The 144,179-nt window shown below is 32.8% G+C and overlaps 8 protein-coding genes across 14 annotated transcripts; 1 reads left to right on the forward strand and 7 right to left on the reverse strand.

Annotated features, from left to right (window-relative positions):
- Positions 1-9: 9 nt before the first annotated feature.
- LOC132744563 (myosin light chain kinase family member 4-like) lies at positions 10-9,124 on the reverse strand (the record flags this gene model as incomplete). The annotated part of the gene is made up of 10 exons (XM_060733319.1): positions 8,789-9,124; positions 8,042-8,470; positions 6,921-7,011; positions 5,348-5,482; positions 4,499-4,643; positions 3,746-3,877; positions 2,059-2,218; positions 1,380-1,533; positions 604-745; positions 10-110 (listed from the first exon to the last, which is right to left on the reverse strand). Coding segments are annotated over exons 2-10 (1,467 nt in total), but the record flags the coding sequence as incomplete, so codon positions are not given.
- Positions 9,125-13,756: 4,632 nt separating this feature from the next.
- On the reverse strand, positions 13,757-16,789 carry LOC132744555 (uncharacterized). The gene is made up of 3 exons (XM_060733303.1): positions 16,699-16,789; positions 16,251-16,421; positions 13,757-15,559 (listed from the first exon to the last, which is right to left on the reverse strand). The coding sequence occupies exons 1-3, from the start codon at positions 16,753-16,755 to the stop codon at positions 15,329-15,331; spliced, it is 459 nt and encodes a 152-aa protein (XP_060589286.1). The 5' UTR covers positions 16,756-16,789; the 3' UTR covers positions 13,757-15,328.
- Positions 16,790-17,142: 353 nt separating this feature from the next.
- LOC132744552 (uncharacterized) lies at positions 17,143-19,397 on the reverse strand. The gene is made up of 3 exons (XM_060733300.1): positions 19,016-19,397; positions 18,258-18,450; positions 17,143-17,346 (listed from the first exon to the last, which is right to left on the reverse strand). The coding sequence occupies exons 1-3, from the start codon at positions 19,030-19,032 to the stop codon at positions 17,143-17,145; spliced, it is 414 nt and encodes a 137-aa protein (XP_060589283.1). The 5' UTR covers positions 19,033-19,397.
- LOC132744553 (mitogen-activated protein kinase kinase kinase 3-like) lies at positions 19,386-27,397 on the reverse strand. Its single transcript, XM_060733301.1, has 6 exons — positions 26,976-27,397; positions 26,680-26,773; positions 25,641-25,775; positions 22,590-22,737; positions 19,919-20,042; positions 19,386-19,389 (listed from the first exon to the last, which is right to left on the reverse strand). Exons 1-6 carry the CDS (start codon positions 27,386-27,388, stop codon positions 19,386-19,388), a joined length of 918 nt encoding a protein of 305 aa, XP_060589284.1. The 5' UTR covers positions 27,389-27,397.
- Positions 27,398-33,221: 5,824 nt separating this feature from the next.
- LOC132744559 (uncharacterized) lies at positions 33,222-47,006 on the reverse strand. Its single transcript, XM_060733312.1, has 13 exons — positions 46,150-47,006; positions 44,586-45,099; positions 43,283-43,376; positions 42,344-42,478; positions 41,623-41,770; positions 40,732-40,863; positions 40,079-40,232; positions 39,317-39,500; positions 38,700-38,865; positions 37,905-38,009; positions 36,698-36,987; positions 35,955-36,209; positions 33,222-35,431 (listed from the first exon to the last, which is right to left on the reverse strand). The coding sequence occupies exons 2-13, from the start codon at positions 45,062-45,064 to the stop codon at positions 35,153-35,155; spliced, it is 2,421 nt and encodes an 806-aa protein (XP_060589295.1). The 5' UTR covers positions 45,065-45,099; positions 46,150-47,006; the 3' UTR covers positions 33,222-35,152.
- Positions 33,222-75,032, reverse strand: LOC132744558 (uncharacterized). 2 transcript variants are annotated; one of them, XR_009627715.1, is made up of 15 exons: positions 74,990-75,032; positions 70,655-70,748; positions 68,151-68,634; positions 67,258-67,351; positions 66,366-66,500; positions 62,519-62,666; positions 61,868-61,999; positions 60,531-60,690; positions 59,733-59,925; positions 59,181-59,322; positions 58,776-58,895; positions 57,712-58,001; positions 56,981-57,226; positions 53,132-54,734; positions 33,222-33,849 (listed from the first exon to the last, which is right to left on the reverse strand). XR_009627715.1 is itself a non-coding variant. In XM_060733311.1 (14 exons), the coding sequence occupies exons 2-14, from the start codon at positions 70,737-70,739 to the stop codon at positions 54,456-54,458; spliced, it is 2,508 nt and encodes an 835-aa protein (XP_060589294.1). In that variant the 5' UTR covers positions 70,740-70,748; positions 74,990-75,032; the 3' UTR covers positions 53,017-54,455. The 2 variants fall into 2 exon arrangements, 1 of the variants encoding a protein (XP_060589294.1); XM_060733311.1 differs by lacking the exon at positions 33,222-33,849 and having other exon boundaries at positions 53,017-54,734.
- A 23,904-nt stretch (positions 75,033-98,936) lies between these two features.
- On the forward strand, positions 98,937-130,564 carry LOC132744556 (integrin beta-PS-like). Of its 6 annotated transcripts, none has more exons than XM_060733304.1 (19): positions 98,937-99,028; positions 99,631-99,762; positions 100,677-100,773; positions 102,040-102,124; positions 105,025-105,111; positions 105,743-105,826; positions 109,844-109,921; positions 110,379-110,564; positions 112,126-112,202; positions 112,909-113,116; positions 114,110-114,249; positions 115,304-115,467; positions 116,019-116,125; positions 116,877-116,966; positions 119,429-119,570; positions 120,076-120,192; positions 121,008-121,174; positions 121,914-121,991; positions 124,284-130,564. In XM_060733304.1, the coding sequence occupies exons 2-18, from the start codon at positions 99,651-99,653 to the stop codon at positions 121,980-121,982; spliced, it is 2,010 nt and encodes a 669-aa protein (XP_060589287.1). In that variant the 5' UTR covers positions 98,937-99,028; positions 99,631-99,650; the 3' UTR covers positions 121,983-121,991; positions 124,284-130,564. The 6 variants fall into 6 exon arrangements, with proteins under 6 accessions (XP_060589287.1, XP_060589288.1, XP_060589289.1 ...); XM_060733305.1 differs by lacking the exon at positions 105,743-105,826 and adding an exon at positions 108,413-108,496; XM_060733306.1 differs by lacking the exon at positions 102,040-102,124 and adding an exon at positions 102,877-102,961.
- Positions 130,565-135,849: 5,285 nt separating this feature from the next.
- On the reverse strand, positions 135,850-140,560 carry LOC132744551 (uncharacterized). Its single transcript, XM_060733299.1, has 5 exons — positions 140,420-140,560; positions 138,526-138,612; positions 138,003-138,072; positions 137,622-137,780; positions 135,850-137,384 (listed from the first exon to the last, which is right to left on the reverse strand). Exons 1-5 carry the CDS (start codon positions 140,444-140,446, stop codon positions 136,201-136,203), a joined length of 1,527 nt encoding a protein of 508 aa, XP_060589282.1. The 5' UTR covers positions 140,447-140,560; the 3' UTR covers positions 135,850-136,200.
- Between the last annotated feature and the right edge of the window lie 3,619 nt (positions 140,561-144,179).

Consider the following 144,179-nt stretch of genomic DNA (forward strand, 5'->3'; position numbering starts at 1 on the left):
TCAACTTACTGGTAAACACTTTTTGAAAGGACTCAGTTCCATACCAGGAGCACTCTTTGTTCTTTTCTCTACTGGGTCGTTCTCGCTCTCCATACTATCTTTAGCTATTTCTGCAAAATAGTTTAAGTTAAAACGTTTCATAGTCTCATCTCAACTATATTTATTAAAAGTAGATCTTTAGGATAAAGAAAGCTTTTGTACAACATGTAGTTTAAAAAGAATATTTGTCAGTATCCTTTTATTTAAACTTTAAGGAAAGCTGCGACTTTTTCTTTGTCACACTCTGACCTTAACAAGACTATTTTTGAGCCCCGTGACATGATTCATATACTTTAGTGGGAGTCCACTATACTACATTCCAGATAGCTTTACAACAAGCAATTTAATACATATTGATTACATTTACAAATAAAGACTAATAGGCTAATGTTTGTCCTTAAAACACTTTTTAAAAAAATCATTAAGAGCATGACACGTGATATCTATTGTTGTTAGACTACAAGTACAGCTGTCATCCGCTGATATTGCTACTACTGCCAAGTTTACGTACATCTTTTAATTGTGAGTTGAGGATTGTGAATTTCCCTTCAAGCTTTATCTTACCTTCAATGTAGCCTAGAGCTTGTTGTGCACTGAACCGATCATGATGGTTGAGTAGAGTCAGCTCCCTCAGAAGAAATCTCATTTTAAAGTCACACTCGTCTGGTATCAGGTCATGGACAAACTCTGTACGACTGTCAGCCATCTGAAATAACAAATAAATTGAACACAGTTATTTCAAATTGCCGAGTTACTTTTATTATTGCCTATCCACTGTTCATTACCTGAATGAGCATAAAATCACTTTAACAAGTCAAAACCATACTGTTCTTTGAATACTCAGCAGCTTAAAAAATAAATCAATCAAAACAAGAAAGACCGTTCTCTGATATAAAACAAATTGTGTACAATTCGAGTCAATTAATACATAGTTTGTCTCATTAATTTCTCCACAAGAGTTAAATTGACAACTTAAATTCAAATAGCAAGCAATGCAATTGTGTCACTTGGGTTTAGCAGCACTTTGAAGCAATATGTCAGTCAAATTTCATGTTCAAATAACAAAGCACTGCTTTGTCCGTAATGTCAGACGTACTGAACTTAAAGTTTGAGACAATGCATTTCTGTACTTATTTAGCATAGACTCGATAATTTCTTGCATATCAGACTGGATGTTTCTATTGTTTGCACAATACCGGCATCATTGCAAAAGAAATAGTATCTTTTTTAAAGATCAGGTTTGATAACCTTATAACCTTTAATTGTGTTCATTTACCAAAAAGCAATTACTTAAAAGATAGACAGGGTCATAGCTACTTAGATTTGTAAAATCTTCTTACCAGTTTGATCAGTTTCATTTGCATCTGACTTAACGATTGTTTCCCATTGTCAATGAACTTGACAAGGATATGGTACCCTTTATATAAGAACATTATCACGAGTCCGAAGGCAAAAGTATCAACTTTTCCTGTTATATCCAACTTTCGAACTGACCTGAGGAAAATATATCAAAAGAGAAAATGACAATAGTCATGAAACTTTATGAAAGAAATATCCGAAACTTAAGACTTCTGACAATTAGTTAAACACGGTCAAAATGCAAAGTTTACAAACAAACAAAAAATGTTTATACATTCAATATTAATTTTTCTTATATGGCCAAAAGTCAAACTAACACGGGTAAATGTCCTACTGCAACTATATTTCACGCTTTACTCGTTTAAGAAGACTTAAGCTATCTCAGTGACATTCTGTTAGCTAGTCAGATAGCTTCCTCGCATGAAATATTTTACTTTACCTGACAGGATTCAATCGAACAACATAACTGACAATTTAATCAAAGTCACCACCTTACAATTTTTTCATTTCTTAAATATATCCTTCATTCAAGCATTCATTCATACCATAAACATATTTGTGGCAAGCAATAATTTCTGGCTGTACAAAAATCTGTAAGTTGCCTCAAGACCATGTGTTTCAAAAAGGAGAAAAATGGTATAGGCCTATTCAAGAACTTACTGGCGTTGCAGCAACATCTTGCAAACTTCAGGCGCCAAATATCCAGGGGTCAACCCAACAAATTTTAGTGGCTCTTCTAAGAGTCTTCTTGATGAGCCAAAGTCCGTCAGTTTTACTACAACAGATCCATCAGCCCACACGTCAATACAAATATTTTCCGCTGTTTAAAGTAATAATTATATATTAAAAATGTGCACAAATCCACTTTCATGTGAATATCTGACACATGGAAGTAGGTATTAATTGCACGAAGTAATAAGTACTATCACCGGTGGGAACATTTCAGCTTCATGATATCCCGATATTCACAATTTTCAGCATTTTAACTTCATGAATTCATGACTTCAACTTTATGAATTCACGATTTCAACTTTATGAAGTTCAAATCATGATGAAACTAGAAATACGTCTATAGGACACGAATGCCCCCACACGCCACTGTTCTGTCAATCTTATGACTCTAGGTCAAATAATTTTTGCACTACATGTGCCACAAGTTGAAAACTAAAAATCAACAAAGGGCCATAATTCTTTTAAATTTGGTCGCAGCAAAAATTCCTTTCTTTACTACCATCTACACATTAAGGTTGTTCATCCCTGGAAGTTTAAGCAAAATCTGCCATCCGGTTTAAAAGGAGTTGCGTTCACAAAATTTCTATATGGTATATAGTGAAAAAATCAACAAAGGGCCATAATTCTCTTAAATTTTGTCGCACAAAAATTCCTTCCTTTACTACCATCTAAACATTAAGGTTGTTCATCCCTGTAAGTTTAAACAAAATCTGCCATCCGGTTTAAGAGGAGTTGCGTTCACAAAATTTCGGGACGTACAGACAGACAGAGGGTCGGACAAGTGCAACGGGGTTACGCTATATGCTCCCACTTTGTGGGGGCATAAAAATTGTGAATTCGTGTAGTTGAAATTGTGAATTCATGAAGTTGAAATTGTGAATTCCTGAAGTTGAAATCGTGAATTCATGAAGTTGAAATCGTAAATTCGTGAAGTTGAAATAGAAGTTGAATTTGTGAAGTTGAAATCGTGAATTCATTAAGTTGAAATCGTAAATTTGTGAAGTTGAAATCGTGAATTCCGTATGTTGAAAACGACAATTCATGACATTAAAATTGTGAAATCATGAAGATGCAATCAAGAATTCATGAAGTTGAAATGGTACTACCGGTCTTTCTTAATAAGGGTCAATAAAGACCTTTAGGATGTGGTATGATGAAGTGTTGATGATGATTTACATTTATTCTCTACATTTTAATGTTCAAGTTAATGCATTTAGTGGTTTCAGAGATATTCAAATAAATATACAAGTTTGTCAAAAAGGGGTATAACTTTGTCAAAATTCAAAGAAAAGTCATAAAAACTTGGCCAACAGAGCACTGTTGTAACCATATAAACCCTCATTACACAATGCTCGTAGAAGTCATAAATGAGCTGTGTCACAACAAAGCCAACATAATGGGTTTGCGACCAGTATGGTTCCAGACCAGCCTGCGCATCCGTGCAGTCTGATCAAGATCCATGCTGTTCGCTTACCAACCCTATTACAAGTAGAGAAAATGACAGCGAACAGCATGGATCCTGATCAGACTGGTCTGGATCCATGCTGGTTGCAAACCCACTATGTTGGTTTTGTCGTGACACGGCTCAAATATACATGTCACAAAATGGACTTACGTTTGATGTCCAGGTGCACTATGTTGTTACTGCTCATGTGATCTAAGCCCGCACATCCTTGCTTTGAAACTTCCCATTTTTGTGCATCGGTGAGAACTCTATTCTGTTTATAATACTCTTTTATAGAAAGCCCTAAAATATATTTGTTATTTCATACAAATTTAGTGCAGAAAGTAAGACTCATTTACAAAGCAAAAAGGTTTGTTGAAATTGAAAATGCAAAATTGCATGACTAAATAAGACCTGTCAGCTGTGATGAGGCAATCTTATATCAGACTGTATATATTAAAGTGATTTCCATGATACAGTAGGCCTACTTACATTTTCCAACACATGATTTAAGCACAAACAGAATCATAGAACTGTTTTCATAAATAATAGCAATATGACGCCAGAACCAATCAACAAAAGACTGAGAAAAACACTGGGTTTCATGAATAAATAAAAACATTAAAAGTTAACGGAAAATTGAAGCTTCGATTTGGATAAAGATGGTAAGTAAAAATCACATACTTGTAAAGTATAAAAGTAAGCATTTACATTTACACAACCTCATTGACTTTCTTTATGTTGTTTATTTTGCCCATATTCACAGTACAGGTCATATGGTAACTTTCCAGTATATTATTTAAAGCCAAAGTGTCCATTTATTCATACTCCGGTTAAAAAACATATGCATTTACCATCAGAAATGTACACATAAAAGAGATTTAACATTTGTAACAGGATTCAAACAAACTTTTAACAACTCACCGCAATACTCAAGCAGCAACTCCATGGTTGGATTTCCCTTGTCTTTACCGGCACGCTGTATAAGACCATACAACCCGGTCAAGTTAAGATGCTTCAGTTTAGATGGTACAATTATTTCACTTGATCTTAACTTATTCTTTGACACCTGTAAGTATAACAAGTTGGTGATAATGGCATTGCTCCGCTCAATAGAAAGAAAAAAATATTTATGTGGTTTTATTGAAATACTGAAATATTTTTTAAAATGATAGCTCTTTCTGTCCAGGTGAATCGGACACACAAAGTTTGGTGATAACACATCATAAGCTCTTTCTGTCCAGGTGAATGGGACACACAAAGTTTGGTGATAACACATCATAATGATGAACAGTTTATTTGTTTTTAAGCTTTATTGTAAATGTAAAGTTGCCACAAGATTGTTTGAACTGTACAAATCCAAAAATAATACCAGATTTTGTATGCACGTGGTTTACTGGAAAATATTTTACAGAAGAAGATTGGTGTGTTGAAATAAGGAAAGCATAAATCAAAGACACATTATGCCCTATAGTATTCGTTTACTTCTATTTTTCAAAAGCATTTTATTTCTGGTTCCCCATTTTAGTTTTCAAAAATTTACTCACTTGCCAACTCCCTGAATTTTCTTTTGCCATAAAGTAACAGCAAAATGTAAACAAAGTAGTTATTTGACTACCGTATAAAGTACTCACTTTAATTACATTTTGCTAATTTTATAACATATAATTTTACATTTAGCACCACAATTTAGGTAGTAAGCATCTAACATACACAAAACCCTTTTTAACCTTCACCAGGAATAAAATAAGGAGTTTTTATATGTTTTAATACCTGTTTTATGACAAACAGTTTTTGTGTTATCTTATCCTCACAAAGACTGACTTCACCAAAAGAACCTCGACCAAGACATTTTCTCCTCACAAAGTGTACATTCTCTTCATAGCAATCTGGCCCGGGGACACATGTCTGGAAAGATATGTATAAAATCATATTTTCTTCAAGATAACATGAAAATGACAAGTTATTTCTATATTTATTTCATTACAGTCACAATGTCAGCATTTCATTATCTCATTTGTGGACTATAATTCATCAGTGATTGGTTTTATACAAGGTCTATGAGCGACTTGTCTCCTTTTAATAAAGAAGGAAAACACCAGTGACTGTGCAGTATTTCATGATACAATAACACAAACCAGGGCTGCAATTCATAGAGTCTTAAGTCTAAATCCTAGGACATAAAACTTACTTAGGAGATTATAATTGAATTCTTTTTCCCGAGAAAATTCAGCAATATAATGACAGACCCTTTTATTCAAAATGTGCTATTGCTCATCTGTATTTTTATCAAAAAATAACATAGTCATTATAATATTGAAGAAACACAAAATTGTCAGATATTTGGTACAGACATAGGACTTTCTAGTATATTCATACTTTCTACAAAGCCATATCAGAGACTAGATTGAAATCTTTCTTGTAATTTTACTGCAATTTAGAATAGAGTCACATCTTGTCTAGAGGACCTTTTATACAACCACTTACTGGGCAAATAATCTGTATCAGTGATATAAATGTTGTTTGAGAAAAAAGGTTATATCAATTATAATATTTAATACTTTCACAATGTAGCAAATTAAAGATTAACAAACATGTATATAATATATCAGTCTTCACGAAAAACTTTTAAAAGCACAGGACAGTCGGGCCAGTAAAATTTCAAATCTTACTGGACCTGGTGATTTTTAACCGGACCAAATGCATAGATAGGTAATAAATTGATGGGTTAGGTAAAAAATTGATGGGTAAAGGAAAACATTTTATCATGCTTCCCTTGATAACTTTTGAAAGAAGCATAATACTTCTTTGTTATTCTCGCGGCCATATGTTGACAGCTTTTGAAAAATCCCATAAGGACCAAATGTTTAGCACAAAAACTGATCTAGAATTGAACATGAAACAAACACAATTTGCTTTAAACAAATCACTTTCACACAAAATATTTACTTAACTCAATAATCACAAAATCATAGCCTAAATAATGACCATAATAAACAATGGTTAATTTCCGTAAACTGTACGGTGCGGTACGGAAAAATTCCAAGAAAAAATAGGCAGCCTCCAATACTCAATACAATTTAGACATCTCTCGCAGTGTTTTTGAACATTTAGGACAGAATTGATGGGTTTCATTTGCAAAAAGCGCAAAAAGATCAATCTTTTTAGAGAACCCTTCTTCATATATTTTGATGAATTTTTTCTTATAATATTTTTTCATATGGCAAAAATCTACTGGCCAATCGACCCACCAACCTTGCAATAATCACCGGTACCGATGCTAAATTTTAGTGGCCTCGGGCCTCGGAGACTTGGCGTTAATTCGAAGACTGATATATGTGCCTACCTTATCAACAATACACCCTGTTTCTTCAATAAGATTTGGTAAATCATTCACCATATCTACAAGTGCACGATCTCCTGTAGATTTCACCATCCTGAACAAAATAAAATAGTCAATAATTTACAATATGTATACAAAAATTACATGCGATAGGTCAAATATAATATAATCTCAAACACCTTAAATCAGTGTTCCCATTTACGCACATATGTGCGTATTTTACGCATAAATAACAAAATTCACGTACAGAAATTTAGGCAAGAGGGTTAAAAATACGCACAGAAACGTCGGAAACTTAATCATGTATAATTAAAAAAATTATTCTTTTGAGCAATTTCTCAAACAAAAAATCACTTAAAGTGCATTTGAAATTGATGAAATGTGAGAAATTCTCACGAATTCACAATGAAGTTTACAGACCCCCATTGGGAATTATTGCCGTAAATTACAAATTTGAAATTTTTGTTTAACGATACCTGTAAGAATAGCCGATGAAAAACAGTCTTAAAATATAAAAAAAATATTAATTCTAATATAATTGTAATCAGCAACAACTGGGAATTTGTGATGTTTCTGCAGAAAACTGACGAACTTTCATTTGTCACAATATTTTCGCGATGCCGATTTTGTTAATCAAAAACATCAATACAAAAGGGAAGCTTTGTTTTGTATCAAAGGTGTGTATGTTACAATTATATGCTGTTTATGAATTTAAATAACTTAAATAATGGTCTATTTCTAATTGAGATGGAGAATAAGGCCAGTTATGTTGTTTAGTCACAATGAATTTTTACTTAATGGGGGGGGGCCCCCGGGTGGGGTGGTTTAGTGAATTTGAAGGAAACAGCATAATTGTCTGATGTATGATTTTGGAATTATCCTTAAATTTCATATAAATATTTGTACAAAATTTACTGTACCCCCTGAAATTTTTATTTTACCCCCAGTTTTCAAAGGTAAGGGGTAAAAATACCCCCAATGAAAAATAGAAGTGGGAACACTGCTTAAATGTTCATTCCTGTTGAATAAGAAATACATCAAATTTTTGCAAAATTGTGGATGATACAACAAAACACAAAGTAAAACGTATGTAAAACCATTTCAAGTAATGTAAATAGCATTACCCTGGTGTGTATCTGTTGCTTGGGACGTCAAACGTTTCTTGACTGGTGTTCTTTTTCAAATCCACACCAAATTCCTCTGCATTTGCCTCGTCAGTCAGTAGTACTGACGGACCTTCTGTGAATGTTTTCCTTGCCTGATCAGTTGTGGTTGCTGGTACTTGACTTTTTGATTTTTCATCATGTAATTTTGGATTGGGAAGCTGATTTAAGTTGTCCAATGTCGGATGAGTTGTAAATCCTTTTGGAACAGGTTGCTTCCCTTGTGGATTCTGTTTTTGTGAAGTAAGAGATACTTCATTTGTACTTGAATGGGCGGTTTGAGGCTGAACATCACTTGGCTGGATAACATGGCCAGAAATATTCATTCTATTCTCGTTCAAGTCAACAAACTCGTATGGAATCGACATTTTGTATAAAATATTTGGTAGACTGAAAATTGAAAACATCATATTATAATAATTTCTGGCATATTTTAAATCCAATAACTTTATTCATGCGAAACTTTTTTAACTTTTAAAGCATGTAATGTGGTAGGAACTTTCATACGAAAGACAAAAATCTTCTTATATATTGTCACGTCTCTGCCTGATAATTAACAAAATAATGCAACAGTCCCTTTAAAACAGAAGTTAATTATATTCAATGTGAAATATGCTGTTTAGTTTAAAATATCAAAAAACTATATTAAATTAATTTGGAGGACAGCACTTTCTTGAAGATGTTTATTTATACAAAAGTATTACTCACCTAACTAAGATGATATATAATATTATCAACCGCAGGCAAACTGCAACAGTCGCTCACTTCGGGTGATGGCACAGATTCTTCTTGTTAGCAAAAACACAACAGCTGCAGGTTGTTTGAGAGCAGGAAGAACGGATATGGAATTGACGTCACTTGGGACTGGTTCCCTGCAGTAATGCAGGTGGACTAGTATTCGGACAAAAAACCTACGAATACTACAATAATGTTTAGGGGGTATATTTTGGATATTATCATTAATATTGATAGAATTTCAAGTTCCTGTGCCAGAACCTTCTTACAAAAAATGGCGGCTAAGAAACGACTAAATCTCGTACCTTCCGGATACGGTATGTTCCGGATTATGGTTAGGAGACGGCCCACTGAATTTTCGTACTATATATCTTATAGTTAATCCATCACATTTAAGGCTAAATTCTGGACAAAGCATATCCGCCGGAACTTCATGGCAATTTCTTTAAACACCAATGCAGTCCAAGTAAATTATATAAGCGTGTTTCGCCAGCTTTTTGCCCCCCCCTTTTGAGGCCTCAATCAGTGAAAAATGCCCTATTTAGACCCTCAAACACTGTTTTTCGTTAGAGAAATGTTGTTAAAAAAAGTGACCACTTTTTCGGCGCCGTCCCCCATTCCAAAATATTACATCAGCGGCGGTTGCCAGAAGGGGATGTGCCGCCCTTCTGTTTGGGGGCGTTTGATAGGCGGGCAGATTCCCCCCTCATCGTTTAAGAAAATTTTGGACATTGTGACAGGCCTCAGGTCGATTCTTAGGCGTAACAAGTAACCGGCGCTGGAAAAGCCTTGTTATTCTTTCTCAATTCATTGAGAAGTTGCAGCACTTTGAAATCAGTTTTTTGCATGGAAAAAAACAATGCACAATAGTGATTTTGGCCAATTTTGAAACGTCCCCCCTTGCCATGGCTAACAGGAAATTTACCATTGAGCATGGCTGTTACAGCCAGCTATGTTAGTCCAACATTTGTTGCCAAGTTTCATTATTATTGAAGCATTTTTTCATAGTTTCATAAGCAGTTTGAACTTGTTACAGGAAGCTTTTCAATGATGAAAACGGCTATTTTTCAGAATATGCTCATGGGTAATAAGAGTTAATTTAAAAAATTAAAAATGTCAAAAAACAACAATTTGTTTCACCAAATTTCCTGTGTTAGAACATGTATTAACATGGAAAATCTAAAAGTTTTTGTTGTAATTCCAAGGGTTTTCATCATTTTTTTAACCTTTTTCCCTTATATAAGCGTGTTTCGACGGCTTTTTCCCCCCCCCCCTTTTGAGGCCTCAATCAGTGAAAAAAGCCTTATTTAGATCCCCCAAACACTGTTTTCGTTAAGAAATGTGTTAAAAAAAGTGACCACTTTTTCGGCGCCGTCCCCCCATCCAAATATTACATCAGGGGCGTTGCCAAAGGGGATGTGCCCCCTTCTGTTTGGGGGGTTTTGAAGGGGGGCGGAGTCCCCCTCATCGCAAAAAGAAAAATTTTGGACATTGACAGGCTAAAAAATGGCCTCTAGGTCGATCTTAGCCGGTAACTAGTAACCGACGCTGAAAAGCCTTTTTACTCTATCTCAAGTCAATTGAGAAGTTGCAGCACACTTTGAAAAATCAGTTTTCATGGAAAAAAACAATGCACAAAAGTGATTTTTAGCAATTTTGAGACGTCCCCCCCCCCGTTGCCATGGTAACAGGAAATTTACCATGAGCATGCTGTTACAGAGGCTATGGTGTAGTCAACATTTGTGCCAAGTTTCATTAGTATTGAAGCATTTTTCATAGTTTCATAGCAGTTTGAACTTGTTACAGGAAGCTTTTCAATGAAAACGGCCATTTTTCGCAATGGGGTAAAAGGTTAAGTACAAAAATAATACATTAGCCCTTGGAGTTTTTCTGCAGCTTTTAATTTAGGAATATTCCAAATAGTAACTAATGTGTATTCTTGTGCATAGTACCTCCTGAAACCTTCCACCTTAGATAAATATAACAATATATAATCCAACTTCTTATGTCAGCACACCCTTTGTTTGATAACACAATTATTATCCAAAGTATAATTTTACATGACTTACATTCCTGTAATAAATGTTGCCACCTGTACTTATCACCTTCACAGATGTGCCTTTTTGACTTACAACCCTACAGATATCATTTGCCCAATTAGTTAACATTTTACCTTTATTTTTCTCATGTCTGAGAATTAGGACTCTCTGCCCTATCTTGAATTTTCTGTACCCTTTGGCCATATGTTTGTTTGCCCAATATTGAATTCTTTGTTTCTGTATCTTGTCCCTATATCTCAATTTTGCGTTAACTCTTATTTTTTCTAACTGTGTAATTTTTGTTTTAATATCTCTGTTAAACATCAAAAATGCTGTTGCAAAATTTGCAGTGCAATGTGGTGTTGCTCTGAAATGTGGCAAAAATGTGTTTAATGCTTCTCTCCAATTTTTGTTTTCTGAAATTTGGTGCATTATCCGTTCTAATTTGACTGGGATATCCAAACATTGCAAACCATTTACTTAACTGATTTATGATTGAATTACTTGTGGTTGACTTTAGAATTGCCACTAGTGTAATAATCTATCAGAACCAACAGGTTCTCCTTATTTATAGGACCCATAATATCTATGCTTAGTTATTTCCAGGGGGAAGATGGAAGTTTTGTCATTACCACAGGAGGTTCTTGCGGGGTTTTAGACACCATCTGACATGCATGACAAGATTTTATCATGATTTCTACTTGTTTGTCTAAGTTTGGGAACCAAACTTTTTCTCTAATTAGCCTTTTTATTTTCTGTATTCCCATGTGAGATGAGTGGGCGGATTGAAGTACATGGATTGTAAATGCTCTGGAATGCAGAGTTTATTACCCTTCAAGATAAGAGAAATCTTTGACCGAAAGATTATGTCTGACCTGGTAATAGGTTTAAATTGCTTCGATTTTTCCCATTTGATTTTTCTCTAGATAACGTGCGTACTTGTTTCAAACTGGCATGGGTCACTTTGTGAACATTCTTGAAGTTCATCTAAGGTTACAGCTATTGGGACAGAACAATTGTAACAAGATGCACATAATTTTCTGTTTGGCTACAGATTGAATCATCTGTTTCCCTAATTGGTTTCTGGACAAAAATATCTGCCCGATTCAGATAACCTGGTAGAAATTGTACTTGAAAGGAAAATGGCTGTACTTTTAAAACCAAGTTTAATATTCTTGGGGTTGATTCATGCCTTCGAGTGAAAATTTTCTCAAGGGATCTGCAGTCAGACAAGACTGTGAAATTAATTCCCCATAGATAAACATGAAATCTGAGTATAATATACACAACTGCCAAGGTCTCGCGCTCAGCTTGACTGTAACGCCTTTCTACATCAGACAAGATACGACTTGCATACGCTATTAGTTTAAATGTACCATCTTTTTGTTTTTGCTCGAGAACTCCACCTACCCCAACAGGAGATCCATCCACAATGAGCCTTGTTTCTGCTTATATAGGGAAAATCTATGACCCCCTGGGGCAGGGCCAATTTTGACCTCAGGGCTTTTATTTGAACAAACTTGGTAGACACTCATTAGAAAATGTTTCATGCTAAATATCTTAGCTCTAGCTCTTTGGGTTCTCTAAAAGAAGATTTTTTAAGTTGTTACTATATGCATATAGGGAAAATCAATGACCCCCTGGGGCGGAGCAAATTTTGACCCAAGGGCTTTTATTTGAACAAACTTGGTAGACACTCATTAGAAAATGTTTCATGCTAAATATCTTAGCTCTAGCTCTTTGGGTTCTCTAAAAGAAGATTTTTTAAGTTTTTACTATATGCATATAGGGAAAATCAATGACCCCCTGGGGCGGAGCAAATTTTGACCCAAGGGCTTTTATTTGAACAAACTTGGTAGACATTCACTAGAAGATGTTTCATGCCAAATATCTAAGCTCTAGCTCTTACAGTTCTTTAAAAGAAGATTTTTTAAGTTTTTACTATATGCATATAGGGAAAATCAATGACCCCCTGGGGCGGGGCCAATTTTGACCCCAGGGCTTTTATTTGAACAAACTTGGTAGAGACACTCACTAGAAAATGTTTCATGCCAAATATCTTTAGCTCTAGCTCTTTGGGTTCTTTAAAAGAAGATTTTTTTAAGTTTTTTACTATAATGCATATAGGGAAAATCAATGACCCCCTGGGGCAGGGCCAATTTTTAACCCCAGGGCTTTATTATGAACAAACTTGGTAGACACTCACTAGAAAATGTTTCATGCCAAATATCTTAGCTCTAGCTCTTTGGGTTCTTTAAAAGAAGATTTTTTAAGTTTTTACTATATGCATATAGGGAAAATCAATGACCCCCTGGGGCGGGGCCAATTTTGACCCCAGGGCTTTTATTTGAACAAACTTGGTAGACACTCATTAGAAAATGTTTCATGCCAAATATCTAAGCTCTAGCTCTTAGGGTTGTTTAAAAGAAGATATTTAAAGATTTTTCTTTCGGTTGCCATGGCAACCGGAGTTCTGCATGGAATAAAATTCTTTGAACAATTTTTAAAGGTGACCACCAAAGGAACATTCCTGTGAAGTTTGGATGAAATTGGCTCAGTGGTTTATGAGGAGATGTCATTTAAAGCAAACGTTTACGGACGGACGGACGGACGACGGACGGACGCCGGACGAAAAGCGATCACAAAAGCTCACCCTGTCACTTTGTGACAGGTGAGCTAAAAATGCAGATATACATGAATTTGCCTCGGTCAGGGGCATAGATAACTAGGTAACTACTAAGAGAAACATTTAAACACAAGTCAATTGTTCAGATAAAGCCGTGAAATTTGTCAAATATAGAAATTTATCATTAACGACCTCATTTTTATTTGAAAAATGTGTTGGTAAAGAGCGCAAAATAATTTTCCCTTGTCAATAAAATTCAATTGGTAGTAAAACCACCTCTTCCTAAAGACCGCTAATGTTCATTAAAACTATAGCAGTAGATATAATGTAATCAAAAGACTAACCAAGTTGTAACACCAATTTCACAACACATAAGTAAAAATCAGATTCTTCAATATTTTTCCCTCCCTTTCTAGTTCAATAAATGTTTATAGAACGTGCGATTCATTGACAATTATGGCACTAATAATAAAAAAAGAACAAACATAACGTTATAACTGATACAATAATAATCAGCCTTTCTCAATGATGACAGAAAATGACATTGTAAAAATCTGTCGGAAAGTCAGAAAAAAATCTAGTGCACTTTACAAAAAACTTGTTGAATCACACTGAATATATTATTTAAGAAAAATGTTATTTCTTTCAATATCTACTTACATTTAAGCAATGATGATAAATAAAAATAGCCTCTCACTGATATCTGATACTGGGTTGACTTCTTTGAATATTAAGACAACAAAAATACATTGAATGATGATAAGATTAAATGAAGCATTATATATATACGTAAAATTGTTCTAAAATTGTTCAATGACGCAAACATACAAATACAAAAACTTGTATAAAAAGATTAAAGATGTTTACTTTATTCAGGTTATAACACACGATGATATAAGATAATAATTACATAAAATTAATTAAATATGTTATTTCCAATACCGTTGTGTGATTTCTGCTGATCAAGACAAACTCATGGTTCTTAAAAGCTTCAATAAAACATATATCATAGTAAAATATTTAGTAGAAACAAAACGTAACGATTTAGTAACTCTCGAATTAGATTTGAAAGAAGCAGATCAGCAACTACCACACTCAAAAAGTAGAAATTTAACAATATAAATATATCATATGTATCACAAATGGTAACTTATCACATGTGTATATACATGTATAATAAAGTTGAAATGACGAGTTTTTTTTATTAAGAAACATATTAATTTAAAATAGAAAAAAAATTGTGCAACATTTTATATGTATTTAACTTTCAATTGATAAATAGTAATTTTTCAGTCTAAAATATTATTGTTTTTACGATCTTCAAATTTCTAGCAATCTTAATCTAATTATAATTAAGGAAATAGTTTGTAAAAATGCAGATATATAAAATAAAAACAAATAAATATAATAGACTTCATTTTGTTGTACCCCTTTTCCTTTTGTGCTCATTTTTTTATAATTTTGGTTGTTTTATAATAAGCTTAAGAAATCTTAATTTGTATAAAATATTGATACCTATTATCCAGTGAAATAAAAAAAAAACGAGCTTCCTATTTAATAAGTTATTTTTAGATTTTAAAGGTTTCGTCATACTTATACTCATATACACGTTTCAACAATAACAGACACATGAAAAGAAAGATAAAATGAAAAAAGAAAACTATACATATAAAACTCACAAAGAAGTAAATAGCTATAAAGTTCATGTACAATAAACATATTTTCAACAAAACAATTCTTAAATGAAAATGTTATATGCTGAAGAGTACTAATATAGTCATTGTGGCTGAACAAAGCTCAGACAAGTCCACTTGTAGTTTAGTTTATACAAATTTATTTTAGTTCGATTTAGTTGGACAGTAGCATGGAAAAGTTTGGGATTGCCGACCCCTTACTTTCCTCCTCATCCTCCTTAATGTGCTCCTCCTGCACGTCCATTTGTAATGGACTATTCCCAAATGTTTTCATCTTCTTCGTTTGACCAGTCAGAAAATTGACCTCTTCTACCCTTTTCTGTCTAATCTCTTGCTGAACTGTGGGAGCATATTGCTTCACCATTTCCTGTTCCTTGGCTAGCCCCTGTTTGAGATTATTGAAGAAAAAAGACATGCAGTATTAGAGGTTTGGTTTCAACTCTTTTTTTTATGTAAGTTCGACCTTGCCAGTTTTCAGCAATGAAAAATTTAGCCTCGAATTTTCTATCCATTTTAAGGTCAGCTAACATGCATTAAACTGCAAGCAGTCGTGTAAACACCAAGATTTCCCAAAATGAAATTACCTTACAAACGTGCTGTATTATAAGAATCAAAGTACACGTTTCATATGCATACATGCACTTGTTCTTTAATATTGGTGTGATAACTAGTCATATTCATAGTATTATTCCTGCAAATATGTGATATATGTAATTAACATAATGTGCAATAGAAATTAATATTATTTGATCTTAGAAATTTAACATCAGTCCAGTATATCATCTCTAAGTATTGACCTGAATGTCAGTTCTCAAGAAAATATATTCTTTACCATCAAAGGACCCCATTGGAAATAAGTTCTCTATTTTATATTGAACTTTCATGGGTTATCCTGTGTTGTATATATTGTCTTGAAGTCAACAAGATCTTTGATTTAATTATGAATGTAAAGTTATTATTTTTCAATTAATTACTGTGTTAAAAAAACAATGTGATAGATATATCTGTGATAAATTGTCTTAATTTGTTTTGTAATAAAAAAAAAAAAAAGAATATGAAAATAAAGTCACACTGACCTGTGGCATTTTCAAGGAAACTTCAGGCTTTATGGTTGCTTTACGACCAAGGGAATCAATGTTCTTAGCTCTTGTTTTTCTAACTTTAGGTCTGATAGAAGTAAATTCTGATAATTGGTGTGTTTGTGGAGACACGTTGTTGAGAGATATGGGTTCATTCCCTTCAGTTATCTACAATAAAAACGATTCATTGTTTGATTTGAAGGAATAATACATGTTCCTCACAAAAACTCATTTTTCAAACAAACACTGTTACGGTCCAGTGGTCACTTTCCAGCTTAGACTCTAGCGGACAATCTATTATCATACTCAAAGCATTATGTTCTGCAGAATCGGGAACATCGAGAGCTTTAGCGAGGTATCGCGTCAACGTATGATATATTGGTCAATGTTGATAAAAAGGTATATATGAAACACATGTTTTCGAGTAAATGAGCTGATAACTTACTGATAAACTAGGAGCACCCATTGTTGTTTTCTCTGGTTGTTCGTTCTCGCTCTCCATACTAACTTTAGCTATTCCTGCAAAATAGTTTAAGTTAATATAATTCAAAGTCTTATCTAACTATGACACTTTATCAAAAGTAGATCTTTAGGATAAAAAAAGCTTTTGTACAACATATGTAGTTTTATTTAAACTTTAAGGAAAGCTGCGAATTTTTCTTTGTCACACTCTGACCTTAACAAGACTATTTTTGACCCCCGTGACATGATTCATATACTTTAGTGGGATTCCACTATACTACATTCCAATACTTTTCAAAAGCAGTTTCATATATTGATTACATAAATGATTTAACAATTTATTACAAAACCTTTTTATCTTAAAAAATAAGGTGTTATTTCTTTAACTACAAGTACAGCTGTCATCCGTGATATTCTACACTTAAGTTTACGTACATCTTTTTAAATTTTGAGTTGGGGATTGTGAATTTCCTTCAAGCTTTATCTTACCCTTTAATGAGCCTAGAGCTTGTCGTGCACTGAACCGATCATGGTGGTTGAGTAGAGTCAGCTCCCTCAGAAGAAATTTCATTTTAAAGTCACACTCGTCTGGTATCAGGTCATGCACAAAGTCTGTACTACTGTCAGCCATCTGCAACAACAAATAAATTCAGCAGCAGAAAGATCGTTCTCTGATATAAAACAAATTGTGTACAATTCGAGAATTATATGATATAGAAAGATATCAATTAATACATAGTTTGTCTCATTCATTTCTCTCCACAAGAGTTAAATTGACAATTTAACTACAAAGAGCAAGCAAAACAATTGTAACACTTGGGTTTAGCAGCACTTTGAAGCAATATGTCAGTCAAGTTTCATGATCAAATAACTTATGCTTTGTCCGTAATATTAGACGCACTGGGCAATAAAGTTTGAGACAATGCATTTCTTTACTTAATTAGCATACACTCGTTGATAACTTGTTGCATATCAGACTGGATGTTTCTATTGTTTGCAGCCGTGCTGAACATACCATTCTACAGTCACAGAGTTATAACAGTCTCATGATTTAAGATGACGCCAATTCGCCGTCTTTATGAACGAGTTGCGTGCTTAGAATGAGATGATGTATTCTGTCTTTATGATCACAGCTGTCAATTCACGGATACGCTTCTATGACAAAAGTTATAAATAAAATTATCAATATTTGTAACCTTGTTTTGAATAGTTACCAATATGTACTGTGCTAGAAAAAGAATTAAACACTGTTTAACAAGCTTATCCAGCTCTCAGAACAGCATCGTTACCACCTTAAGCATCTACCTTTGAGCATAATATTCCGGTCTGTAGCTCATGTAAGATCTTAAAATTTCTCTCAACTTGATGACATAATATCAAATCATCTAGTTCTTTCACTAAAAGAAAAGCATCATTGCAAAAGAAATAGTATCCAATTTAAAGATCAGGTTTGATAACCTTTGACTATGCTCATTTACCAAAAAGCAATTTATCAAAAGATAAACAGTGCCATAGCTATTTAGATTTGTAAAACCTTCTCACCAGTTCTATCAGTTTCCTGCGCATCTGGCTTAACTTGTCTTTACTTATACCATTGTAGTTTAAATTCCCATTGGTAATGAACTTGACAAGGATATGGTACCCTTTAAATAAGAACATTATCACGAGTCCGAAGGCAAAAGTATCAACTTTTCCTGTTATATCCTCTCTACTCAATCCAAACTTTCGAACTAGCCTGAAAAAAATATATCAAAAGAGAATATGATAAAAGTCATGAAACTTTATGAAAGAAATACCTTAAACCAAAGACTTCTGACAATTAGTTAAACACGGTAAAATGAAAAGTTTACAAACAAACAAAAATGTTATTACATTGAATATCTATCTATTCATCTTTTCGTTTATGACCAAAAGACAAACCTACAGGGTAAATGTCCTATTGCAACTATAATTCAAGCCTTACTCGTTTAAGAAGACTTGAGCTATCTTTCTGCATTATTTGATCGTGCCTAGCACACGAGAAGTGTCAGCGACATTCTGTTAGCTAGCCAGATAGCTCCCTCGCATGAAATATTTCACTGTACCTGACAGGATTCAATTCAACAAGGTAATTAACAATTTATTCAAAGTCATCACCTTACCATTTTTTCATTACTTAAATATAACCTTCAGTCGAGCATCCATTCACACCGTAAACTTATTTGTGGCAAGCAATAATTTCCGGTTATACAATAATCTGTAAGTTGCCTCAAGACCATTTGTTTCAAAAACGAAAAAAAATGGTATATTCAAGAACCTACTGGCGTTGCAGAAACATCTTGCAAACTTCAGGCGCCAAATATTCATAGGTCAATCCAACAAATTCTAGTTGTTCTTCTGAGAGTCTTGATGAGCCAAAGTCCGTCAGTTTTACTACAACATATCCATCTGCCCTAACCTTGATACAAATATTCTCCGCTGTTTAAAGTAATATGATAGTATATTATTAGAAGAATGTACATTATCTGATATTTGTTTGTGAAATTTTGTTTGGGTTTTACGTCACACCGACATAGTGTAAGTCATATGGCGACGTTCTTACAGATTTACTGGTGGAGGAAGACCTCAGGTTCCCTTCCGTGCATTATTTAAGGCACGAACTGACACCTGAGTAGAACCACAGACGTTCAATTATCTGAAATAACATATCTATATAAAGCAGATAATAAATTGTTCTAGAAATTTTTTTATCATCATAAAAATGATTACATGTATAGTAAATGACTTGCAACTCTATCAACATTATTTTTTAAGAAATATTTTATATGAGTATCCAAATGGTATATTTTTTTATCAATAAATGAAATACTTAAAAATGTGCCAAGTGTTGACAAATCCACTTTCATATGAATATCTGACACATTGAAGTAAGTATTAATTGCACGAAGTAATAAGGGTGGTCAAACTCAATAAAGAACTATAGGACTTGGTATGATGAAGTGTTAATGATGATTTATTATTACTCTCTCTACATTTTAATGTTCAAGTTAATGCATTTAGTGGTTTCAGAGATATTCAAATAAATATACAAGTTCGTCAAAAAGGGGTCATGAAAGTAGAAGAGTCATGAAACTTGGCCTACCGAGCACTGCTGTAACAATATAAACCCTCATTACACAATGCATGTAGAAGTTCTAAATATGCATGTCACAAAATGGACTTACGTTTGGTGCACTATGTTGTTACTGCTCATGTGATCTAAGCCCGCACATCCTTGCTTTGAAACTTCCCATTTTTGTGCATCAGTGAGAAGTCCAAACTGATCATAATACTTGTTTATAGCAAGTCCTAAAATATATTAAATATTTTGTTGTTTCATACAAATTTAGGCCAAAAGGTTTGTTAAAATTGAAAATTATATGAATAAAGTAGACCTGTCAGACATGATTATTCTCATATTTTTTGATAAATTTAAAAGCGTGAGAAATAGAGTCAATCTAATGCGAGCTTTATATACAAAAGTGTTTGTACATTTTCCAACACGTGATTTAAGCTTTAACAATAATTAGCTTTCTAACAAAGAACTGTTTTCATAAATAATAGCAATACGACGCCAGAACCAATCAACAAAAGACTGAAACAAGAGGGCCATGATGGCCCTGAGGTCGCTCACCTGTATATAGGCCCCCCACCCCTGGGCCAATTTTTACCCACGGGCTTTTATTTGTTTATTTGAACAGACTTGGTAGACACCCATAAGAAGATGTTTCATGCTAAACATCTAAGTTCTAGCTCATTGGCATTTTTAAAAGAAGATTTTTAAAGTTTTTACTATACACATATAGTTAAAAACAATGTCACCCCTGGGGCAGGGCCAGTTTTGACCCCCGGGCGTTTATTTTAACAAACTTTGTAGATATTTACTTAAAGATGTTTCATGCTTAATATCTAAACTCTAGCTATTTGGGGTTTTCCAAAGAAGATTTTTAAGTTTTTGCTATACACATATAAGGAAAATCAATGACCCCCCCCCCCGGGCGGGGCCAGTTTTGACCCCAGGGCTTTTATTTGAACATACTTGGTAGACACCCATTAGAACATGCTTCATGCTAAATATCTTAGCTCTAGCTCTTTGAGTTCTTTAAAAGAAGATTTTTTAAGTTTTTACTATATGCATATAGGGAAAATCAATGACCCCTGGGGCGGGGCCAATTTTGACCCCAGAGCTTTTATTTGAACAAACTTGGTAGACACTCATTAGAACATGCTTCATGCTAAATATCTTAGCTCTAGCTCTTAGGGTTCTTTAAAAGAAGATTTTTTAAGTTTTTACTATATGCATATAGGGAAAATCTATGACCCCCTGGGGCAGGGTCAATTTTGACCCCAGGGCTTTTATTTGAACAAACTTGGTAGACATTCACTAGAAAATGTTTCATGCCAAATATCTAAGCTCTAGCTCTTATGGTTCTTTAAAAGAAGATTTTTTAAGTTTTTACCATATGGAAAATCAATGACCCCCGGGGCGGGGCCAATTTTGACCCCAGGGCTTTAATTTGAACAAACTTGGTAGACACTCACTAGAAGATGTTTCATGCTTAATATCTTAGCTCTAGCTCTTTGGGTTCTTTAAAAGAAGATTTTTTAAGTTTTTACTATATGCATATAGGGAAAATCAATGACCCCCTGGGGCGGGGCCAATTTTGACCCCAGGGCTTTTATTTGAACAAACTTGGTAGACATTCACTAGAAGATGTTTCATGCCAAATATCTAAGCTCTAGCTCTTATGGTTCTTTAAAAGAAGATTTTTTAAGTTTTTACTATATGCATATAGGGAAAATCAATGACCCCCGGGGCGGGGCCAATTTTGACCCCAGGGCTTTAATTTGAACAAACTTGGTAGACACTCACTAGAAGATGTTTCATGCTTAATATCTTAGCTCTAGCTCTTTGGGTTCTTTAAAAGAAGATTTTTTAAGTTTTTACTATATGCATATAGGGAAAATCAATGACCCCCTGGGGCGGGGCCAATTTTGACCCCAGGGCTTTTATTTGAACAAACTTGGTAGACACTCACTAGAAGATGTTTCATGCCAAATATCTAAGCTCTAGCTCTTACGGTTCTTTAAAAGAAGATTTTTTAAGTTTTTACTATATGCATATAGGGAAAATCAATGACCCCCTGGGGCAGGGCCAATTTTGACCCCAGGGCTTTTATTTGAACAAACTTGGTAGACACTCACTAGAAGATGTTTCATGCCAAATATCTAAGCTCTAGCTCTTATGGTTTTTTAAAAGAAGATATTTAAAGTTTTTTCATTTGGTTGCCATGGCAACCAGAGTTCTGCATGGAATTAAATTCTTTGAACAATTTTTAAAGGTGACCACCAAAGGAACATTCCTGTGAAGTTTGGATGAAATTGGCTCAGTGGTTTATGAGGAGATGTCATTTAAAGCAAAAGTTTACGGACGGACGGACGGACGACGGACGGACGACGGACGGACGCCGGACGAAAAGCGATCACAAAAGCTCACCCTGTCACTTTGTGACAGGTGAGCTAAAAACACTGGGTTTCATGAATAAATAAAAACATTAAAAGTTAACGGAAAATTGTAGCTTCGATTTGGATAAAGATGGTAAGTAAACAATCACATACTTGAAAAGTATAAAAGAAGCATTTACATTTACATTTACACAACCTCATTCACTTTCTTTATTTTGTTTATTCTGCCCATATTCACAGTACATATCATACGGTAACTTTCCAGTATAATATTTATTGCCTTTGTCCAATTATTCATAATTCCGTTAAAAAAACATATGCATTTACCAGTAGAAAGTTACACTTAAAAGAGATTTGTAACAGGATTCAAACAGACTTTTGACAACTCACCGCAATACTCAAGCAGCAACTCCATGGTTGGATTCCCCTTGTCTTTACCGTAGTATCGCTGTATAAGACCGTAGAACTTGGTCAAGTTAAGATGCTTCAGTTTAGATGGTACAATTATTTCACTTGATCTTAACTTATTCTTTGAAACCTGTAAGTATAACAAGTTGGTGATAATGGCATTGCTCCGCTCAATAGAAAGAAAAAAATATTTTTACCAACCATGTGGTTTTATTTAAATATTGAAATATTTTTTAAAATGATACCTCTTTCTGTCCAGGTGAATCGTATACACAAAGTTTGGTGATAACACATCATAATCATGAACATTGTATTTGTTTTTAAGCTTTATTGTAAATGTCAAGTTTGCACTGTACAAATCCAAAATAATACTGGATGTTGTATGCACCTGGCTTACTGGAAAATATTTGTACAGAAGAAGATTGGTGTGTTGATATAGGTAAAGCATAAATCAAAGACACTTTATGCTCTATAGTATTCGTTTACCTCTATTTTTTAAAAGCGTTTTATTTCTGGTGTCCCATTTTAGTTTCCAAAAATTTACTCACTTGCCAATTCCCTGAATTTTTTTTTGCCATAAAGTAACAGCAAAGTAGTTATTTTACTTCCATACAAAATACTCACAATAACAAGCAATTATCATAGTATTGCAAGCAATCCATAAGTCCCCTACCGGTTAGAACCCCATCAACATTCTGAAGGGTCATTGGCCATTCACTAATGTTTCCATTTTTCTCTATTTTAAGTAAACTTGTTGGAAAAGTTAAAGTGATCACAGGAAACAGTTTTTATGAACAGACAGACAGACGGACTGAAGGACACTCTAAAGTTAATATTTGAAACATCCCTGTTACCAAAATATAACATTTTTAAAAGCAAAATTCTTAAAGAGGAGATAACTCTTGAATTAAAGATGCAATTTCATAAAAAAAATCAGCTCTTTTTGACTTAATCACAAATATTGAAGTTATATTTACCATGTTTTAAGCCTATTTGTTGCCAAGGCAACCAATATTTTTTCAAAATAGGACAAAAAATAAGACATGCATAATCTCCAGACTGCCATCTACCCATATTTCAAGTTTCATAAAAATATTTCCAGTACTTTTTGACTTATCACTGGATCCAGTTTATGTGTAAAATTTGCCATATTTTCAGCCTATTTGTTGCCATAGCACCAGAATTTTCAACATAGGAAGAAAAGAAAAAGACGTGCATAATCTCCATACTGCCATCTATCCATATATCAAGTTTCATAAAAATATTTTGGGTACTTTTCAAGTTATCGCGGGATCCAGTTTTGTGGACGGACGGACTGACAGACAGACGGACGGACGGACGGACGGACGGACAGACAGACGGACAGACGGACGGAGGGTAAACCTAAAGTCCCCTCCGATAAACCGGTAGGGGACTAATTACATTTTGCTCATTTTATAACATATTACTTCACACTTAGCACTACTTTTTAGGTAGTAAGCATCTAAAATACATCAAACCCTTTTTTGCGACGGACGCGCCCTCAGGCGCGTTCAGAGCTAAGTCATCTACACATGGGATTTCGTTGGCTACACTCGCGCAATGTGTCCTAAACCGATTAACAGCCCAAGAAATAGTACATGAATTTGATCTTTCAAAACTCCCATACTTTGTCTGGATATCTTAATGTCTTCCATATTTAGCCTTTTCAATTTCAAATTAAGTTATCCAAGTTAAAATATGAACGTATATTATTGATAAAAACTTTGTAGTCCCGTAGTATTATTGCGCAATATGCAAATTACTGCTGAAACGATTTACCGCTGTCGAAAAAGTAGGACAGCAAATTATACTACAATAAAGGTGTAACCTCTGAGTTCCAAGACATTATTAGGAAATAAATATTTCTACATCATACAAAACATTATTATTAACAAATCAAAAGTTTTTCGTGACTCTAGGATAACTCGCGCATTAATAAAAGAAGAACTCTTTTCGTGACTCATACCGCGGGTTTAGCTGAATATTCAGCAGTTATTAATATATTAGATTCAGTACAATAGTTAGTATAAATATCTATTTTTGAAAATGCATGTAAGAAGAGAGTTTTTCAACACTTTACCGCCATGTAGTCTTTCATGGTAAGGAAGTTATAATATCAGTTCTACTTCCGATTCTTGTGGTTTGTTTACATATTTTTCTAGGTCATGATATGAATTAACCTTCGCTATTCTAAAAATAGATTCTGCTTCACCTGTTCTGATTTTTGGACAGGCGATTAGGGAGTACACATTATACATGTAATTAATAAACCAGCGGATTACATGCAATACTTTTAGAAATTCTATACAATTGTAAGAAGCAAACAAGTTGAAAATGGAATTTAGTGTGAAATTGAAAAGGACAACTAAACACTGTAGTGCTTAAGTGACATTTAAATTAAAATAAAAACGATGTGCTCTGGCCTCTACATCTTTACCTTGTAAATAAAAAAAAATCTAAAAAATACACTATTGATTGCTGATGATTTTAACCAATTTTTTTTTAATGAGACATATGATTATCCAAGAGAAATAAAAATACAAATGACTTATATTTTATTGTCTATATGCGCACTATGATATAACAGGAAGCAATTCTAAATAGCATTCTCAAAGGTATAATGTATTATGTTTGAAGTTTATTTGCCTGGATTTATTTTAGAAATATTTCGTTGACAGTTTTTTTTTCTATTTACATATCATTTCTTAGAATAAATCGATAAGGAGACTGATTTACAAGTTTGACCAGAGTTTTTAGGCATGAATTTCATTCTGTATTTTAGTGCTTGAAAGTAGAAAATCTGAATTATATCAGTTTGGGACACAAAAAATATTGCTCTACAAATCTCGAACTTGTATGGAACAAATTTTCTCTGTTATATATTTTGTGTTTTGCTTTTGTTTAAAAGAAGCCTAAATGTCTCTCCGGTTGCATGTCCGTCGCATTCAGTGCTGCAGCACTTTGATTACTTTCACCGGGAATAAAGTAAGGAGGTTTTATCAGCTTTAATACCTGTTTTATGACGAACTGTTGTCTTGTTTTCTTATCCTGACAAAGACTGACTTCACCAAAAGAACCTCGACCAAGACATTTTCTTCTCACAAAATGTACATTCTCTTCATAGCAATCAGACTCTGGGACACATGTCTGGAAATATATATATAAAAGTTCCTTCCTGATCTCATTAAAATGATCAGACATTTCAAGTTATTTCATTACAGCCATAAAATAAACACTGCGTCATGTAGTAACTTTTTTATATTGTTTTTGGTCCCATAACTCATTTGTTCTTATAGTACATATTCATCAGTGTTTGATTTCATATCATACCAGATTTATGAGCGAATTCCCTTTTTTGATAAAGAAGGCCTAACATGATATTCTGTGTGCAGTGTTTTTGATACAATGACTTGAACCAGCTAGGGCTGCGTTTCATTGAAAGTCTTAACTGTATCCTTAATCCAATGACATAAAACCAACTTTCAGACTAACTACGGACCATTTCAATAAACCCTCTAAACTATAATTAAATTTATTTTCCTGAGAAAAGTTACGCATTACAATGACCAACCATTTTATTCGCAATGTGTATGTACTCAATCATCTGCAATACTATTCAGAAATTAAAAGAATCATAGCACAGAAGTCACAAGTTTAGACGTATTCTTTGAAATACAAAATCGTCTCCGTTTTGGTCTCTAGACTGATTTCAGACGTAAGGCATCCTATGAAACGCAACCCTGGATTTTACAAAAAGCCCTAAAGAGCCTAGCTGGGTAGCTATCTCATGTTAAAAGAGCAAGGAATATATTAATTTATTCAACAGTAACGAAGCCTATTCAGACTTTATTTAAGATATTTCTTGTACATTTGTTTTTAGAATCAAGTCACATCTTGTCCCAATTGAGTACCTATTACACAACCACTTACTGATCAAATAATCTCTATCAGTAATAAAATTTTGCTTGCGGAAAAAAAGTTATATTCATATAGAATTTATACATGTAACTTTCACAATGTAACAAATTAAAGAATATCATATGGTCCTTACCTTATCAACAATACACCCTGTTTCTTCATCCAAACGATTCCGTAAACCATTAACCATATCTTCAAGTGCACGAACTCCTGTATATTTCACAGTCCTGAACAATATAAAATAGTCAATAATTTACAATATGTATACAAAAATTACATGTGATAGGTAAAATATAATAATTATAATAGAATCTCAAACACCTTAAATGTTCATTTCTGTTGAATAAGAAATACATCAATTTTTTTGTATATACAAAGGCAAAAGAACAAAGTATGTAAAACAGTTTCAAGTTATGTAAATAGTATTACCCTCGTGTGTATCGTTTGGCTGGGACGTCAAACGTTTCTTTACTGGTGTTCTTTTTCAAATCCACACCAAATTCCTTTGCATTTGCCTCATCAGTGAGTGGTACTGACGGACCTTCTGTGAATGTTTTCGTTGACTTATCAGTTGTGGCTGCTGATACTTTAGTTTTTGATTTTTCCTCGGGTGTAAATGTAGGATCGGGAAGCTGATTTAAGTTGTCCAATGTAGGATGAGTTGCAAATCCTTTTGGAACAGGTTGCTTCCCTTGTGGATACTGTTTTTGTGAAGTAAAAGATACTTCATTTGTACTTGAATGGGCGGTTCGAGGCTGAACATCACTTGGCTGGATGACATGGCCAGCAATATTCACTTTTTTCTCTTTTAAGTCAACAAAATGCTCATCTGGATTTGACATTTTGTTTACTGGGTCTGAAAATTTAAAACATCATATTATTGCATATTTTAAATCCACGTTTTAACTTCATTTATGTGAAATTTTAAAGCATGTAATGTGGTAGGAACTGTTATACGAAAATACAAAATCTTATCGTCTTCCTGATTTTACAAAAGAATGCAACAGTCGCTTTAAAACAGAAGCTATTTGAAGAAAAGGCTTGCTCCACAGACTGGTTCAATTGCGCATCAGGGATGTACGCTGTCGCCGTCTCTCTGGGCAGTATTCTCTAATGACCTAGTGCGAGAAATCAATGACCTTGATCTTGGTGTTAACATAGGAAATGTGAAAGTCTCGATATTACTATACGTTGACGATATAGTGCTTATATCGGATACCGAAGATAAATTGCAAACATTGTTGGACGTTATTCATTCTTGGTGCAAAAATGGAGAGTTTTAATTCATACTAGATCTCATTAATTCAAATGTATTCACGTCCGTCATGGGCGCACACAACGTACAGAAATCATGTTTAAAGTCAGTGATAATATTCTGGAGACGGTGATATTTGACGAGAGAAACTCATTTTAATTTCTGTAAACTTTGAAACCTTAGCAAAATGGGCAGGACAGGCGAGTTTATTACAAAAGTACTGTCAATTTATCATGCGTTGGCGAAACTCTGAAAACTGATTCTAATATGAAATGGCAAAATGACATTCAACACGTAAATAAGTAACGTGCATATTGCAAATTCAAAACGTTTTTCACAAAAGAGGAATGCCTTACACTAAACCTAATTCTATACTTTAAGCCCCCGATTGCAATGTCAGTTTCGATTCGGAATTCTACCGTTACGAATTGAGACCGACCTCCCAATCAGAGGCTTTATGATAGCAATGAAGTGAACAGTGAAAACATTTTCTATTACCCTGTGATAAATACTTGACTCTTGGAAATAATGTATTCAATAATACTGTCAACCAAATAATTATTTATCTCTATTGGACTTATTACATGTATGTTTGTTAATGCAATCAAATACAATAAAAGTATCCACATTTTACGAAGAAGTGCATTGTATCCTTAAGCAGTATTTTAACATCTGTTTCAACATATTTTCGGCAAATTATGTGCTATACTTTAATTACAATTTGTAATTTTAAAGAGGTTATGACAATCAGTTACTTAATATACACTCGGATAGTTATATATATATATTTTTCCTTTCAGATTATAAAATTTCATGTAGACTCTTCTTATATTGTTAAGCAAATTTCAAGATATGATTTTTATTAGTGTTTCACATGTTTATTACCTGTATATAATTTACATTAACAATAACTTTTATTCCATTTTAGAATAAATTCCATTTTCGTAGAGTCCTCTCGAATGTCATTCGGTCTCCAGTGTTTTCCAGAATTTAAATAATGTCATTTCTGATTGATTGATTGATTGATTGATTGATTGAATTGAATTGATTGGATTTCTTTAGACCGGGCGGTCAATGATAACCTTCGAAAGTGCAAGCACTTACTTTTAATAGGGTCCTTACCTCAGCAGACTCCAGAGACAGCTGTGACATACAATTAAGAGAATCCGGAAACCAGCCCCTAGCTCTTATTGAATAGACCCCTTGGTTCTTTTATAGCACTGATACATGCGTTGCGTTTTGGTCTGGCACCTAAAAAGATAGACATACATATTCTACAATGTAAAAACTCCACTCATTTCACCCACGTGACCCAGACGTAGGGCCGTGGTAAGAATTGACAGGTACCCAATAAATAATCACCGTAATTTTGACAATAGTAGTTAGTTAAGAGGTAGGTAATCCAAACTAAGTATCAGAATGTAATGTGCAATAAAAACAAACCCATTTATTTCCGATTATTATCGTTTTCTCACATCAGAGTAATAGAAATTAAAAGTGATAATATGATAATGTTAAAATGTAACATAAAATTATCGTAATATATGCCAAATATAAATATTTGCACGCAATAATGTTTCGACATTGAGTGATACATTTGAAAATTTTAAAATTTGACTATTAAAGATATTTTCTCGTGGTCGTTTTCTCACAATAAAACAGTTTCACATTAAAGCAGCATGCCTCCAGATTCGTGCTTATTTTCATTCAGATTTTGAAACTTTAAAAGTGTAATGTTGCGAAGTGAACAAAAAGTAATTTACGCATCGCAAACGGCACTCACAATCCATGTAATTTATCAGAAAAAATATCACAACTGCGTTAGTCACGAGATTGAAATATGGTCATAAATACTGCAAAATAAGTCATTTATCGTACGAAACATGTACTGGAATCCTTCATATTACGGGAAAAAATATGTTTTTGTCGCTTTAACTTTTATTTAAAACCATAAAAAAATGGAATTTTACCTTATTGATTTTGGGTTCTAATTACACGTAAACGTTACCTTATCAAGCACGAAATTTTAATTTATTACACCCAAGCACTAGATATGTACTTAGTTTTTATTGTAAAAAAATAAATAAACACCGTTCATTCAATCAGAATTAGATTTTTTTGAGTGGGTCGTCCTATAACCGAGTGATTAAGGTCGTTGACTTCAAACCACTTGACCCTCACAGCTGTTAAGTATGTAATGCCTCCATGTTGAGGTTTTTGAATACTTTTGTTTTTTTTCTTAGTTTGATATGGCGTGATTTAATTAAATGTATCTTTGTGAATCATTTCATTAAAATTTTTATGTTATCTATACCTAGTAAGGAAATATTAATACGAGATCTATGAATTATGTAAGCTTCAAAAGTATTATATAAATAAAAACCTGGTATTCATTTAAACCAAAATTGAGAAGAAAACAAAACATAATAACAAAACAAAAACAAAACAAACAAAAACAAAAACAAAAAAAACAAAAAAACAACAAAAATATTGCACTTACCTTTATAATAAAATCCCCGGTTATTTCCCAACTTTGTTTATTTTATCTTAAAATAGTAACACTTGGGTTTTCACGCTACTATCTTTAAACGCGTTACCTCATCGATTATCAATTTTTCGAAAATAGACCATATCAGCGGGCATATACTATATTTTGTTAACTATTTAAGGGATCTAATGTGGTTTACCTTATTGTCATATGGGTACATGTTTTATGTGCATACAATATATCTCCCATAACAAGGCCGTCTCTATATACCAAGTGTATGATTAATGTTATGTCAGAATGATGGGATAATCCCATACTAAGATTAATGTTCTAAAAACTACTATTTCGATATTATAAAAAGGGGCAAGACATTTATAAGGTGTGCCGTCTTTTTAATTTATAACAAACCTTGTGAGTAAAAGATAGATTCAATATTTACATGTATACTTACGATAAAAGTTGTCAGGAACGTAATTTCAGCTTGATTGCTTAAGTTTTTAAGCACAATTTCCTTTTTTCAAGCAAATGTTTTTGCGCATATATTATTTGTAACCAATGTTAAAGTAACTTTAAAACAGTCATAAAACACATTGGACACTTTATTCTTGACTGCTAAATAACATATATTGTATAATTATTATGTGATGTTTTAATATATACGTATGTATTCATGTATAGTACAGCTCTTTTATTTTTCTTACGACCAGCAAATGAAATCATTGTCACTGTTCACAGAGTTTGGTATGAAATTGTTTTGTTTTTAGTTGTGGGGGGATTTCTTTAGTAAACTGTCGATTTTTACCGACACTATGCATGTCATTAAATCATTTTCAAGCATGTTTGCAGCGGGTTTAAACACTTTTTAAGCACTTTTCAAGAGAATAATCAAATTCAATGACTTTTAGGCACTTTTTTCATTGTTTAGCACTTTTTTCATTATTAAGCACATTTCAAAGCCACTAGTCCAAAATGGACTCAAATTTGAGCACTTTTTAAGACTGTACGAACCATGGAACCTAACACTAGGGTTCACATTTTTGTCTTGGTAATTGACACATAATTCTTTCAGTAATTCATGTAGCTGACATCCTTTTCCGAGTAATTGTGCGCAATTTCAAATATCGGTAATGAGTATAACTTTTTTTTTTCTTCTTTTACAATATATATAGCTTGTAGATAAGTGTCCATTCAATATGAGTAATTGCATTCATGATAACTAAATGTTTAATACAGTTCTTAAAGCTAGTCACAATCAAGTTCTATTTTGATGCATTAAATATTACTTTTATATTACTAAGACCAAACCTATGGCTTTCATTTAGATGATGACTTTTACAACATTTTGTTATTAGCCAAAATCTGTAACTACAGTAACGTTGTACATTCATTAATTTATAAATTTCTAAAGAGAAATATGTTTTAACCAATTAGGGAATTTAATGTTTAATGAATTTTAAGTATTTATGTTCTTCATGGAACTACAAAGTTGTGGTAAAAATAAAATTGATCATAAAATTCAGTGTGTAGTTAAATTAATTTCATCTGAAAAAAATTATGGAAATCTAATCAATTACTTTACAAAATTTGTCTAAAGTAATTGGTAATCAAATTAAGATTTTGCAATGCAATGTGTAAAATAGATAAAAACAACCCAAGGTCTTCCAGCAATATCACGAGTTGGTGTTTGGAGACCTTTTTTAAATATTTACTTCAACTACAATGTATATACCATAAGGAAGAAAACTGAAACTTTTTTTTCCATTTGTTCTCTCATTTATTCGAAAGCTTATATTTACAATACTACAAAGAGATTTGTTAGTTTCATATATAAATAATACTGTTTACTTAAATGTTTCAGCTATAAAGCAGTTTAAAATATAACTTTAATGATTTTAACAATTGTATAATTATCTCTTTATCTATAATAATAAAGACATGAAACTGAAACTCCAACAAAAGATTGGTCCCAAATTAAATAACCACAATTCATAATATTTTTACTTCACAAAATGTGTAAAAAAATCATAAAGACAGTCAAACTTTTAAATGCAAACTCAAAGACTTCACTTTGTCACTTAATACCTTATTTTTATGTTTTGATTATCCCTAAAGGCCATATTTCTTACGTTTTAATTTTGTCACTAATTACTTTATTTTTGTCTATAGAATGTATGATGATATGTACAAAATATACGCCCCTTTTAAATGAAAAGTAAGCAAATTTATTTGTTTTTAGACCATCTGTCAAAAAGTAGGTTTTCTATTCCACTAGATTTCCTCAGTCTACTTATTTCCATTTCCCAAAAAACAGTTTTGTCTGTGTCTCAACATCCATAAGACCATTTTACACCCCCCCCCCCCAACACACTACTTAATGTTCCATTCCCAAAGAAAACATTTTTTCCTTTTCCCAAAAATGGTTTACTTTCAAAAGTTTGACTATATGAAGTAATACTGTAACACTAGGTAAAACAATGTGTTATATGTAAGCATGTTAGTTCCATACAAGCACTCATACAAATACAAAAAATATTTTTGCATCTTCCAGCAACTGTGTAATATGAAATGCTACAAATCTTGTTACAATTTTGCATTTTATTTTCAATTTTAAATTTTCTGCAAACATATACATAGAGCAAATAATATTCAAATCTTCTTGTTTTCTTATATTTTATATGTCTATTTTTCTTTTTTTTTCTATTTTTCCTATACATAATACAAATAAGCAGCCGATGGGTGGTGTTGTTTTTTTCACATTTATTCTAATATATTTGTGCACAAATGTTGTTGTGCAATATATTCCAAAAATTTTTTTACTAAGCAAAATAGATTCTATTCTAATACAAGGAGTAATCTAATCACCCTTTGTTGAAACTCTGTTTGTACTGTTTGGGATTTTTTTCTTGTTTCTTTTTTAATATACATTTTTTCATTATCTTTTTTAAAACATTTTTATAGTATGATATAAAATAAGAAAGATGAAGATGCAATAATATCTTTACTTCCTCATTCATTCATTTTTATAATTTTTTTTGTATTTTTTTCTCCAAATCCCTATACACTATGAAGTTAAACATTACAAATCAAAAGTTCATACATTATGTAGTTAATAAAAACCATTTCCCCCCTCCCTCCAAAAAAACGCATTCTGATTTAAGTATCATTTTAACATCTCCATTAAATGAAAATAAAAGCTTTTAAAACCTTATTATGTTCATAATGTCTATGGACAAAATTAATTGTTTTTTCTTCTTTTTTTGTTATATTTGTTAAATTTATATTGTTGTTGTTTTTGGTTTTTTTTTATGTGTTTGAGTTTTTGTTTAGGTCTCAATATATAAGTAATAATTCATAATAATACTCTTTACATAAATGATAAAAATAAAATAATAAAAGATCTAAAGCTAAACAAATCATAAGAAAAAAAATCCTTCCAAGTCAGGCAAACTTTACCAGTAGACACTATTTCTAAGTCATAACCTTTGTGTAAAGAAGATTTCATATTAATTAGAAACAAAATTGAAACGGAATTCTCTGATTTATCGTTTTTTAACTTTTTACTTTTTTTGTTCTCCCTATGAGATTTCATTAATTTCAGGATGACACAAATATAAGTTGTAAAATGGAAATAAAAAAATGTGTGAAACATTGACAAATATGGCACAGCTGTTAGAAAACACAACTTTATACATGATCCAAACAACAATACCTGACCTTAATTAACAAAAAATGCTTCAATGAAAAAAGAAAGTGTCATGAAAAAAATATCTGTGTGAGTGAAAAAAATAGAGAACAAAAAATAAATGTTTATCAGTAGGTTTCCTTTTTTCTTCATTTTTTTTTATAATTTAAGTGTTATTTCTTTCAATATCATATTATTATGTGTTGATGCTAAAAACTGAAATGATGACTAACCCCTTGTCAGTGTCCACTTCTTGTACCTCATACAAAAGAATTCAATTTTTAAAAAAATAAATTAATGAAGCATACAGGTTTAACGGTTTTTGAGACGAAAAAAACTCAAATCTGTTAAAAGAAAAATATGAGAAAAAGTAAAGAAAAACATTTGTAGATTTACACAATTTATAAATGAATACACATATGACTGTACATGCAATAAAACTTTTAATATTACATATAGAAAGAATGTTTACTGTTTACATATTAATGTTCACTTATTTATTTTGTACATTTTGATAAATTCTTTTTCACATTTAAGTCTTAGCATTTTTTTTGGTCAGTTCATATTCATTTTTATCCTTTTTCTCAATTAAAGTTTTCTTAAACTAAGGGCGCAAATCTTTTGATTATTAATTATTTGTAGTGTTAAAAAAATAATAAATAAATAAATAAAATATGTTTTTTCAACATTTTCAAAATATTATTCTTTTTATGAACTCTTTTTCTTTAAATTCCGTTTTCAATCCCCCCAAACACATGTTACTTAGGCAATATTTAAATGACAAAAATACAGACATTTTTCTTTGCTTTTCAGACTAAGCTCCCTTTTGATATTTTTATAAGATTCTTTCTTAAAAAATCTGTACATGTGTATAAATAATTTCTCTTTGTTATTTAAAAACAACAAAACAAAACTTTTTCTTCATTTTTTTTTGTATTAAATTCATTATTTTAGGTTTTAGTAATTTCAGCAGTGTTTAATGGTAAGTATTTTACTTATATTGCTATTTATCAAAAAACATTAGTTTTTATACAAAAAACAAAAACAAATCAAAGTAATATAAAACACAAAAGATCAAAAGCATAGAAATACATAAAACAACAATTTCTTTCCAAAAATGTCAAACTATCACTACATGTAATATAGTCACTGTGGCTGAACTAAACTCGGATCAGTCCACTTTACGAGAACATCGAAAATTTAGGGAGTGCAGGCCCATTACTCTCCTCCTCCTCCATTTGTATTGGACTATTCCCAAAAGTTTTCACACCAGCCAGCAATTGACCGCTTTCAGTTGTCGAGCTGTCTAGGTTTATAACCTCTGGCTGTACATTTGGCTCTGTTTTCACCACCCTTCTTTGTTGATACTCTGGTTGTACTGTTGATTGTGCTCTCATTGCCTGCTGATCCTTGACAAATTTCTCCGTCATTTTCTTCACCCACAACTTCTGTATGAGTTCCTACAAATACAGAGAAAAAATCCATATTTTCGCAAAAGAGCTTAAATAAATATGTTTTAAACCAAGTTCAATTTTTATGAATGACCGCGAAGATTTTTGCGTATGCATATGTATGTACTGCAGCCAAATGGGCAGCGCAACTTCAGATATTTGATAATGCATCCTCTTCATACAACAAAGAAATGTTTTAAATCCAGGTATATCCGTTGTACAAAGTCAGCAACACCCTACCCAGTTACAGCTGCACCGTTAAAGTAATTCAGACTTTTTGGCTTGACAGCCTGTTGTTATATTAGCTTACTAAACATTATCATCTTCTAAAATGCTATTCCCGTAACATTCCTTAAACTAACAATGGTAGTGGGGCAAGCAGTTTTAAATCACATAACCCTAACTATTTTGCCAAAACGCAATATGTATGAGGAAAAAAATATTTACAGATATACAGATTTACAGATATATTTATCTGACTGATCCATAATACTTGTTTTTAAAAAAAATATAAACATGAAGTTATGTTTACTTGTGGTATATTCATAACAGCTTGCGGCTGTTGTGCTGCAATGGAGTACTGTGCTCGTTTACCACCAAGAGAGACAACATTGTCAGTTTTCATCGGTCTCACTGTAGGCCTGATACAATTAAATCCGGCCGGCACTTGTTGGCTAGGTCTGACAACACTGAATGCTGGTTCTTGTTGGGCTTGCAGCGGCACTTTGCTCACGCTATGAGTTGCTTCTGAAGAAGGATGAGCTATTGAAGTATTCTTTTCTGTCATCTACAAAAGGAATAGTTCAGTTTATTTTGAGCTAATATGAACATTTCTGACAAAAATTTAAAAGTGATCATACTCTGTTACAGTCATATGGTCACTTTCCAGGAAAATTCAATAGGACTATCCAAGCATTATTTCAGGAACTTTGTTTTGGGTTGGATTTTAAGTCGACCAGCATTCTAAAGTGTAAAAAGTTATATGGTGACTTTCCTGTTGGAAGAAGACATCAGTTTGCTCTTCTGTTCATTATTTCAAGTGCAAACTGGCATCCGAGTAGAAACACTGACATACCGTAAGCTAACTGGATAACTTCCAGACTGATAGAGTACAAAGTCCTTCGCGAGATTTCAGTCATTCATAGGTAGACAATAAGCATATCGAGCTTTCGTAAACTATCTAACCAACTTAAGATACATTCTTCTTTCATGTCAACCCCAACAAGATAATATATGAATTCTTAAAGCAGACGACTTCACATTTTTCATACATACCGACGAGACAGAGTTTGTATCTTCTTCTACAATTGTCTCCGGCAAAGACTGACCGAGACTTAGATCCTGGAACTCCATTATCGGAGTCATTGGCATCTGTTTGCTGGCTATTCCTTGTCTTAGATCATTCATCTCATTCATTGGTGACTGGGGATACGTTGTCTTGCCGCTTCCACACTTGCTGCCCTTCTTGCCAGACCTGTTGTAAGGGTTCTGCTTCGTGCGTAACGCATCCTTCGTTTTGTTTTTCACTGGGCCATTCTCACTTTCCATACAATTTTCGGCAATTTCTGCAATGTGTAAAATTTAAAAAAAAAACTATTTTATTGGAATCTGTCTATGATTACAAAAGCAGAATCTTTAAACCCTTTTTTCATTTTATAGAAATTTGCTAAAAACTTTTACTTTACACTTCCCTTTTTATTACTAGTACACTTTACAGATGCCCCATGTTCGTTTGGATGTTAAGGTCATATGAAGGAAAAATGTAGGTGTCCCTTCCTGTCTTTTGTGGTATAAAGGATGGTCTGAGTAGAACCATCAACATCCTCACATGAAAGAATCCCAAGTCCTTGATGGGATTTGAACCCACATCTATGATTAACCAATGATTAACATATTATCTATATGCACAAATTCTGTAAATCTAACTATTTTTCCCTTAACATAGAAAGCAACAGTGCAGTATTACAAATATGAGCCGCGCCATGACAAAACCAATATAGGGGAACGGTGGCCTAGTGGTTAAGGTGTCTGCCTCTCAACCCAGGGATCTTGGGTTCAAGCCCTAATCGGGTCACGACCATGTATCTTCATATGACACCAGTGCTGGTTGGTTCCAGGAAGCGGACTCGAAAGTGATTAATATAAGTTGCAAGAACTTGTTTCGCAATCGAGCTTAAATAAATATGTTTAAACAAAAACCAATATAGTGCATTTGCGACCAGCATGGATCCAGACCAGCCTGCCCATCTGTGCAGTCTGAACAAGATCCATGATGTTTGCTTACAAACCTTATTACAAGTAGAGAAACTGAAAGCGAACATCATGGATCCTGATCAGACTGCTGGTTTTGCCATGGCGCGGCTCATATGTTACAGGTATTGTGGTCATGTATACTTAGTTGTTGGCTATATAACCCATGCTGCCCACATATAACCTTTTATGTAATAAAACATACTACAATGCTGACAGTGATATACTGTACCTGGTATTTCGATATCCATGTTTTGCACCTGACCTTGAAGAGGATTGTAAACTTCTCTTCCTCTCTGCTCTGGTCTTGTTGTCATCTTATTTCTCCGATCTTTATCTATTACAGAAACAAATTTATCATAAATGATTACCAACATAATATTAAATAATATTATTGACTCTTTTTTTTTCAAAAAATATATCATTAGGTACAAAACATTTCAGGATGAATTTTTCTTAAGCACCTCAAAAATCTGTAAACTGACATGAAATTGCAGGCTCAAACCTTTGACCTGTAAAATTAATTTTCATATGACCTTGTGCCTGAAATGTGGGTTCTGTACAGAACTATTTAAGTAGTATCATGAACATTCTACAAATGGTTCATACTAGTAAGTTAGACAGCAGAAACAAAATTGAAGGATGTTTGTACTTTGACCTTATACTGTGACCTAGAGGTTGGACATCTGATATGGTTGGACTATGCATATATCTCAAGGATTATATTTGACACAAATTTCATGAAAAAAACTGTAAGCGTTTAAGAAAAGAGCTGACAACAATTAGCTAACCGACAGACAAATGGATGGACAACATCGGGAATAATATGACCTTTCAGTGTATAAAAATGGAACAAATGAGATTTCTAGTTCACTATCCCTTTTCTCTATTAATTTTTCTAATTATCTTGGTTACTGTGCTTTCTATCAGATCTACCCCCGAATTGGTATTATATACCCATTTCAAGCATTGTTTTTGTGACACATTGTAACCAGCTTGCTTATCTAGTCCCCTTCACCATGCTCACATTTATCAAACGTTCTTATTTTACCTTCAATGTAGTCAAGAGCCTGTCGTGCACTGTAACGATCCTGATGTTTGTGTCGTGTAAGCTTCAACAATAGATCTCTCATGTCAATGTCACACTCGTCGGGAATCAGGTTCTGCACAAACTCTGTGCGATTGTCAGCCATCTGCGAAAATAATTCAATTCATTCAAAAAAATGGACTATATATTTGGGTGAGAGATACAATTAATAATATGTTGAAAACATCTTTTGTAAACTTCCTCTCGGATGGATGGGAACGAAATATAGGCACTTCTTACAAGGGATTCACAGTAAAAATCCTTGGGTACTTTAACTATGGGGTGGGTCGTAAAAGAAAATGCATCTTAAAACAAGGGATATATATGCAATCACTTTATATACCTGACTTGGATTTGTAAACAAGCATTATGACCAAAAAAGCTAAATAATAATTATCCTTTAAGTTTAACTTGGTGAGCTTATTTGGAATAAAACTTGAAACAGGAAAACAGAACTACTTTCATATCTTATATCTATATTCATATCTTGACAAAGAGTGTCTGAAACAGGATATTATAGTAAATCCTCCAGAACTTTAGATACAATAAAATCTCACCAGTTCCATTAAGTTTATGTGCATCATTTGATCTACTCCGTCGTAACTCGTATTCCAGTTATTAATGACCTTGACAAGGATATGGTACCCTTTATACAGGTACATGATCACAAGTCCGAATGCGAATGTGTCCACTTTTCCTGTTATATCCTCTTCTGTGAGGCCGAAATTTAGCCTCCTCAATCTGATAAAATAATGATTAAGACTATTTTGTGTGTCACAAATTAGAATTTAAAATTGCAGCCTTGACAGCTTAAATTCAAAATGATTTGTTTATATTCCTACAGAGAAAACAAACATTCCAACTCTACCCTTCTCCCATACAATTTCATTTCTTTTAACTTTTTTATAATTTTATTTTTTATATTTGTGGTAGGGGGTTGGAAGTGTGTTCAAGTTGCACTGACACACAGTCATATCTTTACATTCATGCTTTACCAGAGATGGATAACCTTCAGTTCCCCTCTATGCATTGCATCAGAGAAAGCAGATCCCAAGTAGAACCATCAATCTTCAATTAACTAGCTAGATAGCTTTCTCAAAGGAAAAAAATCCACAGTCACTGGAGGTTTCAAAAACTGTCATCTTCAAATAATTCTGTAAACAACCTTTGCTACTTAGCCATTTTCTCTACAAAATTATCATTTTAACTTTATATATGAGATAGTGAGATGACTTTCATTAATTTTGTGCCATATAAAGCTCACATCAACATTTTTAGCTTGAAAAGTGAACGTAAAATTAAAACATTTATGCCCTTACTGTTGTAAGAACATCTTGCAAAGTTCAGGAGCCATATACTCTGGTGTAACACCCACAAATTTCAACGGCTCTTGTGGTAGCCTTGATGAGCCGAAGTCCGTTAGTTTTACTACGACAGATCCATCTGGCCTGACCTCGATACAAATATTCTCCGCTGTTAAAAAAATATATGAAAAAAAAACAAATTTCTAAAACATTAATCTCATGATCAAGTGGGGAAAATAACCAAACTCATTAAACAAGTCTAGGACTAATGATTGCTAGCTGCATGGGTTCAAACCCCGTAAGGGGCAAGTCATTGTTTCCTTGAGCAAGAAACTTTACACGCAGTGCTCAGTATTGAGAACTGGTTGGTTCAAGGAAGTGATTCGCAAGTGTGTCGATAAGCTTATAGCTTCCTACACAAACGAACTAAAATAAATTCTGTATAAACCAAGTCTAGAACAGTGTTATAAATCGAGCCTAAACCATTTTCATTGGATAAGTTAAATGTAATCAACTATTGTATGACTCTCTCTCTCTGTCTCTCTCTCTCTCTGTCTCTGTCTCTGTCTCTCTCTCTCTCTCTCTCTTAACCTGAAATGACAAGTATGTCAGTCTGAAACAAATAACTTTAAGTCAACAAAATTTCTGTTTATTATTGCATATCTTACGTTTGATGTCAAGGTGAACTATGCTGTAATGACTGATGTGAACTAAGCCGGCAAATCCTTGCTTTGAAACTTCCCACTTCTGTGCATCTGTCAGCTTATTCCCGTGCTGATAATACTTGTTTAGAGCATGTCCTAAAATATAAATGGTTTTCTTAAATAATGTTCTTCTAGACTATTAAAAAGTGAGAGAAATGTAGTACCAGATTCATCTACCTGAACCATGATTCAGGCCTTATAAATTTCATTCTTTTGCCATTTATGATTATGAACTATCTTTTGTTTTTCGGTTTCGTTTAAAGTCAAACTGAAACAAAAGAGTTTTCATGAATTGTACCTACTAACGAATACGTTGTTTTCCATTTTTTACTCTAATTTGAACACATTGTTGGTAATATCTCTGTGATTGATAAACCTTGCCTCATTTCCTGGATAACTAACCAGTAATTACCAATATCTCCACAAATGCTGAACAACTAATCTCACATAATTTCTGAATCAGCACTGGGAGACAAATTACCATTAGACTGTGTTGTCCGAGATCACTTGCCTCCCCCCGAAGATGGAACCAGCTGGGTCTAAGCATATAAAGAATTTTCGTATGCTCATACGCTAACCTCAGACATGTGATTGGTCAGAAACGAGCAAAACATATAAAATGACCAATGAAAATCCTGAGATTCGAGACGGATCTCAGAAAAAAGTTTTATACTCTCCAGACTTATCTGATGCTCTCCCTATTGAGCTAAGTTGGTGGACACCTACTGACAACCGACACTCAATAAAAACTACTGACAATATGTATGCTGGCTGGAAAGCAGCTTATTGAGTACTTAACATAATTTAAACTTTCAATATTTGCAACAGGATTCAAGCAGGATATTTACAACTTACCGCCATATTCTAGCAGTAACTCCATGGTTGGATTCCCATCCTCCTCCTGGCTATATCGCTGTATAAGACCATAAAACTTTGTAATGTTGTAGTGATTTAGGGTTGATGGTACAATGATCTCACTAGATCTCAGCATTTTCTTTGACACCTTTATTGTAAAAGAACAAAAAATTTAATTACAAATCCATAATATAGCAAATTAACACTACCTGTAATTATTGCATTGTTTTAAATATTTAAAGCTTGGGAATAAGGATTTGATGTTAAAACTTTTTTGATATTGGAATATATTTGAATATTTGGTTTCTAGTCTAGTCAAAAGTGTATTTCTCTTATTATCTGTCCGAAATTGCTTGTGTTTACTTCAGTGATATTATTTTTGTTTTATTGACTGTAGATTGAAATATATGTATAAAATCCCGTAATCGGAATCCCATACCAAGACCGATATTTGTTGTTTTTATGTTAATTTGTTGTTTTTATGTTAATTTATATTTGGCACCATAATTAACTATATGTCCCGGACATTTTTTTATTTCTCAAAGTCTTATACAATGTCCTATGAAGAATATAGAACTATTTATCATCACAAGTTAATTCATGCATCTGCAAAAAACTATTTTGCTACTCTTAAAGCTTTTATATCTTAACAATATGCAGAATAAAATGTGAGAAAAAAGTCTCATCATTCAGTGATCCTTCTTATAGCAACTAAATATACCTGTTTTCTGACAAAAGGTTGTTGTGTTTTCGAATCGTAACATAAATCAACTACACCATACGAGCCACGGCCGAGACATTGTCCATGCACAAAATGCACCTCATCTTCATAGCAGTCAAACTCTGGGGCACATGTCTGGAAAAATAAATATACAAATATCAAAATAAATACTTACACATCTTAAACCTCTCAAAACATCTCACCAAAATATCAAAGTAGACCTTACAACTCTCCAAGAGGTAGATAATAGGATGTTTAAAAGACTCCAGGACACTCTAATTAAAGCTGAATCAGAAGCTGGACCTAATAAGAACCTATCACTTTAGTTAGACTGGAGTCCTTGAGAGTTGACTCTCTGGCCCAAGTTATATCCGAGTCAATCTATTAGGTTGGACTATCACTAACATTGAAACAGTCTACGAATTAAACAGTAGTTGTTTTTGGGTCAACATGTAAAATAGTTCAGATCCCTAGCTTAACTGATCTGTGAATAAATAACAGCCAATCATAGTATTTTCTGAAAATTTCTGAAGACTGATTTTCAAATGACACAAATCAGTTATCCTCAGAAATAATTATTAATCTTTAATTTACCTTCCAGTTTAGAAGTTAAAATATTTTTCCGATTGTAAAAACCTATTTGTGCTACTAGGCATTACCAACCACTAGCCCAATGACTACTATGTGTTTTACTGCACAAACGACTGGCTATTAAATAGTAGACCCATTGACATTCTAAAAGCTAAATTTGAAGATTTCTTGTGTACTGCAATTATTTTAGGACACTTTCTCTAAACCTTGTTTGCGTCAGAAAATATCTTGATACTTGAAAAATTATCTTTATCAGTTACAAAATATATTTCTTTTTGAGAAGCCAATTATAGTTAAATGATTAACAATTTTTAAAAGCCACAAATAAGATAATAATACGACATCTACCCCATTTACTATACAGCCTGTGTTTTTTTCAACAAGTTTTGGTAAATCATTGACCATATCATTCAGAGCATCTGATGTTGTGTACTTCACGGTCCTGAAAACAAATGTTGGAATAGTTACGAGTTACCAATTTTTATGTATATCAGGAGATCTGATTTGTTATAGATGTAAAACTGATTTAAATTTTTATATAAAAACAACAACTGTGGGAAAGACAGCATGCTCCACTTTTCTCAGTCAGTGCTTGACAAAAGAAGAGCCTGGATTATGTAGAACATTTTAAGTTTAAAAACAGCCATAATTCTGTTAAAATCCTGGACAGAGTTGTGGGCATTAGATAGTGACCTCCTATTATGTTCTCAAATTAAGTGCATGAAGTTTTAACCCATTCTCTTAAGTATTATGGAGATACCAATTTACATGTATGCAAAAAGTTAATCAAGATTTTTTAAGTCGAAATTGGGGCATAATTATGCAACACGAGAGCCATGATGGCCCTGAAATCACTCATCTGTATAAAGGCCCCTGGACCAAGGCCAATTTTAAACGATGGGCTTTTATTTGAACAAACTAAGTTGACACCCATTAGACGATGTTTCATGCTAAATATCTTAGCTATAGCTCTTTGGGGTTTTTAAAAGAAGATTTTTAAGTTTTTTATTATATACATAAATGAAAATCAATGACCCCCTGGGGCTGGGCCAATTTTTACCCCAGGGCTTTTATTTTAACAAACTTGGTAGACACCTACAAGAAGATGTTTCATGCTTTATATCTAAACTCTAGTTATTTGGGTTCTTTAAAAGAAGATTTTTTAATTTTTTATTATATACAAATAAGGAAAATCTATGACCCCCGGGGCAGGGCCAATTTTGAATTCAGGGCATTTATTTGAACAAACATAGTAGATACTGACTAGATGATGTTTCATGCCAAATATTTAAGCGCCAGCTCTTTCGGTTTTCTAAAAGAAGATATTTTAATTTTTTTTCTGTCGGTTGCCATGGCAACCAGAGTTCTGCTGGAATTGAATTCTTTGAACAATTTTTAAAGTTGACTACCAAAGGAACATTCCTGTGAAGTTTGGATGATATTGGCTTAGCGGTTTATGAGTATATGTTGTGTACGGACGGACGGAGGACGGACGGACGCCGGATGAAAAGCGATCACAAATGCTCGCAATGTCACATTATGACAGGTGAGCTAAAAAAACAAATCAGTGTTATGGGACTGGTGCCAATCATTTTAGATAATCACAAAAGAACAATCTTGTAATTTTAGGTAAATAATAAAATGTAATTACCCTGGTGTGTATTTGGTGGCTGGGACATCTGACTTAAGATTTTCCTCACAGTCAAATGCTTTGCTAGTGTCCTTTCTCAAATCCACACCAAATTCATTTGCATTCCCATCTTCAGTCGGAGGCAATGGAGGGCCTTCTAAGAATGTCTTCATTGGCTGATCAGTTGTCACTACTCGTATTTTCTTCCATGCCTTTTCCTCATGCGCTAGTGTAGGATTCGGCAGTTGATAAAAGTTTGGCAAGGTCGGATGCGGTGTGAATCCTTTTGAAACTGGCTCATTTGGTGTGAATCCTTTTGAAACAGGCTCAGCTTGGAAAGCCTGCTGTAGAGTCTGTTTTATCTTGAGTTCATTTAGAGTAACAAGCACTGGCTTTCGAGTTGACTGGGCGGTTCGGGACTGAACACCACTCGGCTGGACAACGCTGTGAATATACCCTCTATTCTTTTTCAAGTCGATAATTTCAGTCTGGTCCGCCATTTTGTTTTCCTGTGGAGATGGCGGCACGTAGTTTACTGAAAGTAAAACAAATAATACTAAATTATAATAGTATAACATTGTTACAGTGCTCCAGATAAGATTTTGGGTCGATAAGTTTTCACTGCAAGTTTTTTTCAGCCAATTAGTTTTTCACTTATGTAATTTGATAACAATTAATGTTTTTTTTGTTGTTTTTTTCTATTGCAAGTCTTATAACAGAAAAAACCTTAAAGCTGGATGCCTCCAGACGAGCGAAAATAGTTCAATAAACTCAAACTTGAGAAAAATGTACTAAGATTTTAGGAAAAGTAAAACTATTCAAGATTCAAGTAATAATTTACATGTTAAGTGCGATTATTGACTTGATTTTTTAGTATTTATAACTATATTTCTTCTGCGTTACTAACGCAGTAAGGGCTATTTTTGCATATTTTGTCCTCTTTTTAGTAATTTACGTGGGTTGTAAAGTGCCATTGATAATGTTTAAATTGCTTCTTTTTGGTTATTTCACTAAATAATTCTCTAAAACACATTTTCAAAATTTTCATAAAAAAACATGAATCTGGAGGCGTGCTTTGCAGCACGCCACCAGATTCATGTTAATTTTTCATGAAAATTTAGGAAATGTATTTAAAAGTAAAATATTGTGAGGTGAACAAATAAAATAATTTACATATTGCAATCGGCACTTACAATCCAAGCAAATTTTCCAAAAGGTCATCAACATAATTATATGCAAAAACAGTCCTTACTGCGTTAGTAAATTAGTCTTAAACCGCACATAACATGAAATATAAGTTATAATGAGGTTTTTAAAAGTGATTGTATGACATTGAGAAATCAAGTGAATCGAATTAAAAACTTGTATTTCGTTCGTCGAAGTAAATAATGATCACAGTTCACACAGTAAAAAAAATGCAAGACAGATAGTTAATAAATACTTAGGCTGCTTTCCGATGTAGTTTCTCGTACATTTAGAACACAGAACCATGACATATAAATAATAACTTTTGAAGGGGTCTATTAAACAATGTTACATCTTCATCTAGGCTCTAGGAAGAAGTGGATTTAATGCACACACTTACTGCTAATAGGACGGTGCCAATTTTGGCACTGGTGTTGTCAATATCAAAGTATTTTAGTTAATTTAATAAAATAGAACAATCAGGAGATAGCTTTCCGTGTAGGACATTTGTGATTTGTAGAGATTCCTCAAATGCCACTCGGTCTCCAGCAACATTACAACGACCTGTGGGGCCTCGCATCTGAGAAAGAATGAGATACCTTATTTTTCTCTTTAATTTTGAACATACATGTATATGTATAATGCCTAGAAAGAATCTTGTCCTTTGAAAGTATTAGTTTATTGAGTTTTCCAGAGAACTTCTTTAAATACCGAGTATTGAAATGAATGCTATAATGTATTTATAATTGACAGCTCAACAAAATCAGACTATATCCAATTATAAAGTGTAATTTAAAAACAAACATCATTTATTTCCCATTATCATCGTTATCTCACATCATACTAACAGACAGTTAATAATGATTATGTGATAATGTCCAATGATAACATAAAATTATCTTTATATTGCGCAAAAATAAATGTTTCAACGTTGAGTATTATACATTTGAAAATTGCAAATTTTAGAATTTGACAATCGTGTTTTTTTTCTGACAATAAAACTGTTTCGCGTTAAAGCTGCATGCCTCCAGATTCATGCAAATTTTCATTCAGATTTTGAAAATTAAAAAGTATAATGTTGTGAAGTGAACAAAAAATAACAAACTGCACTTGTAATTTACCAGAAAAAATGGCACAATTGCGTTAGTCACGAGGTAGAAATATGGTCATAAATACTGCAAGTTCAGTCATTAATCGTACGCAACATGTAAATTAATACTTCTTCGATCTTTTCTTAAAATCTGAGAACATGTACATTTTTCTCATGTTTGATTTTCTCGAAATATTTAAGCTCATCTGTAGGCCTGCAGCTTTGAAAAATGGGCATTGATACACATGATACATATTTTTAAAATAATTTCTACGTGTCTTTCTTAACTTGATTAAAAATAATCATGGTGGACATGTAGAGCTAATTATAAAAAATCGTATCGATATGTATTTAGTTATTATTGTAAAAAATGAATAAAAATATACTGTTCATTTAATCAGAAGTAGATTTTTTGAGGGGGTCGTCTTGTTAAAGCATTAAGATCGTTGATTTCAAACCACTTGACGCTCACTTCAGGTACTGTTCGAATTCATGCAACCATATTGAGGTACTTTGAATACTTTTGTGATGGTTTAAGATTTTTTCTTAGTTCTTTGTAAATGGGCTAGTCCAACTAAAGGCCTCAACAGACGGTAGGATTTAGTTGTACAGCACTAATTAGAGATAAGATGTACAATTTTCAAAGCTATACAACACTTGCATTCAGACGGTAATTCTACACTGTAAGAATCATCTGAGGTTTCCCCTAAAAAGGATCCCTTTACATTGATCGTTTACATACTTTACTCACTTAATACTTTTTTTCGCCATGAGTAATGATTGAAACACCTTCATTCAAAAAATATATATATTTTTTTAATGTGAAGCCTGGCCGAGACTCAAACCTGGGACCCTCGGAATACCGTACTGCGGCTCTGCTGACTAAGCTATCTGGTCGCCTACAAACTACCTCCCCTCCCCTAATTAGAGAACACTTCAATACCGTGGCATAACCATTTCCGGAATAATTTGGGATTCGAACATAACACAACTTTGGGTCTCCTGAAGAGTTTTTCAACATCATTTTTACCCCATCTTACTACTATGTTTACCTTTTAGCCCTAATTGTTCTGGAATTTCATTCATTACACCCATTATCAGGAGATAATTTGGTTATCTGTTACTTGTCATTGTTGGAGGTCTATAAAAATCGGTACGACAAGATTTTCAAAATAGAACATGTCCTATCTCTTAAATCTAGACATAAGGTTTCCGAAATCAAGAAATAGTAGCCTTCACACATCAAGATTTGTCTGTACATCTTAGTTTTAATTGGTGTTGTACTTCAAAATCCTACCGTCTGTTGAGGCCTTAATTGTACTGCGCGACGAGATATTATGCTATATCTCACCTCTACGTAAATACGAGATTCTGTCCCAAAACGAAAATATCTCAGAATGTCAATATATTTTGACTATAAATGGGCGTGTTATCTAGATCTGGTAAGTAAAAACCTATTTAAAGATATATCAGTACCTTAATTATTAATATGTAAGCATCAAAAGCATGATAGATAAAAACTTGGTATCCATTTTAAACCAAAATTGAAAAAAGGAAAGAAAGAAAAGAAAACAAAACTTACGTTTCTTTTTAAAAATCCCCGATTACTTCCCAACTCTTAAAATAGTAACACTTGGGTTTTCACGCTATACTATCTTTAAACAAAATACATCTCATCGATTATCAAGTTTGTTTACCCTCGCCACCAGAAAAGAGGCCATATGAGCAAGCATATACTTCATTAAATTTTATAACTTAATAATAGGAGATCTAATGTCTTTGTTTATCTTATTGTTATATCGGTACATGTGCTGTGTGCATTAACAAGGTCGTCTCAATGTGCGATCAATGTTAAGGGAACCCATACTAAGATTTATATGTTATAAAAATTTCTAGACGTTTATAACATTTTCATTAAAAGATTCAATATTTACATGTAAAAGAATAGAATTCGCATACTTACGATAAAGATAAAGTCAGAAACGTATTTTGAACGTGGTTACCAATACTTGTTTGCTTAGGTTACATAGCAGATTACTTTGCATGATAGGCTATTAAAGTGGCCACTGAGAACGTTTGAGAGTTATCTGAGCTTATTTCAAGTGCAGATAGTTCACAAGCAGGGTTCGTACAGACATTCAAAGCCAATATTCATGCACTTTTTAAGCACACTTTCCCTTTTTTTTCAAGCAAATGTTTTTGCGCATATATTATAACATATATTGTATAATTATTATGTGAGGTTTTAATATATACATGTATGTATGTATTCATGTATAGTGCAGCTAAATTATTCTAATATGACCAGAAAATTAAATCATTGTCACTGTTATTAAATTGGATTTTTGTTTTTTTTGGGGGATTTCTTTTGTAAACTGTCGATTTTTTCCAACATTATGCATGTGATTAAATCATTTTCAAAAACATTTGCAGCGAGTTTAAGCACTTTTTAAGAAAGTAATCAAATTCAATGACTTTTAAGCACTTTTTTCATTGTTAAGCACTTTTTTCATTATTAAGCACATTTTAAAACCACTAGCCTCCAAAGGGACTCAATATTCGTGCACTTTTTAAGACTGTACACTCTAGCGGTCACATTTTTATCTAGGTAATTGACCCGTAATTATTTCTGTATTTCATGTAGCGGACATCTTTTTCCGAGTGATTGTGCGAAATTTCAAATATCGGTAATGAGTATAGCTTTTCTTTTTTCTTCTTTTGCAATACATATAGCCTGTAGCTGTAGAAAAGTGTCCATTCAATATGAGCAATTGCATTCATAACAAAATGTTTAATACAGTTCTTAAAGCTGATCACAACCAAAGTTCAATTTTGATACATTAAATATAACTTTTATATTACTAAGACCAAATATATGGCTTTCATTTAGATGATGGATTTTACAACTTTTTGTTATTAGCCAAAATCTGTAACTACAGTAATGTTATACATTCATTAATTTATAAATTTATAAACAGAAATATGTTTTAAACAATTAGGGAATTTAATGTTTAATGAATTTATGTTTTTCATGGAACTTCAAAGTTGTGGTAAAAATAAAATTGATCATAAAATTCAGTGTGTAGTTAAATTAATTACATCTGAAAAAAATTATGGAAATCTAATCAATTACTTTACAAATTTGTCTTAAGTAACTGGTAATCAAATTAAGATTTTGCAGTGCAATGTGTAATATAATTAAATACAACCCAAGGTCTTCCAGCAATATCACAAGAGATGGTGTTTGGAGACCCTTTTTATGCTCCCCGAAAAATTTCGGGGGAGCATTTAGTCGGCGCCTTGTCCGTCTGTCCGTCCGTCCGTCCGTTGTCTTGTAATGTCTTTTTTAAACTTCAAACAGTGGTAGAGGGAATTGAGGGGGTGTGCAGTGTCAAAGAACGATAACTCTATTTTGCTCAGTTTTTGAATTATCTCCCCTTATAGAAAAATCTTGTCCGGGGCATAACTCTAAAACTATAAGAGATATCAACATGAAACTTTGTAGGTGAATAGATCTCAATGGGTAGATGTGCAATGCATAAGAACAATAACTCTTTTTGTCCTAATTTTGGAGTTATTGCCCTTTGTTAATTTCAACACTTTAAACTTTGTCCGGAACATAACTCTAAAACTATAAGAGATATCAAGATGAAACATTGTAGGTAGATAGATCTCATTGAGTAGAAGTGCAGTGCAAAAGAACCATAACTCTGTTAAGCCTCATTTTTTAATTATCCCCCCTTATAGAAAAATCTTGCCCGGGGCATAACTCTAAAACTATAAGAGATATCAACATGAAACTTTGTAGGTAAATAGATCTCAATGGGTAGATGTGCAGTGCATAAGAACAATAACTCTTTTTGTCCTCATTTTGGAGTTATTGCCCTTTGTTTATTTTAACACTTTGAACTTTATCCGGAACATAACTCTAAAACTATAAGAGATATCAAGATGAAACATTGTAGGTAGATAGATCTCATGGAGTAGAAGTGCAGTGCAAAAAACCATAACTCTGTTAAGCCTCATTTTTTAATTATCTCCCCTTTTAGAAAAATCTTGTACTGGACATAGCTGTAAAACTATAAGAGATATCAACATTAAACTTTGTAGGTAGATATATCCCAATGGGTAGATGTGCAGTGCACAAGAATCATAACTCTGCGTTGCCTAATTTTGGAGTTATTGCCCTTTGTTTATTTTTACTTTTTGAAGTTGTCCTGAACATAACTCGGAAACCATAAGAGATATCAACAAGATACTTTGTAAGTTGATAGATCACAGTGATTAGAAGTGCAGTGCAAAGAACAGTAACTCTGCCTTGCCTAATTTTGGAATTATTGCACTTTGAACTTTTTCCAGGGCCATAACTCTGAAACTACAACAGGTGTACTTTCCTGTGTCCAAAATCTATTCGGGGAGCATCACCCGGCTCAAACCGGGCACTTGTTTAAATATTTACTTCAACTACAATGTATATACCATAGAAAGAAAACTGAAACTTTTTTTTTCATTTGTTCTCTCATTTATTCGAAAGCTTATATTTACAATTCACATAGTTTTAAACTACATAGAGATTTGTTATTTTCATATATAAATAATACTGTTTACTTAAACGCTTCAGCTGTAAAGCAGTCTAAAATATAACTTTTAACAATTGTATATATTTCTTTATCTATGATCATAAAGACATGAAACTGAAACTTCAACAACAGATTGGTCCCAAATTAAATAACCACAATTCATTATATTTTTACCTCACAAAATGTGTCAAAAAATCATAAACACAGTCAAACGTTTAAATGCAAACTCAAAATTTTCATTTCGTCACTTAAGACTTTATTTTTATGTTTCGAATTATCCCTAAAGGCTTCATTTCTTACCTTTTAATTTTGTCACTAATTACTTTATTTTTGTCTATAGAATGTATGATGATATTTACAAAATATACGCCCCTTTTAAATGATAATAAAGCAAATTTATTTGTTTTTAGACCATCTGTCAAAAAGTAGGTTTTCTATTTCCTGTAGATTCCCTCAGTCTACTTCTTTCCATTTCCCAAAAAAACAGTTTTTTCTGTGTCTCAACATCCATAAGACCATTTTTACCCCCCTCCCCCCAACACACTACTTAATTTTCCATTCCCAAAGAAAACATTTTTCCTTTTCCCAAAAAATGGTTTACTTTCAAAAGTTTGACTATATGAAGTAACACTGTAACACTAGGTAAAACAATGTGTTATATGTAAGCATGTTAGTTCCATACAAGCACTCATACAAATACAAAAAATATTTTTGCATCTTCCAGCAACTGAGTAATATGAAATATAAATGCTACAAATCTAGTTCCAATTTTGCATTTTTTTTTTCAATTTTAAATTTTCTGCAAACATATACATAGAGCAAATAATATTCAAGCATTCTTGTTTTCTTATATTTTATATGTCTATTTTTCTTTTTTTTCTCTATTTTTCCTATACATAACACAAATAAGCAGCCGATGGGTGGTGTTGTTTTTTTCACATTTATTTTAATATATTTGTGCACAAATGTTGTTGTGCAATATATTCCAAAAAAATTTTTTACTAAGCAAAATAGAGTCTATTCTAATACAAGGAGTAATCTAATCACCCTTTGTTGAAACTCTGGTTGTACTGTTTGGGATTTTTTTTTCTTGTTTCTTTTTTAATATACATTTTTTTTCTTTTTTAAATTTTTTTTATAGTCAGATATAAAATAAGAAAGTTGAAGATGCAATAATATCTTTACTTCCTCATTCATTCATTTTTATAATTTTTTTGTATTTTTTTCTCCAAATCCCTATACACTATGAAGTTAAACATTACAAATCAAAAGTTCATACATTGTGTAGTTAATAAAAACCATTTCCCCCCTCCCTCCAAAAAAACGCATTCTGTTTTAAGTATCATTTTAACATCTCCATGAAATGAAGACAAAAGCGATGTTCATAATGTCTATTGTCGAAATTAATTGTTTTTTTCTTTCTTTTTTTGTTATATTTGTTATATTTTTTAAATTTATATTGTTGTTGTTTTTGGGTTTTTTTATGTGTTTGAGTCAATATATAAGAAATAATAAATTCATAATAACGCTCTACTTAAATGACAAAAAGAAAATAATAACAGATCTAAAGCTAAACAAATCATAAGAAAAAGCCTCCTTCCAAGTCAGGCAAACTTTACCAGTAGACACTTTTTCTAAATCATAACCTTTGTGTCACGAAGATTTCATGTTACTAGGAAACAAAACTGATTTATCGTTTTTTAACTTTTTACTTTTTTTGTTCTCCCCATGAGATTTCATAAATTTCAGGATGACACATAAATTTGTAGTTGTAAAATGGTAATAAAAATGTGAAACATTGACAAATATGGCACAGCTGTTAGAAAACATAACTTTATACATGATCCAAACAACAATACATGACCTTAATTAACAAGAAATGCTTCAATGAAAATAGAGAGTGTCATGAACGAAAATATTTGTCTGAAAAAATAAAGAGAACAAAAAATAAATGTTTATCAGTAGGTTTCCTTTTTTCTTCATTTTTTTTATAATTTAAGTTTTATTTCCTTCAATATCATATTACGTGTTGATGCTAAAAACTGAAATGATGACAAACACCTTGTCAGTGTCCACTTCTTGTACCTCTGTCCTCGTACTAAAGAATTCAAATTTAAAAATGAAGCATACAGGTGTAACAGTTAGATGAAACAGACGAAAAAAACTCAAATCTGTTAAAAGAAAAATATGAGAAAAAGTAAAGAAAAATTTATAGATTTACGCAAATTATGAATGAATACACATATGATTGTACATGCAATAAAACTTTTAATATTACATAAAGAATTTTTACTGTTTATATATTATTGTTCACTTAATTTTTTGTACTTTTTGATAAATTCTTTTATAACATTTCACATTTAAGTCTCATAGCATTTTTTTTGGTCAGTTCATATTCATTTTTATCCTTTTTTTTTCAATTAAAATTTTCTTAAAGGGCTCAAACCTTTTGATTATGTGTATTGTAAAAAAAATAATAATAAAAAAAAATAAATGTTTTTTTTTTCAACATTTTCAAAATATTATTCTTTTTATGAATTTTTTTCTTTAAAATCTGTTTTCACTCCCCCCAAAACACGTTACTTAGGCAAGATATATAAATAGGAATCATAGTATGACAAAATACAGACTTTTTTCTTTGCTTTTCAGATTAAGCTCCCTTTTGATATCATATTTTTTTAAACAATTTGTACATGTATATAAGTACTTTTTCTTTGTAATATAAAACAACAAAACAAAACTTTTCTTTAACATTTTTTTGTATGAAATTCATTTTTTTCATTTTAGTAATTTCAGCAGTTTTTTTAAGATAAGAATTTTTGCTAATAGTCCTATTTATATTTTTAAAAAAGAAAAGAAAACATTAATTTTCATACAAAAAACAGAAGCAAATCAAAGTAAAATAAAACACAAAAAATCAAAAGCATAGAAATACATAAAACAAAAAATGTCATTCTACAAAGTGTCAAACTATTTCTTATCTTGAAATACACTAATATAGTCACTGTGGCTGAACTAAACTCGGATCAGTCCACTTTACGAGAACATCGAAAATTTTGGGAGTGCAGGCCCATTACTCTCCTCCTCCTCCATTTGCATTGGACTATTCCCAAAAGTTTTCACACCAGCCAGCATTTGGCCGCTTTCATCTGTCAAGCTGTCCAGGTTTATAACCTCTGGCTGAACGTTTGGCTCTGTTTTCACCACCCTTCTTTGTTGAAACTCTGGCTGTACTGTTGATTGTGCTCTCATTGCCTGCTGATCCTTGACAAATTTCTCCATCATTTTCTTCACCAATAATTTCTGTATCAGTTCCTACAAATATAGAGAAAAAATCCATCTTAGCTGCAGAATTTATTCCCTGAATAACATTTCAATTTTAAGGGGAGCGGTGGCCTAGTGGTTAAGGTGTCTGCTTTAAACCAGGAGGTCATTGGTTCGAGCCCTACTCGGGTATCGACCATGTTTCTTCATATGACACCAGTACTGGTTGGTTCCAGGAAGCACAATCGAAAGTGGTTAATATAAGTTGCAAGAACTTGTTTCGCAATCTAGCTTAAACAAGATATGTTTGTAAAACATGTATGCCCCCTATCAGCAGCCAATAAGTCATGTGAAAAGGTTATTATGCATGTCTTCTGACCCAGTGATCAAACAATTAATAAGGGTTATCAAGTATCTACTGGTCATGACCTTTACCTTTGACCCATTGACCCAAAACTCAATAGGGGTCATCTGCTGGTCACGACCAATCATCATACAAAGTTTGAAGTTCCTAGGCCTAAGCGTTTTTAGTTAATTGATCGGCAAACCGTTTTAACATACAAGGTCAATGTGACCTTGAACCTTTGACCCCTTTGACCCCAAATCAATAGGTCATTTTTGCTGGTCATGCCCATCACCAATACCATGTTTGAAGTTCCTAGGCCAAAGGGTTCTTAAGTATTGATTGAAAGGCATTTTACTACAAGGTCAATGTGACCTTGCCCTTTGACCCCTTAACCCAATATCAATTAGGGGTCAATTCTACTGGTTCCATGACCAATCACCCATACCAAGTTGAAGTTCCTAGGCCTTAGGGTTTTAGTTATTGATCTGGGAAACCATTTTTACCTGGTTAAGAGGTCAATGTGACCTTGACCTTTTGACCCCCTTACCCTAAAATCAATAGGGGTCATCTACTGTCATGACCAATCACCATATCAAGTTTGAAAAGTCCCTAGGCCTAAGGGTATTTTGTATTTGATCGGGGGGAAAACCGTTTTTACCTACAAAGTCAAATGTGAAAACCTTGACCCTTTGATCCTTAACCCCAAAAATCAATTAGGGGTCATCTGCTGGTCATGACCAATCACCATACCAAGTTTGAAGTTTCCTTGGCCTAAGGGGTTCTTTCGTTATTGATCGGAAAAATTCGTTTTTTACCTACAAGCGTCAATTGTACCTTAACCTTTGACCCCTTCCCAACCCCAAAAATCAATAGGGGTCATCTGGCTGGTCATGACCAATCACCATACCAAGTTTGAAGGTTTTCCTAGGCCTAAGGGTTCTTTTGTTAATGATATCAGAAAAACCGTTTTTACCAAGAGGTCAATGTGACCTTGACCTTTGACCCCTTGACCCCAAAAATCAATAGGGGTTATCTCTGGATCATGACCAAATCACCCTACTAAGTTTTGGAAGTTCCTAGGCCCCTTAAAGTTCTTTATGCTATTTGATCAGAAACCGTTTTTTGTTACAAAAGGTCAATGTGACCTTGACCTTTACCCCTTGACCCCAAAATCAATAGGGATCATCTACTGATCATGACCAATCACCATACCAAGTTTGAAGTTCCTGGGCCTTAAGGTTCTTTAGTTATTGAATTTTGGAAACCGTTTTTGCTTACAAGGTCAATGTGACCTGACCTTTGACCCCTTGACCCCAAAATCAATAGGGATCATCTACTGATCATGACCAATCACCATACCAAGTTTGAAGTTCCTAGGCCCTTAAAGGTTCTTTAGTTATTGATCGGAAAAACCGTTTTTGCTACAAGGTCAATGTGACCTTTTGACCTTTGACCCTTTGACCCCAAAATCAATAGGGGGTCATCTACTTTTGGGCATGACCAATCAAAACCCTAAACCCAAATTTGAATTCTAGGCCTTTTTAAGGGTTTTTTGTTTAAAAAAGATCGGAAAACCTTTTTTTCTTACTTTAAATCAAAGGGGAAACCCCCCTTTACCTGACCCCTTTCCCCAAATTCAATAGGTCATCAACCTGGTTCATGAAAATCCCCTTCCCCAAGTTTTTGGGAATTTCCTAGGGCCTGAGGGTTCCCTTATTAGTTTTCCACCGGGAAACCCCCCCCCCTTGGTCCCCCCCGGGCCCGACGGGACCAAAAGGACCGACAAGTGCAAAGCAATATACCCCCTTTTCTTCGAAATGGGGGCATAATAAATGCTTTAAACCAAATTTAATTTTTATGAATGATCACGAAGATTTCTTTAATAGGGTATGCATGTACTGATCCATAATACTTGTTCTTCAATAAAATATAAATATAAAGTCATACTTACTTGTGGTATATATACTTGCGGCTGCTGTGCTGCAATGGAGTACTGTGCTCCTTTACCACTAAGAGAGACAATATTGTCATTTTCCATCGGTCTAACCGTAGGCCTGATACAATTAAATCCGACCGGCACTTGTTGGCTAGGTCCAACACCACTGAATGCTGGTACTTGTTGGGCTTGCTGTGGCACTTGGCTCACGCTATCAGTTGCTTCTGAAGGATGAGTTATTGGAGCATTCCTTTCTGTCATCTACAATAGAAACAGTTTACAGTTTATTTTGAGCTTAGCCTAAACGTATCTGACAAATTTACAAGTGATCAAACTCTGTTACAGTCATATGGTCACTTTCCAGGAAAATTCAGTATCAGTATTCAAGCATTATTTCAGGTACTTTTTTTTGTTTGGTTGGATTTTAAGTCGACCAATACTGTAAAGCTTATATGGCAACTTTCCAGCTTTCCTGTTGGAAGAAGACATCAGTTTGCTCTTCTGTTCATTATTTCAAGTGCAAACTGGCATCCAAGTAGAAACACTGACATACCATAAGCTAGCTGGATAGCTTCCAGACTGATAGAGTACAAAGTCCCTGGCGACATTTCAGGCATTCATAGGCAGACAATAAGCATATCAAGCTTCTGTAAACTATCTCACCAACTTAATATACATTTTTCTTTCATGCTAACCCCAACAAGATCATATCATATGAATTTTTAAAGCAGATTTTTCATACATACCGACGAGACTGAGCTTGTATCTTCTTCTACAATTGTCTCCGGCAAACACTGACCAAGACTTAGATCCTGGAACTCCATTATTGGAGTCATTGGCATCTGTTTGCTGGCTATTCCTTCTCTTAGATCATTCATCTCATCCATCGGTGACTGAGGACATGTTGTCTTGCTACTTCCTAACTTGTTGCCCTTCTTGTCAGCCCTGTTGTAAGGGTTCAGCTTCATGCGTAGGGCATCCTTCGTTTTGTTCTTCACTGGGCCATTCTCGCTTTCCATACAATCTTCAGCTATTTCTGCAAAGTGCAAAATTGAAATGAAAATTATTTTATTGCAATCTGTCTACGATATCAAAAGAAGAATCTTTAAACCTTTTTTTTTCATGTTATACAAATTTGGTAAAAAATTTACAATATTCTTTTCTGTATTTTATTCACTTCCCTTTTTACTACTAGTACTAGTACACTTTATAAATGCCCCATGATCGGTTGGGTTTTAAAGTCACATTTGCTATGTAAAGGTCATACGAAGGAAAAATGTAGGTATCTCTTCCTGCCTATTTACAGTATAAAGGGAAGTCGAACCAACAACATTCTCTACACTAGCTTGATAACTTCTTCACATGAAAGAATCCTAGGTTCTTGATGGGATTTGAACCCACAGCTGTGAGAAACAATTGATTACAAGCTGAGAGACTCTTAACATATTCAGGGTTTTCATTATTAACCAAGTGGCGATCCAAACCATCAGTTAAAATGCTGTTAAAAACCGTTGTGTTTTCTGCCTGTATGTTAAAGTATCACCATTGGCCCTTGGCAAAATCGGTTATTTTCTTTTGTGCATCTGTTGCCTCAGATAAAAATGAAACCCCTGGTATTATCTATATGCACAAATTCTGTAAATCTAACTATTTTTCTGCAACAGTGCAGTACTACAAATATCTTACAGGCATACTTAGTTGTTGGCTATATCACCCCAACTGCCACATATAACCCATTTATAATCCTGTCAACTCATATAACCTTCAATGTAAAATAAAATACTACAATTCTGACAGTGATATACTGTACCTGGTATTTCCATATCCATGTTGCAGTATAAAATGTTTGGCACCTGACCTTGAAGAGGATTGTACACTTCTCTTTCTCTCTGCTCTGGTCTTGTTGTCATCTTATTTCTCCTTTCCTTATCTATTACAGAAACAAATTTATCATAAATGATTACCAACATAATATCAAATAATCGATGACCAACATAATGTTAATAATATTATTTTCTCTCTTTTCCCCCAAAAATATATTATTTGAACATCCACAGCTACAAAACTTTTCATGTTACTTAACTTTCTATCATATCTACCCCTAATTAGGTATTATATACCCACTTCAAGCATTGTTTTTGTGACATATTATAACTAGCTTGCTTTATCTAGTCCCCTTCACCATGCTCACATTTATCAAACGTTCTTCTTTTACCTTCAATGTAGTCAAGAGCCTGTCTTGCACTGTAACGATCCTGATGTTGGTGTCGTGTAAGCTTCAACAGTAGATCTCTCATGTCAATGTCACACTCGTCGGGAATCAGGTTGTGCACAAATTCTGTGCGATTGTCAGCCATCTGCAAAAATAATTGAATTCATACAAAAAAATAAATGGACTATATATTTGGGTGAGAAATACAATTACATTGTAATAATAGGTTGAAAACATCTTTTGTAAACTTCCTCTCCCATGGATGGGAAATAAATATAGGCACTTCTCACAAGGGAGACACAGTAAATATCCTTGGGTACTTTAACTATGGGGTGGGTCATAAAAGCAAATGCATCTTAAAACAAGGTATATATATATGCAATCACTTTATATACCCGACTTAACTTGGTAAGCTAATTTGGTATAAAACTTGAAACAGAAAGACAGAATTACTTTCATATCTTATATCTATATTGATATCTTGACAAAGTTTGTCTGAAACAAAGGACATTATAGCAAATCCTCCTGAACTGTAGATACAATAAAAAATCTCACCAGTGCCATTAAGTTCATGTGCATCAGTTTTCTTGTATTTTGATCTACTCCATCGTAGCTTGTATTCCCGTTATTAATGACCTTGACAAGAATATGGTACCCTTTATACAGGTACATGATCACAAGTCCGAAGGCAAATGTGTCTACTTTTCCAGTTATATCCTCTTCTGTAAGGCCAAAATCTAGTGCCGATCTGATAAAATAATGATCAAGACAATTGGATTAAAGTGTTAAAGAAAAAGACCTGAAACCCATTATGTGTGTCACAAATCAAAATTTAAAATTTCAGCCATGACAGTTTAAATTCAAAATGATTTTTTTATATTCCTATACAGAAAAACAAACATTCCAACCATATCCTTCTCCCAAACAATTCAATTTATTAATTTTTTTTTTTAATAATTCATTTTTCAAATTTTGGGTAGGGGGTTGGGAGTGTGTTTAAGTTGCACTGACACACAATCATTTATGCCTTACCAGAGGTGAAAAACCTCAGTTCCCCTCTGTGCATTGCTTCAGTGAAGCAGATCCCCAAGTAGAACCACCAAGCTTCAAGAAACTAGCTAGATAGCTTCCTCACATGAAAATATCCACAGTCCCTGGAAAGTTTCAAACACTGTCTAATCGGCAAATAATTAATTTAAGTAAACAACCTTTGCCACTCAGCCATTTTTTTCTTAATATTTTTTAACTTAAAATAATAAATTGTGACCTGGCTATCACTAAATTTGTGCCATATAAAATTAACATCAATACTTTTGAAAACTGGAGCTAAAATTTAAACATTTATGCCCTTACTGTTGTGACTGCAGGAACATCTTGCAAAGTTCAGGAGCCATATACTCTGGTGTCAAACCCACAAATTTCAACGGCTCTTGTGGTAGCCTTGATGAGCCAAAGTCCGTCAGTTTTACTACAACAGATGTATCTGGCCTGACGTCAATACAAATATTCTCCGCTGTTAAAAATAAAATAAAATTTCTAAAACATTAATCTCATCATGAAGTGGCAAAAATAACCAAACTCAATAAACAAATCTAGCACTAATGATTGCTAGCTGCATGGGTTCAAAGCCCGTTAGAGGCAAGTTGTTGTTTCCTTAAGCAAGAAACTTTACACTCAATGCTCAGTACTGGTTGGGTCAGGGAAGGGATTTGAAAGTGTGGCAATAAGCTTATAGCTGTCTACACAATCAAACTAAAATAATTGTGTATAAACCAAGTCTAGGACAGTATTATAAATCGAGCCTGAACCATTTATATTTGTTTGTTTGGTTTATTTTACGTCTTTTTCCAACAGTATTTCAGTCATATAGGCGGGTAGTTTCCTATCCATTGTTCCTGGAGAGTTACACCAGTACTAGACTACCTTCCTCCGCGCTAAACTACGAAAGTATCTTCTGGGGATCGAACCCACGCCAGAGAGGTAAGTGGATTAGAAGTCAACGACTCTAACCCCTCGACCACGTAGGCGGTAATCTGAACCATTTTTATTGGATAAGTTAAATGTAATCAACTAATGAGTGACTCTCTCTCTCTTGTGATTGTATAAAGCCAAAATTATGCCTATATCAACCATTTGATGGGAAGTATTATTATACATGTATAAGTATGTAATGTAAAGACATAATAATTAATGATCATAATTTAAAGAAAGGAGGCAAAATAATTTGAAATCAAAAAGAATGAAATGCCAATGGTACTATATAAACCTGAAATGATATGGAACGAAAAGTTTGTCAGTCTGAAATCAACAACATTGAGTCTGACTTATTTTTTCTTTGGGATACCCTAAGAAAGTGCAAGCACTTATTTCCAGTAGGGTCCTTACCACAGCAGACTCTAGAGACGGCTATGAGATACAAGGGAATCCGTGAACCAGTCCCTAGCTCTTATTGAATAGATTTCTTGGCTCTTTTACATGCCCAGTATATAGCACTGATACATGCAAGTATTACCTGGATTTCTTACCAGTCCACCTCTTGTTAGGTGGGAAACACTGAAAGTGTCTCTGAAAAATCCGAAGGGTGTTACCCAGTATCGAACCTGTAACCTCAGGAGTGGCAGTCAGTGGTCTAACCAACTGAGCTATCGTGCCACCTCAACAAAATCTCTTTTAATTATTATATAACTTACGTTTGATGTCAAGGTGAACTATTCTGTAATTACTGATGTGAACTAAGGCGGCAAATCCTTGCTTTGAAACTTCCCACTTCTGTGCATCTGTCAGCTTATTCCCCTGCTGATAATACTTGTTTAGAGCATGTCCTAAAATTTAAATGGTTTTCTTAAATAATTTTCTTCTAGCCTATTAAAAAGTAAGACATGTAGTATCAGATTCATCCACCTGAACTATGATTCAGGCCTGATAGGCCTTATAAATTTCAATCTTGTGCCAATATAAACTATCTTTTGTTTTTCGGTTCAGTTTCAAGTCATGCTGAAACAGAAGAGTTTTCATGCATTGTACCTACTAACAAATTATTTGTTTTTCTGTTTTTTTTTTATGGAACCAGCGCCCTATACCCTGGGCCCAAGGATTCAAAAAAATTTATACTCAGACCTCAGGTGATTTGGTCAGAAACCAGCATAGAATTTATACTGACCAATGAAAATCCTGAGATTCGAGACAGATCTCAGAAAAAAGTTTTATTATCACCAAACTAATCTGATGCTCTCCTTACTGACAACAGACACACAAGAACAACATAAGCTAGCTGGATGGCAGCTGATTGAGTGCTTAACATAAAAGCTTTCAATATTTGCAACAGGAGTCAAGCAACTTACCACCATATTCTAGCAGCAACTCCATGGTTGGATTCCCCTCCTCCTCCTGGCTAGAACGTTGTATAAGACCATAGAACTTTGTAATGTTGTAGTGATTTAGGGTTGATGGTACAATGATCTCACTAGATCTCAGCATTTTCTTCGACACCTATTGTAAAAGAACAAAAATGTAATTTACAAATCCATATTATAGCAAACATACACTTCTACTAATTAGTGCTTTTTTTAAAATATTTAAAACATGGGAGTACGGATTTGATGTAAACATTCTTTTTTTCATATTGAAATAAATTTGAATTTTTGATTTCATAAAATTTGGCATAGTTAAACACGTGTCTTTCTCTTATTATCTGTCCATAATTTGTCATATCAAAAATTTCAATACACTTAGAAGTACAAATAATCAAAATTTAAGTCAAATGTTTACTACAGTGATATCATTTTTGTTTTAATGACACAAAGAGTGTACTCCCCGTAATCAAACCTACCCTCCCCCAAACCCAGACATCTTTTTTTCAAGTCCCGATATATGATGTTTTTAACCTGGCACCATAATTAATCAAATGTCCCAGACTAATGGTGCCCTTGCTGGTCTGGAGTTGATCTCACCAGGGCTGGGAATCAAAACTGCGTCGTATCCTACAAAATGTAAACAAACGCCGCCATCTTGGAACGAAAAATGTATGTTTTTGTTTATAACTTTTTTTGTTGGAAATGACTGAAAACCAGATATATGTATTAACACGCTACACTATTTTCCGCTTCGTTCGGTGTATGTTGCTTAGACAACTATTTTGTAAAACAAAAGTTATAGCGAACTTGCAACTCGAAGCGGAGCAGAATTTTTATGAAATTGTGTGGATACGACGCAGTTCATATTGCTTTATCTATCGTTTCTCCTTCAAATCAATTATATACTCGTTTTCAGAGTTCACCATAAACTTCGAAACATAATTTTGCATCATTTACTAAATTTTCATTAAAAAGAGATATGTATTTTCCAAGAAAATAATGATTTTTACGAAATGATACGACGCAGTTGAAAATAAAATATGATACGACGCAGTTGTATTTTTATTGCAGACTGCATATTGGTTTTAAACTATTTACATTATGTGCTAGGTATGCTAATAACGCCCAACAACATTTCTTGTTTAAAACTTTAGTCAAAAGCAGAGGTCACTCATTGGTTCCGTAAAAATGGAAATGTAATACAATTCTATTAAGGCTGCATTTTTCGGTCGCATTTAAGTACCTATCATATTGAGCTTCTACAAATTCCGAAAAAACTGTATTAAATGCAATATACATTGTGCAATAAACACGTGATCGCACAACCATATGACAACGTGTTCCAGTGTTGCCTTAGCATGCTTCTAAAAAAATTTCCCGTGAGTTCAAAATGGGAGTGATTACTATTGTTGATACAAAAGAGAGAAAGAATTACAAATTTTGAAAATGTCTCTTGCTATCGGAAAAGAGCTATGCGCAAATTGCATGCCTACCTTTGTTACTTGTAATTAGCAATAATTTCCGTCAATTCCATTATTATTTATGTCTTTTACGTGCCGATTTTATTGTATTCATTTTCTTAATAATCGGTGAGAACAGATGAGCTTTATTATTTGAAACTGAACATTAAATTTTTAAAATTATATTTTAAATGGTTAAGCTACAATATATTTTGCAAGTAGGTTATGCGTTCCGTTTAGTCATTTTATGTTCAGCGCCGCGGAACTTTACCTCTGATGTTGTCTTATTGCATTTCTTTATCGCCGATGAGGAAAGGTCTACGGAATGTATTTTCTATATTTGCACTTAAGTATCATTCTTCTCCATTAAAAAACTTTATATTTTCAAAATCGAGTTACATATCATACAACTACAGATTATTTTGTAAAGAAGGTGTCCGTTTTGCAAAGGTATTTTACGCTGTGCACCGATAAATTTGATACAGATATAGGCAGACATGATCTTTCAACAGTATTGAAGAAGTTTTCACAATATTGAACCACAGGAGCTTGAAATTCTATCAATAATTGCCCTAAAGTCAATTCCCCCAAAAAGTCCATACCTATATATAAAAAAAAACACTTTTTTATATATAGGTATGGATTTTTTTGGGGAATTTGACTTTAGGGAAATTATTGAACAGAATGTGATTGAACATAAAATTAAGGTCAGATTATCGCATCGAATTTTCAACAGACTAGAGACATGGCATCTTAACATACCTTCATACTAAAGTGTGATTATTTGATAATGAATTGCCTGAAAACTTAAACAAAGGTTTTCAGAAAATGACTTCACAGAGGATTACCCGATGTTTACATTGAAAATTTCTCTGCTAGTCATATCGAAATAAGAAATTTAAATGTTATTCTCTTTATAATTAATTCAAATATTTATAATCTTATAACTTCATGCCCGAAGTTAATAAAAAAAGCTGCTTATTTGTACAGCTGACGTTAACAAATTTTGTTGAAAAAACAAATCAGACAGGTGTGTCCGACCGTGGCCGAGCTGTTTATGTTTACTGAATTCAAATCACTTGAACTGAACTGCAATGAATTCGAAAACCACCACAGACTTTTTATTCTTTCGTGTGGAAAACCTATCAAGCTAGTTTCAAAATGTGGATGGTTCTCTGCAGGTGCACCATTTTGCCTCAAATAATGCACAAAGGCGCACTTGAGGTCCTCGCCCCTAGTAAAGCTAATGTGTAGAAGTAGAGTGAAAGTTTGAAAACAAACCACAAAAAAGCAGTCATTACCCAGAACATGCAGAACCACAGTTAACTTAGAGCGTAGCTAGCCAGCATGAATTCAAGTTAATAGATTTCTATATTTTTTTGCGAAAAAAAATAGGGATAATATTGAGCATTCAGGAAAATATAAGAAATCATTTCAGATATTATGAACAATTAGGTAACATGTTTAACTGAAAAGTAGCTTCCGCAATGTAAACTTTCAAATTAAATGTAATATTGGACATGACACAATGCATGTATTCTAAATAATCAAAAGCAACAGAACATTGCTATACACCGCAAATGATCTGGGTTTTTTTATCTAGCGCAAGTGATTATTCCATAAAATAGAAATATTTTGTGCCAAAATTATCCCTGTTGAAAAGACTGCCAAAAATGCAACTGCGTCGTATCATATTTTATTTTCAACTGCGTCGTATCATTTCGTAAAAATCATTATTTTCTTGGAAAATAAACATCTCTTTTTAATGAAATTTTAGTAAATGATGCAAAATTATATTTCGAAGTTTATGGTGAACTCTGAAACAAATATATAATTGATTTGAGGGAAAAAACGATAGATAAAGCAATATGAACTGCGTCGTATCCACACATTTTCATAAAAATTCTGCCCCGCTTCGAGATGCAAGTTCGCTATAACTTTTGTTTTACAAAATAGTTGTGCAAGCAACATATACCGAACGAAGCGGAAAATAGTGTAGCGTGTTAATACATATATCTGGTTTTCAGTCATTTCCAACAAAAAAAGTTATAAACAAAAACATACGTTTTTCGTTCCAAGATGGCGGCGTTTGTTTACATTTTGTAGGATACGGCGCAGTTTTGATTCCCAGCCCTGCTCACATCAACTGCATTTTTTCAAACTGTTATTTTTGTGTATTTCTCAGTCTTATACAAAGTCCTATGAAGAATATAGAACTATTTATCATCACATGAAGTTACTTCATGTATCTGGAAAAAACTATTTTTCTGCTCCCAAAGCTTTTAGTTAGTTTTATATCTCAACTGCTTACAGAATAAAATGTGAGAAAAAAAGTCCCATCATTCAGTGGGCCTTCTTATAGCAACTTAATATACCTGTTTCCTGACAAACGGTTGTTGTGTTTTCGAATCGTAACATAAATCAACTACACCATAGGAGCCACGGCCGAGACATTGTCCCTGCACAAAATGTATTCCATCGTCATAGCAGTCAAATTCTGGGGCACATGTCTGGAAATATAAATTTCAAAATAAATACTTAAACATCTTAAACCACCAAAATATCAAAGTAGACCTTATAACTCTCCAAGAGGTAGATAATAAGGGTTTTAAAAGGCTCCAGGACTCTCTAATTAGAGCTGAATCAGAAGCCGAACCTACTAAGAACCTATCACTTAACCTTGAGAGTTGACTCTGACCCAAGTTATATTCAAGTCAATCTATTAGGTTGACCTATTACTTACATTGAAACAGTCTTCCAATTAAACGGTAGTAGTTTTGTGGTCAACATGTAAAATACATGTATGTAAATAAGTCCATAGCCTAACTGGTGTGTGAAAAAATAACAGAGGATAATCTTATTTTTTGAAATTTTAATGACTAATTTTCAAACAGCACAAATCATTTACCCTCTATCTAGGCCAGGGAATTAAATTACAGAAATAATTATTATTAATCTTTACTTTACTTTCCAGTTTAAAAGCTTAGAAGGTTTTCAGGCCCTAATATTTCTGACTGCACAAACTAGACTGGATATTAACTAGTCAATCCACTGACATTCTAAAAGCTAAATTTGAAGATTTCTTGTGTACTGCAATTATTTTAGAACACTTTCTCCGAACCACTTAGTTGAGTTGTAAAATATCTTGATATAAATTGAAAAATTATCCTTATCACTTACAAAATATATTTCTTTTTGAGAGCCAATTATAGTTAAATGACATTAACAATTAAGCTACAAATAAGATAATAATACAACAGCACATACCCCATTTACTATACAGCCAGTGTTTTTTTCATGGAATATTTGTAAATCATTGACCATATCTTTAAGAGCATCTGATGTTGTATACTTCACAGTCCTGAAAACAAAAATGTTTGAATAGTTGGTTGAGTTACCATTTTTTATGCATATCATAAGGAGACCGGAATTGTTTCAGAAGCAAAACTGATTTGAATTTTTTTTTTAAATGAAACAGCTGTGAGTAGGACAGCTCAGTGCTTGATAAGTATGTAGAGCTTTTTAAGTTAAAAAAGGGCCATAATTCTGTTAAAATCCTGAAAAGAGTTATGGAGTTATGGGCCATAGATACAAAAACTGATTTGAATTTTTTTCTTTTTTTAAAAAAATGAAAGAGCTGTGAGTAGAACAGCTCAGTGCTTGATAAAACAAGTAGGGAGAACTTTTGAAGTCAAAAAAGGGCCATAATTCTGTTAAAATCCTGGAAAGAGTTACGGAGTTATGGGCCATAGATAGTGACCTCCTATTATGCTCTCAAATAAGTGTGTGAAGTTTCAACGCAATCCCTTCATTTGTTATGGAGATATCAATTTACATGCAAATACTTAACCACGATTTTTCAGGTTGAAATAGGGGCATAAATATGCAAAAAAGCAAATCAGAGTCAATTTGGACTTGTGCCAATCATTTTAGTTAATCACAAAAGAACAAGCTTGTAAAGTTTTGACCAATTTCCTTCTTTAGTTTTGGAGATACCAAATTACATGCAAAAACTTAAACTTATGTGTGACAGCAACGCTAACACAGACGCCTGGATGAGTACATCAGCTCTGACTATAATAATATTTAAATCAAGCTAAAAACAATATCTAAGAACAGCATATTATATCAATTTTAGGTAAATTATCAAATGTCATTACCCTGGTGTGTATCTGTTAGCCGGAACATCTGACTTAAGGTTTACCCCACACTCAAATGCTTTGCTAGTGTCCTTTCTCAAATCCACACCAAATTCATTGGCATTCCCATCTTCAGCCAGAGGCAATGGAGGGCCTTCTGTGAATGTCTTCGTTGGCTGATCAGTTGTCACTGATCTAATTTTCTTCCATGCCTTTTCCTCATGCGCTAGTGTAGGATCCGGCAGTTGATTAAAGTTTGGCAAGGTCGGATGCTGTGTGAATCCTTTTGAAACAGGCTCAGCTTTGAAAGCCTGCTGGAGAGTCTGTTTTATCTTGAGTTCATTTATAGTAACAGGCACTGGCTTTCGAGTTAACTGGGCGGTTCGGGACTCAACACCACTTGGCTGGACAACGCTGGGGATATTCCCCCTTTTCCTTTTCAAGTCGATAAATTCATTCTGGCCCGCCATTTTGTTTTCCTGCGGAGATGGCGGCACGTAGTTTACTGAAAGTTAGAAAATAATATTAGATTTCAGTAGTATAGCATAAGTGCTGCAGATAAGATTTCGGGTCAATTAGTTTTCACAGCAAGTTTTTTCAGCCAATTAGTTTTTTCACTTATGTAATTTGACAACAGTTCATTTTTTTCTTCTATAGCAAGTCTTATTACAGAAAAAAAAAACCTTATAGTGGACATTGTTAAAAGCAAATCATATATAAATTTGGAATATTATATTAATGAGCTATTCTAATAGGTTGAATTACTTGTGATGATTGTGTTAAGTTGTTTTATCATGACCCCAATGGAGGGCCAAACCAATTTTTACCCGGGGGCATGATTTTAATATCCGCTTTTGTTTAGGATCTGACACAAAGTTCTACATGGAAATATCTATATGCTCTGATCATTTTTACTTGTGATTCTGATAACCTCCATTATTTAAGAAGATATTTAATCATTTTCAGGTCCACTCTTTGTTTCTGTGACCTACTTATCACACTGAAATAACTTCTATACAGGTCTATCATAAGTTTTCTGTAAACTACATTCAATATTCCTTTGTCTTTAGGCCATCCTTAAAAAAATGTTTGTTTGCAGTAACCCGACCCAGTATTTTTAAGGTGGGTAGGTAGGTCGATTTTTTTTTTTTTTTTTTATTGAACTGTTCTCCCATATAAACATGGAATTTCAAAATGCTGGACAATATCATAGGAACTCGAGAACGGGACCGCAGATTGCGGCGCATATTTTCGATCGTGTAACGGTTTTTAAAAACGTTTCTGCTACATCTAAATATCTTTAAGTATTATCCGAGCATATGGTCTCAAACAATATATTATCACTTGAACCCAATCTGTTACTTTTAAAACTGGTCAAATTTTACGGTATTATAAAAAAGACAAGGAGTGACATCCGCCATTTGCCGCAACGTTCGGCATGAGTTTTCCCCCTTTGGCTACACTTGATTACTATTTTTTCAGAATTTTGTTCCCGTTATCGTTGTCAACTATCAGGTATCGTAACGGTTTAATGTTTACACTAGTGTTTGACATGTATAGTCGGCATTATAACGGGCGTATTCGTGTTATGATTTGTTTACATGGAGAAAACAGACACTTTAGTAATATGGTCTAATAGATTTTGCCTAACTGAAAAAAAGAATATTAAAACATGATCCATAGATATATATTCAAGGCACTAATCTGGTATTCCTTATTAGGAAACCCATGTTTTGAGTGACATAAAGAGAGTACTAGAAAAATTAAAACAAAAATCAAGCATATCAAGGGGGGTAACTTACGCCGAACGTTGCGGCAAATGGCGGATGTCACTCCTTTTCTTTTTTCAATATACCGTAAATTTGACTGATTTTTAAATTAGCAGATTATATTAAATTGAGATAAGATAATTAAAGACCATCCGCTCGTATAATATAAAAAGATATTCAAAGGTCGGACAAACAATATGTAAAGCTGGTACGGATTCGGATTTATGCGCCGCAATATGCGGTCCTGTTCCAGAGTTCCTATGGACAATATATGCTTTGATAATCTGGTAACAATTAATAAACTGATAAATGAATTCTAATTTAATAAGAACTACATTTTATTTCTTCTATTAACCTTTAAAAGAACAAAAACAAAGCACAAGGTATAATTTTCTGATTCAAAAAAAAAAATTTTTTTATCCAGATCATGAAAAAAAAAATTGAGTAGGGGCAAATTTTGTGAGTCGGTAGCGTTACTGCAAACAAACATTTTTTTAAGGATGGCCTTATAAATATCAATATTCAAAAGGCATTGACAAATATTCTGAATAAAAATATATTTCTATTTAGTATATGAATGTATGCCATTTTTTTTCTTCTTACTCTAGGTATTTGTTGTTTCTATAAATAGCACATTCATTATTATATAGCTCTATTTATAGCCGACAAGTATATAAATAGCACATTTATTATTTTGTGGCTCTATTTATAGCTTGAGTATAATACATGTACTATACAATTTAAGGATGTACCAACCTTGTCCAGCATTTCTATCTAGCCCTAGCCCTTTTGACAAGGTGAGAGGGAGCTGTTTACCCCATTTATCTCTACTTCGATGCATCTAGTAAATCTGAAATGGGGGAAAAAGATATACATTGTATAATCACATTGATTGAATGTTGTTAATAATGATTATGCCTTGCCTTGATCCAAATATATGCACAACCTATTACAAGGGCCCTTAATTTCAAAACAATATTCCAAACAACTGCCAAAGAAAAACTGTTCCAACTTCTAGAGAAAAATGTTTTCACTTCTTTCTTAGAAAATATGACAACACAATTACTGATAAAATAAGGGTTTCATATAAGACATGAATTTGCTTTTTATAGCATAAAAAATTATGCATCAAAATTCAACTCTAGTTGTATCAATACCCTTTAAATATTGGGTATGTATTAAACTTGATTAAAAGTGTGTTATTGGTCAAACAATTTCCAAACAGTAATAAAGTGGACTGTAAGACATGGCTACCGATTAAAACAAACAATCCTGTAACAAGAGCCAACGCTGGGTGGGGGTAACGCTTGGCTCTTTTAATTTTTTCTAAAAACGAACAAATAAACAGTTTAAACAACGTCTTCAAAAATAAAATTAAAGACAAAAATATGTTTGTCTCTTTTTTAAATTTAGCAGGTCTGTCTAGTCGCTCAAGATGATGTTGTTTTGTCCAAGTATGAATCATTTCCATAAAAAAATATAATCAAAATTCAATCATTTAATGGTCAAGGTCATTTAAAGGTCACGGTCATATCTTAATTATTCCACATGTCTGTTTGGTCAAAGGAGTTTTTTGTCCACATATTAATCAAATCTGTACATAAATAACAGTATTATGACAACTGAACCAAAATTCAATACTTTGATCTTATGGTCATTTAAAGGTCAAACTCAGTTTAACCTATTAAAACTAAAAAGGTCTTGTCCAAAATGTTGTTTTGTCTGAGTATGAAAATAATCCATTGATTTATTACCAAGTTACAGCCATTTGTAACGATTATCAGAGAAAATTAAATAATTTGACAGTCAACATCATACATGAGTCAAGGTCAATTTAGGTTTGATATACATCAAGGTTCTGACATACATGTAAAAGATCTTGTGTCTACATATGAAGTTAATCCATTTATAAATAACAAAGTTGTATAGCCAGTTACATCATGAAAAACGAGAAAATTTCATCAATTTCTTTTGTTGTTGAAATAATTATTGAAATATAAGGGATGATTGGTAAAATCTCTAATCAATTTAAGGGAGGGTTGAGGTGAGTGTCTTCAAAGTTTGAGAGCTGTTTGATGCAGGCTGGGGTGTCTTGTTACCCATTTTAAACTTGCATGATAATCTTTAATTATAGTTAGTAAAAATGGGTTACAGATAGGGTATAGATGGATACCGAAAATAAGCTATTTTTGCGAAAATAAGATCGAGGCTACGAAACTAATATTTCTTTTTGAAATAGTGCATTTATCTGTAAAAATTATTATGTAAGTTATATATTTATACATTTATCTGTTGAAATTATATATTTAATATGCATTCATTGAATGATTTAACAGCAAATTAAAATTTCAGAACCAAAAAAATATTTAAAAAAGTGAAGTTTGAGCCAAAAAATACTATCGTACGAAAATAGCTCAAATTGCCATGTAAAGCGAAAATAAGATCCGGTCTACGAAAATAAGATTTATTTTTGATATAATGTATTAAATAATTGATTTGTATGAACGAAATGATAAATTTCAGAACCAAAAAAAATTATTTAAAATAGTGAATTTTCGCATGCCTTCTTAAGTTCTTTCTATACTATTTGGGATATTTACCATATGTACCGAAGAAATATTTCATTACAAAACATTTCATTCTTTATTATTTCATTCATACAAATCATTTAATAACAACAAAAATATGTTTTCAATACAATTTATCAAAAAATAAATCTTATTTTCATAGATTCGATCTTATATTCGATTTACACGGCAATTTGAGCTATTTTCATATGATGTAGTACTTCACTTTTTAAATTTTTTTTAGGTTTTTTTATGTGCTGTAAAATCATTCAATGAATGTATTAAATATATAACTTACATAATTATTTTTACAGATAAACGCACTATTTCAAAAATAAATCTTATTTTCGTGGCATTAAAAAATAAATCTTATTTTCGTGGCCGCGATCTTATTTTCGCGAAAATAGCTTATTTTCGGTATCCATCTATTGACCTTTTCGAAAACCTAGCTAAACACCGTTTTCCGGTACGTTGCGGATTTAGCTCTGGGGAATTACACCAAATGAAGTACATAACACAGTTACATGATATTTCTATTTTTCTATCATTATTTTACCGATTAAGGTGAAAAAAATTGATGTTTTTGAAAGTTATCAATATTCCTTTAATATCTACTGCAAATTTTTGTAAAAAATAAATTGTTTTTAATGAAAATCAATAAAATTTAAACTGACGTAGTGGAATCTTCCATAATAAATAAGGTTATTTTCTGGTAAACTTGTGTATTTACTTTATTTTTTTGTATGGAATTATTCATAAATGATATTCAATTATTTTCTTAGAAAGGAATAACTGTTTTATTTCAATTTAATTTAAAAAAAGACCGAAAACATCGAGTTCAATATTACACTCTATTAGGTGAATTCCCCAGAGCTATGTACAGAAAGTACCGGAAAACGGCGTTTAGCTAGGTTTTCGAATTCGTGAATACCGGTTACACCACGGATTTAAATTACAATGTCAATTAAAGTCCATGGTTACACATAGATCTATATAGCACTAGCTCTAAAAGCTTTTTTTTCCAACTCAAAATACTATCCTATATATAATTATTATTAATTCTCAATAAATAAACAGATGAAACAGATGAAGAAAAAACACTTTAAAAAGTTCCGAAACGAAAAGTAGTCTCTAGCTGGAAATTCCTGAAATATTTTCTGAAAATTGAAAACATACACTTATGAACAGATGTGACCTGAAGTTTTTTGGGACGCGTGTATTTAATGCCCTGTCACTCTTGCGATATATAGAGAATAACATGCTACTGTCTTTTGATATCAATTTTATCAGGCGAGGCTGATATGGGCTAGAAAGGGCGAGGCTTGCCGAGCCCTTTCTGCCCATATCAGCCGAGCCTGATAAAATTGATATCAAAAGACAGTAGCATGTTTTTCTATTTATCATGTAACACATAATAACTGTGAAAATAACAAAATAATCTACTAGCAAATAGCGAATTTCGTAAAAAGGGGGATTTTGTTCAAAGAAATAATTCTTGAAAAACAAATTCTTCCGCCCCTGAAACTTAGAATTTGTTATGGCGGCCATTTTTTCTTTCGACTCGGATAAAAGATACAACAGAATGTAGGCCTAATACGATGAAATTCTTACCTTTAATTTAAACATTTAAACGTCGATCCAAAAATTCACTAAGAATCACATAAACTTATATTTACTGCAATTTTTGTCTTGAATTGTCAAATTCAAAAGTTCACGATAATTTCAATCAAAGAAAATTCAAATCGGCAATCAAACACAAGCTACTGTACACAATCATGCGTCTTATTTTTCAAACGAAACAATGTGTTCATTTATGAAATAATAATCCGGCGAAATAAAGTAAACATTTACAAGTTCTCAAAGAAAATCGTCTAGCCTGTTTGTTATGATTACATGCATAGTATGACGTGAACATCGATGATGTCATTTGCAATATAAATTATGACGTCACTTCATTTAGTTGGTGCTAAAACTATTCGCTATCTAATTTATTCGTAATTGAAATCGAAATAATAAATAAATAAATATCACATCTTGATTCAAGACTTGTAAGGGTATGAGATTACATTGAAGAACTCACATGCTGATGAAAATGAGAATATAAGCAATTGATAAAAAGTCCGTTAAAATGGGCGGGGCTTATTTTTGATATCAGGTTACTGACCTGATATCAAAAATAATTATCAGGCAAGTGTTATCGGGCAGTTACCATAGCAGTTGCATGATAAATTAAGATAATTTGCTATGGTGTTTTCAAGAAGCAACCAAAGAATTCTGAGAAAATGTTAAAGCGGAAGAAAAGTTTTCAAGGAAAATAAAGGGGATTTCCCAAGGAATTTTTTGATTTGGACAAAGTTTATTAAGCACTAAACACAGACGAATTACAAAATAAAACAATTCCAAAGCATATTAATATGATACAGTAAACTGTCATTAACCGTTATTCTACAAAATCTAAGGCAGATGAGCGGAAAACATTTAATGTTTTGGTGAAAATGTACAACCCTTACATTCCTCCACTTACAATAATAAAGAATTGACGTAAGTCAGTTTCCTTTAGACGGGTACTAATACTTATTAACGAAGCAACGCTAAGAAGCAATAATTACCACTAAGGAATATTTGTTCTGGTGAAGTTGAAATGAATTTAATTCAATGTATTCTTTACATTTTACATTTTGGTCTATTGCTTTATAACACGATGTAAGTACCACGTCAATCCGGCTCAAGATTATCCGATCCCAAGGTAATTCAGTCCAAAATAAAATAATTTGGTACAAGTCAAATTATTAAGAGATAACGACAGAATAGGACCGGCCCGTAAAATGGTTAATGGCCCCGAGGGTTACAGCTTTGTTATATCATGACCACATGCTTTATGAAGGTTGAGCTTATAGAGAAGGTTCTCAATCTCTTTTGTATCTACTTGAATAGTATTTGCATAGTTTTGATTTACTAACCATTTTGATTCAGGCTTCATTTTGCAGAGGTACAAAGCGGGAAAGGGGATTTTAGGCTAAATATTGGCTGAAGTTACCTGTACTTATTTAGAGAGGTAGCCTATGGAAGAAATGCATCATCATTTAATTTATTTTCATACTTAAACGCAGAGATACAAATATATCTTGTTTGGTATTTGAAGTAAGGAAGTACAGCTTTTTAGCATTAAATTTGTTACCGTTTTTTGCATCAGTGTTATTTCTATTGAGCTATATTATTGCTGACAAATAAATATATACATGTGTGACTTTCAACATAAACGCAAACAGTAAACTATTAAGGTAGTACATGTCACTTAAAGAACAAGTGAAGTGTGAAAGGATAAAAGTATCATGATATATCTATGGAAAAAAACACACCCTTTCAATGAGTGATAAACAAATAAGATATTTTAAAATTATAATGATATCTTAGAAAAGAATGGTTCATTTAATAATGATGATATTTATTTACTGTTTCAAATATGTCATAGTGGTAGGTTTTTTTTAAAGAAAAATAAAAACAACAATTAATAATATTTCTATGGGATGCAATAATTCAATCGAAAGGCATGGATATATTCTTATCCCTTACAACAACAACAATAGAAAGTCAGTGCTGGCGCGTTGTTCAGTTAACTTTGCTGCGGATAATGATTGGAAGATTTTGCAATTATAGTATTGCAAAATGCATATACAGGTTGTTCAAATATATATAATTGCAATATTGTGAGACATTAACGTAACGCCTTAAACACTGATATGATCTCATAAATACTATCATTATCTATCTTTGATTTTATTTTATTTTTCTTCGTTTGGAAATAATTCATCGTATTTATATAACAGTATGATAGGTATTGTAACATCGAATGTCGTCCTTTCTTAAACGCCATCAATTTACAGTTGGTTATATTCCTAGAGTACCATTTTTTTTAAAACATATGTTAAAGAAGCTTTAAATACACTAATAACTTAGTCATCATTTTGCTTTTTCGTTTCGAGTAAAATTTTGACAGAACTAACCGAAGAAATAGATCAATATACATGTATTCCCAAACTTAACTTTTGCAGATAAATTTAACTTTTGTATCCTGTACACTTTATAATTTGATAGTCAACTTCAAGTATTTGCAGAGTAATACAAATACGATGTGGTTTTCATATATAAAGAAGCCTGTTATATATATTTTATGTCATCCTATGAGAAAAATGTAGATATCGGTATATCTCCATATATTTATTCCAACTGAAAGGATTGTGTAACAAATGATATTTGCTTTAATATTATGTTTTGTAATTTATTGTGCATAATATGCCATGATCTTTTATTGTTCGGTTTTGTAAATATGTCTTGCTCTTCAATACATGTATTAGAGGAATAAAAAGTATTTATCTATCTACCTTCATTTATGTGAAACACTAAACCAAAAATGGGCGGTGAAGCGTCTCAATCAGCAATCGCAACCGTTCGACCCTTTCCGTCACTCTATGGATGAGGACTGTTATAGATAATAGCCGATTGCTCAATCAGATTTCATTAAAAGTGGGGTGAAGTGTCTCCAAAAAATGGCCTGGTGTAAAGTGTCTGTAAATCCTGTTTTTTCTTGTTCGCAGCAACATATATTCACTGTTTTCTAGGAAAAGGTGAAATATGACCACAAATAAAGTAAAAAGCATGAGATCTTACCAACAAAAAATATTATTCAACTGATTTATAGAAAATAAAATGTCTTGTCAGTAAATTGGTGTTAACTTATTTTTTTTCGTGTCGGTTCCCATACATTTAATTTTCTTTGTAGAAAAAGAAAAAAGATTCAAATATAATAAATATGATAGATAGATATGACCTTAATGCATTATGTGTAATTCTTCCTTCTCATGTGAAGGCAGAACTATATAAGATTAAACTCACATGACGATATTAAACTTCACCAAGAAATCCAAAGCATTCAGAATGTATATGGAGCGCGCCATTTTGTTCTATGGACAGCGCCATTTTGATATCAGGAAGTTTTACTTATAGTTTAGCGTAAACATAATAATTAGTAGCAGGAATACGACAGAAATTGTGATCATTGAACAAAAGAAGCCAAGTTTAGAAAAAAAGGCAAACTATATGTTTTTCTCATCACACATTGGATCTGAACTATAATATAAATGCCATATTATGCGTGTTTTAATTATTTCTTCGTTTTCAGTAAATACATAGTGCTCCACCTAAAATCGGACGTATCCATTTGTTTATGGCTTCAGAAAAAGCATCGTATGGTCTATTTTAAGGTTTTCTTGCCCGGTCAGTTATAGCCCGTTTCAAGTAAAAGGAAACTACATCTGCTTTATGCTGCTTAACAATCATTTTCGATTATGAAGGGACTGTTGATTAAGTAATAGAATGAAGAAAGCGACCATTAGTTCTTCATTGTTGCACATTTTACACAATTAATTTATCGGTCACGCCAATCAATCTCTCACAGGTCGGTATCGTGTATGTACATGTCTTACAATTTATCATCAGCAGCATTGTTTCACACGTTTTTGTTTCTAAGAACTCTTAGTATACTAAGCTGTTATAAATAAATATACATCTTTAAAGATGCACTTGAATCTTTTCCACAGCTTCTATACAAGGAGTCCTGTTTATAATCATTTTTATAAATTTAGTTTTGCTCTAGAAGAATTTTTGGTAAGCTTAACACATTTAGATTTGAAGACTTTTCCAGATTTATTCAATACTGTCATGGTTCATATAAGAACATGTGACATAAAATACAAAATTGTGAACAACCGGAAAGAAAAATATACGTAAAAAAATTAAAAAATCAGGAGAATGAATGACAATTATATTTTACCCGTAAAGTAAAAATAAATATATGACTAGATTCTTACTCTTCTTTGCTCACGCTGTCGGTCGCCATAGTCGCCATTTGCGATTATTTTATAAGATTGGCGATTATTTTTGCATTTTGGCTACAAAATCTGGCGGTTATTTTTTACTTCCAACAGTGTTTATATAAGGTGTAAAAATCGATAATGAATGCAGTAGACCCAATTAACACCAGCGGGGTGCATTTAATTGAGAGTCAACTTTTTACCGGCCACGTGCTGCTAACTATATTGCCCGAGGTGATAAAATACATGCGAGATGTATAATTGTATAAGTACTTTAAAGATATTGTCCAGCATTTATAATAGCCATCAAATATCCGTCAATTAGCCACAAAAATCGTTTAAAAATTGATAAACTGGATATTGACATACCCAAAATTTACCGTGAATTGCAGAAATTTTGATTTTTATTGTTTTAAGCTACTTGACTAAATCGCCAGTGGAAAACAATGGTTAAATATTTAAAAAGTATTAACTTCCAAACAACTATTTGCACAACAACCAAAATTGTGAATATTTCTTCAGAAAACAGGAAAAATCTGATTGTCACATATTTTCGCGACACCGATAATTTTGATATTTATTCAAAAGTGAAATAAGCTATGTTCTGTTTAAAAATCTTTACTACTATGGCAGAAAATTTGTATTACATTGGTGATGATGATATTTTTCAGTAAATTATTCAGAAAAAAGGCTGCATTCTGTGAATGAGTTTGCAAACTTGTGTTATTTCTATAGGCTAATATGACCTAGATCTACTCCAGTTCTGTGTGAAATGTGGAAATTGACAGTGGTTATAGCTGACCAAATTTGATTAGAACAAACAAAAAAGTTGTCTGATAACAGCATTATGTAAAGTTATAATGAATCTTTAATATTATTGTTATACAGTAATTATACTAATTATAACGTTTTTATTCTGTTCTATAATAACAATTAAAGTTGTGGTTCTATTTAAAAAAAGGTAGTTATCAATATACACAAATGTATCAGTTTATTTGAGAATCCTTATAAAACTGAAAGATATAAATGTAATGTTTATTTAATCAACTGCTTATGTTGTAAATCGCTAATTCGTGAATAGTCCGCTGAACTTTTGGCTATTATTTTTTTAAGTTGAAATTATTGGCTATTATTTTAATTGAGCCAGTGTGAGCCCTAATAATAACAGAAATCTTTCATTAACAAAATTTCTAGGAGACTAATGACACAATATTATACTTAATATTTGCATTGTTGTATTAATATAAAACATTTCTTTACAAAATAAAGCCAGGTATTTTAAATGTGAATTTTTTTGTAACTAATCATAAGGTCTTTAAACTTTAATGAATTAGGATACCTATAATAATACTGTTTAATAAATTTACTTATCATCACCCGTGCCGATTTTGCGACTCCGTAAATATGGTATTGCATGGCCGTGCATATATTTTGATGTGACGTCATTAGCGTTATACAAACATAGTGTAAAGACGCGCTAAATGTTAGCGTTATACTATAGGCGCGTCAATGAAAAATGACCAAATGTGATAAATAGAATAGACCTATTAAATTCGTGTAAGTGCAGAGGCTCGCATAATATATTTTTTTCAACTCATGCAATAAATTCAGTATCGAACTTCTTATATATGACTTGAGTGATTAACCTGCCCATGCTTTGCCCTGCCCTGTTTTTGTTTTGTGTCCTCCTGGGCTCCTTGCCACTGGCTCTTGTTACTGGATCGTGTTGGGGTTGCGTGCGTTGAACGTCGCCTTTCCTTGTTGATCTTGTTTATCATATTTTACACTCATTCAATATCCTCTATGTCTAGTATTTACTAAATGTGAACAATAAAAAGAGATAGTGAAATTCGTCGAGGAAGTATTTTAAAACATCATTTGCTTTAAGAAGACTTTTGAAATAAAGCGGACTAGATACAGATTGACTTACCAATAAAGTCATATACCAATTTCGTCCAAAGTACCCTTAACAAAAGAAAGCCACTGTATTTTATTTACATTATAGACTCTTGCCGGTTCTTGATGATACTTGTTGCTTTTAAGGGAGTTCATGAAAATTAAACCAGTCTATTTACTTCCGTGAAAGGTCATTTCCGGTGACCTACTTTGAGTATTCGCCATATTCACAGGATTGGTAATAGATCTATTGTGACTCACTAAAAACTGAAAAACAAAGACATAAGTGATACACATTCATTTGGGATCTTTTGCATCCGTTAGATTATACAGGTAAGCTTAATTTTAAGATTTTTTGTAAAGGCTCGTTTAGTGACCAAAGTCAATTTTACCTGTAAATGTAAAAATACTAAAATTTGCTAAAAAATAAACCCATAAAAAGCACAGCCCTACCTGATTCTAATTTAGGAATTTCTTTTCGAACCAAGACATTAAGTATTGCAGATCAATATCAAATTAAAGTTGTGAAACTGTAAGGTATATTGATGTTAAGTCTCTTAAGATTATGTGTTATGATGCTATGCCATGGTATTTGAATCCGGGTCAGCTCGGCCCTAAAACTAGTCCAACTAATTAGACTTGTCAAAGAGACACCGAGATAATTTTGGACGGGCGCTGTCTTTTTCCAAGTCCAACCACGAACTGCATTTTTATGCACGGACGCTTCCCAATTAGAAGTTGTTGGGAGCTAAAACTAGAAAAGTTTCAAAGAAACGGTCTACATTACCTGAAAGAGAATCGTTTTTTATGCAAGGTTCCAAATGATCATACTTCAAAGTCGAACAGAAGTCTAAATATTCCACTTTAATTTTTTTAATCGTTGAAAATTATTGAAAGCGGCCATATTGGAAAACGGTGTCATGGTAAAATTGTAAACATCCATGGTGTAACACAGGTATCGGCGGCAATCGATTGTATTTGCCAAGCTTTATTATACAATTTGTTTATGTTATTTATATGAATTATTGCAGGAATAACTCTTTTATTCACACACAAATATTTCAGCATTAAAAAGAGAATGTGTAAAGGAAATTATGATAACCTTACTTAGAAATTAAATAGTTTATGATGTCCGATGTCAGATCATACTGCATTTAAGTCCGTTTAAATTGTCAAATTAGATATTATTAAGTTGGAATTTTTAACATCTGTGATCATTAGGTGAAATTTCTGAACTACCTTTTTATTTTATAACCCTGCCATGATTTCCCACATACGAAAATACAATGTAATTGTAGGTACATCTTAATTAATGAATTATAATTACACTATACATGATGAAGCAAAGAAGAATTTCAATTTATATTACACTCCATATCATTTTCTAGTTTATTTTCTTTAAAAGAAATTGAGGACGGTTGTGTATGGGAAGAAGTTCAAAACAACCCAAAATAACTTTAAAACTCTGAAAAAAAATCTTAAAATTTCAAACTATAAAATGGAATTTCAGACAGTCCTCAGTAAAATATAATTGTCGCACAGATTTGACGGGGTTTATGATAAAAACACAGCAAGCGGAAATTTATTGACCTTTATTTAGATGTTGAATAGCATAACAATGTAAGACAGATGGGAGAAATGTTGGAACGACTGTCGCAAAAGGCACCAAAACCTCTGATACCCATTAAAAATTCCATGTTATCTAGTTCCCGTTGAACGGCACCTCGAATGTGTCACATTGAAAGTTCCATGATTACCGCCGTATTATGTACACATCTGTGCATGGATGTTGATTAAAAATTTCAACATTATTATGTTTAAGTGATCAATTCTGTTTAAACCGGCGAAAGGGAGCACTTGCACCTACCAGAGCCGTCTTTGGCACTCCTGTGTATTTATGTTTCGATTTTGCAGTTTCAGGCGTTTTGGGTGGGTTTTTTTTGGAGGGTGGATACATGAATGTGGATAAGTCTTTTCTGTTTCTTTACATTTCTTTGCTTGCTTGCCGAACCTTGTACATGTATTGATAATCATTATCTGTTTGTTACGGTTCGGTATACATGTATACAATATGATAAACAAGATGAACAAGGAAAGGCGGCGTTCAATGAACGCAACCCCCACATGACCCAGGAACATGAACCATTGGCAAGGAGCCCAGGAGGATCCTAAATTAAAACGGGACAGGGCGCAAGGGAGAGCACGGTCATGCTTATCACTAAAACGTAACAGAGAAGGAAATCAAAGAAAATAAATAAATGAATGATTAATAGGACCACTAAGTTAACGAGCACAGGGGAAGGGGATAGGAAATTCGGAGAGGGGCGAAATAAAGAAATAAAACTAGGGGCAAAGGGAAGATACTTACCAAAGACGAGAAAACAACAAGGGACACAAACAAAAGAGTCACCAAAACAGTATGAAACAGGACCACTAAGTTAACGGGCACAGGGGAAGGGGATAGGAAATTCGGGGGAGGGGGCGAAATAAAGAAATAAAACTAGGGACAAAGGGAAGATACTTACCATAGACGAGAAAACAACAAGGGACACAAACAAAAGTGTCACCAAAACAGTATGAAACAACAAGACATACACCTTATACATTTATAAGTCTCTTAATCTGTTCATTTGAAAATTCTGATCTTCTCAATGACTTTTTTTAGCTCACCTGAGCTTGCTCAGGGTGAGCTTTTAGGATCGGTGAATGTCCGTCGTCCGTCGTCCGTCGTCCGTCGTCCGTCCGGCCGTCCACAATTGCTTGTGAACACTCTAGCGGTCGCATTTTTGCCTCAATCACCATCAAACTTGGTCAGGATGCTTATCTAGTTGAAAGCTCGGATGAGTTCGAACATGGGTCATCTCGGATGAAAAACTAGGTCACAAGAGCTAAAAATAGAAAAACCTTGTGAACACTCTAGAGGTCACATTTTTGACCCAATCATCATCAAACTTTGTCAGGATGCTTGTTTAGATAATTGCGCAGATGAGTTCGAATATGGGTCATCTCTGATGAAAAACTAGGTCACAGAAGCTATAAATAGAAAAACCTTGTGAACACTCTAGTGGTCACATTTTTTAGCCAATTATCATCAAACTTAGTGTGGATGCTTGTCTAGTCAATTGCTCAGATGAGTTTGAATATGGGTCATCTCTGATGAAAAACTAGGTCACAGGAGCTAAAAATAGAAAAACCTTTTGAACACTCTAGTGGTCACATTTTTTACCTAATCATGATCAAACTTTGTCAGGATGCTTGTTTAGATAATTGCTTTGATGAGTTTGCACATGGTTTATCTCCGATGAAAAACTAGGTCACAGGAGCTATAAATAGAAAAACCTTGTGAACACTCTAGTGGTCACATTTTTGACCCAATTATTAAGAAACCTTGTCAGGATGCTTGTTTAGTCAATTGTTTGGATGAGTTCGAACATGGGTCATCTCGGGTTGAAAACTAGGTCACAGGTGCTGGGTGCTTGGAAACAGATGGAGGTCAAAGCCCACCTCTTTCAGCCCTCTGGGTCATCTGTGCATTGTACTTTGCTTAGAAATTTACATGATGATTTACATTGTCATTTTCATGATGAATTTCTTGATGCTTTGCTTGAACGCTTGCTAAATGATTTGCTAGTTGATTTATTGCTTGATTTATTGAATGTCTCTGGATAAGCAAAATTGCATATTTTATGGAAAGTGATAATGGAAGATGTTTCAGTCCCAAGTTTGACAACACTGAGATAATTATATTTGGTATGTGTTCAACCTTCTATCTGGTATGTATATCTGGTATGTATACAACCTTCTAATGAATATATGTGAACAACAGTTTCACTTATACATGAACTGTTTTTTTATGTTGAACCTTTACATAGCAACAAGACAATGGCCTCTTGGTCAATAGGGCAAATCTACATGAACTGTTTTTTAGCTCACCTGAGCTTGCTCAGGGTGAGCTTTTAGGATCGGTGAATGTCCGTCGTCCGTCGTCCGTCGTCCGTCTGGCCGTCCACAATTACTTGTGAACACTCTAGCGGTCGCATTTTTGCCTCAATCATCATCAAACTTGGTCAGGATGCTTATCTAGTTGAAAGCTCGGATGAGTTCGAACATGGGTCATCTCGGATGAAAAACTAGGTCACAAGAGCTAAAAATAGAAAAACCTTGTGAACACTCTAGTGGTCACATTTTTGACCCAATCATCATCAAACTTGGTCAGGATGTTTGTCTAGGTGATAGCTTGGATGAGTTCGAACATGGGTCATCTCGGATGAAAAAGTAGGTCACAGGAGCTATAAATAGAAAAACCTTGTGAACACTCTAGTGGTCACATTTTTGAACCAATCATCATCAAACTTGGTCAGAATGCTTGTCTAGTCAATTGCTTGGATGAGTTCGAACATGGGTCATCTCTGATGAAAAAACTAGGTCACAGGAGCTAAAAATAGAAAAACCTTGTGAACACTCTAGTGGTCACATTTTTGACCCAATCATCATCAAACTTTGTCAGGATGCTTGTTTAGATAATAGCTCGGATGAGTTCGAATATGGGTCATCTCGGATGAAAAACTAGGTCACCGGAGCTATAAATAGAAAAACCTTGTGAACACTCTAGTGGTCACATTTTTGCATCAATCATCATCAAACTTGGTCAGGATGCTTATCTAGTTGATAGCTTGGATGAGTTCGAACATGGGTCATCTCGGATGAAAAAGTAGGTCACCAGAGCTAAAAATAGAAAAACCTTGTTAACACTTTAGCGGTCACATTTTTGCATCAATCATCATCAAACTTGATCAAGATGCTTGTCTAGGTGATAGCTCGGATGAGTTCGAACATGGGTCATCTCGGATGAAAAACTAGGTCACAGGAGCTAAAAATAGAAAAACCTTGTTAACACTCTAGTGGTCACAATTTTGACTCAATTGTCATCAAACTTGGTCAGGAAACTTGTCTAGGTCATTGCTGGGAATAAATCGAACATGGGACATTTCGGATGAAAAACTAGGTCACAGGAGCTAAAAATAGAAAAAATCTTGTTAACACTCTAGTGGCTACTGTTGTGATCCAAATATTCTGTTAATTGGTCTGAAAATTTGTTTTGATGATTTCTAAGTCAAGATCGAACATGGGTCATCTTGGATGAAAAACTAGGTCACACCGCCCAAATATGGAAAAACCTTGTTAACATTCTAGTGGTCACATTTTCGACTCAATTATCATCAAACTTGGTCAGGATGCTTCTCTAGGTAATTGCTTGGATGAGTTCGAAATCGCATGTGAAACTAGGTCACCGGAGCTAAAAATAGAAAAATCTTGTTAACACTCTTGTTGCTACTGTTTTGATCCAAGTATCCTGGAAATTGGTCTGAAAGTTTGTTTTGATGATTTCTAGGTCAAGTTTGAATATGTGTCACCTGGGTAAAAAACTAGGTCGCACTGCTCAAATATGGATAATCCTTGTTAACACTGTAGTGGTCACATTTTTGACTCACCTGTCATGAGACTTGGTCAGAATGCTTGTCTAGGTAATTGTTTGGATGAGTTTGATAAGTCAGGTGAGCGATCCAGGGCCATCATGGCCCTCTTGTTTAATATCCTCTACTTTAAATTTATTTCAATTAAAATATGTGACCCTTCCTTTATAGTTACACATCATATGGCTGGATCACAATAAAGTTCCTTTTTAGTAAATTAATAAAGTATGTCAAGAAGGCATTTAACTTTATCAATAGGTTTAATATGGTATTATATATCGGCAATCGGTGAAAAAGAGCTCTTGAAATATTATTTGTACAAATACTGAATAATTTGAAGTGTATTTCAAATAGTTTCCTTCAATATTTCTTTTACGTTCTTAATTGTCATATAAATATGCATGTATAAATGAAGTCAGTATTTTATCCGAGAGTGACATTTGGCAGTCATTAGCAGTAAACAAGAAGGCAAACCACCAATTGATAAATGTTGAGTACATGTATTAAAATATTTAAAAAATATGAAACAAAAGTACTTGTACGGAGCCTATTTGCTACCATTGCATTTAGGTTAAATAGAATGATACTTTTCAATAGTATTTAATAATGCACACATTTATTAAAAAATAATGAATAGATTTATTTCCCCCGATATTTTGTTTAATTTAATCTTCATGCGTAACCCACACTTACCTGCTAGACACACTGGTAGCTACTACCAGCTTTCACGGAATCGATTTTTTACGATGACGTCATAACATGTCCGCCGAAGATAGAGTAGACAGTACAAATTTGAAATAAATCGCATGTATGCGTTAAGACAGGTACAATCTAATATTTTTTCTAGGAGAAGTTAGTACTAAAATTTATATTCTATTGATCTTTAGAGGTAATTAAAGTTACTTTCAGGTTTAAGCAGTAAAAATCAGTCCAAACTATCGATAGTGTTACCGGTAGATTTTCCGTGCGTAAAAATGATAGTTAAAATTAGGCGTAACGGTTTGACAGTAAGAAAAAAAAGTCTGTAAAATGGGTCAAACCGTTCACGCCAAATTAATTAGGCTACCCTAAAACGTACTCGGCCCCCCGAGTCCAACTCGGCCCACTTTTCAATTATTAATATTTAGGTTTGTGTTACATGCTGCATCTTTGTACTAGTTTAAACAATATTTTATTTATAATTTACTCTGAGCCATATCTTTGTTCAATAACGCATTTAGGTTGTTTAAAAAAAAACATTAGTTCATACATTATTGTGTTAAAAAACTTTAGCATCTGTATATGAATAAGATTTGTATGGAAAAGGTAATGTCTGTATAATGTTGAAAATTTTACGAAAATAAGATCTGTATAAAAATTATGTATATTGAAATAAAAGATAATTGAAAACAGACATTAAAGGGACTCCTATTGTCAAGGGCTATTATTATCAATCAGTGTGTAAGTTAAGGATACCGATTAAATTAATTAGGTGATAATTATGATTGACTCATTCATTCAAATTTGATTGTGACCACCTGCAATTAATAAGAAGCTTATGATATTAAGTAAACACGTTTTTGTTTCATTTTTTTTAAAATATCACTTTACAAAGTACAAACAAAATGCATCTAAGGAAACACATTTTTATTAGATCTATATTAATTTATCGAATCTGCAAGACAAATAAATAACAATTTTTTCTAAATATACTTTATTTCGGCAGAAGTACAATGTATAATAATATAGTAATAAAATATGTCTTATTATTCATTTACCTTAACAACATGCCCAGCAAAGTTAATTAAAAAACGTTATATATATAATATTTTTGTAAAGTGGGCGCGTTGACCCGTGCCGAGTTGGTATAGGGCCGAGTTGACTCTTTTCCATGCTATGCCATGGTAATTCCTTTTATTTTAATAATGAAAAAATTTGTTCATGAATTGATTAAGTGCATCAAAAAGAATAATGTTGTCTCTTGGCCCATACGAGACCCCCTCCCCCGCCTCCCATCCTTTTGAAGAATTGGTAGAAGTCTTCTGGACATTTGTACTGCAAGCCTACATACACTGAAGTGGTAAGTTGAAAATGGATAAAATATTACATCTTTTCACAAGTATCTCTAACGTATTGTATCGTTTTGTTCAACTTCTTAACACAGGGATTTTTTCCAGGATTTTGGGAACATGACCCATACCCATAGAATTGGGAATTTCAGCAGTGTTTTGTTAAAAATTGGGAAAAAATGCATGACTGAAATTTTGCAGTGATTATATGGATGCAAACAATTACTGTCTATGATGGGATCTTCAAACATTTAAGCACTGTTACAGTGAAGAAGCCCTTATTTGCAAAGATTTTAGAATTTTTATTCAATAATTTTATTTTGTAACTTTTAATTGGGAATTTTTTCCTATGGATTGGGAAAATAATATTCTATTTTCATTTGGGAATTATTATAATGAACCAATAAAAAGCAAAAAAATCCCTTTTAACGATATACAACCTTAAATAATAAACAGCACAAATATCACTTTTCTCAGCTAATACTATACTGAATAGATTAAATTATTTACATATTCAGTTTCTGTAACCATAATAAAAATATTTTTTCTTCAAATTCATAAATTTTAATTAAGTCAATATCTACCTTCAAAATCAACAAAATGAAACATTAAAAACAGTTCCCATAAATAATCATTAATAATGAAAATAAATTTGTTAACTTTCCTAATAAACATATAGAAAAAAATTGGAGTGAAATGTCCATACAATTACAAATTGGGAGTGAAACGTCTGTGTGTGAATCGTCTTGGGAGTGAAACGTCTCAATAGTGAAATGTCTTAGGAGTGAAACGTCTTGCATTCAAAAATAATAATGCGACATTCATTGCATGATGAGTTAGTCAAAATAATTAGACGTAAACCACAGATTTGATGCTATTTTTTACATGGTTTCCTTTTACATTGGTCAAATCTGCTTAATGTCTAAAGACATCTGATAGCAAAATGAAAAATGAAAAACATGCACAATCATTCAAACTTCCCCATTATTTATGTTACAAATAATGCTCAAGGTATTCATAATTCTACCACAAAATGTCTTTCATATAGTTTCACTATGAGCATTATATAATATAAGAACCTCGTTATAACATGTTGTTGAGAGCTTAGATCCCAATATGAGCATTATATAACGGGGCTACAGTGTATATTGATCTATAAAAATTAAAAAACATATTAAGGGCTCTCAATTTGCATGGGTATCCGAGTCAAAATCAGGAAAATGCATGCAATATTTGACTTGTGATAAAATCTGCTCACAAGTTTATTTTCAATGCAGGATTTTGAGTCTTTTCCATTATTATACTATTATTACCACAAAATGTGGGGGGGGGGGGCTATAATGGATTTGCTTTGTCGCGTCGGTCGGTCCGTCTGTCTGTCTCCATTTTCATGTCCGCTCTATAAATCCTATACCAATTGAAGGATTTTCTTTAAACTTGGCTCAAATGTTCACCTCAACAAGGGGATGTGCAAAACCCGGGTTGCCCATGTGTCAGCTCAAGGTCAAGGTCACAATCGAAGGTCAATGTCAAACAATCAAATATTAGACAGTATGTTGTGTCCGCTCTGTAAGTCCTACACTAATTGAAAGATTTTCTTCAAACTTGGCTCAAATGTTCAACTCAACAAGGGGATGTGCAGAACCCATGTTGCCCATGTGTCAGCTCAAGGTCCGGGTCACAATTGAAGGTCAAATATCAAACAATCAAATATTAGACAGTATGTCATATCTGCTCTGTAAGTCCTAAACTAATTGAAAGATTTTCTTCAATCTTGGCTCAAATGTTCACCTCAACAAGGTTATGTGCAGAACCCATGTCACCCTTTTGCCGGCTTAAGGTCAAGGTCACACTTGAAGGTCAAAAATTGACTTAGAAAATATTCTTAAATTTTAACATGTATTTGAATATTTCTGAAACTAGGAAAGGTATTTGCTTGAAACTTAAAATTATATTAAGTGTCACAATTCAGATATGCTGGTCAAGTTTCATAACTCTGAATTGCATTTTAACAAAGTTATGCCCCTTTTTAAGTCTTCAAATTTACATAGTCAATCAAATATTAGACAATATGCCGTGTCCGCTCTATAAATCCTATACTTAACATATGATAATGGAAGAATTCTTGTCAAACTTCACTAAAATGTTCACCTAAACAAGGTTATGTGCAGAATCCATGTAACCTTTGTGCCGGCTTAATGTCAAGGTCACACTTGAAGGTCAAAAATTGACTTAGAAAATGTCCTTCAATTTTAACATGTACTTAAATACACAGGTATTTGCTTGGAACTTTAAAAGATATATGAGGTGTCACAAATAAGATATGCAGGTCAAGTTTTATAACTCTGTATATTGCATTTTGACAAAGTTATGCCCCTTTTTAAGTCTTTAAATTTACAGACAATATGTCATGTCCGCTCTATAAATTCTATACTAATGGAAGGATTTTCCTCAAACTTTACTCAAATGTTCACCTCAACTAGGCAATGTGCAGAACCCATCTTACCCTTGTGCCAGCTTAAGGTCAAGGCCATAATTGAAGGTCAAAAATTGACTTATAAAATGTTTAGTACTTTGGGTAAATGAAAGATTATTTGTAACTGTTTCAAACATGATTTGACAATATATATTTATACTATTACCTGTACAATTAGTCTTTTTTTCACCAGAGATAATTTCTTTTTATGTATATGTATTTGTGCCACTTAAGTTTTTCCCATAACCACCTTTCCAAGTCGTCTTCTGTCAAGGACATTGGTGGGGGTATGAATCGCATTCAGCGATAGTTCTAGTTATCATTATGCATCATTCCCTTCACTCATCATGTCACTCGTATTCCGAAAATATTATATCCCAAAACGTGACTGTGTCAAGTTTTCATGATACTTCGTTCTGTCTTTTTACTGTGCACATGATACTTTATCAAATCTGCCAGGCGTACTCACAGAGCATGTTCACCCTATCACAAATTCCCAATCCAAAATTGTCTTCTTTCTATCACAAGTCACATTTTAAAACAACAGCCCAAAAATATCAAGCTGTTTAAAAGGTATGAGAAAAAATGACTTGACATGTTTCTTTAAAGAAGGTTACAGTATAATATAAATGTATGGTAATAGTATTATATACTATGTTAAAATCTTATAAGTCTTGTTTAAGGCAGTTTTTCAACTGAAATTTCTTAATCTTCCCAATTTATGCCAAAGGCCTTTTCCCAAACATAGCTCAAAAACTTAAAGGCTGTGTGTTCAACAGGGTGTTATATAGCCATGAAATCATGAGGGTCATTTTGACTAAGTTTTACCGACTACAAGGTCAAATCCCCATGATTTTAACAAAATTTGACGGGTCACCCTCCAGTTAAAAGCATTGATTTGTATGTAAAAAAAACCCTGAACAGAAAGTCCTCTTGTGCAAGAAATAATACACCTACAGACACCAGCACTGTCAGAGCAGGCATTAGGCGCCTTGGTTTATCTTGTCAGTAATGGTAACCGTAAAATTATCATAAAATAATCTCCCATTGATTCTTAAGAATGAATTGAATCAATTTGTTTCATTACTATCAGGCCTTCTAAATTTAAGGAATAGAAATTCATGACATATTAAAGTCTTATAAATTCTTGTTTTGTTTCTGATCTCTGCACTCTGGTAAAATGCCTCAATTTTAATGTATTGCTCTTTTACACTTGCAGGAAAATGGAGAAGCTGAAGATATTAATTGGCATTGCTGCCTTTACAACTATAGTGACTGCACAGGGAACAGGTTTGTGACTTTAATATGTGACTATAACATGTGAAAGTATCCCTCTTTGGTAGCTGAAGTTTACAGAGATTCCCATTGCTTGTGGTACATGACTGATTTGACTTTTCGCAAGTTTTTTTTTGCCTGAAATGATAAGGTCACATCTAAATTCTTCCTCACCTGAAAAAGTTTGAAAGTCACCATTAATATCACTATTTACAGTGTAATGTATATGCCTAATTTGACTTAAAATCTCAAAAAGATTTAAAGATTTCCTACTGTGCAATATTGCCTTTTAAAAGTAAAATAAATGAGAACCTTAGTATTGAACCATTAGAAGCTTTAACCCATAAACTGTATAAATGGCTGTGCCATTTTGAAAACAAAAAGCAACTACAGAAGAAAGGAGCCCAAGTCAGCAAATTTAACCACTCGGCCTTGGTCACCCATTTACAACTCTAAATCTAATGTTTTAGATGATTGATCTATAGCATTTTGTTAGTAAGGTAGTATATGAATGAAAGGATTTTTTAAGGGGGGGGGTGGAGATTATGTTAAGAAATTCGATCTGAATGTGTGTCAAACCAGGATCTGGTTACTGATTCATCTTAATAAGTTTTATATGCATACCAGATGCTGTCATGTACATGTAAAGACAAGGGTTTATGATATTATATATATATTATATACTATAAAATATGCCTACTCTAAATAAAATTTCTGATACAGAATCTTACATAACTTGACATAGGGGATCTCTTTCTCCAAAATTAAACTGGAAAATCACCATATGATGATATATTAAGAAGGTTGGCATATATGTTCGTATTGACCAGTCTGGTGGTTAATATTGGTTTTATTATGGATTATGGATCCTAATCACGAACATGCATTCAAGACAACATATTGAAATCTGAGCAAGTAATGACGTCACAGTGGAAAACACACTCTTATGTGATAAAAAAAAATTAGCTAGGTGTCAGAAAAGTACCGAAAAAAAGCAAGCAGTTTTGGGTAATCATGATACTGTTTGACATCAGTCGATGTGAAACGATTTATTAGAGTGAAACGATTTATTAGAGTGAAACGTTTTTTAGCGTGAAACGATTTATTAGAGTCTGTAATAGTCAATATGACAAATTATTATAAACATCATAGTGCACAATCATGTTTAGTTGACTTAAGGTACCATTAAAGAGGTATGGTCTACAATGGGCATCAAATATTGATGAAAACTATAAACACTTCTTTTGCCTAGAATTTTAAGATGATTATTATCTTCATATGAATTTGCCTTTATTTTATGGGAATATTTTGGCGGGGGAGGGGGGGGGTCTCGATCTAAAAATAAATCCAGTTATTAATATACATTTCAAAAAATGTGGAAGAAATGTTTCTTTGTTTTATGAATGAATTAGTACTATAATATTTTTAAATTCCTGTTATTTATCATATAGTAGCATATCCATGTTTCTTGGCCATCACAAAGATCATGATGCCCTTGTCACTGTTCCAACTTTAGAATTTTCAAGAGAGGAAGATGTGGTTAAAGTATTAAAGATTACATTGTTTATTATAACACTTTAAAGAACAATTAAGGTCAGTGACGGCAGTATGTCTGTTAAATACTTAAAAAACCACAAATGTAAGTTAGAAAAATAATTACATTCTGATTATTCTCCTTGGGTTTTTAAGTGTATACTTTCATTTATAAATGATTTTATCACAATCTGAGGAAGAAAAATATCATGTACCACTGGTCACCTTATCATGTATACTCATATAGATATATATATATATAAAGTGACATAAAATTGTGAATCTGGCCGTGTTACTTATTTAAAGTGTTATATTTAATGCGTACAGTTTACTTTATATAAATATGAACTGCACCTCAGAGAGTAAGGCATTTAAGGAATGTACTTTATTACATACACATAGGCGAATGATATTGTTAATGTTATTATATCCATGAGTATAGTTTAAGTACAAATAGCTTATGATATATAAAGAATTATAGAGAATCAAATCAATCTTTCTTAATCAAGTTAATGTTTATGCTTATTAATAACTTAAAGGAATATTATGCCTTAGAAATGAAAATTTCTTTCTCTGTCTGTAGAGAAGGCAAATTTATGTGTTTTGTTATAATGGATAGATGCATATAAAATTATGTTGAATGTTAAATTGTTTAAGATAAAGGTAGCACAATGTAAACAAAGTGGTATTTTGACGCCCATACAAATTACTTATGCACTTACCAACATGCAATAGAAGCAAAGGAGTGCTCAGGTGTTAACAGGGCACCAAAAATAAAGGCTTTTAAAAAAAATAAAAACGAAAGCATTTTTGAGACTCACAGGGCCTTGGCAGGGGGCATTGGGAAAATTTAAGGTCTGGGTTATCATATAATCAATGGAATTTCTTACTTGCTGTTCAAAGATATGAATTGTTAGCATTATTTTGTTGGGTAGGGATGGGATGGGAGGAGGACTTGTGATGTCTCACTCAATAGGGAGGGGCACATGATCAATCATATTTCTTTGTGTTAGTTGTTGTGTTTTACACAAGCATGATTGTGCTCGGAGGGGGCAAGGTCACTAAAGGTACCTCACTAAGCCACTGACTGAGAAAAGGATGTGTTATATATAGTTTTCACTTGTAATATAATATACAGAGAAATAAATCATCCGGTCATGGTTGATAAAGCATCGTATATTTTAGATTTATTTGTAGATTTTTTTTTCTCTCAAGGAGACTGAAATAATATGAATAATATTTGGGATTGAGAATAAAATTGATGTAAGATTGTGTTTTTTTTATGACATCAGCCTTGAAAGGTTAACTATCAGGGCTTCTTGATTTGTTTATGACTGTACAATTAATATAAGACATAAAAAATGTCACACTTTTATGCTGTTTATGTGGCTATGAATTTATATAAAAGATATAAACAATTAAAAAAAAAAGTCATTTTGTGTCATAATACATGTAACTGTTGGTGTCATAATTATTAATGACTTATAAGGTCTTAATGGTAAAAGGTCTTTGATGATGATACCATATATTACTGTTTAACAGTTTTGTTAACTTGACACTTACTCAAAGTTTCATGTTAGCAAAGATTGAGATTTCATATATATTCTAAATATACATTGTATACTTAGAATGAAACTTAGACTAATTGTAAACAAAATTGAACAAGTCTCTGTGCTCAATAAAAAAAATCAGTATATTTTAGTTTTGATACTCCAGTTTGTATAATTATTATTATGGGCTAAATTGTCCCTTTAGAATTTGAAAATTATAATGTCCTTAGTACATGTAAGTTAAAGGATTTCAATTTCAAGCACTAAAAGTGACTAGGTTTTTCCTCCAGAGTGCATGTACTATGTAAAAGCAGGACATGCAGCCTGCACATCCATGCAGTCTGACCAGACTCTTTACTGTTGACTTACTAACTTTAAATTTTCATCTTGACAAGTCTTAAGATACGAGACATTCCAAATGTGGATGCTGGGCATGTCCATCTATATTATAATTAAGTAGTTTTTTTAAGGGATAGAAATGAATTGTGTGCCAAATTTAGTGACCATGCCAAATTCAAATTAGAGCAAAATTCCATTACAAACATACAGCAGTATGCATAAGTGCGGCATGGCCAAGTGGTTAACACGTCAGACAAGTAATCTAATGATCGCTAGCCGCATGGGTTCAAACCCCGTCAGGGGCAAGTGGTTGTTTCCTTGAGCAAGAAACTTTACGCTTATAGCTTCCTACACAATCAAACTAAAATCAATTCTGTATAAACCAAACATACAGCAGGTTTAATTTAAAGTCACTCGGTCTCATCTTCCTTAGAGAAATGAGTGATATAAATACATGTATGTACATGATGTATTAAGGAGAGTTAAACCAATAGCTATAGCATTGATTTAAGGGTCTGATAATCTGAAAACTCATCCATTTCCTTAATGATATTAAATTGCCTTCCTTCCCTGTCAGTGTAACACCTTTTAACTTCCCATTTAACTTTTCTCATGATGAGTAACCTTTACCATTCCCATTGTCCTGCCCAGAATTTGTGATGTCATAGATTATATCAGCGGCCATGATGTTGATTTCTAAATCACTTAAATTTAGTAATAGTGAAATCATAGTGATGGAGATGACATGACTATGCAATACATGTACATTATATAAGTGTACAAACTGGGCTGACCGGCATGTCTGTATGCAGTCTGGCATAATACATGTATTGTACTAAGTATTGCATTAAATTGTTACGATTTTAATGTTCAAATCAGAAATCCCTAGATTAATATTTGACTCACAGTAGGCAGTATCAGATAGGGATGGGGTGTCCAAACACTGATACTGCCACCTGTGATTTGATTGTGCCAAAGTATCAGAATGGCAAAATCCATTGTTTTAAAAGTTTGAATTATTCCTCCAAACTAATAAATTTTATATTCATTGTTTTTGTTTTACTTTTAAAAAAAAACCATTACAAAAAACATCCAATTTAATTTAGTAATTTGATTTCTAGTACATTTTTCCTATTACAAAATTTGTTTTTGGTAAAACACTCACACTGGATTACGTTTATATACATTTTTAATTTGAAACCTTGTTCTATTTATAGACTCATTGACTAGTATATTCTGAGATCTTTGGCAAATCTGAGAGTGAAATTTCTTCAGGAAACAAACCAGTTTATTATTGTACATTTAGATTCATAGGGAGCACATGCATTTCATTGTATTCACAGATGATTAATAATACCCAGTGTTTGTTTACAATTTTATGAATGAGGTTTCTGTTGTGGGCCAGGTCTTGACTCATCCAGTCAGCTGTTTATTCATAGCATAAAAAACTGTATCATTTATATACTGGGAATGTGTGTGATAAAGATAAGCCCGAAAAAAAAAAGTTATCAATAGTTTTTATTGTCAAAATGGGGGTGTGGTTTGGGGGGTCTGGGGGGGCTGTTAGAAAATTTTTATTATGTAGAAACTTTTTTCTATGTAATTTTGATATCAAGTCAAATTTAGTAATGTCTAACTTTATTGTCAGATTTTATGTGTAACTTAATATTGTTTTTTTCCCTTATTTACTAAACCAAAAATCATCCCTTTTTCTCACAGTAAGTTATAACAATATGTTATTGTTTATTATTAATAATGAAAATTCACAATTTTCATTTTGTAGTTATAGACACAATTGTTGATGTCTTTAAATCATCAGAAACAGATTTATTATAAGGTGTTTATCATGATTCAAGGCATTTTCCAACACATGATTTAAACTTTTTTCCCATTTGATTAAGCTACGTTTTAACACGACAGTATATTAATCATTCTGGTGCTTATTTTCACAACTCAAAGAGCCCTTGACTAGACATCCACTAAAGACTAGGAAAAAACAGGGCATAAATTCATTTTTTAAATGTACTGACATGTGAGAACTATTTATTGACAGTGTAAAAAAGTTACTTATCTAAAAAATGAAATTTATGGTACATGTAGATGTACTATTTAATAGAAATAATTGGTTTGTACCAATTGTACACAAGCAAACTTTTACAGTTAATATTACAGCTTCGAAAATATGGATAACAGGTTGACTAATGTGAACAGTAGTACACTGTGGAAAAACACACATTTGCCAGGTTGCAGATAAGAAAAATGCGCTAGTTTTCCAGGGACTTGAGTTTTGGGATCCTTCAAATACAATTTCACAGCTTAGATCTTACCATAGATTATGTCACTAATATAAAGAATAATGCATCTAAAAAATGAATTATACTTGTATGATAGAGATGGTTTTATAATTTTTTCTCTCAGGTGGTACAGTTTGATATAATAATCTTTTCATTGGCCACTTATAACACTATGAAAGTTAGTGGCATTAATTGAAAACGTCTGGTCAAAAAATAGATCTTGGTAAGTGATCATAACGCCAACAGCTGTTGATTTATGTTTGAGATGATTTGAACATCTGACTCCAGGAGCAAGATTAAAATAGAAGCTGCTTAATTTTGTTTTTAGGGGCCTCACAGAGTTTGTATTATGATGTTGAATCTAGGAGAATGATTTATTGTTTAATTTAAACAATTTATGAGAAAAAGAACAACCAGGTACTTGATAGGAAAAACGCCTGAGTACTCGAGTACTGAATTTGTTTCTCATTGCTGCCCCTACAAAAATATGCAAGTATTTTGATATTGAAAAAATATCTTGAAAGGAAGAAACACATACCCATTGTACATTAATTGTTCATTGTAGATTTCTTATTTTTCTTTGTTTTTGGAAGGGATATTAGTGTAATGGTTGAGATTTTTTAACCCGGAAGAATTTATTTTGAAGGGCTGTATGATTTGAATGGCTGCTTGAGCTACGCTACAAAAGCTAATAAAGATAGCTCTTTGATGTGATATATAATTATGATATATATGATATATCAAAATAACTTTAGAACAGAAGCTCCATAGTAACAGACAGACTTAGGCCTATAGTAATAGAGATAGGTTGGCCTGCACATCCAAGCAGTCTGGCAATACATTGTACTCACTGTTGGCAGGTCAATTTTTTTTATCTAAATACATGAATCTCTGAAATATCTTTTAGAGAGTATGAAATTTAAAGCAGTTAAACACTGCATTACGCAAACTCAGTAGAGTTTAGGTTAAAGAAAAGAGTTACAGTAATGTTTCAATGACTCAAAAGACTTTGCTCTTTTCCATTAATTATTAATTTTTTAATGAATGATACTTTACATAATCGATATTTTTATTTTTTGTTAAGGTATGAATTTTTCCCAAAATTAAAATTTAAATTTCACTTTACTGTAAATGAAAAGTTTTTTTTAAAAATTTTTAGGTTTTGATTTAGGTTTTTCCCAAAACCCAAAGTGTAGATTTGGGAAATTTCTGCGGAGAATGTATAGCCGCGTCCCCCCCTGTTTCCGGGTTTGGGGTTTCGCGGAATTTGGAAATAGGAAAATTGGGGGGGAACCCCCGGTTTTGACATGCCCCCGTTAACTTGAAAAGCCGGGGGGATGTTCAAAGGCTAATAAAATCTTAAACCCCGGGCCCAAAAAGCTGGGGTTTTCTTTATGATATGGGGAAAAAATTTATTTTTAAAAACTTTACTTATTTTTTTTGGCTAAGCTAAAATAATTTATTAATCTTTTGATAATTTTTAATGAATTATTGCAAAACAACTAATATAATTTTTTTTATTTTACTTTTACTAAGTAAATAAAGTATAAAATAACATCTGATCATTTTCATACATATTCCAGATAATATACTTGATTAAAACTTGTAGACAGTAATGTCAATATTCAAAAGTTAACTAAAATGATCTATGTATATACATATATATATAGGTACACTGTATACAATTTTTTTTTTTTTTTTTTTTTTTTTTTTTTTTTTTTTATAGAATCAACCAGTACAGGATGGTTCTGGGACTGGAGATGCCATTCAAATTCAGCCACAGTCTGTGAAAATCAAGATTAGACCAAGTAAGTCTTCTGTCTTCTTTACAGCTGTCATATATCAAAACATTATTAAGAGATCTGCTAGGATGCGATATTTTGCCAAATTTGGCCCCAAAAAAATTTAAAAAAGACACAGAAAAATTTGGGCCCGCAAAAGGCCCCTGGGCGGGGCTAAAGGGGCCCCGTTCCCCGAACTTTTTTATCGACATTAAAAAACCCAAAAACCCGGCTTTTTGGGTTTTTTAGTCATTCCCGTCAAAAACCAAATTTCGAACAGCATGAAATTTTTTACTGGTGTTGGGAAATTTCCCCCCTTTTTGGGTAACAAAACCGTCGAAATTTCCCAAAAATGAAAAAACCCGTAACAAATTACTTTCAATCAGTCATAGTGGCATTAAAATAACACTTGATTTACAAAAACAATATTTCAACAACACCTCTCTCTAAATTTGCTATCGATAAGGCAATAAATGCTCAAAATGTTAGGAAACAAAACCTGCAGTAAATGGGGTTCGGTAAATGTTCTTTCTAAAAAATTACATTTGTCATTATATACATTTACAATATATTTGTCATATTTTTCAAGAAACATTCAAGTCATATTTGGTGGTTGTTTTTCTTTTCAGAGAATCCGGAGACTTTTACAATGACGTTCAGGTTGGCCGAGAATTACCCAGTAGATCTTTACTATCTTATGGACTTGTCAAACTCCATGGCTGATGACAAGGAGAAACTAGCAGCTCTTGGAAATAAAATAGGTTTGTAGAATTGTTGGTATATTTTCTCTTGAGTTAATAGTTTGATAAGGTGAAACATATTCATCAAGTGATATTATACACAGAAGACCCCACCCCCATTTTCTCTTGGATTTGGCTAGAATGTGGAACGTCTGAGATTGAGGTATCAACTAATATATTCTTATATTCTTTCTTAGTGAAATTCACTCAAAACTTGTGAATGTTGAGCAATATTTAACTCATGACATTCTCTAGAAAACTGATGAAACATTAAGCTTCTTGAAATATGCATTACACCCTGTCAAAAAAATTGCAACACCTCTGTGGTATTAATTCTTGGATATGCGCCTGTTTATGGACATAGACCAGTGATTAAGAAAAGCTCATTTTGAGTCACTTGCATCACTTTTCTGGATATTTGAATACAGCCAGGGATGCTTTGGTCAATTTGTGGTTTTACTCAGGTACCTATTGATACTTTAGATAATGCACGGAGAAAAATTTGAGACTTTCCTACATGTGAAAACATGTGAGAGAAATATACTCAGTATGTGACTAATTTTTTTCTGGGATTCCAAGCACGATTTGAGGGAAAAGCGTTGCAACACTTCATATTTGGGTCCTTTTTGCACACTAAAAATGATTATTCTATAAATATAGGATGATTGCAGATCTACATAAAATGTCACACAAATCTCAGGGGAAAAAAATATTTCCAGTACTGTCATGTTAAAAGCCTCGGTGGAGTTTCCCTTTAATGAAGTGCAATGTTTCTTCTCAGGTGCCCACATATGCAAACATAATAATAACATTTGCTTTAATGTGATGTTCAAAGTATTTGTATGCTTAAACAAAGTAAAAATTAAAAATTTTGTTCTGCTATGTATTGACATGTAAGAATGTTTTGCTTTATGTTGTATTATTATGTTTTTCAGCTGCCAGTATGTCAAATATTACGAAGAATTTCCGACTGGGCTTCGGCTCATTTGTGGATAAGGTTGTAATGCCATATGTTTCTACTGTACCCTCAAAGTAAGTGAGATGTTAATACTACCTTCAATGTTTTCTGGGTGTGGTGCTTTTATGATCTGGTCTGCCTTTAGACCAAGGTATTGTGGGCTCAAGCTCTAATAAGGTCACAACCACCCTTTTTGGACACCAGTACTGGTTTGTTAGTTCCAGGAAGGAACTTAAAGCTTGTTCAAATTAGCTTCAAGCTTTTATCACAAGCAATAATTATATTAATAGTTATGTTTAAACTAATGTTTTCGGGGGATTTTCTTTTTCTTGCCTACAAAATTATTTTAGTTTTGCTATTTTAACTATAAATACTTAAAAAAATTGAAATAAGAAAAAAGAAATGTTGCACTTTTCATACTGTGCATGTTTGTTTCTAAAGAAAGTGAATGCAGCTTTATTTTCCTTCCAAAAAGGGATGTTTTTTTAAAATTTCCAAAAGACTAAAAATAACACTTCAGTTATAAAATGATATCAAGGAGGTCAAAGAGTCTATGATGAATGTGAATAGGTTTCTCTTTTAAAATTGTTGGTAAACCTATCAGGTGTGTAATGAGTTCTAAGTGAGGTGATTGCTATTATGAGAATTGGTATTGAAAATCAAGATACGCATGTTACCCTGAAGAAGGCTGTTCGGCCGAAGTATTGGTATATTAAAGGGAATTTCAAGAATTTACTGTTGACTTCTTAATTTTTACTATTTATGTATATTGTATGTAATATACAGAGGTTTAAACCTATAACATTTATGTATAATGTACACCTTTTTGAACAGGTTTCACTTATAAAAGCCTGTGAACTTAAATATATATAATGTGTACATTTTCAACAGGAAAAACTCTCCACATTATTGATTGTGAACATATATAGTGTTTCAATTTTATGTGAACATATATATGAATATATAAAATTAAAATTTAAAAAGAAAATATGTTAACATATATCAATCTTGAATGTTTGTGAACATAAATAATGTAGAAGAATTATATTTATGGAACAGATTTTAGCTGTGAATGGCTGTGAACATATATTATGTATAAAAATTATGTGAACATGTTAAAAGTACCATGTACTAGTTGTGAACATATTTAATGTATATGATAATCTTTATGTGAACAAATTCTAGCTATGAATGCTTATGAACATATGACATTTATAAAATGTTTGTGAACAGATTTCAGCCAAGCATTGTTGTGAACATTATGTAATAAATAAAGTTTATGTGAACAAAGTTCAGCCATGAATCATTGTGAACATATATGATAAAGTTTATGTGAACAGGTTAAACTCGCCATGTCCTGGTTGTGAACCACCGTACAGTTTTAAGAATCAGCTTAAATTGGATACAGACACCACTTTATTTGAGGTTTGTAAATAAATGCCTGAATGTTGTTTTCTTTTCCGGAATAGATATGTCACAGTCATGCTATTCATTAACACTACAAAAAAAAAAAAAAAAAAAAAAAAAATTAAAAAAGTATTAAAATGTAGGTGTTAATAGTAATAAGCGAGCATACTCTTGATTTAGCAGTTTTAGAAAGTAGGAAGATAGTTTAAAAAATAAAATTTTCTTTATAACCTCTGACACAGGACCCTGTTCTGTTTCTTTGCAGACACTTTTGATGTTCCAAAATAGGATTTTAGAAATGTTTACAATATTGCGGCATTATTTTCATAGCCATGATAATGGCTGTGTAGTTGTTATATTAAATTTATTTTTTAGACTAAAATCTGCCTAGGTTTTTGTGAATATTAAAATGTTAATGATATTCATTGACAGTGATATATTTGTTTTTGAAAAGAATGTTTTGTGTGTATGTGACCAGTAATGGCATTGTCAATTCATGTAGAAACTGTTTACTTAATATTAGATTTATAGCAATAGTACACTTTTTATGTTAAGGTAATTATTATTAGGGGCATGTTAATATTCCGAAACTTATTCTTTTGTAACATTGTTACTTTATCACTTTTTGCTGAGAAGATAAATGATGAATTTAATAATTGTCATTGCAGTACTGGTCACATGACTTTGTTGTTATTATAAAAATGGTTTATTTATTTAGTGTGTGTATTTAGTTCTTTTTAAAAAAAACAACAACAACTCTAAATATATAGGCTCATAGCTCCATGTCCGGGCTGCGCTGCTCCGTACAGTTTCTACAATCACCTAGGACTGGATAATGATACTAACAACTTTGAGGTAGGCAGGGTCATCTCTAGAGGTAACACTCTCGATGCCTGGAATGACTATATACACTCATTCTGTCTATATTGGTTGCTCTGTAATTGCAAAGAAATAAAAACATTAATCTTTAGTCTCGAAAGTATCTTCTTCTGTTTTATGAAGCAAATGGTTGATAAAACTTGGCATTTTATTTCAATATTGGTATGTTTTCTTTATTTAATCTGTCAGATCTCTGATACTATGTATATTAATGTGAAGTTATGCATCCATTTCATACTGTTTCTGTTTAATAATTTTACTCTTCTTTTTTTTCTGTAAATCGAAATAATTTCTGTAAATCGAAAGACTTATACGAGGGCTGTCCGGAAAGTTCGTAGACAAGGCTATAAAATTATTATAAACTGACATATCAATATGATGATTGAATATTTTGCTAAAGTATTTATTTGCTACGTATTTCTAAATTAAAAGACATGATAAAATAAATTTCTGTAAAGCGCCGATCACTATGGCAACATGATCAACGAATCACGGAGCACTTTGATTTCATAACGATAGCTACTCGAATAGTAAGCTGCTAAAAGTTGTAATTTTAACGCAAACTCTTGAAAAAGACAGACATCTCACACACTGTATGGAAACCAGTGACATCTTTGATTTTTAAACAATAATTTTAAATATGAAATTCATGAAGCAATAGCAAAGTAACATTATATGTATTAAGTAAACGCGGCTATTGAAATCGGAAGAAATTGAATAGTTGGTAAACATGAAGTTATTTGACGCCGTTGACGCTGTCAAAGTGCTCCATGACGATGTATATATGTTGTATGTAAATACTGTTAAAATACAAACGTAAGTCACAGTTCAATAATTTTTGATAAATGTGTTCGCTAGATATGTATATTTATGCTGACAAAATTTGTACAGCGTATGTATTGTTATACAATAAAAAATGAAGATGTATATGAACTTTCCGGACATCCCTCGTATATCCTACTGTTAAAGAAACTTTTTTTGTCAACCACAGTGATCAGTGATTTGTTTCTACTTTTACTCTTCCTAAAATTTGTGTCTCACAATCACTCTGCCTGAATTTGTATAGTATATTTGTATAACTTTCAGCAATTACATTAAATGAAAGTGTGACAGAACAATTTTTTAATTAATTATAAAGTAATAAGTATTTATATAGTTAAACTGGGTGAGTTTTATAATTATTTTGTAGATAAGCTTTGCTATTTTACATGTATAAGAAAAGGATGAAAACATTGACATTTTATAAGAAATAATTTTGAGATTCTGAAATTTATTAGATTAATAAAGAGCCTGAAAGTTAATTTATATATTCATTAAACATGTCTGCTAGCTTAGCTAAATATGGAGAGCATATGATTTGTAAAATTTCTGTGTGACTGTCAATCTTGGACAGGGGTGTCACGTTTATCTGTTTAAACGGGTATGGTCGTTTTTTAGCTAAAAAAACGGTTAGAAATTCAATAACCAGTTACCAAGGTTAGTATTTGACTAAGGGGCGTAAAAGTTTTAAATTGATTCTAAATATTACTTTAGTTTTTTTATGACAAAATATGACAATTGTTTGTATTTGAGTTGTACTCAACAATGCATTTTTTCCGATCGTATTGAATACTGTATGACCCTAGTGGAAAATAGTTACTCCATATTCTGATATGTATTGTAATCATTTTGAGTACAACAAAATATGAACAAAATGGCATATTTTGTCATAAAGAAACAAAGTTAATGTTGAACATCTAAGTATTTATTATGTCGCTGTTTAAATGTTTAGCATTTTTTCAAACCATGACACCCCTAATCTTGGACATATAGTCTGTTGGCATTCGTCTCTCACCACTGATTTAAAAGTTATATGGGATTAGAAAACAGTCATTTAAAAGAAATTGCTAATTACTGGTTAGTTATCCAGGAAAGTCAGTTTGGTGAACTGATTGTCGAGATGTAAGAAAATAAGGTGTTAAAAAAAGTGTAAATACCAAGCCAACATCATTATACATGTTGTTTATGACCAGTTATATGATAAATTGTATGATTTACAGGAATATGTAAGGAGAGCCCGTGTTTCGGGAAACCTCGACGCGCCAGAGGGAGGCTTTGACGCCATCATGCAGGCGGTTATGTGCAAGGTACGTTAAACTTCCTGTTACAAAGCAGATAACGAAATGTTTAATAATTTAGTCAAAAGAAAAGTATTTCTAAATATTGCACATCCAACTCTATGAAAAAGATTGCAATGGAGCAAAGTTTGTATCTTTATACAAAAATTCATAAGTAAATTTCAAGTGAAAGTTTAATTCATTACCTCAAAGATTCAATTAATTGCATATTTGTTACTGTATGATTGTCCTTAATAGAAAAATTCTTGAGCTTTAAACTCGACTATTCAGGGAATAGTAAGACTTGGCATAATACTTGGTTAATGTTTTATCTGCAACTTCATATCTCACTAACCATTGAAGGTATTCTTTTGAAATTTTCACACATGTCTGTGACTGTAGGTCATTGTGGCCAATTCTCATAGCTCCTATACATTTGATTGACACTGAATGATTCCCACTTTTTAATCAAGAAAATTCCTGTTTACATGTACCTCTCCTTTTGGTATCAATCACTGAGAATGATCATGCAGTGGCCGTTTGTCGGCAGCTTTTTGTTAGATCTTATTTTGTTATCAGAAATTATTACTTTATGATTCTGGTAGAACTATTTATAGCCATGATTAAATGCTAATCTGACTGTTTATTTTAACAAAATTAGAAGGATATTGGATGGAGGGAAGTTTCTCGTAAACTACTCCTCTTCTCAACTGATGCTGGCTTCCATTTTGCTGGAGATGGAAAGGTTTGTTCTATAAATAGGCCGTTCCCAGAATGCATTATACCCCAGAATGCAATGTTACCCAGAATGCAAACCATATTTCCACCCAGAATGTATCATTGTTATTTTTGTATCGTATATTTCATGGAAATCTTTGTCCATTTTTAGTGAACAATTTTGCATTTTTGTTTTGACATGCTAAAGATAAAGAAGCACTCTTCATAGTTGCTCTAATTTTAACAAGACAATTGAACTTAAACTCACCCCAGTGCATGAAATACGTTCAAGGATTTCCATGGAATTCACTAATGTCTTGTTTGTTTTGCTACAGTTCCAGAATCTTCGTGCATATTATTGTTCCTGCAATGTACATGTGCTATTATATAAGAAATGTTTGCATTGTTATTCATCCATCAAAAGTTCGGGATAGTTCAGATTTTTTCGTTCAGTATCCTAGACCTTAGAACACTAAATGTTTACAATGGACAGGCCTGGATTTGAATTTGGAATTGTCCCTCATTGTCCCACAAGGGCTTTTATTCTCAAAAATCTAAAATTGAGCTGGCAACATATAAAAGTTTAGTCAGACTACATGGATGTGCAGATTGACATAGCTTTATATTGAAGTCATAAACAAGCGTGAACCTTCACCTGCTTGAACCGAAAGTAATTAGTCTTTGCTACTAGTATAGAGTCAGGTTTTCCTGTACATGTGATCTGTCTGACCAGGTTCTATATTGTAGTCTGCTCAATTTTTGTATTTTGATAACAAAAATCCTTAAACTATGAATGGACTGTTTCAAATTTAAAAGAGGCAAAACTGTCAAAACAATTTCACCAGGTTAAAGTTAAATTTTATTACTTGTGTTTAGATGATGCAAAAACATCAAGTTATGAAAATTAAATAAACAAATGATTTGACTAAGATCATCAAAAATGTCAATATTAGTTATGGAAACTTGGGAAAAGTACGGAAATTACTCAGGCTTTTGATGGATGGATTACCCTGACAGGTTTTATCCGAGAATGATAATAACCATACTTTTAAAAGATAGCATGTGAAAAAGATTTAATATGTAATGTAAATTTATATGTATTAAAATAACCAGGAAATTTGATAATGAAGCATGTGAAAACAATTCTTGCTTTTGAAATTTTATATATTGAGTGTTGTCCTCAAAACTTCAGTAACTTATATGAAATACAGAAGGACTTACAACTGTATTGCGTTCAACCCTCTATATAGATTTTGAGCATGATCTAAGCTGCTTTCTTGATCTTGAAAATAGGCTCTGAACTTCAAATAATAAGAGTTCAAAGTACAACTCTTGTACTTTAAAGGATACAAGTTGTTTAACAAACCCTTTTTTGTCATGTAGTCTTCTTTTTGTGATAAAAAAAAGAAGAAATATTCAAAAATGAATGAAAACTTTTCATTAGTGTCTTATTGGCACATTGGCACATTTCTAGTTTTTATAAAAGATGATTTCTACTGACTATTGGGGGGGGGGGGGGGGGGCAATGGTCCACAGCAAATGCTGAAAATGAATATTTCTTGTTTTAATAGCTCTTGTCTTTGGTGTGAAGTGTTTCAAATTCCTTTAATTTAAACAATAAATAGAGAGAATGTTCTCTAAATGTATGAAAATGTGAAAAAGTGACTTTTAAAGTGTTTGGGATTGGGGTTTTAAAAACTACAAGATATCATTTGACATTAACTTTGCAGATCAGGTGGATAGGACCAGTCCTTTGTTGAAACTTCTGGGAAATTTGAATGTAAAAAAAACTTTAAATGGAACCTGGTCAAATTGCATGATTATGCAGACTGACTTTGCCCTATACTTGTAACAACAGTCCCCTTATTTGCAATTTACGTTCTCTTGGGTTTTTAGCAGTTAAGTTTGAATTAGAGGAAACTATAGAAATACTTCACAGAATCTTTTATTGGATGTGATATTTATTTGTTTTCACATAGTGAGATCAACTTTACAGAAAATATTTAGACTGTTCCCTCCACCCATGTGAGATAGTAGATATTTTACCACATGTGCCCGATTGTTCAAAAATGATATTCTATTAGGCACCTCAAGTGGTCTTTCATCAGCAAAGCTAAAATGTCCATACAGACAGAAGGCATGGGATGGGATAAGTCCAAATATTTTTGTAAATATAACATATGGTTGAATTTTTAATAGTTTGTGGTTTCTTTTTTGCTCTTTTTTATACTATTGTGGGGTCCATTACCTCAACCTATGTCAAAGTTTAGTAGAGAAACACCAAGGGTATGCCTTTGACAGATTTAAGGGTGTCAGCAGAAATTTAATCTAAAAATATATGTTTGTACTGATACATTATATGATATTGGCATACTGCAAAAAGAAAAAACTAAAATTGTGGCAACTTGACAATGGATGTTAATCTCAGAAATAAAAGGAGTAAAAAAGGAAGGACCCGAATGTTACAAATTCAGCCATATGTTGTTATGTATTGCTAGCATCGTCCTTAAATGTATGTATCTATGTATGCTTGTTCCCTACCTGTTGTCATAAAGACAGGGGTCATGACCTTGTACTTGTTGCTATGCATGTATTTTGGTTGCTATGGTTACAGAATGACATTGGCTGGAGAGACCAAGCACGTAAGATGCTACTTTTTTCTACTGATGCAGGATTTCATTTTGCCGGAGATGGAAAGGTAAAGTATGGGATAAAACAAAACGAATCTGTAGCGGAAAATCACTGTCTTTAACCACTTTATACAAATTGTTTTTCTTTTCTTTTTGATGTCAGTGACTCAGTCATGCTGTCATTTATTTAATATTCTGTTTGATAGTAACTGCCTCATTAATATTGTTGGTTAAACTTGTTCATGTCTTTTGATATTGTATTTCATAGTTCATTAATTTTGAGTACTGTTTCCTATGTTTGATAAGTGATATGTCTGTAACTTGGTTATATCTTGGCATTTTGATATATTTTTAGTATGCATGCATAGTAACCAATCAAGAAAGATTTTAACTTATGTTATATATTTGTTATTAAACGGTATTGTGTTGCAATTATGCCTATTGTTATAAGTAGTGCTAATATTGACATAAATTGGCATAGTAACAATTCTAATAGGTAAACTATAGGTAAACAATTGGCATAATAACAATGCTAATAGGCATAATAATCATAAAAAATACAATTTAAGTTAAAACTTACTAGATCAATTTGGATTCACATAAGATAAAAATACTGTTAAAAAAGAATTAGAGATTTAGTTCATAAATCAAATGGAATATTATATTTTGTGCAGATATTCAGTATATATAAGAGTTTATTCTAGGAAGAAGGAAATAAAGTATTATTGTTTGTTCTCAAGTTAATATGTTTAAATATACACTATGTAAATGTCAATGTGTATGTAGGATTTAAGATAATTAATATAATTACAACTAATTGCTTAATGTCTACTTTAATACTAGGTTGACCTTTCATGTCAATTATGTTTGTAACTACACTGAATTAAAATGTAAATATTATACATGGCTGATTGAAGTTTGATGATGATCATTATAAAAATATGTTGTTTTTTAAACAGGTTTAGAGTTCTTTGTATTTATATTTCTCGGCTCTTTGATATTACTTTTTCACTTTACGTGATTACTTTTTCACACTTAGTGAATACTATTTCACTTTATGTGATTACTATTTCACATTTAGTGAATACTATTTCACTTTTAGAGATTGCTATTTCACTTTTAGTGATCGTTTTGTATTTTTAGCAGTTGCAATGTCACTAAAATTATGAATTATTTTTTCACCATAACAATAAAAACAATAATTGCATTATAATTATTTATTCCATTTTCATAAAGCATAGTCTTTTTTAAAGTAAATAAAAAAATATATTTACCATCTTTTACTTGTACTTAAGTTAATTTTAACACATATATTGGTAATGTTGATTCATTATTAAATACTTCATATTTGTATTCCTTTTGATTAAACACAAGATATTATTATTGTTATGTTTTCTTTCTGTTTCCTTTAATAGCTTGGTGGTATAGTGAAACCAAATGATGGTGCTTGTCACCTTGGAAATGACGGAAAATACACTGAAGCTGAGAATCAGGTAAATGATGCGTTATAACCACATACACTGACATAACCTGCTGAATATGTGTCTTGGAATTGCCCTTTTGGAAAGAATTTACCCTCTATTGCCAGTTAACATTTGGGATTTCGATTTCAAAATGAAAAAATTTAATCTATGAACAATATAGAACCTGGTCAGATATCATGATCTGTATGTTGCTCCTGTCTCTGTACATGTGGCATATATGCTGATTGGAGATAGGTTCCCATTGCCGAGTGTTTAATCATTCGTACTGTAATCTAAAATTTGTACCGTTTCTCAAGACCAATTCAATTTCTTACAAAATCAAATTTTTCAGTCCATTTTCATTTATGTGAATTCCCAAACAGTTTGTATTAACTTTAACTTCTTTCTATTGGCTAAAATTTTATTGCCATTATACATGTATATTTTGTGCGGAAATTCAACAAAATGAACACTTGATATGTTACAGGATTATCCATCTGTCAGTCAGATCTCCACAAAGATCCGTGAGAACAGTGTTAACATGATATTTGCTGTGACAGAGGATCAGCTTCCTGTCTATAACAGATTGAGTAAATATATTGAAGGGTCAGAAGCTACTAAATTGGCAAATGATTCATCGAATATTGTACTGGTTATTGAACAGAATTACAAGGTTTGTAATAGTGGTTACATGTAATGATTTATTACTGCAATTTTGTAAAATATAATGGTGTCAGCATGGCCGAGTGGTTAAGGTGTTGGATTAGTATTTATTGATTGCTGACCGTGTGGGTTCTAACTCTGTCAGGGGCAAGTTGTTGTTTCCTTGAGCAAGAAACTTTACGTTCATTGCTTAATACTGGTTCGTTCCAGGAATAGATGCAAGTGTTTCAATGAGTTTATAGATTCTAACACAAACTAAAATAAATTTGTATAAACTAAACTAAATGCCGATCACTGATACTTGAGGCAGTGTTATCTACTGCTAAGCCCTTACCTTGCTGAATTTCTTGTTTGAGTAGTACATTATCCATTTTCTATAGAGTACCATAAAGACGAAAATTTAGACCCAAGTCAGCCAATAGTATGGAAGCTATTTTGACTACATGAGTGTGTAGGCAGGTCTTGCTATCAATACCATTTACAAAGGCTGTTCAAATTTTGTACCAGCTTTCTTAGGTGTTGACCTATTAGTCTATTACTGTGTTGGTGTGACATAAAATCCAGCCTAAAGAAGGAAAAAATACTACTGGAAGTTACCAAATGTATTTTACTGTGTCAATACGACTTTAAGACCAAACAAAAACAGAATATTTCAGTCTGTGGACTGACAAAACAGTGGAATGTTGGGGCATCCCTATCCTGTGGACTCATTTCTAATTGCCTATAAAATTAAATTTTTCAGTCCATTTTAATTTTTACGTGAATTCCCAAACAGTTTGTATTAACTTTAACTTCTTTCTATTGGCTAAAATTTTATTGCCATTATACATGTATATTTTGTGCGGAAATTCAACAAAATGAACACTTGTTATGTTACAGGATTATCCATCTGTCAGTCAGATCTCCACAAAGATTCGTGAGAACAGTGTTAACATGATATTTGCTGTGACAGAGGATCAGCTTCCTGTCTACAACAGATTGAGTAAATATATTGAAGGGTCAGAGGCTACTAAATTGGCAAATGATTCATCCAATATTGTACTGGTTATTGAACAGAATTACAAGGTTGGTTATAGTGGTTATATGTATTGATTTATTACTGCAATATTGTAAAATTAAATAGTGGTGGCTTGGCCAAGTGGTTAAGGTGTTGGATTAGTATTTATTGATTGCTGACTGTGTGGGTTCTAACTCTGTCAGGGGCAAGCCGTTGTTTCCTTGTGCAAGAAACTTTACATTCATTGCTTAGTACAGGTTGGTTCCAGGAACGGATTCGAGAGTGGTTCAAATTCAATAAGCTTATAGCTTCCAACACAATTAAATTTATTCAATCAAATTTAAATAAATTTGTATAAACTAAATGAAATCATATATCTTAGTAAGTGTTAGAAAATTCAACAATTTTTAAATTATTTTTTTTAGTATCAAAATCAGATTAGTTTTGTTTTTAAATGTTTTGAAAGTTTAAAATTGAGCTGTCAATTTCTGTTCATTCATCATATTAACTGTCAATTTATGTTTATTCATCATGGGTGAATACATTAAAAAACTATGATGTATTATTTTACCAGAGAATCACATCAAAAGTGCAGATGAACACACAGTTTGCTGAGAATATAACAGTCAAGTTCAGGAGTAGTTGTAAAGGGTAAGTCTGTCACACATCTAAAAATGTCAAAGTATGAAGTTGACCGTTTACCTGCCAGATGGTCTTGTCTTCCATTTAGTCAATTAACAGTCAATTATTAGTTTATGGTGTTTAATTGGAAAAAAAGGATAAAAGTTTAGGCCTTTTCTGAGACAAATTTGGGGATTTTGGTATTCGTTTGGTCACTTGTTTTATATAGTGAACTTCAGTTCTCTTGGGAATTTCTCTTACAGATTTGGGAAAAATATTATATTTGTGATTTAGAAGATATGATAAAGAGATAATCTGACCCTTGGTGTCACTGGAAAAAAAGGCCATTATTGAACAGAGTATATCTACATGTCAGATTGCATAGATCAACATGCTTGCCTGACATAGTAATTGCTAGCACTCAATGTTTTCAGAAAAATAATTGTAATATACATATATGTACCACTGTAATTGTTAGAAAATGTTAGAAAATGATGTATGTTCCATATGCATTGAACGGTAAATATGTAGTAATTGGGTACAAAAGGTTTCATCCTGTGAAGGGTCTTTTACAAAATTTTGAGGCAATGGACGATGCTTTTGTGAATAAAATAAAGGACTTAAATGCATTTTTAAGTATAGATATCTTTAAAATACATAGACTTCTGCTTCTGTATGTTTATATGATCATAGGTAATTATTTGCAAGAGTAAATGTTCCATTCTCTTTTTTTCAGTGGTGAAATGGTCGAGACTAATGTGTGTGAAAAACTATCTATTGGAGACAGTGTTACATTTGAAGTGTCTGTGTCTGTTGACGAGTGTCCAGCTGACCCCGCTAAGAGATCACGAACATTTTCCGTCTACCCTGTAGGTCTGTCAGAAAAACTAGACATCACCCTAGATCTAATCTGTGAATGCGATTGTGAATCACCTGATAATGAGGTTAGTTACCTTCCATGTTTGTGGATTGACTTGTAATAGACTTACACTTGAATTAAGAATATTTAGTTTTTCCCAGGTAATAACGTAGGTACAAACATACTTTTACAGTAACAGCTTAAAAAATAAGCAAAACAGGTTAACTAATCTATTGTAACGGTTAGTGCACTGTGAGGCAATAGAGGTAAAAGTTAGTTTGTACCTACAGATTTGCTGGGAAAAACCCACTTTGCCGAATTCCGGATAACGTCTATTTGAGAATAGTAAGAAAAGTCCTGGGCTATGCTTCATAAAGAGTGCTAAGTGTGCTGTTAGTCCTACGACCAACTTTAGGACTAACTTATGACCATTTCTATATCATAATTTTCTTTAGGCAAAGATTGTACAGTTAAATTAAGTCTTCTGATGAAAAATTAAGACACACGATAGCATACAATTAAATATTTCATATTCATTGGCATTGCTGTTCAGGTTTGCATTGCAAAGAAAGTGTGAAATCAGTCTTAAGATAAAAAAAACTGAGACAATTTTGCATTTCAAAGAAAATGTTAAAACTTAAAACTCCTGTAATATGACTCCTTCAATTTATGACCAGCAGTGCAGATGAACATCAATCCATTACAGATTAAAATACGTGCTTTTCTATTTTCTAAAATGTTCTCATGAGAATTAATTTAGTTATAGTCTAAAGTCTTTGACTGATGAAATTTCTTTTTATTAAAACTGTCTTAAGTTCGTCCGAAAGTTATAGTTATGTATACTCAAGACTTTCTAATAATGCAGCTCAGACAATGAATGAGTATTAACATAGAAGTCATAACACCTACTTTAATTACTATAGATACAAAAAATTGAATCTTTCCCTCACTGGTTAAGAGAGTTGTGTTCTTTAGCTTGTGAGTGAATGGTTGCGAGAAGATCCTGTTGGAGAGTTGGATTTTTGCGGATGTGTTGGGTCTTTCTGTCTGTTATGAATTTGTATATTTGTTTTTCTAGGTAAAGAATAGTGATATGTGTAACAAGGAAGGAACGTACGAGTGTGGACAATGTACATGTGATAAGGGAAGGTACGGAAAGCAGTGTGAATGTGATGGCTCTCAAAGTTCTAGTGAGAAATCTCTCGAGCAATGTTTCAAGTAAGTATTGTACTGGTCTTGTAGTCGGGGTGCTTGGAACTTATAATTGAGCCGCGTCATGACAAAACCAACATAGTGCGTTTGCTACCAGCATGGATCCAGACCAGCCTGCGCATCCGCGCAGTCTGATCAGGATCCATGCTGTTTGCTATAACTTTCTCTACTTGTTATAGGGTTTGTAAGCGAACAGCATGGATCCTGATCAGACTGCACTAATGGGCAGGCTGGTCTGGATCCATGGTGGTCGCAAACGCATTATGTTGGTTTTGTCTTTGCGTGGCTCATATGTTATCATCTTTTTTTTCGTGTCTTCCTGCTTAGTTCAATAGGAAGAGAATTGGATAAATAATCAAGGAGACTCTTGTTTGAGGCAGTATTTCTTCGTGAAAAATAAAAATTTGGTGTTAAAACCAGAACAAAAAACAAACTTGTAGTTTTTAGTCTTTATTTGAAATTATTTCTTGTCTTTGGACATTAAGTAAATAAGTAGCTTACTATATTTATTTTTACTATATTTATAACTGATGCTAAATTATAGGTCATTGGAATGTCCATCATTAACTAGCATATGAATTTAGTGTACAAATGTATATACTTTTAATGAAGTAAAGCCTAGGTTACTATGTTGCCTGATTTATGTCAGCCACAGTTTTTGAAAATGTTTTGATGGTCAAAAAGAAAGAAACCAAAAAAAAAGGACATGTCATATATCAGACACTAAAAAAGGTAATTATATGTAATATTTATATGTTGGATGGCTTAAGCTGGGATCTCAGACCCTGTTGTTGACTGGACATGCCAGACCGGTTTCATTCAGCATTTGTGAACTGTTCAGAGGTCTTGACCATGTGAATGGGGCAAGAGTTTAATTGCATATATGTCACCATATAAATTTGGCATGGGAATATAACAGTTTACTAGATACACCAATCATACATTCAGCCCCCAGTGGGGATGAATATTTTCTGATAGGATAGGAACCACTTTCAGTCACTTCACATTAGTTTAGTTTATAAAAACTAAAATATTTATATTTTATACGTTTCTTTTTCAGTCCTAACTCTACAAGTAAGGTGATATGTTCAGGACGTGGGGAGTGTATCTGCGGTGTATGCGACTGTTACCCACGACGAGCTCATTCGGCTCTCAAGTACAGCGGCAAATACTGTCATTGTGACGATTATTCTTGTAGTTACCATAACAACCAGCTCTGTGGAGGTATTATTGTTATAGATATTATGGATACTTAAGAAATTATATATATCTCAAACAGTGATTTTATCGCTCAATAACATCACTAATTGGAGTTCTGAGGCAAGCAGTTATATCACAAGGGCGTAGCCCGAGTGATATAATGATGCGCATCCGAACAACAAACAGTGATGTTATCAAGGGATAAAATCATGGATTTGGATATATTATTTCGATTCTAACACAACATCACAACAAATAAATGCTGCAGTACCTGATTTTAAGCAAAACTGCGCCTGATTTTTTTCTGTACTTTTTTTCAGTGTGTCAGATTTTTTAGTGGTTATGTCACATGAATTATGATTGTTACATATCTAAATATAGAGCATCAACAGTGATTTTATTGCATAATAACACACACTCTTGGTTCTTTTATATTTAATAGGGAAAAATTGCGGGTCGTGCTAGAATGATTCATGTGTAATTTTATTATACTAGTATTCAGAATCTGTATGTTAAACAAAATGCAGTCTGAACACTTCTTAGAACCTACATTTTTGGTACTTTCTTGTTTTCAGGACATGGAAGATGTAACTGTGGTAACTGTGAATGTAATGATGATTATAAAGGTGATGCGTGTGAATGTCCTAAATCTAACCAGACGTGTCTTACTACAGGAGGAGTGGTATGTTATTTCTATAATGCCATAATCTTCCCTATTCTGTGTAATGAATCAGTCCAATTTTGGAACTGTACCATTATAGATTTTTTGGGGGGGAAAAAGATAAAAGTTTTATGTCAATCAGTAAACAGTAAAAAGCTGATAATAAAGGCTAGTTTTGATCCCAGCAGGTGTAAGGAATAAGTTAAGTGATCACATGAAATGCTAAAAATATAGTTAAGAAAATAATTATATGAAACGTTATGAAGTTAAAGAATAATTATATGAAATGTTGTTCTGAAATAAAAGAATAATGATATGAAATTTTGTTATGAAGTGAAAAAAAAATAGTAATATCAAATGATAATATGAAGTAAAATAAAAGAAATGTTGATATGTACATGTAGTAAACGCGAGCCTTTTGTGGCTGAGTGGTTTAATTTTCTGAATTTCGCTTGATTGTTCGTCACCACTGCAGATTAAATTCCTGTTTGTGTTAGTACAGCCAGTTAACAATGTCTGGTGTCAGGATTATTTTTGAAAATATTCAAAATGTCAAGGTGTAAAATTTGAAAATATGAAAGAGGTCTTCTCATTAATGAATGAATGGATTTTCACCAGGCTTGGTCGTCCATAGAAATTTACATAACATTTGTTCTTGCCCTCTCTACTAAAATAGATTTAACTTTAAAAATGTTTGTATCCAGCCAACTGTATAGAATTTACATATGCATTAATATGTATGTCATGTGTAATTACACATTTCTATTTATAGCTGTGTAATGGTGTAGGAGAATGTGTATGTGGTGTGTGTAAATGTAATGCAGATAGCCATTTCAAAGGACCAACTTGTGAAGAATGCCCAGTAAGTAGAATTTTCTTAGTAAGATTTTTCATGATTATACCCCCAAAAACGAAGTTTGGGGGGGTATATAGGAGTCACCCAGTGGTCGGTCGGTCGGTCGGTAGGTCGGTCGGTCCAGACGTCCGTTGCATTTTCCTTGTCCGGAGCATAACTTGAAAACTAATGGTTGGAATTCAATATAACTACATACAATGGTCAAGCACATTGAGAGGAAGTGCAGTGCACAAGAACCATAACTCTATCTTGACTAATTACAGAGTTATTGCCCTTTGTTACTTTTCCTTGTCCGGGGCATAACTTGAAAACTACTGGTTGGAATTCAAAACAACTTCATACAATTGTCAAACACAATAAGGGGAAGTGCAGTGCACAAGAACCATAACTCTATCTAAAGTAATTACAGAGTTATTGCCCTTTGTTGCTTTTCCATTGCTTTTTTTTTGTCCGTTGCATTTTCCTTGTCCGGAGCATAACTTGAAGACTAATGGTTGGAATTCAATATAACTACATACAATGGTCAAGCACATTGAGAGGAAGTGCAGTGCGTAAGAAACATAACTCTATCTTGACTAATTACAGAGTTATTGCCCTTTGTTACTTTTCCTTGTCCGTGGCATTACTTGAAAACTACTGGTTGGAATTCAAAACAACTTTATACAATTGTCAAACACAATAAGGGGAAGTGCAGTGCACAAGAACCATAACTCTATCTAAAGTAATTACAGAGTTATTGCCCTTTGTTGCTTTTCCATTGCCTTCTTTTTTTTTGTCCGGACCATAACTTGAAGACTAATGGTTGGAATTCAATATAACTACATACAATGGTCAAGCACATTGAGAGGAAGTGCAGTGCATAAGAACCATAACTCTATCTAAAGTAATTACAGAGTTATTGCCCTTTATTACTTTTCCATTGCTTTCTTTTGTCCGGACCATAACTTGAAGACTAATTGTTGCAATTCATTATAACTTCATACAATGGTCCAGCACATTGAGAGGAAGTGCAGTGCACAAGAACCATAACTCCATTTTGACTTATTACAGAGTTACTGCCCTTTATTTCTTTTCCTTGTCCAGAGCATGACTTTAAAACTACTGGTTGGAATTCAAAACAACTTCATACAATGGCCAAGCACAATAAGGGGAAGTGCAGTGCACAAGAACCATAACTCCATCTTGACTAATTACAGAGTTATTGCCCTTTGTCACTTTTCCATTGCTTTCTTTTGTCCGGACCATAACTTGAAGACTTATTGTTGGAATTCATTATAACTTCATACAATGGTCAAGCACATTGAGAGGAAGTGCAGTGCATAAGAACCATAACTCCATCTTGGCTAATTACAGAGTTACTGCCATTTGTTACTTTTCCTTGTCCAGAGCATGACTTGAAAACTACTGGTTGGAATTCAAAACAACTTCATACAATGGTCAAGCACAATAAGGGGAAGTGCAGTGCACAAGAACCATAACTCCATCTTGACTTATTACAGAGTTATTGCCCTTTGTTACTTTTCCTTGTCCAGAGCATAACTTGAAAACTACTGTTTGGAATTCAGTACAACTTCATACAGTTGTCAAGGACATTAAAAGGAAGTGCAGTGCACAAGAGCCATAACTCCATTTTGACAAAATACAGAGTTACTGCCTTTGATACTTTTCCTTGTCCGGAGCATAACTTAAAATGTACTGGTTGGAATTCAAAACAACTTCATACAATGGTCAAGCACAATAAGAGGAAGTGCAGTGCACAAGAACTATAACTCTATCTTCAGTATTTATAGAGTTATTGTCCTTTGTTCTTTTTCTTTGTCTTTCTGGACTTATTACAGAGTAATTCAATTAAACTTCATCAATGGCCAACCACATTGAAAGGAAATGCAACATACATGAACCACACTTATCTTTAATTGCCCACAACCATAACTCTATGTTTCAATTCTATTACAAGGTATTCTGTTACTAGTAACATCCTCATTTCCGAAGCAGACTTGTGGGGGTATTAATCACATTTAGTGATAGTTCTAGTTTATTCTGTATTAGCAAAGGTATTATTCATCTTTAATCTTGTTAGAAATGTTATGTTGAGAGAATTAATGAAAACAAAAAATAAAATAAAATAAAAAAATCGGGGGGGGGGGGGGGGGACTTAGAAAAAAATGACATCTATTGAGAGCATTAAAAATAATCATATAAGTGTAAGAATTGCCAACTTGTTTGGATTGAGTCTGTACATGACAGGTTATTAAATGTACAACATTTATCGACAGTATTCAATCTTCACCAATAAAAATATTTAAAAAGTATCCAAATCAATAATTCTGAAGGGTCTGAAATTTTTTTATAACAACACAAATAATGTTGGCCTTAGATGGAACATATGAAATATTTTTGTTGAAATGTTGTTGTTGGACATATGAATCGGGTTTAAACCCATAATAAATGCTGTATTTTACTTTTAGACATGCCCTGGTAAATGTCAAGAGAACAAGAATTGTGCCTTGTGCCGAGGATTTGAGACTGGGGACTATACCGCTGCCGAATGCAAAGAAAAATGTGACCATGTGACTTTAGTGAACACGATTAACGAGGATGAAGTCAATCGTATGTGGCTTCAAGTTTTTTTCCCATTCTGATTCTGTTTTTTGCTTCGGTGGTTCTATTCAGGCGCCAGCTTGTGTCTGAAATAATGCACAGAGGAGAACCTGAGGGCTTCCTCCACTATTAGTGTATTACCTTTACTGTGTTAATGTGACTTGAAACCAAACCAGATATTTAATAATATATTTGCTCTGCTTTTTATGTTAAAGGCATTTCTTTATAAAAATGCAAATAATTTAGAACAACTAACAGTATATGTTGCAGCATGGCCGAGTTGCTAACGCTTTAGACTAGAAATCTAATGATCACTGGCCACATGGGTTCAAACCCTGTCCGGGAGCAAGTCGTTGCTTTCTTGAGCAAGAAACTTTAAACTCAATGTTCAGTACTGGTTGGATCCAGGAACAGATACGAAAGTGTGTCTATAAGCTTATAGTTTCCTACCCAAACTAAGATTAATTCTGTATAAACCTTTTAAATTGGATTTTAAAAAAACTATTAATTGCAGAGAATGACCAGAAGAACATGTGCCAGTTCAGTGATGAGGAGGATGATTGTAGATATTTCTTCACATATGAGTATAAGGAAAATAACAAGGTGGTTGTGGAGGTACAGAAAACTAAAGGTAAAACACCGCTTCATTCTGTGAAAGTTTAGTAGCTGAGTTTAATAACGAGGGAGTTAAATCTTTTCAAAATTACAATTGTTTGATATCATGGGAGGTTACTCTTACATCCTGATACAATTAGGTGATAAAGGGAGTTTATTCTTCATAATTACTCTAGAATTCCTTACATTTAGTTAACTCCCTTTTCAAATGATCTTCTTTTATTATATACTTATAAATGAAATATTGAGAAATATTGATGAAATAAAATGCATATTTTCATTTTCAGTATTTTCACTGTAAAAATTTATTTTTCACTGCAGTGAAACATATTTTCTGTATTTTCACTGGTGTCTCGCCGGACTACTTTCTTTTAAATTCTGCCAGTACACAAAATTTAAGGGAAAGTGTTTCAAATTTTATCGTAAAAAAAGAGAAAAATGTATATAATAAACAGAAAATTCAAGTTTTTTCTATAAATACATGATTTATTTTCATCTTGTGGCATGAAAATTACCATATTTCACTCGTGGCTACCGCCACTCATGAAATATTTATTTTCATACCACATGATGAAAATAAATCATGTATATATAGAAAAAACTTGAATATCCTCTGTTTATGGAAAATATCCTATTTTGCCGCCTCAGTGTATTTACGGATTAAGTCCTTCTAAATTGAAAAGGAGTTAACCAGTTATTGCATTTAGGTGACAATTTGTAAATATAATTATTTGGTTCATGATTTTATTGATGGGCAAGACTACAGTAGTGTGTTTTCCCTCGAACAGTTTATAACTTGTTTGTTAACATTTTCTTTTTTCATTCCAACAGTTTGTCCAGAGTCTGTGAACATTCTGGCTATAATTTTGGGTACTATTGGAGGTATTGTGCTTGTCGGGCTCATCTTGCTTCTGATCTGGAAACTCTACACAACAATCCACGATAGACGAGAATTCGCCAAATTCGAGAAGGAAACTCAGAATGCTAAGTGGGATACTGTAAGTTGTTTTTTGTTTTATCTTGAAATTATCACATTGGTTTTTGGTATACTTTTATTATAGTGTTTATTGTTAAATGTTAAAGGTTTTACACCTATCAATATATGTAGGCTGTAGCTTGTATGAATTTATTAATTAACTGCCCCATCAAATTTTCATGTGGAAGTTTATGAGATGTGGGCTAAGGCCGCCCTGACTTTGAGACTCATGCCTCTCATAGCTGTAGGTTCAAATCCTGCTACTGGTGTTGATGCGAGATACCTAGGTAACTCATTATATTTTGAAGGTCAGTGGTTCTACCAAGTTGTTGAAGCCTCCCTGAAATAATACATCTAGGTTCACCTGATGTCTTTCGTCTATCACTGAAACTGGATAGTTCTTTATGAAATGACCACTGTGTATTCTACTGCAAGTGAAGGAGAAAATCAAGAGCAACTCTTAAAAAAGACAGATTTTGCAAAAATCATTTTTCTGACTGTAAGTTGTGTTGACAGGGTAACACAAGTAATTTATAAGAAATGTATACATTCTGGGTATTCTTATACTATGTGAATATGATCAGTAAGGGGCAAGCTGTTGTTTCCATGAGCAAGAAACAATCAATAGTACTGGTTGTTTCCAGGAAGGGATTCAAGCGTGTTTCAATAAGTTTTTAGCTTCCAGCACATTGAACTAAACTAAACAGATATAAACTTCTATGATTGTGTGCAGACATTATATGTATAGTTGTTTGTTATAGGAAGATAACCCACTTTACAATCCAGCGACAACAACATTTCACAATCCCGCATTTGATCAACCAAAGTAGAAATAAAGAGTAAATAGCTAAGCAAGCAAAATAGTTGTCTTGAAAAATATAAATTCTTAGAATGAGTGCATGGTGAAACTTGAATGAAATCTTTTCTTGTTTCTGTAAAATGACTGAAGGAATATCCCAATGGATCATGTGACTTTGAAAATGGTCATGTTGAAACTGAGGAGCACTATTCTTACCTGCATAGTGTGCATTTTTAAATGCCTATTCTTTTTCCTTTACTTCTGACTGAAAAATATGACCTGAAAACTTTAAATTGAAGCATCTCTTTACTGAAAGCTGTTCTGTTTAAAGTTCTTTGATTGTTTCTTTCTGACTGATTTGCTATGATCTGAAAACTTAGATTGCATCCAGACTCTTCCATTTCTTTACTGAATCATGATCTCCTTATTTCCTCTTGCTTCTCATTCTATCATTTATTGATGGAAGCTGTTTTCCTATAAACCCCTTTCCATGTTGAATTTTTAGAATGAATTTGCCCAGCTTTGAATTAAAGACGGTCAATTTGTAATGCAATAGATTAGAGTATCAAATTAATATAAGTGAACTACTGTTAGTTTAGGAGTCTGGTTACAAGTCCCCCTTCTTAGTTGAGTAGAGAAGGTATCATATTTGTAATCGAGTTGTTGGTTTAATTATCAGGGCTTTTTTCCCTTCTATAGCAGGGGCTGTTTTGCAGTTTTCCCCAAAAATTGAATCTACATCAAGTTTTTCCCCTTTTTCAAATAAACTGTGTAATTTTCCCCCCAAATTAAGGGCAGGGCTGCTTCCCCAACCAAAGAAAAAGCACTGATTCTCAGGCAAGGTGAAGTTCTATATGACTGTTAATAATCATTTGCCTATCACCACTGATTCAGAAACCATATACTAGTAGTTGGTCAGTATATAAGAAGTTGGTCAGTTGCAGAGAGATAATTGGTATTATCCAGAAATGCTGGCTGACCATCAATGGGTGTATATAAACCAGACAAACACATTTCACCATTTGGCTGATTTTTAAAAAAAAAATCTATTTGAACTGTTAGTACTGAAAGTGTTAAACCACTACCTGCAGAATTTGATTGCTTTTATTTACATGATTTAGAACTTTCTATCCAATGTTTAGAGGTTTAAATAGCTAAGTGCAAACTGAACTACTAACAGTATAAAGTCTGGCCAGATGATAAACATGTGCAGACTGGCATGGCTCTATACTGGTTGCAAAGGCTAATCACTTTTAGTTCCAGCAATATAAGGGTTAAGAAAGTAATCACTTCACTGGCTAGTTATATGATGCATTTTTCTTTTCATACTCTATTCATTTCTATTCACATTTAAGATACAACATTGCATTTCCTTTCTTTCATAATAATTTCAAAATCTACATTTAATATCAAAAATCTTTTCTTGATTTTGGTTCATTTAAGAAACCAAAATTTTAAAGATAGTATAACCATTAAATTATATTTACCATTTACATTTATATTTACAATAAAATTTATATTTACCATTAAAATGATATTTACCATGAAAATTACATTTACCATTAAAATTCAACAAAGTCAGACTTCAGTATAAGTTTTAAGCATTCTTTTTTCTGAATGATAATGCAAGAAATATTTAAAATTAATGATACATTTTTATGAGTATGTTTTGAAAAACTTGCATATTAAATTAAAGGGAATAGTGTAACACCATTTACCAATAATGGTCAAAGTCAAATTCTATATATAAACTTATTAACAACAAATTGGAAAATTTGTTAAACTACGGATTTAGAGCGCAAGTATTGGTTAAAAACGTGTATTTTGTATTTAAGAATGTAACAACACTTAAGTGAAATTTTATATATGTATATACTTACTTCATCATCAAAGAATATGTTGACTATGTACTGCAAATGTTTATTCGCATTATAAGTATTCTTTAAAAGATATGCATTCATTTCTTATTGAAAAATTTGGCTTAGACTTTATCCAAAATAAATTTCTAATTACCTCCTTTTATTTACATGAAATGTAAATTTGGTTATATCTTTACAAATAAAGCTTTTTGGAACTTACAATATTGATAAATCTTTTGAGCATCATATTTATGATATAAAACCATAAAAAATAGAGTAACAGGATCTTTAATGCTCACATACTGTTTGCTTACATTGATTCACATTTTATTATATCATATTTATAATTGTCATTTTAACTCAAAATATTATTATTATTATTATTAAGATTTATTGCAGGAGTTTGTGTCACAATTATCTTTGTTCAATATTTCTGGTTTTGTAATTTATTCTACATTTTGATTTATTTTCAGGGCGAGAATCCTATCTATCAGCAGGCTACATCTACATTTAAAAATCCCACCTACGCTGGTAAATAAATTACGTAAAAATCGGAATCATGACATTTATATAGTAATCTCAGTTAACATAGACAAATGTACAAATACTTTCATCAAAACTGTGTCTTTACAATTTTTCAATTGTGATAAGTGAAAAAAAAAATTGATGCTCGACAACAATTTATGGAAGATTGTTTCGTTCAAAAGTGAAAGGAAAAGTAAACTAAGTGATAAAGTAGTAATATGTTATCAACTTTGCTTGCTTTGATCTGGTCTGATTTAGCTACTGCACATGCCGGACAGGCCTGACCTATCTACTTCATGTTGGGTTTGTCTTGGATTTTTGATCGCAGATTTATTGTGAATTCATATTAAACATACTACAGATTTTATGTATATAAATACTACATACACAATGGACCATGCAATTTTATTCTCCCAGGAAAACAGGTAGTAAAAGTGATTGGATAATTTTGTACCATACATTGAATTACTGTTTACTAAGATGATTTCTAATCACATCCATTGTAAAAAAGAAATGATACACATTTTTTATTGGTTTGTAAAGAATTTAAATATCACAAGTTTGAAACAGATAAAGAAACTGAACTACAACAATTATTTTACATATTAAAGTGATTGGGTTTTTTAAATGGTATATTTCACAGTAATTCTGTCTTTCTTGACAAATTGTTATCCATAGTTCATTTTAAATTCATGTAAAATAGATTGATGACTTTAACTAGAATTGGGATAAAAATCTTCAAAGTGTTTATTGCAATAAGATATTTAAAAAGAAGTGTAGAAATATTTCATTTCGGATTTCAGAAAAAAAATTTGAACTGAGATAGTATTTCAAGCTTGTTTCATAAATGTGCTTGTGTTAGAAAGTCATTGTTCAACCATTGAGATTATGTTAGTAGAAAGCCATGATTACAAATCGAGCAGACGGTTCACATGGTAATAAAATAGTAGTACACAAGTGTTTTTTTATGAGACAACCGGCCTTGGTGTTAGTGATATATGAACTGCCTTATCTATTTGTGAAGTCTCAAATTTCATACAGGAAGTTGATTAACAAAATATGTACAGTCTTGATATTACATTATAGAATGATTAAGGTGATATGAAAGATTTGATTTTGACTTTTCTCTTTTTGGTACTGTCCATAGAGGAAATGTTAGAGAAGGATACTTAGGTGATATTATACTGTTTAAAAAGGTCAGCAATAGCCGTCGTAAAATATTTGTTAATTTGATCTGAATTTAGCTTTTCTTATATTGAATATTCATAAAACCGTTCATTTAAAGTTCATTGAATATTCATAAAACCATTCATTGAATATTCATGAAACTGTTCATTGAATATTCATAAAACCATTCATTGAATATTCATAAAGAAATATACATGTGTTCATTGATTATTCATGAAAATAGACAGTTAATAGATTTGTAGAATCATGGACTGAAGGCTTCAAATTTTAGATACTGTTGAGTGAACAGATTTTAGATTTATTGCTAGTTGCATTGAATTTTTGTACATTTATAAGATTGCATAATGCAAGACATATTACATCATCAACTGCTTCTATATTTAGTAACATAAAACGTAGTCATTATTATGCATTGAATATATTATACAAGTTGCTATCATAATGAAGAAATCATCACATAACCTCCAATGTTTTTTTTACTCAGTTTTTGGGCAGAAATAGGCCCCAGTTGACAAAACCAAAAAGTGGTATCTTTTTTTCACAATTGTTTAATGAAAATTTACAATTGCAAAATTTACAATTTTCAAAATGTAGTTTTTAATTAAATTGAACTAGATTGGAATATATTTGTACATAATGGCATTACAGTGTTGATATTAACTTATATAACAATTTGAAGTGCTGTTGACCCAAAAGACAAAAGACTGGAAAAAAGTGGCCTCTATTTGTCTCTATAGCTTTTGTTTAGACAAAAAAGAAATGTAGTTTCATTTTAGTTTTTGTTTTTGTTACAAACATGCATGGTTATTGTATAAAGTACATATAAATCATGGCAAAATAGGGATATTTTGAATCGATTTTAGAATGAGATGGAGTTGAAATGAAGTTTTTGATAGAGTATGTATATTGGTCTGATGTTCTGATTTCTGATAATTTAAAAAGCATTTTAAGGTTTGCACATTAGAGAAGTGTTGACTAATCATATACACTAGCAATACATTCTATGCAAATGTGATGGTATCAAAAAGGACTTTCTTACTTAAGGCAGTGGGATGGAAATGGCAATATTTACTCAACAGGCTTTTTTTCCATGTAATCATTTCTGTTGAGCTTAGATAAGAAAAGAATATTTGAGAAAGGAGATGTTTTTGTAACTATTTTAGTACTGAAAAATTATTAAATATTTGGGAAAGCAATGAAGTTGTTTGGAAAAAATGTTAAGATAATTGGGAAAATAGATTAGTTGATAATGATAAGCCATCTTGGATTTTTTTTAGCCATCTTGGATAAAAAAAATAATTTTTCTTCATTTTTTTAACTCAAATATGTATGAAAAGATTTGACGAATATATATCTTTCAGCTAGCTTTAAAAAGAATTCTCCCATATCTATTAATAGAATTATTGACAAAGGCTGATTTTTTTTTCTGAATTTCTTTTGAAATTAACTTGAAAATATTGAGATGTCATGGCAATTCTGCTGTACTTGTCCAGGTAGCTTATTGAATTATGCCAAGTGTTACTATAATCTTTACGACCATTTCCATGCCTCCATGTCCGTTTTCAAAATGGTGCTTTTACTATCAGCAGTTCATACTTGTTATAAACCAATCAAATTGATGCGCTGTTACTGCTGCTTTTTGTATATGTTTATTTCATTATAAGTTTTACACTATACACATGTATATTATATATATATGAAATCATTGTTGTAAATTGTGTGTATATGTAAGTATATTTGATTTTTCTCCACTCAAACGTTTTTCATAAACCTTTCTTGAAATTTCTGAACGTCTTCATTATTTTGAAAATATTTCAAAGCAGAAATGCCGAAATTTTCTTGAAATTTCTTGGCAGTTTTCATAACTTTTCATAAACTTTCATGAGAAATTCTGTAATAATTTTCATAGATTTTCATGAAACTTGAAGAATTATGATTTTTTTTCTGTGAATGAATGATGGAATGTCATTAGCAGTAAAATGTGAACATATAAGCAGCACTTGGAATAAAGGAGAAATACTTCATTTCATGTTATGTTTAGAGGTTTATATTATAAACTAGTCAATTCAGATTTGACATGAAAAGTGCTAAAACACAAATATAGAAACAAAAGGTTCAAATGATTACTGTATAGTGCTCATTGAAGTTTTTTTTTTAATGTTGCATGAATACTATGACTTGAAAACTGAAGATTCAAATGGTCATATTGTATTCCTTAAACTGTTTAAATGTAACACATTTTGTTAGAACAGAGATGATCTGGTCTGTCCATCTGGCACATTCTCTTTTCTTGAAGTACTTTCATTAATTGGCTGAAATTTTACATAATTCAGTGTGTTGATAATACTACCACAGACCTCTACCAGTAGGTGCAGGTGTATTGGGTCAAGGTCACAGAGGATAAAAATAGATTTATTATCTATTTCTTATTGTTCAACCATGTTTTTTTTTGCACTGTCAAAATGGACTCCAGTGAGCAACCTGATAACTACCGGTATTATTATTTCATAGGGAATATTTTCGTGTTTGTGTGATTGCTGTAATGAATGTGTAATGCATTGTATTATGTATATTAGTTTTGTATCATATTTTTGCATATTTATTTTGATATTGCTTTGTGAATATAGCAGGATTTATATTGCCTTTTTTATAACAGAAAAAAAACTGAATCTTAACGTTTACTGTAACTTTTTTCATTGATTATTTAAGAAATTTATTCTACCATTTAATATTTACCATTTCTTACTAAAGTCATTGTGTATAAGAAAATCGTCAGAGGAAAGGAAGTTTTTTTGATAGCACCACCACATTGATTGAATTTTTCTACATTCTGTGTTATTTTATTTTAGCCAATGCTATCTTTGAAGATGCATTATTCTGAGAATTTGTATAATTTTAGCTCTTCCAATCATTAGTTTGCCATTTTTTGTTGTATTTTTATAGTGCCAAGTCAGTGTGTTTTATGTTTTGTTAAAGGTGTATAAGAACAGGGGACAGTATGATATTGTAATTTGATATACCTGAATAAAAAAAAATGTTATGCAGTTTTTTTCCTCTATATATTTTTAGGTGTAAGTAGGGGGCAGGTGGGGGGGGGGGGGGGAGAGGTGGTAAAAAAAGAAGAAATTTTAAATTTGCTTGAACTAAGATTTGATACCAGAAATTGTCTTGAGAAAAACTTCTAGTCCCATCATGTCAAAAAAGTTTTCAGTGAAATACCTAGGAAATTTAGTGGATTAAATGGATGTGTAAAATTCAGTTTAGATATTATTATTACCATACATAAACCTGTAGATTTTGTTTGTTTGTGTAACTATGTCAATGTAATTGACAGTTATGTTAGCTTATAAGCATTTTTTATCCCTCTTTCAATTACTTTATGTTGTTTTTTTTTCTTTGGTTTTTGTTGTTTTTAATATTTTATAGTCACTACATACATACATACACATACTCGTATAACTATCATAGAAATTATTATTGCTATATTAGGTAGATTTTTAGTTAACAGAAGAAAAAATATATGAAGCTAGAGAGAACTTTCCGTTACTTTAATTAAGAAGTAAATTTAAGGAGCCATGTTTTAAGAGCCAGCTCAACTGTCAAAACTGCTGCCTAGCCTGGCTTTGGTGGTAAAAGCAACTTAACGAATTATTGAATTAAAAGGGTGTGTATATATTTCATATTGACCCTTATCAAACAGCTATACTTATAAACTTATTTCTCTCATTTAAAGACTGATTTGTTTTATCAGATTTTTTCTTAGGCTCTTTGTAATGCATATTTTATAATAAAAAGGAAAAAAGTTACCAAAGTAAACATTTTATGATATCGTATATATAGGTGTTTGGAAATAAACACTAAGTAGTACAGTTTGTATTTGGCATTTGTTGTAAGGTCAGAACTGTTACGTAAAGCTTGATCTTTTATTGTAACTTTAAAACATAACTTGCCCCGAAGACCAGAATATGTGTAGTAAAACAATTATTTTGATCCTCTCCGTCCATCCTGAAAAAGTAGAAAAATATTTTATATATGTCTTTAAAAAAAAAAGGAATATAATTTTTTTTTCTTTCATTTTCAATTTGATTTGTCTTTTTAAAAAGTGTGGATCTTTCTACATAAATTTGTTTTAGAAATAAAAAGAAAATGATAATGAAACTGATCTTACTTTCTTCAAGTTCTCTGCATAAAAAGTTTCAAATTTAATTACAAGTTTGTTTTTTTATTTGGTCATTTGAAGTGTTTTTACTTTGTAAAACTATTGACTAGTTTTTCAATTATAATTTAAAGAAATTGTTTACTTAATCTAAATAAAATACAGTAAACAAAAACATTTTTAGCTTGTCTGTTTCAAAGAAAAAGCTGAGCTTTTATGATTGCTGCGTTGTCGTTGTTGTGCAAAATCATCAAAGGCACATTATGTCTCAGAAAGAAAAAACATTAATCTTTAAAAAGTACAAAAATGAGTTTAATAACGTTCAGGTAATGTTTTTAGGGCATTTAAGATCCTTAACTAACACCTGAAGAGATAAGCGCGGAATGTGAAATTATTGGTCATCAAAGTAACATTAAAGCAAATGTAAACAAAGAAGTATTCTGACTCCCAAACAAATCACTAAAACACTATACTAAAAGAATAAAAAGATGGTTCAAGTAATTCACCAATGAGTACCTTTTTGGAAACTATAACAGAGTATGAAAAATAAAATGTTTTTGAGAAAAAATAAATGCATTTTTTGGGCACAACGGGCTTAGCTCATTTCATAAAAGTTTGAATACTTGCTTATTGTGAAAGAGTTAAGTTGTTGGACAAGGTACGTACTTGTGAAAGTAATATTTTTGGAGTTATGCCCCTTTCTAAACAGAGGAGCGTTAAAACTGCATGCGATGCTCTTGTTTCAAGTATGAATTTTATCTAGATGTTTCATTGAATGTTATAAATCTATGTTGCATGATGATACGTTTTAAATTTTTGCATAAGTATTTAAATGTAACCTCATTATGATTGATAAAAAAGTTTTATAATAAAAATATGAAATTATCCTATTGTGTTTTGTTTTTTGACAGTGTAGAAATGTGGACACGTCACATCCGCGCTCGAAGTACGTCACTATCACACCCAATCTCCTATGCAATGATCTCCCCATATCTGTGTCTACAGTGATCTGGCAAGGGAGGCAATCACTGTGAGGAGTTTGTATTACCCCTTGGTTGATTACAATGTACGAGTAGAGACTGAACTCTAGAATTTTGAAACTTGGAATAGCTGATAATTATCGTCAGCTCCACTTGTTTGTAAGAGTGCAGTAACTCTTGTCATGGATTTGCCGTAATTGTGTCCCTTCAATTAGGTGTGTGTACCTCCTAATTTTTTCCGCTGAAATTTGAAACACGGAATATTTCTATAAGATGCTACATACGAGGGGCATATTTTAATTAGTGGCAACAACTCAATTTAACCATGATTTGCACGAGCAATTAATTACATGTATAATCACGGGGGAGGAAGTGTTACACGAAGGATGGAGTTCTTATGACAACTTGTTCAGGAGTTCTTGTGATAACTGTCACGGAGTTCGTCGGAAAGCATCTGTATATACTACAAAAACACTCGTTAAAATGGTTATTTTCATCGTTCAAAAATGAGTTTTAGGTGCTAAATTAAACTTTAATGATTAAGCTAGTCTTACATCTTGTATTGTGTGTCAAAGCCTAATTCACAGGCCATTTTAATCGCCTCTTGCTTCAAATCTGGTAGTTTTCAGTAAAATTTCGAAATAACTTGCCAATTCACAAGTTTTGACCTGTTTACGTATTTCTGGTCTTCATCCTTGCCATACATAATTACCTAATTATAATGAAAAATTGCAATCATAAAGCACCGGCTAACCTATTTATAGCCGATTTTTCAAATTGTGTTGTGTGAATGGGAAGAGTTGAGATGAGGTTCAAGGGAGAGTTGAGTTGATGCTCCGGGGAGAGGTGAGTTGAATTGAGAGTATGTGGAGAGTTGAGTTGATGTTCAAGGGTGTGTTGAATTGAGGTTCCGGGGAGAGTTGAGTTGAGATTATGGGGAAAGTTGAGTTGAATGTATGCGGAATGTTGAGTTGAGTGTATGAGGAGAGTTGAGTTGCGGTTATGGGGATTTTTAAGATGTGGTTACAAGGAGAGTTGAGTTGGCGTTCCGGGTAGAGTTGAGTTGGCGTTCCGGGTAGAGTTGAGTTGGCGTTCCGGGTAGAGTTGAGTTGGCGTTCCGGGTAGAGTTGAGTTGAGGTTTCGGGGAGAGATGATTTGAGGTTAGAGGGAGAGATGTGGTTACAGAGAGAGTTGAGTTTTGGTTCTGGGTAGAGTTAAGTTGAGGTTCCGGGGAGAAATGACTTGAGGTTAGAGGGAAAGTTGAGTTGAGGTTCCGGGAAGTGTTGATATGAGGTTACGGTTAGAGTTGAGTTGAGCTTATGGGGAGAGTTGAGTGTTCGGGGAAAGTTGAGTTGAGATTACAGGGAGAGTTAAGTTGAGGTTAAGGGAGACTTGCGATGATGTTTCAGGGATCATAGTTGAATTGAGTTGATGTTACGGAGAGAGTTGAGTTGAGTTGAGGTTACGGGGATAGTTGAGTTGAGGTTAGTTTAGGTAACGGGAAGTGTTGAGTTTAATTGAGGTTGCAGGAAGAGTTGAGTTGAGGTTATGGGGAAAATTGAGTTATGTTGATGTTACATGCACTATAACATGATTGTGACTATTTCAATAATTTAAAGTTGTGCTTCCCTTCTTGACCTTCCGTTTCCTGGAAACTAAATGGTCATAAACAAAGCTCGCTGACTACTTAGGCCCATAACTCTAGCATGAATTGTTGTTTAATTACATCCTTTTGTTTACTTAAAGAATACCTTGTTAAAATAATTTTTCACATCAACTAGAAATATTTTTCACATGTTTTTGGGATTATTGTATATTAAGTTTCAGGTCACTGTCCAAGTATCATAATTCTAGCATGATTGTAGCCTTTGTGAGCTTTTTGATTCCCTGTTAAGGTTTTGTAAGATTAATCTCTATGATACCAAATTGCATTTGATACAATCTTAATTTTAGTCTGAAAAGCACATTGTAGGTCTTGTAGATATATGACTGTGTGATTGTTTCTTGTCATTGACTTTATAATTTTGTTTTTGCTTATCATGTTTATATAAAAGGTGTCAATTTAAAAACTTCATTGTTGTGCACTTATTTAAATTTCTAGTTGTTTTTTCTATTCATGTGTTAATTTTTTTTATTAGCTCACCTGAGCTTGCTCAGGGTGAGCTTTTAGGATCGATGAATGTCCGTCGTCCGTCGTCCGTCGTCCGTCGTCCGTCCGGCCGTCCACAATTGCTTGTGAACACTCTAGCGGTCGCATTTTTGCCTCAATCATCATCAAACTTGGTCAGGATGCTTATCTAGTTGAAAGCTCGGATGAGTTCGAACATGGGTCATCTCAGATGAAAAACTAGGTCACAAGAGCTAAAAATAGAAAAACCTTGTGAACACTCTAGAGGTCACATTTTTGACCCAATCTTCATCAAACTTGGTCAGGATGTTTGTCTAGGTGATAGCTTCGGATGAGTTCGAACATGGGTCATCTCGGATGAAAAAGTAGGTCACAGGAGCTATAAATAGAAAAACCTTGTGAACACTCTAGTGGTCACATTTTTGAACCAATCATCATCAAACTTGGTCAGAATGCTTGTCTAGTCAATTGCTTGGATGAGTTCGAACATGGGTCATCTCTGATGAAAAACTAGGTCACAGGAGCTAAAATAGAAAAACCTTGTGACCACTCTAGTGGTCACATTTTTGACCCAATCATCATCAAACTTTGTCAGGATGCTTGTTTAGATAATAGCTCGGATGAGTTCGAATATGGGTCATCTCGGATGAAAAACTAGGTCACCGGAGCTATAAATAGAAAAACCTTGTTAACACTCTAGCGGTCACATTTTTGCATCAATCATCCTCAAACTTGGTCAGGATGCTTATCTAGTTGATAGCTTGGATGAGTTCGAACATGGGTCATCTCGGATGAAAAAGTAGGTCACCGGAGCTAAAAATAGAAAAACCTTGTTAACACTTTAGCGGTCACATTTTTGCATCAATCATCATCAAACTTGATCAAGATGCTTGTCTAGGTAATAACTCGGATGAGTTCGAACATGGGTCATCTCGGATGAAAAACTAGGTCACAGGAGCTAAAATAGAAAAACCTTGTTAACACTCTAGTGGTCACAATTTTGACTCAATTGTCATCAAACTTGGTCAGGAAACTTGTCTAGGTCATTGCTGGGAATAAATCGAACATTGGACATCTCGATGAAAAACTAGGTCACAGGAGCTAAAAATAGAAAAATATTGTTAACACTCTAGTGGCTACTGTTGTGATCCAAATATTCTGTTAATTGGTCTGAAAGTTTGTTTTGATGATTTCTAAGTCAAGATCGAACATGGGTCATCTTGGATGAAAAACTAGGTCACACCGCCCAAATATGGAAAAACCTTGTAACATTCTAGTGGTCACATTTTCGACTCCATTATCATCAAAACTTGGTCAGAATGCTTGTCTAGGTAATTGCTTGGATGAGTTCGAAATCGCATGTGAAACTAGGTCACCGGAGCTAAAAATAGAAAAATCTTGTTAACACTCTAGTTGCTACTGTTTGATCCAAGTATCTGGAAATTGGTCTGAAAGTTTGTTTTGATGATTTCTAGGTCAAGTTTGAATATGTGTCACCTGGGTAAAACACTAGGTCGCACTGCTCAAATATGGATAATCCTTGTTAACACTGTAGTGGTCACATTTTTGACTCACCTGTCATGAGACTTGGTCAGAATGCTTGTCTAGGTAATTGTTTGGATGAGTTTGATAATTCAGGTGAGCGATCTAGGGCCATCATGGCCCTCTTGTATATTTTTTTGTTATATTGTTTTTGAGTTTTTTTCTGCTTCTTTTCTAATGTTGATATTAAAAAGTGTTGATTTAAAAACATTGTTTGTGTTTTATTGTCTGTAAGTTCCAACTAACCATAACATTATCTCAATGTAATTCATGTTTATTAGCTGACCATGAAAGGGTAAAAAAACAACAACAAAAGAAAACCACTTATTTTTCTGCTAAATGCTGATATCATTTTCATTTGATGATATTATCAAGGAATTAAACATGAAGTTAATGGTTCTACACTGGTAACTTGTGGGCAACAAAACAAAAATCAGTTTCACAGTCCTTAATAGATCTTAACAGGAATATTAACGTCCATTTTAGTGTTGCCTGCTACAGAGGGATCATTTCCGTTGTCTGTCCGTTTATCTGTCCGTCCGTAACAAATCTTGCCCGGACTACTTCTCAAACAATACTGGGGCAATTTCACCCAATCTTCACAGGAATGATCAGTACAAGGTCTACAGATGTAGTTGTGCATATCATCCACATTTTGGTCTTTTAATGATTTTCTTAAAGTTTGGGGTTCTGTTCTTATACAACTTAAGCAATTTCAATGAAACTTTACATGACTGATCAGTAATTCAAGTTAATGTGCATATTATACGGGGTCTGCTCTTGCATGATTTTTGACCAAGTATTGGCCCTTTATATAACACAAAAAGGTGTTTTGGCCTGTTTTTGCGTTGCAAGCTACTTTAATGTTTTTTTGATTTTGTCTGGACTACTTCTCTTATACTATTAATGCAAATTAAATGACTTTAAATGGTTTACTTTTCTTGATTGATTGGTACCTGGGGTGTATATTTTTAGTCCCAGTTGGTACATATAGTACCTGCTGGGAAGTCTTATTGATCCTTAGTATTGGAAAATATGCATTCAACATAGGCGTCGTATTAATAAGGGAGGTAAATCTGCATTTGCACTCTAGACGTTTGTAATATGGAAAAATGTGGAGGTGTCTCCCTTATAAGTTAAAAACCGCAATGCTTAAAATTACATATTGTAAACGAGACAGTGATGAAGAAATAAATTAAAATAGTAAAACCTTCACTAATACAAGCACCACTGTATATGAGAAGGTAATTTAGTTATATATACATGAACCTTAAAACTTATTGCTAACATGGACATCAATAAAATTTATAAAGGATATTTGTTTGCTTTTTTGTCATTGAAAAGTGTGAACCTATATTTTTGATAATTTTCACTGTGATATTATCAAATATAACTTTCTCGGTAAAATTTTTGTCAGTTTTTTTTATTTGTATCCAGAAACACACTAGATGATATAAGGTCTGACTTTTCAGTGGAATCATTTGTAACAGTTTTGCCATGAAGTCAACACCAAATCATAATACTATTTCTGATCCTTTATTGTGTTAATATCCCAAATAAATTTGTAAACAAACCGTTTAAGAGTTATACAGTTCCCCACAGGAATGAAATATGATTGAACAAACAATGCGTGTAGGCCTACTATGAGTGATAGAATGAATGAAATGAATATTATACAATAAAAAAAAAAAAACAACAAAAGAACATATGATCATAATCCACATATCAAAATACGATCAAAATATAATGGTAACAATATGTTAATAGTAAGTCAAATATAAAAAACACCCGCTTTCATTAAGCCCTATAATACATATAACTAAAAGAATTTCGCACAGGTCAGCTCCATTCCGGTTACCAAATTTCTATTTTTATAGCACAATTGCATATTCAGCCCTCACTCTTCTTGCATACACAAATGCTGTATAAACGGCAACATCTGCATGAGTTAACGTATGGCTTCCAGGACTAACGTTTGAGTAGATTATATCATATGTTCCATAACCAGGTACTGTTGCCGAGACAGTTTCTGTTACGCTCAGCATCATGCCATCCAATAATAATCCAGTAGGATCTAAAGTGGATTCAATAATTATCTCTAATATGGCCTGTTCGAAATTTTCCGGGACGTAAAAGTCATATGTCGAAACATAGCGGTCAATTGACAAGATTTGCATCATAGAAGAATCTCGGACAGGATCTTCTTCATAATCATCCCCATACTGGATAACGAGAACTCTTTCCGTTGATATAACTGATAATGCGACATTTGAATAACTTTTAACAAAGGTGTCACCACGGGACATTCCTACAAGGCAATCCACCACGTTACCGTCCTCGTCAAAAATGGTCACATCTGTATGGTCGAAAGGAATAGCAATTCTCACGTATGAAGTTAGGAAAGGCTTCATGTATCCTATAATGTGAATGCAGCCGAGAGAAGATACCGGAGGAATTTGTTCTGACATGAGGTCGCAACGGCCACCATCAGCTACAAAACATTCATGACCTGACTTTACAGCAATCAGTTCGTTTGACGTGACAATGGTGCCTGAAAATTCGGTACCTTTTTTCCTGAAAGCTTCCATTGCTTCTAATGAAATAGTTTCTTGAGAACCGTCAGAATATTCAATTTGTACAGATGTACCATTTTGTAAGGATACTATAAGAAACTGCTCAAATCTGTCTGGTCTGGTGTTTCCTGATCGGTCACTTGCTAATATGTATTCTTGTCCTAACTCTTCGTCCGATAAGATGCGTCCCCCATCCGCAGAATTCGTCTTAGAATTTAGCCAGTAGACAGTTACTTGGCTATCTGATTTTATGTAAACGGTCTTATTTGAAGGGACTCCATCCGATTTCACTTGAAGGGTGGGGGGAAATTCAATTACTTTTGAGTTTATAACCTCATGTGGTTCATCAAGTATCGATAAAAATGGAACGGTAATGTTAACGTTTGCACACGGACTCAAGATATACAAATATTGGGAGCCAGAGGAAGTGCTTAATGAGAACATATACCCTGTATGAAATGAGGTTCCTGTACGTCCTGCTTCTGAAATAATTATGTAAATTAATGTAAATATAACTATACTTGTATAGTGTGGATAAGTTGTTTTTGTTTTTGCTTTAGTATATCTTCGTTGTTTCTTTTAACTGCAGCTACCTCGATCTTATACCAATTATATACATTGTTTAAATAAAACAATCAGTTCTACTATTTTAGACACCACTTTATCTTTTATTCAAGTTTACTTATTTATTAACGAATTAAAAGATAACATTAACTCACGTGATTGAGTTGGTTCGCAACGTTGATCTACTTCAGTAAAACACTCTCCACATGTGCACACCCCGTCCTGACACCGACAACGGGTACCATCACATGGAAACATTGGATCCGTATCCCAGCAGTCGGAATTTCTTGTACACGTATTTCCAATATTTGTTGCTAAGGAAAATATAATACTTAAGTTGTAAAGTGCCTTTAGGTTTATAATACCAGCATTATGCAACAGATATTTATAATTTTTACAATCAATTTCACCGGGCTGTTTTAAGTTAAATATCAATCAAGAGAAAACTGTAAAATAGATAATGTATCTTCTTCCATCATTTATTACTAGATAGTAACCTTCTTGAATTATATAAGTAAGCAAACATAATTTCTTACCCGGAAAACATTTTTTGGGTATTTCACAATCACGGAACATTCGCCGACATAACTGATCAGAGTCGCAATCCTATTATCATAATATTTTAAATTAGGCATTAAATACATTTCATTTAGTCTTAAATTTAAAACCACATTCACATTTTAAAATAGAAATTTAAAGTTGTTGACCAATGCCCCTCATATAATTACATTGTTAATAGATACATCCAAGAGTTCAAGTATAAATGAGCTGCGCCATGACAAAACCAACTCTATTACATGTACAAGAAGAGAAACGGATAGCGGACAGCATGGATCATGATCAGACTGGTCTGATTCCATGCTAGTCGCAAACGCGCTATGTTGGTTTTGTCATGGCGCGGCTCATTAATGTTTTATCACTATGATTCAAAGCAATACTTTATTTTTAAACATTTTGCACAATTTTACATGTAGTCATAAAATAGTTTCAACCGATGTCATATCAATCGAAATGTGTCAAATAACAATTTAGATTTAGATAATTTCAATAATTACTTACAGCATCGTGTGAACAAAATAAACTTTGTTTTTTGCCTGACCTGTTAAATCGACGACCAGCAGTTAACATTACTATGCATAGTAAAATCTGAAATAAATTCCTCCTTTATTAATGGCAGATCGCTTTAAAGGAAATAATTTAGTTTAACCACATTGCATGTTACACATATGTCATATACCACAGTATATAAAATAATTACCTCAAATATAAACAGTTTATTGATTATAATTGTAACTGGATATTGTATTCTCATTGTTGCACTCTCATCACAAAAAAGTAAAGATGCAACAGATTTAACGCTAAACTCAACACCTTGTTTGTGTGTGTGTTTTTCCCCCATAATTTTGTTGTCTTTTCTCTTTTTCAACTCAAGAATGCAAAAATGTTTAGACACAGAGATAAGCAGTGTTGCACTTTATCATTTTTTTCACATCGCGACATTTTTCGCTTTTTTTGCATGTAACATACTTTCATTCAAATTGCTGCATTTTCGCTTTATTGCCTGACCTGTTTATTCGACGACCAGCTGTTAACTTGCATTCTGACAGAAAATTGTCCTTTATTAATGACAAATCTTTTTCAGCTTCGTACATTTTGTTTCCTGTTGATTTTTCTAAAATGAAATTTAGTAAAACCAAATTGCCCCCTTGACAACAAGGAGATTTAGCCAGCCAAATGCCATTTCTATGCAACCAACAGCCATTCCTTCGTTAGTAGTGGAGAAGAAAAAATGTCAGTAAGAATCAGTCAAAGTTTTCGTTGTAATGTCATTTTTTTTTTATAAAATCTCAGAACATTTCTCGGCATCTGAAGACCATCTTGCAAGCAAATTTGCCTCCCTGACATAGTTAGGTACATAGAAAATAAACAACAATTCACATACTTTTGATTTCTATTAAAAAAATCGCCGAGAAACAAAGTTGGTTGTATTATCTATAAAAGAAGTTGCCGCCCGAATAAAAAAAAATAAAGATAGACTAATTATGTAAAACTTGTAGTAAAACAGTATCGTTATACTGAAATTTCTTTTCAGTAAGATAAAAAAGAGAGAAAGATAGTTCAGAATGGGAGAAATCCGTCAGGACATCATTTTAATTTTTTTTCTAATACCATCAGTATACGAACCACAGTTTAAACCATAAGTCGGCTATAAACCACTATGAGTGTCATAGCTTTAAGCTTGGTACCAGACCAGAGGCTTGATACCACACTGTTTGGCCGGGTACCAATCGGTTTTACAGTCATGCCCCTTAGATTAATGCTTATTTTCATGAAAAGTTTGAAAATGTATTTTAAAGTAAAATATTGTGAAATAAACAAAGTAAGTTATATACACATTGCAAACTGCACATACGATACATGTAAATTACAAAAAGATGTAAAAAAAAATGCAAAAAAACAGCCTTCCTGTGTTGATCGCGCAGTATTATTGCAGAATCGGTCATTAATCCCACATAACATAATAACTTGACTCTTGAATAATTTTCTTTTATTAAAATCTTAGAACATTTTCTTAAGTTGATTTTCTTGAAATGTTTTGGCTCATCAAGTAGGCATGCAGCTTTAAAGAAATTTAAATAAAACTGGAACTTATGATAAGTCTCAGGATAAAATTAAAATTCTATGCAGACGACATTTTGTACTAATGACAATCAGCCTACAAAGCTTTCGACAATATGTCTTTGCAATACAATAATTATTGTTAAGTGTCACAAAATTATTTAATTTAATTCATCATTTTCAAAATGTCTAAGTTCAATGATAAAATAGAGAAAATAAGAATCCATAAAGAACCTTATTATTATTAATATAAATTGTTTAAATAAGACATAATCTCCATATTATTAATGTTATAAATGTTGAAACAATATACTTGAAAATAAATTAATCTTACCAACAAGAAACCTAAAGTAGTCTTCATATCCTAATCCTGTATTTTATCTTATTTCTCCAAATGAAGTAGCAAAATAAAAGGAAGAAAATGATTCTGATCGTGTATTTAAGCTGCTCCCAAACACACACGCATGCGCGCGCATTCACACGCGAACACATACATTCACACACACTACATAAAAAGTTAACCAATAAAACTATACTTAATACAAAGACCTGTTAATATCAAATAAAAACACGTTTCAAAGATCAATAATATCTTTAATCAACTGTAGTAAATATCCAACATGTATAGATTTTTTTATACTACCAAAGTTCGTGTTGAATGTCGTGCCAGCATCGTGTATTTTGTACGCCACTCAATAAAGATGAAATATCGCGGTATATATGCGCATGTAGTACTTTGTCAAAATTTAAGAAAGTTACTATGATAATATAGCTGTTAATGAGTTAATATCGAATGTCGTGCTAATACACTTTCACGACGTCGTCCAGCAGAGCGGCAGCTCGCCCAATGTCAGTCTGTTCATCAGTGTTCTGTGAATTGTTCTGCCTGAAAAGGAATTGTGATGTCATTTACTGAGTAAGCATCGTGACTTCTATGCACTAAAGATCTATCTGTTTTATATTTTTGCAAACTAATGAAGAATATTTTTTTGGCATTTCAAACGATCTCTTGAACTTGCTTTAAATGACTGAAATAATTGTGTGTCCTACAAGTGTGACAGTTCTACTGAATCTGCATGTAGTTCATGCAAAAGAACAGAATGGTATTCCATAGAGCTGCTTCAACGCCGATTGATATAATTATGGCTTGACTCATCAGACCCAAGCCTGGTAAATATGGTTTCTGTAGATATCTTTTTTGAATTAAGTTGAAAGTTTGTAAGATTCATCATGTTCATTGATAAAAAATTGAGTTTGCAAGTTTTGTTTATCAAAACATGACAGTGCACCCCTCGCCTAACCTCACCAAAGACATAAAGTAAATCATTGCATCAGATTTTCAATACTTTGTCAGTTATTGAGTAAAAAACTTGAATTCATTATTATATGCATTATGTGCACTTTTATATACATCCTTGATGTGAAATTCGGCCAGCTACTAAGAAAGCTGATTTTTGTACTATTTTAGTATTTGAATTATTTAAAGCATGGCCTCTGATAATGTTTATATAACTATAACTATCCTAGATCTCTGACAACCTAGGATGGCGCATGTTCAATCAATATATTAAACATAAGGTATCGATGTCAATACCCTATATATCGGTGAATATGGCAGTTTAGCGCAATGTAACAGCTTGAAGATGGCAGTACTTACAAACTTGCTTGCATGATTTCAGTCGGCCATATTCCCTACCCACGAATGATAACTCCTGTTTCCATGTATAAAATTCCACCAAATTATTACCCTTTTAATAGAACTCAAAGAAGGGGCCTTTTTAAGTGGCATTGCAAAAGTTGGGGTGGGGACGTAGTTATTATCAATTTCAAAAGGTTTTGGTTAAAAGCCTGATACAAAGTCGAGCTGGAGTAGAATTTCGAGCCAGCTGAAAATTTGAAAAGGCCAAATTTTGTGCTTGTCAAGCATGTTCTTGCAAAACATTTGAAAGAAATAAACAATTCTGTGAAAAATCTGCACGCAAAAAAGGTCACTTTGGTCTATCGACATACGCCGTTGTTGACTTTATTTTGTAGTTGGCGTGTTTTGAGCTAAAGGACTATGTGTTAATTTTTTCTCAAACTAATAAAGAAAATTTCTTGCACTCTATACGACCTATTAAACATCCTTAAAATGACTTGAAATAATTGCGTGTCGTATAATTTGACAGTCGTGCAAGAAGCTGCTAGTAGTTCCTGAAATGAACAGAAGACATGCTTCAACGCGCATGTATATAATTATTGCCTAATCAATCAGAGCCAAGCCAGGTGAATACGTACATGTATATTTAGATTTTTTTAAGTCTGTAAGTTGACAGTCATCAAAAAAGGAGTTGGCAAGTTTTGTTTATCAAAACATGACAGTGCACCCCTCGCCTTACCTCACCAAAGACATACAGTAAATTATTGCATCAGATTTTCAATACTTTCTACTTTAGCGAGTAAAAAGCTTAAATTAAATTTTGGAAATATGTGCACTGTTATATGTATCCGATATCCTACACTTTGATGTAAAAAAATATGAAATGCCGCATAGTCGGATCTGGTAACAAAGTTATTTTTGGCGTCCGCGCCGAAGCGCGGCGCCCCTTTATGGAACGAAGTCAGATTTTGTGAAAGGGCGACAGCAACTTCTCGAGCCTTTAAGTCGGTCATGATAAAAGCCGATCATTCCGATCGGTATGAGGGTGCTTGATTATTAATTAAATGTCGCGATATGTTACAATGAATAGCGAACTGGAGGATTTCGCAATGCAAACATTTTCAAATGCAATAACCTTTTCATTTTCAAATGCAATAACCTTTTCCGTCTCTTCGGTTTTTTTTATTTATCATTTTGTAGTACACAGTGGGTTATCATGGTATGTTAAAATAGAATGATGAGTTGATGACCTAAATATTCCGAAAATCTATTTATAGAGGGATGTACTCCTATCGGTAATTCCGGTCTCTCCCGGTCTATTTTGACCGTGATACTAGTGACCGGCGAAAAGTATCACACGTTTATTGTCCGATCTCTCTCGGTTTTTGGAGTAGATGTTTGATATCGTTACAGAACAGAACAAATATTTTACAGATAAATAAGCTTTTTTCCAAAATGAATGTTTGTCACTTAGTTTGGTTACAATAATTAATAAACATAGATCAACTCTCAAATATATTGATTATTATTATACATAAACATACAATTCGAAAAAAAAAAAAAAAAAACAACAATAGCATGTTTCATTTTATCTATACGAGATATAAACTATAAATATGTACAATAATTGTGAAAAAAGGTACATTTTTATGGTTTTAATATGACTCTATTAACTTCGAAACATTTTATTTTATTTGTTATTCGTGTTTAGTAAAGATGCCGGTGAATTATTCAAAGTAACAAATTAGATTTTATTAATTATTTGATTTTGAATGATAATTTAAAAAATGATAAAGAAAAATACAAATGTACATGTACATGGTTTAAGAATAAATAATATTATATATTGAAAGATTAACCATAATTTACTGACTTTTTCCAGTAAAGTTTTGACTTATAATCGTCGGTCAATATGACATTTGAATTCTTAAAATTTATTTTACAATTTTAATAGAAAAAGAATAGTAAACGTAAAAAACTCAGTATTAAAATAGCACATAAAAACACAAAAAGAGAGAGGAAAACAATATTCATAAAATCTGTATTAATATTTTTGTTATTAAAATAGATATTACAATTATTGTATAATAAACAATAATGCTCAACATGACATGGTAATATAACCAGTGTCATATTTTTACTAAGTGTGAACAGATACCTTAAGAGGGGGTCTTCGCTAATAGCGAATACATAATAAGGGACAATTCCCCACAAGTGTGGTGTTGATCATGCGTTACTTATTGGTATGGATGATAAATGATTGTATACATGTATATCCGTTGCCAATCAAAGTTCATAATGAACAATGTCTTCCGTCCGTTCATTTTGGTAAAAACCAATTAACCATTGAAAAGTTTATAAGAATATCTTGACATCATATGTCTACTAGTTCATCTTCACTTTCTTATTTCTTGCTTGGACGCCCTTTGATGCTTTGCATCAATGCTTTTCTTGT

Source organism: Ruditapes philippinarum, unplaced genomic scaffold (assembly GCF_026571515.1).
Source record: "Ruditapes philippinarum isolate M1 unplaced genomic scaffold, ASM2657151v2 ctg809_1_1_1_1, whole genome shotgun sequence".
Lineage (NCBI taxonomy): Eukaryota > Metazoa > Mollusca > Bivalvia > Venerida > Veneridae > Ruditapes > Ruditapes philippinarum.

What these genes read in the sequence shown, in the direction of transcription:
- LOC132744555 (XM_060733303.1), bottom strand. Translation starts at nt 16,755, where the DNA reads ATGGAGAGCGAGAACGAACAACCAGAGAAAACAACAATGGGTGCTCCT. An exon ending in TGGGTGCTCCTAGTTTATCA is followed by an intron (nt 16,422 to 16,698) that starts GTAAGTTATCAG and finishes TTTTTATTGTAG; the next exon opens with ATAACTGAAGGGAATGAACC. An exon ending in TTTCCTTGAAAATGCCACAG is followed by an intron (nt 15,560 to 16,250) that starts GTCAGTGTGACT and finishes AATCTCAAACAG; the next exon opens with GGGCTAGCCAAGGAACAGGA.
- LOC132744552 (XM_060733300.1), bottom strand. An exon ending in GCAGGAAACTGATAGAACTG is followed by an intron (nt 17,347 to 18,257) that starts GTGAGAAGGTTT and finishes TTGTTGTTGCAG; the next exon opens with ATGGCTGACAGTAGTACAGA.
- LOC132744553 (XM_060733301.1), bottom strand. Translation starts at nt 27,388, where the DNA reads ATGTCAAATCCAGATGAGCATTTTGTTGACTTAAAAGAGAAAAAAGTG. An exon ending in AACAGTTCGTCATAAAACAG is followed by an intron (nt 22,738 to 25,640) that starts GTATTAAAGCTG and finishes TTATACTTACAG; the next exon opens with GTTTCAAAGAATAAGTTAAG. An exon ending in GTTGCTGCTTGAGTATTGCG is followed by an intron (nt 20,043 to 22,589) that starts GTGAGTTGTCAA and finishes AATATATTTTAG; the next exon opens with GACTTGCTATAAACAAGTAT.
- LOC132744559 (XM_060733312.1), bottom strand. Translation starts at nt 45,064, where the DNA reads ATGGCGGACCAGACTGAAATTATCGACTTGAAAAAGAATAGAGGGTAT. An exon ending in TGCAAGATGTTCTTACAACA is followed by an intron (nt 39,501 to 40,078) that starts GTAAGGGCATAA and finishes TTATTTTATCAG; the next exon opens with ATTGAGGAGGCTAAATTTCG. An exon ending in ACATAAACTTAATGGAACTG is followed by an intron (nt 38,866 to 39,316) that starts GTGAGATTTTAT and finishes TTATTTTCGCAG; the next exon opens with ATGGCTGACAATCGCACAGA.
- LOC132744558 (XM_060733311.1), bottom strand. Translation starts at nt 70,739, where the DNA reads ATGCATCGAAGTAGAGATAAATGGGGTAAACAGCTCCCTCTCACCTTG. An exon ending in AGATAGAAATGCTGGACAAG is followed by an intron (nt 68,635 to 70,654) that starts GTTGGTACATCC and finishes TCTAACTTTCAG; the next exon opens with TAAACTACGTGCCGCCATCT. An exon ending in CATGGATATGGAAATACCAG is followed by an intron (nt 58,002 to 58,775) that starts GTACAGTATATC and finishes TGCACTTTGCAG; the next exon opens with AAATAGCTGAAGATTGTATG.
- LOC132744556 (XM_060733304.1), top strand. Translation starts at nt 99,651, where the DNA reads ATGACGTTCAGGTTGGCCGAGAATTACCCAGTAGATCTTTACTATCTT. An exon ending in ACACTGAAGCTGAGAATCAG is followed by an intron (nt 109,922 to 110,378) that starts GTAAATGATGCG and finishes GATATGTTACAG; the next exon opens with GATTATCCATCTGTCAGTCA. An exon ending in TCTCTCGAGCAATGTTTCAA is followed by an intron (nt 114,250 to 115,303) that starts GTAAGTATTGTA and finishes TTTCTTTTTCAG; the next exon opens with TCCTAACTCTACAAGTAAGG.
- LOC132744551 (XM_060733299.1), bottom strand. Translation starts at nt 140,446, where the DNA reads ATGAAGACTACTTTAGGTTTCTTGTTG. An exon ending in ACCCAAAAAATGTTTTCCGG is followed by an intron (nt 137,781 to 138,002) that starts GTAAGAAATTAT and finishes TATTTTCCTTAG; the next exon opens with CAACAAATATTGGAAATACG. An exon ending in TTGCGAACCAACTCAATCAC is followed by an intron (nt 137,385 to 137,621) that starts GTGAGTTAATGT and finishes TAATTATTTCAG; the next exon opens with AAGCAGGACGTACAGGAACC.